The sequence below is a fragment of the Balaenoptera acutorostrata genome, chromosome 15 (genome assembly GCF_949987535.1).
Source record: "Balaenoptera acutorostrata chromosome 15, mBalAcu1.1, whole genome shotgun sequence".
In the NCBI taxonomy this organism is placed as follows: domain Eukaryota; kingdom Metazoa; phylum Chordata; class Mammalia; order Artiodactyla; family Balaenopteridae; genus Balaenoptera; species Balaenoptera acutorostrata.
In genome coordinates, this window is record NC_080078.1 from 18,033,845 (window position 1) to 18,160,491 (window position 126,647).

Genomic DNA, 126,647 nt, shown 5'->3' on the forward strand with positions numbered 1-126,647 from the left:
ACTATTATTATCCCTACTAGACAGAAGAAGAACCTGAGGCTCAGTGCAGCTCCGTGACTTGCCCGAGATCAGGCAACTAGTAAGCGACAGAATCAGGATTCTAGCGCGCGCTATGAGACAACAGAGGCCTCTTTCTTGACCATGAGGCCACACTGTCAGTTCTACAGATGGGAAAACTGAGGCCCGGGACAGGGCACTAACTTGTCCTGGGAATGGGAATCGCGCCCATTGAGGAGGGCATACAGCACTCTTGCTCTTCCCCCTCTTGGGCCGCGGGGTGCCACTGCGGAGCGGGAGGCGGAGGACGAGAAGCGGAAGCCCTTCCCCCATAAGGTACCGAGAGCCGTTTAGATGCGCTAACTCCCGCCCTAACGGACGGATCCCGCGACGCCAAGGCAACGGCGCGGGCTGGAGAACAGGAAGTGAGTCACCCGGTGGGAGGGACAAATCTGCTACAATCACCAATGGGAGCGCCGCGTCCGCGTTCGCCCCGCCCCGAGGGAGGGGCCGAGCCCGCCTTTTTGCCTTCGCCGCCGGCAGTGTGGGCTGCACTTGGGCGCTGCGGTGGGTAATGGGGGCGCGGGGGCGCGAGGCTGACAGGGAAGGAAGAGGGCCGCTCAGGAAGGCGAGGGGCGGACGGCCGGTGGGGGTCAGGCCCCGGGGGTCGGTCCGCGTGCTGTGCTGCAGTGTGGTTCCGGGGCCCGGGGGCTGGGGCTTCTCAATTCCTGATGGGGAAACTGAGGCCCCGAGAGGGGCGGCAGAGCTAGGTAGACCGGAAGCTAGTCCATCACACGCAGACAGACATTTTAAAAATGTAATATTAGGTGAAAAAATACTTCAAATCATAATATTAGTTGAAACAGCAAAATACAAAATTCTGTCTAAACTGAATAGGTAAAATAGGGCCTTCACTGACCACCCTCTTAGTCTCGCCGGCCTCTGTGCTTCCCCTCTATTTTGGGTACAGAACTTATTACTTTGTACATGTCCACAGCCTCTTATTTTAAAGCCCTGAGGCTGGATGTGTTCAGAATCCCGAATTTCTCGGATTTTCGAAAGGTAATATGGAGCATATATTATATGTTCTGTCATATCTTCAATGGGGTCTGGGGCAATGTCTTGTGATCAAATACATTACTTTTCTCACAGCTAAATATGTGCGTATTTACGCGAAGGGGGTAAACATCAACCATAAATAGTCTCACCTTAGGTCAGATGAGGTTTTCAAACTTAGAAGATTAGTTTTGAGAACTTTTGAGATTTGAGAATTGCAGATAAGGGACCTGGATCATAATTTTATCGTTCACTCATATTTCTCACTAATTCGGACTGAGGCTGCCACAGTTCCTCACCCTGCTTTTTGTATGGTCACTTCCCTGTCTCCATTACTAACGCTGTGTCGCCTTGTGCCCTCTCAGCCTCAGTTTCCTCATCTGTAAAATGGGGTCAGTAATGCTTTCCTCATAAGGCTCTGGGGAGGATGAAATGAGACTGTGAATGTGAAACAATACTGTGTCTAGCATTTGGCACAGATAGTTATGTTTGAGATTTGCTTATTCCACAAACATTTCTATTTTTAAATTATTTGAATGGTGATACACCCTCCTTTCATAGAGACAACTGACTTCTCTGCATAAACAAGCCTATATGTATCTTTCATCCTCATTTTCCCACCCCTTTTCCCCAAATTATAGCATTGTATACTGTTCTATATCTCCTTCTTACTAACATTTATTTTGGCTGTTCCTTAACATACTTATATAATTTTCTTTTTTTTTTTATTAAGATAAGTTACCCACCTATAAAAATGTGTGATATAAGTTTGAAGAACAAAAGCACAGTGAACACCCATCCACACACCACCAAGTTAAGAAATAGTACATTGTCATATCCTCAAAGCCTCCACTGAATCCTTTTCTTCCCTCCCTAAAGATAACTACTGCCCTAAATATTGTGTTATCATTCCCTTGTTTTTCCTTGTACTTTTTAGTATCTATGTATCTCTCATGAATGCAGTGTACGGTTTTGCTAGTTTTTAGATTTTATATAAATGGGATCCGAATATATATTTTGTGTGACTTGATTTTTGCACATAACATTACATTTATGAGATGCATCCATGTTACTATGAGTAGCTCTATTTCATTGCTGTTTTGAATTCCATGGTATGATTATAAAGTCTTTATGTAGGTGTTCTTCAGTTGATTGGCACTTATACTGTTGCCAGATTTTTGCTATTACATCATGCTTCATAAACATACTTCCTGGGGTAAATGTGGAAGTTTCTGTACGGTATATACCTAATAGTAGATTTCTGGGGATATCAGATTTTTAGTGATATCAAATCAATGTCTGAAGTGGTTATAAGGGCTTATACTCTACCAGCAGTGGATGAAAGTTTCAGCCTCAGCCATTCTTAAGAATTTATGCCTTTCTGGTGACAGGTAAGACATAATGACTGGTTTTAATACTCATTTGCCTGATGACATTGAACATTTCTTTATGTATTTATTAGTCATTTGTGCATTCTCTTCATAAATTTTCTCTTGCTCATTTTTCTCTTACATTGCCTTCCCCCTACTGATTTGTAAGATTTCTTTATATATTCTGAATCTTTTGTGTGTGGCTTAAATGTGTTTCAGATACCTTCCAGTTTGAGCTTGTCTTTTGTCTCTCTGTCTCTCTCTGTCTCTGTCTCTCTCTCCCCCACTTTCTGTATTTTTGATTAACAGAGGATCTTAATTTTAACAAAATCGGATTTATCAGTATATTCTTTTATGGTTTGTACTTTTCATATCTTTTAAAGAAATTCTGCTTTCCCTACCTTTGGGTCATAAAGATATACTCCTATATTGTTGTCTAAAAGTTTTATTGTGTTTCCTTTCTTATGACCTTAATCCTCAAGAATTGAGTTTTGTGCATAATGTGAAGTAAGGGTCTAGTTTTATTTTTTTTCACATATGAATAATGGGTTGTTCTGGCACCTTTCATTGAAAAGTCTGCTTTGATCTGGAGTTCCATTTCTTCAACATATCAAGTATCCATATATGTATACATTTCTATTTCTTAGTTGTCTGTTCTGTTCCATTGGCCTTATTTGTCCATTTCTGTACGATTATCACCCTTTATTCATTACTCTACCTGTATAATAAGTCGTGGTACCTGGTAGGACAAGTCCTCCTGCCTTTATCTTCTCTAAGAATGTCTTTGCTGCTTTGCCTTTACATTTTCTATGTAAATTTTAGAACCATCTTGTCAAATCACACACAGACATGTACACAAAGCTTGTGAGGATTTTGATTGGAATTGTATTGATTCAATTGCATTGGATCAATTTGGATTTTAAAGTGATTGCTTTGAACATTTCATCCTTAAGTGTTATGTGTGCTGTGGGTTTTTGTAGAAGTTTCCTTCTATTCCAAGTTTGTTAAAGAGTTTTTAGTATGAACAAATGTTGAATTTTATCAACTATATTTTCTGCATCTATTAAGATGATTGTATGCTTTTTCTCCTTTCTATTAATGTGGTGGCTCACACTGATTGGTTTTTCTCTCGTGCCACAGCTTTATTGAGATGTTATTGACATATGACATTTTTTTTTTAAACATCTTTATTGGAGTGTAATTGCTTTACAATGGTTTGTTAGTTTCTGCTTTATAACAGAGTGAATCAGTTATACATATACATATATCCCCATATCCCCTCCCTCTTGCGTCTCCCTCCCTCCCACCCTCCCTATCCCACCCCTCTAGGTGGTCACAAAGCACCGAGCTGATCTCCCTGTGCTATGCGGCTGCTTCCCACTAGCTATCTATTTTACATTTGGTAGTGTATATATGTCCATGCCACTCCCTCACTTTGTCCCAGCTTACCCTTCCTCCTCCCCGTGTCCTCAAGGCCATTCTCTAGTAGGTCTGCGTCTTTATTCCCGTCTTGCCCCTAGGTTCTTCATGACCATTTTTTTTGTTTGTTTTTTAGATTCCATAAATATGTGTTAGCATACGGTATTTGTTTTTCTTTCTGACTTACTTCACTCTGTATGACAGACTCTAGGTCCATCCACCTTACTGCAAATAACTCAGTTTCTTTTCTTTTTATGACATATGACATTTGATGGACTTTCAGATGTTTAACCATTGCTGGGATAAACCACACAATATATCGTCCTTTTTACAGTGCTAGGTTCAGTGTGTTAACATTTTTGCTATGTTCATGAAAGATAACGGATTTTCATTTTACCTTCTTTTGAAGTCTTTGTTAGGTTTCAGTGCCCAACTTATGTCAGCCTCATCAGATGCTTTGGGGATGGTTGGTTCTTTTTCTGGCTCTGGGATAGTTTATGTAACATTTGAAGTGATTTGTTTCTAGAATGTTTGGTAGGATTTCTTGATAAATCCATTGGGACCTGAAGTGTTCTTTGTGGGAAGATAAATTTCCCATAAAATGTCTTTAATGGTTATGAAATTGTTTAGGTTTTTAAATTATCTTTAGTCAGTTTTGAATGAATTTCCTATGACTTTGTACATATTTAAAATACAGATTATTTTAAGTTGTCTATAATATCTTTTTAAAATGTTTGTGTCTGCAATTAGTTTCCTTTTTTCATTCCAAATATTATTTATTTATAAGTTTTCTCTCTCTTGGAAAATCTTGTCAGAGGTTTGTCACTTTTTTTTTTTTTTTTTTTTTTAGGTCTTGCAGTGGAGCCTGAGAATTTTCATTTCTTATTTATTTATTTATTTATTTATTTTGGCTGTGTTGGGTCTTCGTTTCTGTGTGAGGGCTTTCTCTAGTTGTGGCAAGCGGGGGCCACTCTTCATCGCGGTGCGCGGGCCTCTCACTATCGCGGCCTCTCTCTCTTGTTGCGGAGCACAGGCTCCAGACACGCAGGCTCAGTAATTGTGGCTCACGGGCCTAGTTGCTCTGCGGCATGTGGGATCTTCCCAGACCAGGGCTCGAACCCGTGTCCCCTGCATTGGCAGGCGGATTCTCAACCACTGCGCCACCAGGGAAGCCCGAGGTTTGTCACTTTTATTAAGTGTTTTCAAAGAATAATTTTGGTTTTATTGATCTTTTCAGATATGCACTTATTTTCTATTTCATTAATTTCTGGTCTTTATTATTTTCTTTCTTTAACGTTCTTTGGATTTAATTTGCTGTTATTATTTTTATAGCTTCTTCAGATGGATGTCTAACTAATTTTCACACCCCCCTCCCAAAAAATATATATATATAAACATTTAAGGCTATTAATTTCTCTCTTCTGTTTTAGTTGCCTCCCACCAATTTCTATGTGTAATATTTTATTTTCAGTTCAAAATATTTTCTGATTTCCATTAACAATTCCTCTTTGATAAAGGATTATTTAGGAGTGTGTTTCTTAAATTTTAAACAGTTTTTCTACTTTTCTTTCTGTTTCTGGTTCCCACCTTTATTGCATTGCAGTCAGAGAACATGTTCTGTATGAGACCAGTCTTTTACAGTTTGCTAAGACTTGCTTTCTGACCCATATGTGGCAATTTGCAAAACTGTTCCAGGTATGCTTGAAGATTGTGTATTCTGTGGCTGTTGAGTACAATGTTTTATGCATGTCCATCACATTAAGCTTTTTGTTGTGTTTTACAAATCTTCTCTATACACACATTTTTTGTTCATTCATCAATGATGGAGAGGGATATGTTAGAATCTCCCACTATGGTTATGGATTTGTATGTTTATTTTCATAGGTCTGTTAATTGTTTTGAGGTTCTGTTATTATGTGCTTAAATATTTAAAATTGTTGTGGCTTCTTTGGAACTGAACCTTTTTATCATTTTATGGGGACCATCCTTATCTCTAGTAATGCTTTCTGCCTTAAAGTCTATTTTGTGTCATATTAATATAGCCACACCAGCTCTCTTTTGGTTAGTTCACAGAGTGTATATTTTCCTATCCTTTTACTGTAAAATTTTTGGTATTCTTATGTTTTAGAAGTAACTGCTATGTCATATAGCTAGGTTTTATTAATTATTCAATTTGACAAGTTTTTGATCTGGTTTAACAGCCTGGCTCTATCATCTACTTAAAGACCCTTAGTTTGGAAAGCATGAATCTCCAGAGTTTCTAGGATAAAAGTCCAAATTCCTCAGCCCAGCATATTCTGTTCTTGTGTCTGGAACAATCACTGGCGAATAAGGGGTACTCAATACCTAAAACTAGAATGGATGAATGAAGGTACCTGATCCTAGTGATAGGAAGTAGACGTGGCAGAACTTGGGGGCTGGCTGGATCTCGTCAGCCTCAGAGGAGAGCAGGATCAGGGTTTGATGCTCAGGTCTGTGGTGTCTGTATGTCTGCGTGGACTGTACCACCCAAACCAGATGATTCTCGGAGAGGACTCGCGGGGAGGAAGGGGTCGAGGAAGGAGAAGATGAGTCTGGTTTGGGATTGGTTGAGGTTGAGATGCTGGTGAGATATTCTCGAGGAGAGCTAGCAGGCAGTCAGAGAAGCTGGTCATGAGATGGTGCATCTTCCCAGTTCTGAGGCCCAGCTGATGATGCCGTTTAAAAAGAACAGGAACTAGCCTTCTTGCGTATCTCCTAGTGCTAGTTCTTGGCAAACCCTTGGTAGTCATATCTCATTTAAACTGCATCTTATTCTTTAAAGATCGTATTATCCCCATTTTATAGAAGAAAAGACTGAGATTAAGCATATTAGCTAAAAATGTGTCTGTGTATATTTGCCTAAGGTAACAGTGACTTTCTTATAAGATCATGGCACCACCTGAAGTGGATGTTAAAACCTCAGAATTTCAAGCCCCTCTGCAGTCAGAACCTCCAGAAAAGACCTGGGGATCTGCATTTTTTTTTTTAATTATTTATTTATTTATTTATGGCTGTGCTGGGTCTTCGTTTCTGTGCGAGGGCTTTCTCTAGTTGTGGCAAGGGAGGGCCACTCTTCATCGCGGTGCGCGGGCCTCTCACTGTCGCGGCCTCTCTTGTTGCAGAACACAGGCTCCAGACGCGCAGGCTCAGTAATTGTGGCTCACGGGCCCAGCCGCTCCGCGGCATGTGGGATCTTCCCAGACCAGGGCTCGAACCCGTGTCCCCTGCATTGGCAGGCAGATTCTCAACCACTGCGCCACCAGGGAAGCCCGGATCTGCATTTTTAATACACAGGTTGATTATTAAAATCAGGCGGGTCTGGCAGGCACAGGTCTCAAAGCCACCTGTCTAGTTCTCACCCTGAGGTCTTAGCCGCTGCACTGCGCCACCTCTCTGTGGCAGGGGCAGGCTTTTTGATCAGGGCTTGTGCAGTCCTTTTATCAGCTCTGATCTTTGTGGTTTGTGGAAAGATAGCATTTTAGTAGAGAGCAGGAGATTTTGAAAAACACCCTGCAGTCCTAGCATGACAGTTGTTTTATTAGTGGTTTGGGAAAGGGGAAGGAAACTAGCATTTATTAAGTGTGTACTGGTAGTTCTCTAAGCAGTGAAAGTTATTCTGATTTTATAGTGAGAAATGGGGCCTCAGCTAAATTTATCCCAGGCCATAGATCTGGTAGGAGGCTGAGCCAAGTTTCAGACCCAGAAGTGTCTACTAGTAAAAATAGCTAAAATTTTTTTTTAGTGTCTAGTCTGTTACCATGCTCTTATATGTATTTTTTTATTGAGGTATAGTTGATATACAATATTATATAAGTTTCAGGTGTACAACAGAGTGATTCACAATTTTTAAAGATTATACTCCATTTATAGTTGTTATAGGCTTTTATGTGTATTTACTCATTTAATCCTCATAGTAATTCTAGGGAAGACATTTCTATCACTATTCTCACTTAACAGATCAGAAACTGAAGCACGTGGAGGTTAAGTGTCCCCGTTTCACACGCCTCCGTGGTGGAGCCGCCTGTGAATCCAGGCTTTCTGGCTGCTTCCAGAGTTCACACTTCTCACCACTGCCCAGTACTAATTTGCCTCACCCCTGACTCGTGTCCTTTTCATCTTTGTACTATTCATCGTGATGAACTAGATTTTAAAAACCATAACACACTTTTATCTGTTAATGTAAATTGGAACGGACCGTGGAATGTTGCTTTTGGTGTGCTCAGACATGACTGGATTGCCTTTGCTTCTTTTTTCAGTTCCTCCATCCATGCAGGGCAGCACGAGGAGAATGGGCGTCATGACTGATGTCCACCGGCGATTCCTCCAGCTGCTGATGACTCACGGCGTGCTGGAGGAGTGGGACGTCCAGCGCTTGCAGAAGCACTGCTATAAGGTCCATGACCGTGAGTATCGTTTCCCTGTTCCCAGGCTGCTCTGCCACCGTGTGATCAGGGGCTAGTGACACTGGACTAATACCATGTACCCAGTCAACCGATATTGCTGACCTGGGTGTTCAAGTCTCTCACCATCTCGTGCCAGCCCACCTTTCTCATCTCATCTTCAACTTTTTATTTTTTTTAAAGCAAATCTGACATTGAGCCCAGTGGCTAAGAACTTGGACTCTGAAGCTGGATAGTCATGCTTCACACCAAAGCTCTAGCACCTTCTCCAGTCCAAGTTGCTTCATCTCTATAATGAGGATAATTATTTGTACTTCACACCTGGGGTGATTCAGAGGATTAAGAGACATAATACATACAAAACACCTGGCACGGACATAATACATACAAAACACCTGGCACGGAAGGCGCTGCATTGGCTATTGATAGGAAGAGGGCACCTTAGCACAGGGGTGAAGGGCACAGCCTTGGACTTGGCCAAATTGGTGAAGTGCCATCCCTGCCCTGTGCCAGCTGTGGGCATTGGGAGCATCTTCTCAGTGGGTTGTTGGGAGGGGTAAATAAGATAACACATGCAGAGCACTTAGAGACAGGACCTGGTTTCAATAACTGGAGGTAGCGGTAGAAGCAAGAGGATCCATTCTGATAGATCAGTGAAATCAATATTGGTAGATCTTATTGAGTGAGTGTCAGTATGGGTAGATCTTGTTGAGTGAAAAAGAAAGTTGATAAATTATACCTGTTGTATGATGTCATTGTGCTAAGTGTTTTTGTAAAACTTCACGATCTTTATTGTTCATGAATACATACATCTGTGTGTAAAAATATAAAAGTGGATTCTAGAAGGATGTGCAGTACACCGTAAGGTGCTTGCCTTTGGGGAGAGGAGGAGTGGGATCGTTTTGTCAGTAGAAATCAAAGGATACTTCATCGTTACCCTGTTTTGTTCTTTTATTTAAAAAAAGACTTAAACATGGCATTGTCAGCATAGTCTAATGGTTGTCCTTCTGATTGATTAACAGGAATTTAAGTATTTGTTTTTTATTCTATGTTTTTGTCTTTCTGTATTTTTAATTTTCAAAAGAAGTAGTCAGCTAAGTCGAGAGGGGTGGGGAAAGGTGTGGGAGGGGCCCTGGGTGCACTGGTGAAGGGACCCAAGACGAGGTGCCACATTTCGAGAACTGCAGTCTGTGGCCTGACAGAGGCAGAAGCCAGATCCCTAGGAGCTGAGGGGGGAAGGGCAGTAAGAGGGAAGACAGTGAGTAGAGAAGCAGTACCTTCCTGATGTGTAGAAGAAGGAAGACTTAAGAGGGTGGCATTTAGAGAAGAGGCAGGGTTTGAAGCGGCTGCTCCAGTGAGGTGTTCACGGGAACTTCTGGGAGCTGGATGGTGTACATCAACAAATGAAAAGCTTGGAGGGGCCCCACAGTAAGGAATCCTTTTAAACTCTGTTTAATCTTCCGTGTCCAAACTTAACTGACCTACAAACCTTGGGAAACTCTGGACAAGAACATATGCCGTGTGGGAAGAGAACAGGTTCTTGTGGTACGTAGGTTTACAGGTTATGAAGAACTCATAATTGTACACCATAGTAATGGGTTTTGTTTTTTTTTTTTAATTTAATTCTGTGGACATTGCAGACTTCTAGAAGGATTTGAAGCAGGAGAGTGACATAATTATTGCTGTGTTTGAGACTCTCCTTCTGGTGAAAATATGTTTGCTCGAATTGCCTGTACTGTGGTGGATCGGGGTCTTTGGTGAGAGCCTCCTTTATGGAAGGGGAATATTACGTCTGTCAAGCTACCTTCTCTTGCTCTTTAAAAAACACAGCAGGACTTTAAACCTGGCCCTCAATGTCCTTTAGTGATGGGCAGAATCATGCTTTTCTTAATTTTACGTACGTGACAGTTCCTTTTCCCTTTTAGTTTCTCATCTAAGTCTTGAGTGTGAGCTTTATTGTTGATGGGGAAGTTTCAGAGCTCACTGCAAGAAGCTATATGATGCCTAAGTACTTAGAATGAAAGTGTTTTTGCCTTTATTTGACCTTTAAAGTTGTCATGACCTAATTTAGGAAAGTCCTGTAAAATGTGTCTAGGAATTGATTTATTCTTCACACTTTATGTACCATTTCTGGGCATCAAGATATGGTTATGGCTAGGGTAGTCAGGATAGAACTATCGGTGTTTTCTCCCATCCTTCATTAAAAAAAAAAGAGAGAGAGAAAAGCTTGTTTCCAAGTGTTAATGTTATTTGAGGGATTTTTAAACTGAGGGATGATGGAATGAAATTATCTAAAATTAAGTAAAAACTTGTAAGACCAATATTATTAATCTCCTATCTTTTGAAGAGATTCCTAGGAAATTCCCCTTTTACCAACTAGAAAAATATTTAGGTTCTCAGAGAATGACGAAACAAAGGAGTATTTGAAACTGCAAGTTTCAGTTTCCCAGAGCATTTGTCCCTTTTATCAAAGCACTTCCTATTCTGGGCTCTTGCTTGGGCTCTCCTTTTACTGTCATTAGGGGAAGACCAACTCCCCACATCTGGCTAGTGAAGAATTTTGATTTTTTTTCTGATGTCCTGGTATAAAGCCTTGGCCTTTCTTCCTGGCATTGGAGCACCTTAGATTTTGAACCAGGGCTTGTGTACAAGCATGTGACCATCCAGCACCATTTCCTGAGACTCTCCAGTGGGCCAGGCCTCTGTGCAAGGACTGATGACACAGATAAACTTTTGCTTCGCCTTGGGTTTCGTGAGTCAGACATGGAATAGACACGGAATCAGACGATTCCAGTATGAGCCCCCTTGATAGCAGTAGGTACAGGAGGCCTGGGGAGTGGTGGTTAAGAAGACTTGGATTTGAGGATTTCCACTTTAGACCAAGATGGAGTAACAGGGACTGATTTACCTTCCTGTCTGAAACAATCAAAAGATGGACAAAAACATGCAACACTGGACATTAGTCAGTGAAGGACAGTGATCTCTTGAGAGGTTTTTCCCTCTTGACACCAAATATGCATTTTTTTCCCAGCACTACCTCCCCAGTTCTCTGGACACCAACTTGGGTGTCCAAGAACTCAATTCAGTTCTGACACTACCTACCTGGAGTTAGAGTCAGATCCCACCAGTGAGGGGCTTAGTCCCACGAGACTGCCCCTACTTACGATGCCAGTCTCAAGTCCTGGGCCACCCATACTTCTGACTGGCTATAAATCAGGGTTCTCATGATGCCCTCCTCAGGTTCAATACATTGGTAGAATGGCTCACGGAACTCAGGAAGACACTTTACTTGCATTTGCTGGTTTACTATAAAGGATACAACTCAAGAACAGCCATATGGATAAGATGCATAGGGCAGGCTGCTGGGGGCAGGAGTGGTTTGGAGCCTCCGTGCCCTCTCTGGGTGCTCTACGCTCGTAGCACCTGGATGTGTTCACCATCCCGGAAGTTCTCCAGGTCTCAACATTTAGGGATTTTTTTAATGGAGGTTTTATCACGTAGTCATGATTGATTAAATCACTGGCTGTGGGTGATTAGCTCAATCTCCTCTGCCCAGAGTTGTGGGATGGGGCCGAAAGTTCCAGGCATGTAATCAAGGCTTGGTCTTTCTGGCAACCAGCCCCCATCCTGAAGTTATTTAGGGACCTGCCAAGAGTCATCTCATTAGAACAAAAGACATGCCTATCACTTTATCACTCAGGAAATTCCAAGTGTTTTAGGAGCTCTGTGCCAGGAACCAGGGACAAAGAGCAAGTATCCTTCTTTCTTTTTTTTTTTTTAAAACATCTTTATTGGAGTATAATTGCTTTACATGGTGTGTTAATTTCTGCTTTATACAAAGTGAATCAGTTATACGTATACATATGTCCCCATATCTCTTCCCTCTTGCATCTCCCTCCCTCCCACCCGCAAGTATCTTTCTTATACCACAGGGAGAATTGGGGTGCGCACTACAGTTGCCTCCGGTCACTGCTGTGAGAGCACTTTCAGGCCATGGCATAGGGGAAACCAGGCAGAGCTAGACAGACTCTCTGAGTTGAGGAGATGGAGCTGAGAGTTCAAGGAGATGAAAGCAGCTAGGGTTTGTAGGACAGAACTGTACTGGAGAAGAGAGATGCACAGAGAGAAAAGTAGAGATCTATAGAGTACCCCTCCACCCCCATCAAGGATCCAGCTGAGAACTGATCAGCAAGGGAACTACCTGAGGCTAAGGAAAGAACCAGTTGAAAGAAAGAGTTAGGGAAACAATGTGGCATGTTCACACGGGGCTGGGAATAGTGCCTATTCCAGGCCCAAATGGCTTCCCTGGTGAATTCTACCAAACATTCAAGGAAGAAGTAATACCAATTCCACCCTTGCTCTTCCAGAAAATTGAAGAGAAGAGAACACTCCCAACTCATTCTATTAGGCTTGTGTTATCCTGATACTAAAACCAGACAAAGACATTGCAAGGAGAGAAGACTAAAGACCAGGATCCCTCATGAACGTAGATGCTAAAATTCTAAACACAATTTTTGCCAATCTCATTCAGCAATATATAAAAAGGATGATGTAATATGACCAAGTGGGGTTTACCCCAAGAATGCAGGGTTGGTTTAGCATTTGAAAATCAATCCATGTAATTCACCACATTAACAAACTAAAAAAGCAAAACCATATGATCATCTCAGTAGGTGCAGAAGAAGCATTTGACAAAATCCAACATCTACCCAGGCATGATGAAGCAGAAGTTTTTTTTTTGTTTTTTGTTTTTAATTTATTTATTATTTATTTGTTTATTTATTTTTGGCTGCATTGGGTCTTCGATGTTGGGTCTTCATGGCTGCGCACAAGCTTCCTCTAGTTGGGGCGAGCGGGGGCTACTCTTTGTTGCGGTGCGCGGGCTTCTCATTGCAGTGGCTTCTCTTGTTGCAGAGCTTGGGCTCTAGGCGCGCAGGCTTCAGTAGTTGTGGCACGCGGGCTCAGTAGTTGTGGCTCGCGGGCTCTAGAGCGCAGGCTCAGTAGTTGTGGCGCACGGGCTTAGCTGCTTCACAGCATGTGGGATCTTCCCGGATCAGGGCTTGAACATGTGTGCCCTGCATTGGTAGGCGGATTCTCAGCCACTGTGCAACCAGGGAAGTCTCGAAGCAGAAGTTTCTTACAGAAAGCTAAAGAGATCCTCAGGAACAGTGTGTAAGCAAGATAAACAGGACCTCAGGCCTTAGAGCAGGAGAGAGGAATCAACAACTGTCTGCACAGAGTTGAAAAATCCAACATCTATTTCTGATTAAAAAAAAAAAAAAGAAAACCCTCAGCAAGTAGGAAAAGAAGGGAACTTCCTCAACCCAATAAAGGGGATCTATGTAAAACTACAGCTAACATATTTAATTGTGAGAGACTGAATACTTTTCCCCTAATATCAGGAGCAAGACAGGAATGTCCATTCTCATCATTTCTGTTCACCGTTGTACTAGAGGTTCTAGCCAGTGCACCCAGGCAAGGGAAAAAAAAAAAATCCACATTGGAAAGGAAGACGTAAAAGTGTCTATTCACAGACATGATCATCGTAGAAAATGTGATGGAATCTTTGAAAAAGCTACTAGAACTAATAAGTGGGTTTAGTAAAGTTATAGGATACAAGATCAATATACAAAAATCAGTTGCATTTCTGTGTGTTAGCAGTGAATCATCAGAAACTGAAAAATTTTTTTAAAGCACCATTTATAATAGCATCAAAAATATGAAGTACTTAGGAATAAATCTGACAAAAATTTGTAAGGCCTGTAAACTGAAAACCACAAAATATTGCTGAGAGAAATTAAGGGAGATCTAAATAGATGGAGAGACATGCCATGTTCATGGGCTGGAAAATTCAGTATTGCTAAGATATCAGTTCTCCCCCAAATGATATATAGATTCAACTCAATTTCAGTCAAATTGAAACCGCTAGGTGGCGTTTCGGGGAGGGCTCCGAGGAGCTCCGGTTCTTTACGTCTCAGTGCAGAAAGAATTCAGTGAGAGGCAAAGGGATAAGTAGTGATTTATTAGAATAGGACGCTGTGAGGTTACAAGTAGCGGACGGGCAAGAGGGTGCCGTCCGCTGAGAACTTAGTGGGCCACAGTTTTATAAGCAAAGGAAAAGTGGAGAGGGGGAAAAGGCCACCCTTTTCCTCATTCTAGAGTAGACGTCAGGCTTCCCTCATCAGCTCCTCCTCCAGGTTGGCCAGGGGAGTTTTCTTGTCCCTACTTGGTCAAGCCAGGACTGTTGTGGCACTATGGAAATGAGCAGAAAGGCGGTAACATATGCTAAAACTGGTAAATCATCTCAGGTTTTGGTATAATGTCACCTTTTCCTTATATTTTTGTTTTTAGTACATGCAGAGGAGCGTATCCTAGGAATCATTAACTTACTGAGTCAGGATATGGGTTAGGCTGTGGGTCTCATGCCACCATTGTTTTACTGTTTTGGGGTGTGTCTCATACTTCTGTTGCATGGTTTTGTTGCTAAGCAAGTCTGCTTTCTTGAGTCATCATTAACTCACAGAGGTCGCCGATACTTTTTTCTTTACTTACAATCCCCTAGCGGGATTAACTATTTAATTACAGTAAGTCCCCTACATACAAACAAGTTCCGTTCCAAGAGCGCGTTCTTAAGTCCAATTTGTTCGTAAGTCCAGCAAAGTTAGCCTAGGTACCCCAACTAACACAATCGGCTATATAGTACTGTACTGTAATAGGTTAGTAATACTTTTCACAAAAATAGTACATAAAAAACAAACAAAAAATAAAGAAAACATTTATAATCTTACAGTATAATACCTTGAAAAGTAACAGCAGTACAGTACAACAGCTGGCATACAGGGGCTGGTATCAAGTGAACAGGCAAGAAGAGTTACTGACTGGAGGCGGGAGACGATGTGGAAGATGGTAGAGCTGAAGGATTGTCAGCAATAGGAGATGGAGAGCAAGCTGCAATTTCACTCACGCATGACGTTGATGGCACAGGTTCTGGTTCCTTGCTGGGTTCAATTCTATCTACCCTCTTGAAAAACCGATCTGGTGATGTCTGGGTAGTAGGTCCTTTTTTCTTGTCATAGATGACACGGTAGCACTGGATTGCATTCTGAACGGCTGCTGAACCTTCGTGTACCGTGCTACGTTTGGGTCCTGTGCCTCAAAAACTAACAGTGCCTCCTCAGATAAAAAAAATCCCCTTGTCATTTCCTGTGTCGTGAATCTCTTCAATTCTTCGGTTACTTCTTCTTCCTCTTGTCTCTCTTTGTCCTTTCTCTGGGCACGTTCGCATCTTTGAAAGTTCGCAACTTGAAGGTTTGTATGTAGGGGACTTACTGTACCTACTTTGTCCCTTTACTCTGTCCCTATCAAAATCCCAGCAAGGTTTTTTGTAGAAATTGACAAGCTGATTCCAAAATTCACATGGAAATGCAAAGAACCAAGAAGAGCCAAAACTATTTTGAAGAGGGAATCAAACTTGGAGGATTAACTCTGATAAATAAGGTTAATTAAGATTACCTGATTTTAAGACTTATTATATAGCTGCCATATCAAGGCAGTGTAGTATTGGCATAAAGAAAGATATACAGGTCAATGGAATAGAATAGAGAGTCTAGGAATAGACCCACACATAGATGGACAGCTGATTGTTGACGGACATGCGAAGTCAACTCAGCAAAGATAGTCTTTTCAAAAAATGATGCTGAAATAATTGGATATCCATATTCAGAAAAATGAACCCGAGCCATACTTTGCACCCTATACAAAAGTTAACTCAAGATGAATCATATACCTAAACATAAAACCTAAAACTGTCACACTTCTAGAAGAAAATATAGGAAGAAACCTTTGTGACCTTGGGTTAGGCAAAGATTTCTTGGATATGATCCATAAGAGAACGAATCAATAATTGCACTTCAAAATTTTAAAATTCTGCTCTTTAAAATATACCTCTTAGAGAATGAAAAGACAAGCCAAATACTGGGAGAAAATATTTGCAAATCACATATCTGATCAAGGATTTGTATCCAGAACATATAGAGGACTCAAAAAACTCGACAATCAGAAAACATACAACCCAATTAAAAAAGGGACAAAAGACTTGAACAGACACTTCACCAAAGAAGTTATGTGGATGGCAGATGAGCACATGAAAAGATGCTCAGCCTGTCATTAGACCTTAGGGAAATGCAAACTAAAACCACAATGAGAGACTACTACACACCTATCAGAATGGCTACAATTTAAAAGACTGTGTGTATCATGTGTTGGTGAGACAGTGGAAGAACTAACTGGAGCTCTCATCTGCCGTTGGGTGTAAAATGATATAGCCATTTTGAAAAACAGTGTGGCAGCTTCTTGACACAGCCGTTTCTCTCTCATGTACTTGTTTTTAGACTCAAGAGAAGCGAAGATACATGTTCACAGAAAGGCTTGCACGTAAGTCTTCAGAGTAGGTTTACTTGTAATGGCCCCAAACTGAAAAAATCCTACTTGTTCCATCAACAGGCGAACTGATAAATAGACTGTGGTGTTATCCATCTGATGGGCTACTACTTAGCAATAAAAAGGAATGAACCATTGCTACCTGCTACAATATGAATGAATCTCAAAATGGTCATGTCCAGTGGAGAAGCCAAACAAAGGAAAGTATATACTGTATGAACCCATATATAAACAATTCTAGACAACGCATATATGGCTATAGTGACAGAAAGTAGTTCAGTGGTTGCCTGGGGATGGTATAGTGGAGAGTTGTGAGGGGTGGGAGAGAGGGATTACACAGAGACATGAGGAGACTTTTAGGGAGTGATGGATATGCTTATTATCTTGACTGTGGTGATGGTTTCAAGAGTGTATACGTGTTGGGACTTCCCTGGTGGTGCAGTGGTTAAGAACCTGCCTGCCAATGCAGAGGACACGGGTTTGAGCCCTGGTCCGGGAAGATGCCACATGCTGCAGAGCAACTAAGCCCGTGTGCCACAGCTACTGAAGTCAGTGCACCTAGAGCCCATGCTCTGCAACAAGAGAAGCCACAGCAATGAGAAGCCTGTGCACTGCAACGAAGACCCAATGCAGCCAAAAATAAATAAATAAATTTATAAAAAAATAAATAAAAACAAGCAAGAAAAATTAAAAAAAAAAGAGTGTACACGTGTATCACAACTTACTAAATTGTACCCTTTAAAAATTCTATGTCAATTATATCTCAACAAAGCTGTTTAAAAAAAAATCTGCATTTAAACCTACTTCGCTACTTGGTAGCTGTGTAACCTTGATCGTCACTAAACCCCAGAGCTTCATGAATATAATGTGTGGCATGTGCTCCGTGGCCTGTAAGTGCCATGTGGAGGGATAAACAGGTTTCCAAAATGTAGCTCATTCTCTTGGTCTCATAAGGCCCTGTGTTATCTGTGTGGGACTCTAAGGAAATAGATGCAGCATTCAGGAAAAGTATCCTTTCTGTATCCAGGGCTTACCTGGAGAGGCCCCCTTCTTGAAGTCTGACTCCCAAGAGAGTTGGCAAGTAGTTACGGAAAGTTTCATTAGTTCAATTTCCTAAAAACAAAACAAACATGGAAGCCTGAATTTTGAAGCCTTCGAAGGAGGCCCAGGTCCCCTTGGGAAGTTGGTATTCCTGATGATGTTGTCGGGGAATGGTGTTGCCCAGCTTGGGGCTTGAGGGGGCCCTGAACCTGAACCTGACTCTGGGTTGGAATGTGTGTCATTGATCATGTGGCTTTACTGGGCAGGAGCAGAAAGTTGCCACAGCCCCCAGTTTCATGGCAACGAGTCTCTCAAAGTTTTTCGCCTTGTTAAACTATTTTGGGGCTGGTCTTTCTGGTTCTGTTTGGTTGAACAAGTTGGGTTTTAGGGGATCATTGGGCCCAGCCTCCTCGTCTTACAAAGCAGGAAGCAGAAACCCCTGGGAGTCTGGTGTGCTGTGTAGCCCCTTCTCACACAATGGCTCTGGGCCCCGGCGCTGCCCAGTGCTGCCTTCTGAGTCAGTGCCCGATTCTTTGAGGGCCTGCCTTGCCTGAAGCTCCTAGGGTTGCTTTTTAAATTTATTTTTTTATTTTGAAATAGTTCCAAACTCACAGGAGAGTTGTAAGAATAGTACAAAGAACTTTTTCCCCCCTGAATCATTTGAGAGTAGGTTACCAATTTGAAGTTCCATCACCCCTACATTCTTTAGGGTGTGTTTCCTTCTAGCAAAGACATTCTCCTGAATAACCGCAGGATAACCATTAAAATCTGATGTTAACATTGATCCATCACTATGATCTAGTCCACAGACCCCATTGGGGTTTCTCCAGTTGTCCCAATATTGTCTTTTTTAGCAAAGGATCCACCCCAGAGTCATGTGTCACATTTAGTTGTCACATACAATTTGTCCTCAGGACAAATTAGGTAGAATACCTGAAATCTTAGATTAAAAAATTAAGACAACATAATTTCAGTGAGCAGAATAAGTGATATGATGTTCAGGCAAAACACCAGTGAACTGAAGTGCATGTACCAAAAATAGATTAGGGAACACAGTGTCAGAGGAACATTATGGATGATAGATATTTTCCGTTTTTGTCAAACCTCTCATCTGCCCTCTCATCCTAGCTTTGTTTTTCTCATGCGGGTTTACGTGACCGCATCTGCGCTGTTGTCTCTGCAGGCCTCAGGGCTCAGACTCATTGCTGGGTGGCACGTGTCAGTGGTGAGGCGGTGGTGCTGTCCGCCTTTCAGTTCAGTATTCCATCCTGTATCTGCAGTCGCGTTTATACGCACCTTCTCTTTCCACGGAGGACTCAGCGATGATTAGACGCTGGCTCCAAATAAGTTTTCCTCCTGCTTTTAATGATTTCATTGTACATTTCTCCCCTTTGGCCGAGATGAACAGTTAATAAGTTTACTGCTGTCTTTCTGCTTGCCTTTCCAGTTAATCAAAGCCTGCTTGCCTTTCCAGTTAATCAAGGGGGATTAGGCTTGTGACCGTAATTGAAAAGTGGCATAAAATTAGCATGAAAAGTAACATCTCAAACGCAACTTGATGAATATTTCAACATGCAGAATTTCATAACAGGCAGTTGTGATGTGCTCAGACCAGAGTCTTTGGGTTCTGGAAGCTCTGCAGCCACGAGGAAACAAACTCTTGTGGCTTTCACATCTCTGGCTCTTGAAGGACTCACTGTGTCCAAGTTCCAGCCGGCCCTTGATGACTGTGTGGTGCAGGAACCCAGCGAGGAGATGGTCCCCAGCAGCCCTTCCAGGCCAGTGTGGGTTTGCTGAGCCGGGGCCTCTGTGTGCTCCACGCTCTCCCAAAGTGTGGGCTTCATTTGCTCCAGGAAGTGTTTTATACTGGATCCCAACCACGAGGGAGGGTGTGTTGGTGTGTGGGAGCACTGGGAGTGGATTCTTCAGCAGGATTACCACACACACCACTGGCAGCAATAGGGAAGCCATTTCTTGAAGACAGGTTCAAATCAGGGACTTGGGAAAGTTTGTTTTTTTCACTTTCTCAGTCTCCGCTTTCTGTTTTATAGCGGAGATCTTACCTACCTAATGGAAAAGTCATGAGTGTTAAACAGGGAACTTAGGTGAAGCGCCTGGCACAGAGTACTTCCTGCTCCACGTCCAGCGCATGCACCTTGCTGCCCCTTCCTTCCTGTATGGCCCGCCCCCTACCATCTACTCTCAGATCCCGGGGCTGGGGTTGGGGGTGGGAACTCACCTCAGAAGATCCAGGATGTTGGTAAGTAGGGTGAAAGGAATTGTTATGTAGACCATAGGCTGCGTTTCTCACGCTGGGATTTTCTCAGAAATCCTCGTGGAAGGAGATCACGAGTGCAGGTGCTGAGTGGGAGTGTGAGTGACAGGAAGGCCAGCGCGACCGAGAGTAGAGCGATGGAGGCACACGGGAGCCACTGGTGGCTTCCAGGTTGGTGGGGGTGGCGCGGGTTATCTGGCTTCACCCTGGCTGCGTGTGGAGGACGGGTGGGGGGCTAGGGTGGACGCTGGGAGGCTGGAGGAGGCTGTGTCACACTCCAGGGGCAAGGTGCTGCGGACTCAGAGGGGGGCTGCAGTGAACCGGACGAAAGTGGCCAGCGTCATCTTTCTGACGGCACCACAGGCCTGCTCGTGCCTTTCAGCCACCTTCCTCACCCGTGCCGGGAACAGGGTGCTGAGCCAAGTCCCCCGTATACAGAGTGTGGACATAAGTGAAGACCACTCAGATGAGAACAGGCAAGGGCTGTTTATTCAGAGCTTGCTCTAGCAGGGGGACTTGTGTTTTGGAGACTTGCTGGCAGGCAGAGGAGTGGGAAAGCTGTATAGAGGAACAAAGGGAAGGCTTCAGCTGTGCCCAGATTGGAGGCCGTCGGCTCGGGAAGCTGGAGGCAGGCAGTCTAGAAGCAGGACAGGCTGTGATTGGTTGGGGGAGCACACCTGGCTTTCTCTGGTTGGCCCTAAGTTGGAAGCAGGGACAAAAATTAGGGAAGCTGTCAGTTATTAATCAAGACCTGGTCATTTTTTTTTAATATAGATTATTTTATTTTATTATTTATTTTTGGCTGCATTGGGTCTTCATTGCTGCGCGCGGGCTTTCTCTAGATGTGGTGAGCGGGGGCTACTCTTCATTGCGGTGCATGGGCTTCTCATTGCAGTGACTTCTCTTGTTGCGGAGCACAGGCTCTAGGCGCGTGGGCTTCAGTAGTTGCGGCACTCGGGCTCAGTAGTAGTGGCTCCCGGGCTCGAGTGCAGGCTCAGTAGTTGTGGCGCAAGGGCTTAGTTGCTCCGCGGCGTGTGGGATCTTCCAGGACCAGGGCTCGAACCCGTGTCCCCTGCATTGGCAGGTGGATTCTTAACCACTGCACTACCAGGGAAGCCCAAGACCTGGTCGTTTTGAGCCAATTATTACAGAGGTTATGGCTGGCTTCCTGAGCTGGTTGCTAGAGATAGTGGTCTGACCTCCTACACGTCTAAATTATAGGTAGCAGGCTGGCTTCCTGGGCTGGTTACTCTAGGTGGTGGGTTGGTTCCCTGGGCTGGTTGTTGCAGATTGTGGATCAGAGCCCTGTTTCTATAACGTTTATTGTCCGTTTGTATATTCAGTCTCTCAGAAGAAGGTGTGTGACACAGTCTGTTCCTTTGAGTTGTTTGCAGTCCAGCTTCTGAGAAACCACAACCGCTTATCCGGTGGGTCAGGGGACGGAGTGGCCTCTGCAGTCACCATGTCTCTTTATGGCAGGGCTCCAGCCCACACCAGAATTTGAAAACTGTTGGAGTGTCATTGGGATCTAGCTTATAGTCAGAGCCCTGAGCTAATCTCCGTTGTCACAAGACACTACCATTTTTCTCTTTTTTGATTCAGACTCCTGGGGGTTAAGGCATCAAGTTATGTTGTTGAGCGTCGAAATATTTTTTTAACCTTTTATTATGGAGAAAGAAAGGTAGAGAGAATAATACAACGCAGCCTCATGTACACATCACCCAGTTAAAATGATAACTCATGACTAATCTTGTTTTATCTGTGCTCCTGATTACTTATCCCCATATCATTTTGACATAATTCTCAGACCTCATTGCATATCTGAGTAAGAATTTTTTTTTTAAATGAATGCTCAGGTCCTTTTGTCACTGTGCCAGACTGAAGGCCAGATGTTTGTTTTCTGGCCTGGACTTTGTCACTTACCGGCCCTGTGGTCTTGGGTAAGTCCTTACGCTCTCTGACCCTTGGTTTCCTCTTTTGGAAAACAGACTGTACCACATACTGGCTCCCCTTGGCGGTCGTTCGTGAGGGTCTGATGAGATCCTGAGGGAGCAGAACTTTAGCACGTGGTGATGTGATGTACGGATGGAGAGAACGCTTTGTCTAATCTGTCTGCCGCGTAAAAGGCCGCTCTCCTTCTGTCTCTGCTCTTCCCAGCACTGTTCACTAACCGCACTGTAGAGGTGCCATTGTCAGCTCCCGTCTTTCCACTCACATGCCTGAGTGTCGAGGGGATCATCTTCCCCAGGCAACTGAGGTGAAAGCCCTAGGCTGGGACGCGACCCCTCACACACCTCTCTGGCCCAGTGTGCCTGCCTGCCAGCCTCTCCCAGCCCAGGGGTCTGCTCTCGGGCCTGATGTGCCCTAGTGCCCATGTCTGGTCCAGGGCCTGGGCTGCCCGTCCTCAGCGCTCAGGAGGACCACCCAGCTGGCCCCATCAGATGAGAGAGCTCTCATGGGGCATGTTGGCCCGTAAGTGGTTTGGTCCCCTGGGGTCTTATTTTTTGCTATTATTTCCTCTGCCTAAAATAGTATTTCCTCTGCCTAAAAGTTTTCTATCTGTGGTGCCTGGTTTGGAACAAAACTATCTGTTGTTCAGAAGTTAGGGCAGCAGACTTCCTGCTGCCCAAGTATGCAGTGAACCCTGGGTTCCAGTAGGCTTCTGGGAAGCAGAGACTCTGATTAACAAGAAGAGGTTTGTTGGTTAAATTAAAATTTATTTTAAAAGAAGAGGAGGTAACAGTGGTGGCCAGAAAAAACGACCTCTCAAAATGAATTGAACCAGCTCTCACTCCTCAGAGAAGTGTCCCGTTTGCTCAGTGCTACCCCAGCCAGGCCACTGCCCTGAGTCCCATTTTTTAATTGCCCCAACAGAAGGGCATTTCCTGCTGAAGAAAGAGCTATTCTGTCCTGAGTCCTTGGCCTTTAGTTTAGCTCCTCCCGCAGCAGCGCGTGTGACCCTGGCCAAGTAGTCAGGGCTGGAGGGATGATGGATGTCGGCCAGGCACAGCCCTGTACGTGGCCTCGGGGCACAGCCCTCTGGCGTCAGCACCGCCTCTGGCGTCTTTCCCAGGCACTGCTCAGACACTTTCTGTCTTTCTGTATTGGCCGAGTCCCTCTTTGTGACCCTGAAGGCACAGTGCCAAGTTCTGGAGGAATGTAGATGTGACCTTGGTGGGGTCTGGGGTAGGGAACGTTCCCAGAGGACGCTTGCTCTGCTCCACAGAGGCTGTGTGGCTTCTGGCGCAGGAGCTTGGCCTGGGCTCCATTTGCAGCGCTGGGCGAGTTGTTTAACCTCTGGTATGTAAGGGCGATGATAACAGCTGACCTCGTGGAGTTAGTGCTCTTGCAGTGAGCCAAGCTAATGAGCAGTGCCCAGCGCGTACTAAGCTGATGACAGCCCCACATTTACGGGCCTGTTGTTCTCAGCCCAACAGAAGCAACCTCACCACAGCGCATAAGAAAGGCACAGCTCCAGCCTGCTTCATGGAGAGAGAGCACGGGTGGCACCGCAGATCTGCAGACCCTTGCTTGCTTCAGCCGTGGTGCTGACTGTCCTGGTTAGGGTGTCTCTTTGCTCTCTGAGAAGAGGCAGCTGTGGTAGGTCCAGGGCCTTGTTCCTTACCTCTTACAGCTCATCCCACATTGCTGACTGCTGGTCATTGGTGTGGAGGGCCCCAGCCTCTGATCCAGTTCTACCTGCAAAAACTTGGTATTTTGATACTTACCTGAAGCGTATCTTTTTTTCTCAGTTGGTTCGGGATCTGAAGGGAGGAGCAGTGTTATTCGTTAGTTCTCTAAAGTCCCTCGAAGTGGTAGAACCAAGACTGGAAATAGTTGCCTCAAAATCATGTGATATGGTCTTTATCTCACGCACGGTATCGCGACTGTGGACTCATAGGATATTGGGGCCAAATGGATCCTCGGACACTGCTTTAGGCCCAGTGTGTTCCTACGGATTTGCCAACTGTAGCTTTTCCACCATGGGCTCCAGGAAGAGGGGAGGGAGAGGGGGCAGAGCAGTGAAAATTAGCTGGTTTGAAGACTTGATTTTGGGAAGCACTGATCTGGTGTTACCTTGACACTTAACGGGCATGTCAGGGATCTTGGTAGCAAGCAAGAGTTCCCAATTCTGGCCAACCTGAAAAGGAACGTGTTGGGAGGCTGTTGGGAAAGGAACACACGGGACTGACCGCTGGCTGGTGGCCAGACTGGGGAAGGGGCCGGAGCCCCAGGGCACCAGGCACAGGAAAGCACAGCAGCACCTCTCGGCCAAAGCCCCCCTCCCCCTCCCCCTGCAGCGACTGGGCTGGAACCACCTCCCGCCATCCCTTTGTCCCTTGCTCAGATGGAGAGGGTGTCTGACAGGCTGAGCACGGGTTCTGGCCCACTGTTGGCTGACCTGGGACCTGGCCCCTGCAGGTTCCTGCTCTCTGGTTTTCTGTGTATGGGATTTGTTTTCCCACCAGAATCACACAGATGGGGGAAAGAAAGACTCTTTGGTAGAGTCTATTTAGGGAGTGGGGCAGCCAGATTTGGTAGCTGGAACAAAGTGTGATGGGGAAGGAAGTGCTTGAGGACCGTGGGAGGACAGAGACAGCGCGGGTCCCTGAGCCTCTGTGGTCAGGGCCGGCCTGCACAGGAAGGGGCGTGGCCGGACGCCAGCCAGTCGGGAGCCTGGCTGGTTGGAGCGGGGGTGGTGGAGAGAGGGTCGCAGGGAAGTGTTCTCGTCGCGTGTGAGGTTGGACGTGAGGTGGCCGGTGGCCTTCAGGGATGAGAGAAAGGGAGAGGCCGGCCTGGGGGTCCACAGAGGGGCGGGGCGGGACTGGGCCGGCCCTGCTGCTGCCTCTGTGGCCCCAAGAAGTCCAGTTAGGGCGGGGGTGTGGCTGAACAGGAGAGCAGCTTCTTCCCAGGTGATGGTGCAGCGCAGGGCGGACCTGCCCAGGGGAGGGCTGTGGCCGAGCCCCTGACAGGGCCGCTGTGCGCTGGAGCCCACGGGGGCCCCTGAGCAGGCGGCCGGCCGCTGCAAGGTCAGTGGTAGGAAGGGCTTTTTTTTCCTTAAATTGAAAGCATTCATGTTTCTGAAAAGTGAGGCTGGACAGCAAACTGGAGGTGGTGGGAGAGGGGAAAGCGCAGGGCGGCTATTAGCTCATCTTCGTGCGGACGAGGAAAGTCCGAGGTAGCAGAATGCTTTTGATCTGCCCACAGAGTATGTTTTTCTGAACGACATCCAGGAGAGGCCTTTTCAGTGGAAAATGTGAATTGTCGCTTTCAGAGGGAGGTGGGACTTGCCACTGTGTCACCTGGGGTGGACGGGCTGGCTCCCGAGGCAGAGATCCTGTCAGTGGGCAGGAGGCGGTTCTTGGTGCCCGGGGGTCCCGCGCCCGACTCTCCCACGGTCGAGTCAGGTGCTTGGCGGGGCCGAAGGGTCTCCAGCAAGCCGGGCGCGGGGCTCGTCCGTGGAAGCTGGCCCCACACACCGGGGTGAGATGCTTTGCGTGGTGTGGGAGCGGAGGAAAGCACCGGAGCACTTCGTGCCGGCGCAGCAGAGAACAGCTCGCGGAAGAAAGTGCCCTGCGAGCTGGCTTTCGTAACTAGTCTATGGGAGTGAGGAGGAGGGCGTGTGAGCAGGGGCACGGAGGCAGGAAATGTGACCGTATTTCACTCCTCTGATCACACTTTTTCAGCAGCTGTGGCCAAATTTCATCATCACGCTACCATTACGATTTTTGCCACGTCCATGTACCATCTGTTTATTAATACGAATTTTTTCTTTAAATTGCTTTCTTTGTCATCATTTTTTGTTTTTTTTTTGGTCGCACCACGTGGCTTGAGGGATCTTAATTCCCTGACCAGGGACTGAACCCGGGCCACGGCAGTGAAAGCTCGGAGTCCTGACCACTGGACTGCCAGGGAATTCCCTAAATTGCTTTTTTTTTTTTTTTCTTTAACTTAAGCAACTTTACTTGTAAAGGAAGATTAGATCCCGCCTGTGATTCACCTATTAGTATTTCTGTCCGGGTCTTTGTCATTAGCTTTTCTGGGCCTCCTCAGCAGATGCCGTGCCTGTGTCACAGCTGTCGCCTTTACATGGCTGCGACCTCCATCACCACCAGCGTGATCTTTTATTTTTTTAAACTTTCATAATATTTAGCTATACAAGGAGCTTACAAGTACCTTTCTAAGAAGCCAAACAGATAAAGTTCAAATGCCCTGGGATGACCCCCTCATTTTAGTTCCCTTCCTAGCAATGGCCTTGTTCATCAGTTTGGTGGGTAACCTTCCTGGCCTTTTTCCTGCATATATTGGTGGTTTTATTATTGTTTTTAACATAATGTTATATTGTCTGTTTTCGTGCTATTTTTTTCTTACAGTGATATTTCTAAGGCACAAATCTTTTGAAATTAATTATTTTAATAAGTGAAAACAGTAATACATACGCTTGGTTTAAAAAAGTCTCACAGTACAACAGGGTGATTCCAGGACCCAAGGCTTACCATGTCTCTCCTCTGCTTCCAGCTCTGAGAGGCTCCCATGTCCCACAGGAGGAAGGGCACACGCCCCCCAACCCGTGGGGCCCTGGGCCATCTGGCTCCTGCTTCCTGCTGCTGCCGCCGCAGCCCTCCCAGCCGTCCTTCCTTCCCCTGCCAGTCTGCTGTCCATCCACCCCAGCCCCCTGCGGTGCTCCCCGGGTCCTGTCCGTACCCCCTCCTCTGACAGGCTGATGGCCCCGGAGAGGGTGCTGCTGCCTTGTGCGTCACCAGGGGCAGCACGAGGCGGCTGGCATACAGGTCAGGGGCTGTGGCCGTGCTGTCAGGGCTCCCCGCTGCTCGCCGTACCTGGCGGTGTAACGCTGGGTGAGTGAGCCCCCCTCTGCAGGCAGGATGGGTTCATTACTGCGTGAAGAGCGCTCAGATCAGGGCCTTCCCCGGGCTGGGTGCTCCGTGTGAGCTGTTGTGTGAGCTGCTGTTCTTACCCTGTGGTCGTTACTCTTCACTGTCGCAGCCCCGGGCCAGCACAGGCGTGTCAGTGTTCGATGTGTGTTTGGATGTCGAACAAAGGGAGGAAGGACAGAGGTGGACCTGACGCGTGCGTGAGGACAGGCGGGGGCAGAGGCTCTACAGAGGAGTCAGGCTGCGATGCCCACTGCACTGAAGTGCTGAGTGGGGACGGTGACCGGGCGGCAGGGAACTGGGGCCGGGGAGGAGGCCGAGGGCTGCCAGCCAAGACAGGAAGACCTCGGCAGGCTCAGACACCATTTCCCAGGCCTTTCTACTTCACAGCGCTGTCTCTTTGCTCCAGGAAGAAAGAAGCCGCAGGCGTTGGCACTCACCCAACAGGGCCAGGGCCTTCGCCCATTTCTGGCTTTGCTGTCTCGTGTTCAGGATGATGGCGGGATTGAAACAAGCTGCACTTTTTTTGATGGAGCACCCTCCCCCTTTTTGGCTTTTGCCTGTTTATTTCCAGGCAATGCTACCGTAGAGAAGCTGGAGGACTTCATCAACAACATTAACAGTGTCTTGGAGTCCTTGTACATCGAGATAAAGAAAGGCGTCACGGAAGATGACGGGAGACCCATTTACGCGCTGGTGAGTGCAGACAGAGCCCCCTGGTGGATGTGTGAGGGACTGCAGCGGAGACAGCCCCGTGCCCTCCTTCCTGGGGCAAATGCAGGTGCACCCGCCTCACCAAGGGCTTGGAGGGAGAAAGGGATAAAATGCCTTTTCATGTAGAACAAGACATAGAAGCTGGGAAAAGAAACAACGTGCGTGGCCGCTAAGGACTGAGACATGTTTGGGGCCTCCTGTTTTCAGGTTTTCCCTCCCAGCTAGGGAAGGAGGTGGAATACAAACCCCCATCCTTGGCTCAGGAACCACCTTAGGCCGTCAAAGGGGATCAGGCTCCTACCCACCGGGCCCACACAGAAAGGGGCTCTAGCCCAGGGTTTCCCAAACGTTGTTCCATGGAAGAAAGGGTCATGGAGTCAAATAACATGGAAATGCTGGGTCAAATCGGTAAATCAGATTTATTTACTGCCAGACTTCCCAGTGCCTTTTGCATTTGAAGCTCCATTAGCACGCAGACAAGTTTCCTGAATTTATCTGAGTTTGGAAGATACCGCACCATCTTGGGAATTCTAAAATCTCTGAAAATTAGACATACTGACTGAGCTACAGGTTTAAGCCTGTAACATAAGACCGGTTACAAATTTATCCCTGTGGCCCACAGTGCCGGGACACAGGTGCTCCGTGACTGGCAAGGCAGGGAGGGAGGCGGGGAGGGAGAGAGCGCCAACAAGTGAATTAACTGACAAGTGAAGGGCACAGCCTGACCCTCACGCTGACTTATTTTTTAGGTGAATCTTGCAACAACTTCAATTTCTAAAATGGCTTCAGATTTTGCAGAGAATGAGCTGGATCTGTTTAGAAAGGCTGTAAGTACAGTAGCTCCCATTGCCCAGCAGCTGGGCTTCTTGTGGGAATTCCTGTCTTTCACTGGAAATGGAAACTGCAATCTTAGAGGGTCACCACTGCTGCCTGAGAAAGCCCTTTGCAGAGGGATGTCACCGAGCACCTCGCCCAGAATTCATAGCTGCCAGGTGATTGCTGGGGAGGTCGCCACGGCTGCCTAGGAAAGAAAGGCTGGTCCGGGTTTGACCCCAGCTGGTTGAGCAACAGTGGGCCTCCTGGGTGTGTGAGGCAGGTGAGCAGGTGTCAGTGCCTGGTACTGCGGCAGCATCGCCCGGGAGCTTGCTAGAAAGGCCGAATCCCAGTCCCCACCCAGACTGCATTCTAAGAAGGTGCCCCCGATCCGTTTGCACAGGCACATTTGTGAAGCGCTGCTCTGCCTGCCCGGCTTTGGAGCTGCTCACTCAGCCACCTTGTCACTCACCGGGCTGAGTGCCTGGTCAAGACAGTGCTTCTTAGCTCTGGCTGCACCGTAGTAACTGGGGAGGTAAAAACAACGCAGACATTCTGGCCTCAGGTCAGGTCTGTCGAGTCCAAGTCTCTGAGGACCGAGTCCTGGAATCCTTCCTTTCTAAGCCTCCTCTGGGGACGATCAGCAGCCGAGGTTGAGAATTGGGCTCTAAGATGCCGGACACACCTGTGTGTGCAGGAAACCTGTCTTCCCAGTGGCTGTGCCCTGCTGTGGGCAGAAGTGTTAGGGCAGTTGGCCGGCCAGCCTCTCCCGGCCCTGCGTCCACCGTGCCTCTGCACCTCCCGAGCGTGCTCTCTCACTGCTCACCCTGCTCTCCTGCCCTTCCCAACTCCAGCCTGCCACTCAGACCAGCCCTGATGGCCTGCCCACCTTTGAGTAGGAGGGGTGCCGCCCCATTTCCTTATTCTTTCATTCCTCAGCTTCTCCACCTTCAGGGAGGTGAACTGACCCTTCTTGATTTGGGGGGCATTAAGGTCATTCATTTGGGATGGTGTTACAGGAGAGACTTTTGGGTCAAAACTGTTCATGGCTTTGGATGCATATTATTAAGTTATTTTCCTGAAGAGTCCTGCAGTTCTGCCTGTGATATGCATAGTTTCACTGCACCCCTGCCAGAATTGGTATTATTGCTTGAAAGTTGTTTTTGCCAATTTAATAGATGAATGTGGTTATCTATTTCTTCCAGTTGGAACTGATTATTGACTCAGAAACTGGCTTTGCATCTTCCACAAATATTTTGAACCTGGTTGATCAGCTTAAAGGCAAGAAGATGAGGAAGAAGGATGCCGAGCATGTGCTGCAGAAGTTCGTACAAAACAAATGGCTGATTGAGGTACTTTGTGCCGTGGGTTTTCCAGCTTGGCTCACTTTTTAGAATGCATCACAGTTTTTCCTCCAAAACCATATTGTATCTAATGGATGTCTGTTGAGCCAGGCCCGTTCGGGTCCCTTCTCTGCTTTGAGGCCCACAGTGACCCTGCAAGGACGACTGGAACCTCCTGTTCATTCACGTGACCTGGGGGAGCACCAGCTGGAAGTGGGGGAGCCCCAGCTGGAAGTGGCAGAGCCGTGGGCCCCAGACTCTGCTCCCCAGGCAGGTCATGTAGTATGGCGGGCAGGAGCACGGCGCTAGCGTCAGCCCTGGGCCTGAACCCCGGTGCAGGTGCCCCCGCGTTCCTGTGAGAGGGGGGTGATAGCGTGCACCTCCGGGTGTGTGAGGCGCGGGGCGAGCCGGTGTGTGTCGGGTCCCACCGCTGGGCCCCCACAGGAGTCACCGTCCCCGTCCTGGTTATCGCTGTCAGCATCGTGTTATCCAGGGCCAGTGCTGTTGGGCTCTTTCACTTAGATGGTGGCCCTTAAAGAGCAAAGAGGACGTGTAGACAAGCGTTTGGAGAGGGGCTGTAGGAATCTGTGAGAGGTTTAAGTTTCTCGACGCCCTGTGTCTAATTCTGTTGGCTGGAGCAGTCAGATGTTTCAGTTCTTTTTCCACAAATGCACCACTGTTTCCAAGAAACCCGAGTCAGACAGGCTCAGCGCTGCCTCGTGCACCACAGCCCTGCCCCTCGGGGGCCAGTGTCTGGGCAGGACGTGCTGAGATAGTCCCTCAGCTTCCTCATTTGGCGGTCAGCCCCTTGGCTGGAGGCCGCTGCTGTGGTGACATGATGCTTCACTTCCTTTTGGGGTGGAGCTCACCTCTGGAGTCCTGGCGACAGTGTTCTGAGTTACTGATCTCAGAGGGTGAGCGGGCCCTGGTAGTCTGACCTGGTGGGAGGAAATGTCTGAAGAGGCCACAGCGGCGAGGGCAGGGGCGGGGGGGCTGCTGGGGGTGCCAGCATCCCTGGGCGTGTCTGCGCAGCCTGTGCTTGGGTCCTCCCAGCCCCCCGTGAGGGCGGGGAGCCCCTTAGCTATGTTTTGTAGCTGAACCCACTGCAGCTCTGTGATCTGGGTGAAGTCCCACACCCAGCAAGAGGCAGAGCATGTTCAGGCCCCAGCTTGGGTGACTGCAGGTCCCCATCAATTGCTTTGTCACAGTTTTTCTTCCTCCCTGGGGTGGATTTGGCAATATGGAATGTTCTCGGGCAGCTCGGGTCGTAACTGACCATGCTCTGTCCTCGGGCCAGGCTTTCTAAGGGCGGGGACTGTTATTTCATCGTTGTACTTCATCACTCCTGGAGGTACTACTTCCTGAACGGTGACCGGGTGGGTAGAGGAAGTTCCAGAGGAACAGCATTTATCTCAAGCTTACCCCCAAAATAATACAAGAAATCCTCGTAGATTAGGAAATACCAGTATTCATACGGGACCTTGTTGATACGAACACCCATCATATCCCCCAAAGCTCACCCTCCGCTGCCCAGATGCAGCCTCTGTGCCCGGCTTTGGGCCCCAGGGTGGTCGTGTGTGTCTAGCACATGCAGGTGCTGTCCCACCACAGTGCAGGGCTGTGTGCCCGACTTTATGGGGACTGATGCTTTGCTGCCCAGAGCAGGGACGACAGAAGGAAAGAACGCCTCTGGGGTCCGCTGGACTTGCCTTGGGCCCTGCCTCCCATGCTCTCTGCTTCTTCCTCAGTGAAGTGGAGACGCTGGTGCATCCTCCCAGGGCTGGGGGTTCCCTGAGCACTGGCCTCCGCAGCCCCGAGGGCCTCTGGGGAGCCCCCTTGCTGCCTGACCCCTCCAGCCTCGTGTGGACAAAGGAACAGACCTGGGAGGAGGTGGGGGGCATGGTGGTGAGACACCCCCAGGGTCCTCCTCCGGCCTTGCCAGTACTCTGGCGGTGGCTTCTCGCCTCTGAGCCTGTTTCCCGTCTGAAGGGTGAGGACGGTGGTGGCGCGCAGGTGTTTTTGTCGCGAGGGCAGAGTGCTTTCTGAAGTGGTCAGCATGGCGTGGCCGTGAGTTCTGTGGCACTTTCGAGGAACAGCTGAGGGGCTGCCAGGTGAGTGCTGGCCAGTCCCCCGACCAGCCTTCCTGGGGCAGCACCTTGACCGGAGGGACCATGTCTGAGTCTCATCCTCAGCCTCTCAGAAACGGGACTTTCCTCAGAAGGCATGTTGTGGGGGAATGTCACCTGGAGGCACTTTGTTACGAAAGTACCTGGAGAGCCCTGCCCGGTACCCTGCGCAAGGCTCCGCCCTGGCCTTGCACAGGGTACGGAGGTGCTGAGGCACCTGTGCAGACCCTCAGGGGACCCTGGTGTGGAGGGTGGTCAGGGTCAGCAGGCGAGGCCCCAAGATATGGAGGCGGCCTCGGAGAAGGCGTGGATCCTTGGAGCTTGGGTGTCTGCTGGCAGCTGCGTCTCTGCGCACCCTCGGCACCAGTCCCCGCTGCAAGAGCCCAGCTCAAAGGATGGCTGTGAGGCCTGGGAGGTCACTTGGGTTTGGGTCTTCCTTGGAGATCCAGGGCAGGCCGCCTGTCCTGGTGACAGGGCCCCGAGGATGAGTGGGGTCATGAACAGTTAGCACCCGGCAGTTTCAGGCAGCTAGAAGACGTTAAGTAACTGCAACTCGAGCCTGACTCTGAACTTGAACTTGCTCACCCCAGCCTTGGGCGTTCCTCCTTGGGATTGATGCAAGGGCCACTGAACTCTTCCCTTAGACATTGATCACAGCACTGCCGAGCGCTGGGCCGCGCATCATGTGCTGGGGACACAGAGTGGGCAAAACCGGGCCGGCTCACGGTCTGGGGAGGGAGCTGGAGGTCAGCCCCGCTTCTCGCTGAAGTAGAGTTCCGATGGAGAGGAAACAGGGTTTTATGACAGCGCTAACAGAGCAACCTGTCCTCTGCAGAGAAAGTGACACTCAGCTGAGGGCTAGATAGGAGGCACCTGGACTGGGGGTGGGGACCATGGTCCAGGGCAGAAGGAGCAGCCTGTGCCCGAGTGGGCATGGTGGGCGCAAGGAGCTACGGCTGGGCGCTCTGGAAGAGGGGACGAGGTGAGCCTGGAGGTGGGCAGGAAGGGGTTCAGTTCTTCAGCCTAAGAACGGCAGAGCATCACAGGGCTGGGCCCTGCAGAGCTCAGGTCGCTGGAGAGGCTTGCAGAGGAGCAAGGGTGGGCCCAGAGGGCGGTTAGGAGGGTGAGGGTGGCCGTGGAGGTGGAGCGTTGTTACGGACTTGGGAGCTTTTGAGAAGGTAGCAGCCACAGGACCCAGGACAGCCTGGGAGGCCCGCCCTCCCGTGCCCAGCACCTGCGGGGCACAGAGCTCCCGTCCACTTCCTGGCTGGCCCGACAGCCTGCGGCGCGGGACACCAGTGCCTCGTGCTGGGCTTCCGTCCACTTGTGAGAGTCCTTGGGTTGCGTCCTGCCTGCCCGCCCTGCTTCCTGCTGACTCTGCACCCATTTGCCACGTCTCCCTCTGGCTGGTCACCTGCCTGCCACTGGAGGCCCAGAGTGAATGCACTTCCTGGCTGGGTTACGGTGGGGAGGGGGTGTGAAGTGGGAGAAACGGGCCCCGCTTGTTGCAGGCGTCAGGTGGAGTAGAGCAGAGACGCGAAGGGGTGCTGGGCTGACCCAGCAGCCGCAGGTTCCGGTAGCGGCTTCTCCTGCAAGGCCTGCGACGTCGGCCTGCCCCAGCTGCCCACCGGCCCTTCAGTGCCCTTTGCCCAGGAGCCCCACTGGCAGCTCCTCCTCCCCCAGCGCGGGCAGCGGAGGGGAACGAACATGGTTAAGAGGTTCACCTCCCGCTTCACTAGTCGGTTTTCATGAATAAACGTCCGTGGGCCTCTGTGACCCCCGCCTCTGCCTTGTGAGCTGGCTGTAGGGCAGTTACCACAGCCAGGTTTTCTGTACGTCCTGGCTTTCCACCGTGTCTGGTTGGGGGAACCGGGAGGCCCCACCAGCCATGCCACCCAGCCATGCCGGGGGCCTCCCTGGAGCGTCTCCAGCGTTTTCTGTAAAGTGGCGAGTGGCGCGGCTGGAAGTGATCACGGATGGTCCCCTCGGAGGCTCCAGGCAGCAGGGCTGGGGGTACCTGCTCTGCTGCTCCCTGGGGGTGGGGCTGGGGGGCGCTGGGGAGGAGAGGAGGAAGTGGGCGCTTGGGTAGGGGGTGGAGTTCATGCCGTGGGATCACTGCCTCCCTTTCACGGCCTCTGTCCTCATCTGGGGGGCTGGGCAGGCCTCACACGTGGGGCTGCCGTGCAAGATCCGTGATTCCTGTCTGTGAAGGCACAAGGAAGGCGCTAAGAAGATGCGGGGGCGGGGGTCCTTGCCTCAGTTTCCTTTTAGGTCTTATCTAAGTTTTCCCCGCTAGAGGCTCTGCAAGAGGCCGGCGTGGATGCCTGTTGACCGGGGTTGGTGAAAGCCTGTGCGGCGGGGGGCGTGTGGACCTCTCCCCGTTTCTGGGCCTCGGGCCATGGGAGCAGAGATACAGGGTGGGAAGAGGGCCAGGTGTGCCAGTTTCATAAAAGATGCCACTTCCTGTTGTGTCCCTGCAGAAGGAAGGGGAGTTCACGCTGCACGGCCGGGCCATCCTGGAGATGGAGCAGTACATCCGGGAGACGTACCCCGACGCTGTGAAGGTCTGCACCATCTGCCACAGCCTCCTCATCCAGGTACCGCAGGGCCGGGGGCGGGCACTTTCTAGAACTCTCACTCTGGGCCCTAGGCCTTCCTCGAGCGTGAGCAGAATGGTGGGCGTCTCCTCAGAAGTGTCCGAGCATGAGTGAGTGCACGGAGGCCCGCCTTTCCTCCCTGGTCCCTCTGTTCTGGTCCCAGCGCTCTTTCTACTTTTCTTCCAGATAAGGCTCTCAGAGGTCTTCTGTGTAGTCCATATTATCTCGGCAGCTGTGTGGTGAACACCTTTCTGTCTCAACCATGGTTTCCCCGTCATCTGTTTTCCCCCGTGTACTTTGCAGGGCTGCAGAGCAGAGCAGCTGGACCGGTGCTGGGTGTTTATGTTTCCTTTTTATCTCTTTGCGATCGTCACCTACACCCGGGATAGGCCTCTTTGCACGTCCATCCTTGGGCACCTGGTTGTTTCCTTGGGTTGAATTTCTGGGAGTGTAATTCCTGGAACAGAGTGCACACATGACTGTTGAAAGCTTTGCTCCACGTTGCTAAAGTGCCTTCTGAAAAGTGGCCGTCCTCACGCCCACTGCAGGACCCACACGTGCTGGGAGTCTGGGACTCAGCCTTGCTGTTCCAAGGGCCTGGCCCGCCGCCCCTGCTGCCGCGCTCTGGCCTTTGGAGTCTTGAGCTTCTTCCCCATGTGCTCATTCGTCAGATTCTTTACTAAAACCCACTGCACTAAGTTAGACTTACGGTATTAATCTGGGGCCTGGAAGACAAAAATACTGAGCCTGCGGGACGTTTTCCTTGCAGTTTCCTGAAGGTTTATGAACACGGCGGGCTCAACGGCCATCACCTTTCTCATTTCAGGGTCAAAGCTGCGAGACCTGTGGAATCAGGATGCACTTGCCTTGTGTGGCCAAGTACTTCCAGTCCAACTCAGAGCCGCGCTGCCCCCACTGCAACGACTACTGGCCCCACGAGATACCAGGTTCGTGTCCCCAAGCCGCTGTCTCCTCCTGGCCTCCGGGCGGCTGGGCTGGCAGGGCTGCGAGCGTGCCTGAGTTCTGGTGCCTGGCCCTGAGGGGCCACGGGGGGCAGGGAGACGGGGTGCTCCAACAAAGCCGCCACGTGCGCACAGGACCTGAGCCGCACACGCTGAAGCAGCTCTGAGGTAAGCAGAGGCCAGCTTGCTTGCCCTGTTCCACAGGGCTCCCTAGACCCTGGTAGACGTCCTGAGGCATGTGAGGGTCTGGTGTAGGCGAGGCTCTCTCCCCGGCAGCTGTCTCGGGAGGGGAGGTACAAGCGGTGTCCCCAGCTCCCTGTTTGTCAACTGGGTCTAATTCTGCCTTCCTGGAGAGTAGAATGTCCCATAGGACAGAGTCCTTGGCACACAGACGTGGCTGTGGATGGCAGCCGGCCGCACCGTTCACAGTATTTTGTGGCTTTTCTGCATACAGAAGTCTTTGACCCCGAGAAGGAGAGGGAGGCCGGCATCTCCAAATCGAACAAAAGGTCCTTGCGATCCAGGCAGCACTAGCCGGCCGCCGCCTTCAGGGGAGTGCCCGGCGCGCCCCGTTTGGAAGAGAGGCATCAGTTTCGTGTTTCACGTGAATCATCTCCTTTATCGTTTACGTTCACTTCTGAACAGGTTTGGAATAAACTTGCTAAGCAGCCACCTCGGCCTCGTCTGTGGTCGTGTGCCCCTCTTTCCTGGGGCTCACTGAGAGTTGGGAGCCCCTCAGCTTGGGCTCCGGAGCGGAGCGAGGCTGGCAGAGCTCCTCCCGCCTGGCACCGTCCAAGGCCACTTGCTCAGGGCGGCTTTGCCTTCGGTCCCCAGCTGTGGTCACCCGTCCCACCCACACTGGCCGGCCTGACTTGGGCTTGTGGGGGCCTTGGCCCCCTGGGCTGCACCCTCCTTGGCCCAAGATGCACCGGCCTGAACGGCATCGCCCACCGGCTCCAGGCTTCTCCCGCAGAGTCACCTTCCCACTGTGCCAGGCGGCCTGGTGCGCCCCTGCTGACTGCCCTTGCCCGCAGGCCCGGGCCACGCGATGGGGCCCCGTGTACCTCAGCCCGTCTCCCCTCTTACTTTCCAGGGCACGGCATTTCTTTCTGTCCCTGAAATGAACCATCGTGTTCCTCACTGCCAGGCCTCTGCACACACGTCTCCCCCCCTGCCTGCCCTCCCCTCGTGTGTCCCGCCCTTGTTGGCAACACCTGTCCACCCTTTCGATCTTGGTTAGGCTGTCACCACCTCCACTCCAGTCCCCCACCTCCCCGCATGTCTCTGACCATCACACTTGCCACACTATTTTAACTCCCTGTCTCGCCTCCCTTCCGCCCCAGAATCAATCAGGACCCCTTCAGTCATGACAGCAAACCCAACTCAGAGTGGCTTAAACAAGGAAGGACTTGGCCAGAGGGGGTCCTTTAGGAGAGGCTTGACTTAGTGGTTCCAGTGTTGTCACCAAGCATCCATATTTCTGTCTCTGCCCTGTTATCATGAGTGTTGGCCTCACGCTGGCGCCTAAAACATGGTCTTCCAGCAAATCCAGCCTCTTCTTCAGGGTAGCAAAATGGCTGCCATACTTGCAGGCCTCGCTCACCCAGGCCCCGCCATCAGGAGGAAGAGGGCGGCTCTCATTTAGTGGCTCCCCCATCCCAGCAAACATCCAATCTGGACACCTGTGGGGGAGGGTGGGATAGTCCAGTCGGCACTCGGCCTGGGCCACCTGTAAGCCGTGAGTGGGGCAGCCGCTCCCGAGCCACGTGGCTGGGTGAGGAGGTTCTCTAAGCAAACTGAACACGGTATCACCAGGGAGAGAGGGAACGAACGTGGGCGCCCAAAGGGCGGGGCATCCTCCACCCGTGCAGGCAAGGACGCTCTGCCCGATTCACCTGCATCAACCGGCGTGGAGCAGGACCCAGGTCCGGCCTGAGCCCTGAGGCCCACCCCCAGGCAGCGAGAGGCGTTCAGCTGTGAGCCAGCCCCTGGCCCAGCCTTCTGAAGGCAAATACAAGCCTTGGTGAAGCCCTGTGGGAGCCCCGACTGGCGGGTGGGCAGGTGCAGCTGTGTGCCAGGCACGCCACCAAAACCAGCCCCAGCCAGCTTACCCAGAAAAGGGGTTTCTTGGGAGGGTCTGAGGAAGCTTGCTGACAGCAAGGCAGGAGAACCGGTCTAGAAAACATGGACCCTGGACTCGGGGATTCCGGCGGGTAAGACCCATTCCCCGGTCACGGTGGGGACTGCTGCCGCTGCACAGCAGCTCCAGCTGTTCTGTTCGTCCTCCCAACGCGCCCTCAAGATGCAGGTGCAGGAAGGGCTCCGGGTTGACACACCCTCCAAGGCTGCACTCCCGGGAGGAAGGGGACAAGGGGGAACGGAGGCCGGGGGCCAAAAGCAGAGCAGCACATCGTGGCCTTCCTGCCTGGGCGGGTGGCTGGGCGGTCAAGGCCAGGCAGGGTCACACCACGCAGGTGGCAAGGAAGCTCTGAGCACCTGCCGCTGGGACACTGCCCTCCTGCTGCCAGTCTCCCCTGCGGTGACGCCAGCATGAACTTCCTGAGGACCCCTTGCCACGGCCCAACCAAAGCCCTAACCCCAAGTTCCAGAGCGCTTGCCTGGCACTCAAGGCCTTTGTGGTCCGGCCCTGCCCGCCCCCGGGCACAGCCTGTCTCCCACCGCTCTGCCCTCCCACTGGTGCCCCAAGTGTGTCACTCCAGGAATTACTGGACCGGGGACACTCACCGCTCTTCCGGCCTCCGGTCTCCCCCTTCTGGGCTCTTCTCACACGGCAGCGTGATCAGCCCTCGTCTCTCCTTGCTTAGCACCTTCATCCCTCCCCCCGCTGCCACAGTCCTGGCCCTGCCAACCCCAGCTGCCCTCCGGCTTCCCTCAGCGCCCTCAGCTCGCGCTGCGCCGGCCCCGTCCTCCCTCCCAAGGCCGCGGCTTTCCTGCCTCGGGCTGCTGCACCTGCTGCTCGGAGCACCTTCCTCAAGTCTCTGTGTCAGTTCTGGATTCCAGGTCCTTCACGCTTCTACTCAGATGTCAGCTATGAAAGTCATGTCCCCAGCCCCTCCCCCGTGGCCACATTCCACCGTCACCCTGTTCTCTTGCCTTCACAGCACTTATCACTACCCGCACTACTTATTTTACTGTCCGTCTCCTCTCGGGACCCCCCAAGAGCACGAAACACAAGGAGGGCAGGGCGCCCATCCTGCTCGATGCCGCGCCCTGCCTGGCACAGGACGCGGGTGTTGAGCAGCCCTCTCTGCAGCTCCGGTGGATGGGTGCCTGCACCTCCCCTTGGCCCTACGAGCAGCTGGTCGACACCTTTCTTCTAAGCCGCCTTCGGTCCACACCCCTCAGAGCGGAAGCCAGCCCTCCAGCCGGGATACTAGCAACACGGGAGCCTTGCCCGGAGAGCAGATGAAGATTTCATCTTCCCATCCGACAAGGGACACCTGCTCGAGGCGGCCAGGCCTCAATGTGTTTTAATGAACGCTTCCTCTAGTCCCTAACTTCAGAACCATGGCATTACAGATGAACTGCTCTTCGTCATCAGCGGCTCAGCGGGAGTGGGGCCTGCCAGCTGGGATGGATGGGCTCCTAAGGCTGGGCCACCGTGGGAGCTGGAGCCGGGGAAGGAGCGGGGGTTACGCAGGCAGCCCTGGAGTTATGGCTCGTCTGCAGCCCGTCTCCTCACTGACGGCGAGCCTGTGGGCATGGTGGCATCCCCATTTTATGCCTGACTGCCTTCAGTGGCGTTGATATTTGCTATAAGTTCTTCATATGGAAAATGAGGCAAATAGCTATCAATAATGCTGGGTAGGGGAATAAACGACCTCACAAGCAATTGCTCACAAAGCCCTCGATTCCTTTCTAAACAGCTCTCGTATTCGCCCGGCCTCCACGCCCGGCCCTGGCCTGGGCTCACCCACGGCATCAGACCCACAGCCTCCCTGCAGCTTTGACCATCAGCCCCTCCTCTTCCCTGCTGAGAATCAAACATACATTCTGATGATCTCTCTGCTCAAAACTCTGAAGCCCCAAGACCTACATGACAAGGTTCAAATTCCTTGGCCTGGTTACAGAGGACATTAGTAGCTAGTTTCAGCTGCCCATCAATGCTTCCCACCCCCCTTCTCACAGTAACTCGGGGGGGGGGGGCCTGTGAGCCAGGCCCCGCCAATCAGAGCAGCCACTCCCTGCCCCACGGCATCGCCCCAGAACGGGCAAAGGTCCCAGGCCCAATGGTCAGAACCTTCCCTGAGGTTTCTGAGCTGTGGGCTGAGGTGCTGGGATCTGGAGTTGACCTGCTGGGGCCATCTTCTCCCCCGGGGAGAAGGCTACCTACAAGAGGGAAGAGACTGAAGCCAAGGTCAGACCAGCAGACATGAGGTGGCCACGGAGGGAGAGAGGCCTGGTTGGTAGAGGCATGGCCCTGGGCCTCCTCCACAGCTGTTCCTGCAGGTCTGTGACACCCCTGCCCCCAGCATCCTTACCTGGTCAAAATGCAAACAGAACCACCCATGTTTTATACAAACAAAACAAATGTGTTTATGGAAAGTCTGAAGCCTGGGTCTCTCCTAGCCTAAAACCCTCTTCCAGGGAGGAGTGACCCCTGGGCGATGGAGACAGCAAGGGGCAGGAGGGGGCCTGCCAGGTGGTTCTGTTTCTTGACTGGGGGACTGGTTGCTGGGAGGGTGTGGAGTGGAAAATTCGCCAAGCTAGCAGGTCTGTGCACTTCTCTGAAGTAACCAAGACAGAAACTGCCCCAGGCTCCCCACTGCCCAGCAGAGACCTGAGCTGAGCAAGCCGATAAGAACCCACCCCCGTGACCAGGCCATGGCCACCCCACTCCAGAGCCTGCGGGCCACGGCTGTCCTGACAGGCCAGTATTTACAACAGTAATAATCATGAAGACTGGGGACAGCCGCTGAGGTTTGTAGCGCAGCTCTGCCTACACCGCATCCCTAGAGCCCTCTGTGGCGAGGACTAGCACTGCCCTATTTTCCAGATGGAGACACACAGTGCAGTTTCTTGCCCCAAATCACACAGCAATTAAGCGACAGGGCCAGGCTGGAATCCAGGCAGCCAACCTCAGAGCCCAGGAGCTTCTGTGCGGGTTGTGGGCCTGGAATGTCCCTCTGGGGTCCCACCCGCCTGCCTCTGCTGCCCACACTGGCCTGGGCACCCCTCGCCCTGCGTGTGCCCGGCGAGGGAGTCCTCAGGCGCAGGCCGGGCCGGGCACAGGGCGGAGGACGTGTGACCACGAGCACGTCTGCTTGCCGGGCACCCTCTTCTCGGGCTACGACCACCAGAAGCTGACCGAGAAGCTCAAGTCCAGAGCCCGCACGTAATGCCAGTACTTCACCGGGATGAAGAGGATCTCTCCCGGACACAGGATGCAGGACAGGAATGGGGCCTCGGCAAACCTGGGGAACCTCTCCACGTCGGGATTCTCCACGTCAACCTGAGGAAAGCGAAGGAAGTCACTGGCCTGCTCTCAGAGACAGGGTGTGGAGGAGGGGAAACGGCGGGTCACACCGGTCCCCCAGGCCCACCTGGCTCGTGTTGTGAAGAAGGTGCGTGTCATGAGGATACAGGGCCTCTGACTCCTGCGGGGAGTACAGCCGGATGTACTTCCTGCCCATCACCTGCACGGAAGAGAGCCGCCCTCCTCAGCAGGTGCCCGGCCGCCCCGGCCGCCCCGCGCCCGGCGCACACGCCAGGTGAGGAGCGACTGCCTTCGCTACCGTTGCTAACAGGCCTCGACCGTGGCGCCGCTGTCTCGGTGCCGCACGTGTATTAACCCTAAGCCTCAGCACAGCCCTCCGAGGTGGTTTATCCTCTCCCCCCCCATTTTACAGGTGAGGAAATGGAGGCACAGAGCGGTTAAGTGAATGGCCCACGTTCACAAGGCTGAGAGGCGGTCTGGCTCCCGGCCTCTCTGCTGCCTCTGGGGACTGGTCCCCGGGCTGGAAGAACACTCTCCCTCGTCAAACCTCTCTGCCTACGACGGAAGGTGGTTTTGTAACAGGTGCCCCTTCCCTTACAACACACACGCACGTGCGCGCGCTGCTCTGTCTGGGTCTCAGTAAAACCACCCACTGGCTGAGCAGCTTCCCCGTGTTTGGAGAGAGGATTCTGGCAGGAGAAGCTGGCCTGGTTCCGATGGACGGCAGGGGAGAGGCAGCCGTCGGGGCACTTGCTCCGTCCTGAGATGGCGCCCCGGCCCTGCTCTGCCCTCAGGAGGTGTCCGGGAACCCAGACGATGCAGGAGCCATGGCTGGAAGCCGCCCCGACCGGGCAGAGGGCCCCACCCTGAGGCGGGGTACCTTTTGTTTCTCTGTTTTCACTCTGTCCACATCCCTGTCAGTGGTTCATCTCTTTAGTGTTTAAATGTGGACAATGCGGCCAGGCCGCGTGTGGCTGGGCCAGGAGGAGGGGGAAGGCTGATGTTCTGAGCAGCTCCAACCTGGGTTAGGAAGTTCTGCTGGGGGTCCTGGTGAAGCGGGGAGACGGTGCCTTGGGGACCGAACCAGGCGTTGATGGTGATCTCCTCTTCCTCCCCGGCGCCCAGGCAGCAGTAATCGGGGATGCTGATGTCCTGCTTCAGCTCCGGGATCTGTAGGGCCAGAGTAGACGCGGGGGGTTAAGACCAGGCCTGTGGGACACAGCAGCCTAGAAGTCCACTGACTCTCCCGGAAGGCCGATACACACTGTCTTCTTGTGTAATAATATGACTGTAGCCATATTTTACTGTATAGGAGTTTAAAAATCAATTTTAGAAAGTAAATATATAATTGCTAGGGAAGGGTTATAATTTTATTTTCAGATTTCTTTCCATGTCATATGCATTTTAGCTTGGTTTCCTTTTCTTAAAAACCTGATACCACTGCTTTGTACCTAAAAATAAACCAGCTTGCAATTTTCTAATTTTAGAACATCAAATTAAAGAAAAACAAAAAGAAAATGGGACTGAGTAGTTAATGAAATCTCTGAAAGGGAAGATTTTCCAAACTTTACTAATGGTAAAGCAATCACAATTGGTACATTTAAGATAAGTTACTTAATACAAAGATGGGGAGTAAAATGGGAAACATTTGAACTGTGGTAAAGGAAGGTTAATGTAGAGAGTGCATACAAAATAATAAGGAAAAATAATAAGGATCCCAATACATAAGGTATACAAATAAGAAAAGGACAAAAACCAGATCATACATAAAGATAAATTAGATATAAAGAAGGGTTTCAGTCTCATTAGCAATAAACATTGTCATCATTTCCCACTGATCAAATTAGCAGAAGCTGAAAAAGTGGTAACACTCAGTGGTGGTGAGGATGTGGTAAAGGGGGCACCCTCATGCCAGGCTGCTGGTGGCATCAAGCGATGTGGTCAGGACTTCCCTGGTGGCACAGTGGTTAAGACTCCACCTGCCAATGCAGGGGACACGGGTTCGAGCCCTGGTCCGGAAAGAATCCCACATGCTGCGGAGCAACTAAGCCCGTGCGCCACAACTACTAAGCCTGCGCTACAGAGCCCGCGAGCCACAACTACTGAAGCCCGTGTGCCTAGAGCCCGTGCTCTGCCACAAGAGAAGCCACTGCAATGAGAAGCCTGTGCACCACAGCAAAGAGTAGCCCCCGCTCACCACAACTAGAGAAAGCCCATGGGCAGCAACGAAGACTCAATGCAGAAAGAAAGAAAGGAAAGGAGGGAGGGAGAGAGAGAGAAAGAAAGAAAGAAATTGGGTGAAAAAAAAAATGGTTTAAAAAAAAGAAAGCGATGTGGTCAAGTGTGGAAGTCTTAAAACGATTCATGGACTTTGACCCAGGTGAAAGTGAGCTTGTGCTGCTCCTTTGTGTGGCGGCGTCAGGGGCCTCCGGGAGGCTGTGAAGTTAGGGCTCCCGGGCAAGGACGAGGGCTGTACGAGGAGGTGCGGTCAGCTGACCTGCCCCGGCACCATCAGTGACCATCTCTAATGAGATGGACAGGTTCTTCCTCGATTTACGATTATCGAAAGCTGAAAACACGTTTGGTACACCTAATCTGCCAAACATCATTGCTGAGCCTGGCTTGCCTTAAACGTGCTCAGAACACTTACATTAGCCTTCAATTGGGCAAAATCATTGAACACAAACTCTATTTTATGATGAAGTGTTTGACTACCTCACCCAATTTATTGGATACCGTACTGAAAGCAAAAAACAGAATGTTATCTGGGTACAGAGTGGCTGTGACCGTATCCATCGTCTCCCCTCATGATCGTGTGACGAACTGGGAGACCCAGCCCAGCATCACGAGAGAGTATCGTAAACACACCACTAGCCCAGGAAAAAAGCCAGATTCAAAATTCAAAGTACAGTTTCTACTGAACGCATATCACTTCGGCACCACCATAAGGTTGAAGAATCCTAAGTTGGGGACCACCTTATACTTTAAAACGGCAAGTACCGTGAGTCCCCTCATGTTTTCTTATGCCCCACACCTCCTCACTTCCCGACCAGACCCGCAGAAGGCAGCTCCAGGGCTCCACTCCCAGGGCCCGTGAGGAATCCAGCCGCCCTGAGGGAGGGGCTGGAGCTGCCTTCTGCAGGCCTGGTCGGGAAGTGGCTTCAGCCAGGGTGAGTGGTTTCTTCACTCTGAGACTCCGGTTCTTTCCAAATGGGGCCAGTCCACACAGCCCTGCCGAGCCCCCAGCCCCCAAGACTGCCTGCTCTGCCGGCAAATGCTCGGAGGCTTTGGGAAGTTAAATAGAAACTTAAGTTTGGTTCCCAAAAGGTTGCAAAGGGGACCCACTATGCTAGTTTACTCAGGTATTTTCAGAGTGAGCTCTCGGGGCTGAAGGGACACCTGCAGGTGGACTGGCCATTACTTTAGTGCAACGATCGCAGGGGGCGGCTGGAAAGTTCTCCCTGCGGGGAGCCTGGGCTGTTCCGTACTTTTAGAGTCTGTCTCCAACAGCCCATGTAGAAATGCGGAAATGCTGCTGTGTCCACTGCTTTGGGCTGACAGAGAAGTTCACAGTCTGAGGTGCCCTGTCCTGTGGGGCTCCCCAGCGAGGGGCGAGACGCCAAAGGCCTCTGGGAACTGCCTGCGTCTCCCCTGCCAGGCTCGCTGTCACACCACACGGTTTCTGGCTGGGATTACGCCAGACTCCAGCCCTGGGGGATGCTGAGAAGCTGCCTGGTTCCTGGTGACATCATCAGGTTTCCTGAGAGGTGACTGGTTGACCAGACGGTGTCATCAGAGCCACTGGCCAAGGATTCAGAGACGCCAAGAGGAGAAACCGTCTTAGACGTGACTGATACTTGAAGGCAGACCAAGCACAGTGGCCAAAATCTTCTGAAACACAGGGTCGCTGGGAGGGGAGTCAGTAAGAGGTTTTGGGTGGGGCGACCCTGAGCTTCGTGCAGGCAGAGAAGGCCCCAGAAGCCACACAGAGGCTGGCAGGCCAGGCGGTCCCTCTGCGCTGCATGATGGCCCCAGGGCTCCGGCAATCCCCAAGGTAGTCTGACAGCAGAGGAGAAAACCCACTTCTGGGGTCCCAAGACAAAACGCCTTCAAAGTCTTCGATTGTCATAAAAATAATCATGTACTTTGCCTTCTACTTCTAAATGTGCTTCCTCGTGTTCTAGTAAAATGGCAATTGGCTGCTCCAAGACAGGGAGCCAAGATGACCTGTGGCTTCCAGGGGCCCTGGGAGGCCGAGCCCCAGTATGACGGAGGCCAGGGGATAGGACAGGCCGGTCTCTTGAGATCACGTGGTAGGGGCCTGATCAACCTGAATCCCCCTTTTCTTCACTTAGCAAGAGAGGACAGGACTCAGGACCTACGAGTCCTCACATGGGGAAGCCTGGGCAAGAGAACACAGCCCACGCGGCCTCATCACCTCCTGCCCCCCTGTAACTTTGGACCTGCAGCTCCCGGAGGCTGGCACAGCCCCAACTGGGGCCCCCCGGTCAGGACAGGGACCCCAGCTTCCCACTGGCTGTGGTCCTGACCCCGAATGACCCAGGTCTTCCCTGTTCAGGGCACAGACCCAGCCCCTGACCTCGCCTCCCGCCCAGCACTGCCCCCTCTGGGCAGCTGTGGCGTCAGGCCTGGCCAAGACCACATCTGCCAAGTCCCCCCGGATGCCTCAGCTCCACCTAACGAGTGGTTCGGGTCCCAAACCTAGGAGCCTTCCTGGGCTGCTCCCTTTCCCTCGGTCTCTGCACACCCACCACGTCAGGTGCCGGCAGCTCACACACATCCTAACCCCATCTCTCCACGCGCGGCGTCAGCTCTCCCTGGACCGCTGCAGCAGCCTTCTAGCGGTCTCCCTGCTTCCACACCTGTCACTTCAACTCCTCCCCAGACAGTGCCGCAGCCATCCTGGAAACACTTCCCTTCACATTAAGAAAACCATCCTTCCTCCAGCCCTGATCTTCCTCTCAGGCCCCATCTGCCACTTCCCTCCCCTTCACGCGCTCGGCTCCGGCCACGCTGAACTCTCCTGCCCCTTGAAGGTGAAAGTTCACATCTGCTGCTCTCCCAGCTGGCATGGCGCTTGTCATGTCCTTTTAGACACGAGAAGAAAATAAAATGGCAAGTTGATGACGGGGATAAAATACCCACAATGCTTACGGTTGACAACTAGCTTGCATCCAGAACATATATAAAGGATTCCTAAAATTCAAAATAAGAAGACCAACAACCCAATAAAAAAAAATGGGCAAAATATTTGCCATGTGGCTGGGTACCTACTGCTCATCTTCTGGGCTGTTGCTGAGACATTACCTCCCCAAGACCCCTTCCCTGACCATCGGATGGAAAGGGCCCTTGCCCTGCCCAGCCTCCTTTGTAGGGTACGTTTTTCCTTTCCTTCAAGGCGCTCATTACCCTCAGATACACGTGTTTTTCAGGTCCACGGGGCAGGAAAGTGACTGTCTCCTTTGTCCCGGCGTACCCAGGGCAGGGTTCAGTGCCGGTGCACAGGGGCCTACAAAGCAGCCGTCTCCCGCCAGACATCAGGGTCACAGCCCCGGCCACCCCCCAAGTACAGAGTGAAGAGGAGAGCGGGGGATGAGGCAAGGGGTGGACGGAAAGCCCAACTGTCCGGTCATTCCCCAGGGTGAGCCCTCCTCTGAGCGTTTCAGCATCCTAACCAGACGGCTTTGAAAGCACAGGATGCAATCTGATTCACGCTACACTTCACTTTGTTCCGTTTTGTTTGCATTTAAAAACAAAGTCTCTGTTCTTCTCATTACGAGGACTATACATACTCATTATAGATGATTTGGAAACCGCAGAAAAGAGAGGGAGGAACCCCCTCGCCCTCTCACCCCCCGCAGACAATCCCTGTTCACCTTCTGCGGCCTTTCTTCCTGTCCTTTGCCAACTCAGCTGCGGCCATCCTGCACATCACTGCACAGCCCCATTTCCTCACTCCCCACGAGCCAGACGGTCCCGGTTCCCGCCGCTTCCCCAGCTCTGCATTTGGTGGCTACGGGCCCCCCCTCACGCAGGTCTGGGTGACGGGTGATGCTGGTGCTATTGATCTGGGTGCGGCCCAGGGTGGACCCTGCACTCTAAAAGCCAGGATGCTGGCGCTGTCTGGGCCACACCGGGACGGCCTCAGGGGAGGATGTGTGACGGAGAGAGAGCTAGTGCAGCCTGCCACCATCCCTCTTCTGCCCCTGGGCGCTCTCCGTGCATCCCCCGGCTCCCATGTTGGATTCTCCTGGAAATACCACCTCGGAGTGGGAACCCTCCGGCTCACAAATGTCCTAGGGCTCCTCGCTGTCTTGGCCTGGCCTTCAAGGCCCTCCCAGCTTGGCCCCAGCCCCCCTCTTCGGCTTCCTGCTCTGCTTTTCTGACCAAACCCTCTCACACTGGTGGACGCGCCCAGCACGGGGATTCGTTCTGCTCTCCGACCCCGGCTCACGAGGCGCCTCTCCCTGGGACTGGCCTCGGCCTTGAGCCCTGCTCCTCCCCTCAGCTCCAGCCCACGGCCCCCTCCTCTTTCAGTCTCCACCAGTTCGTCCTGAGGGTCTTCCATCCAGCCGGTCAGGGTAGCCAGAGGAGTGGAACCTGGGCCCTGCCCCAGCGCACAGGCCCAGGTGCGGGGAGCCTGCCTCGTAAGCAGACGATTGAGGGGTGGTTAGGGCGGCTCCAGGCCCTGCCCAGGGGATCCTGTGAGTCAAGGTCAGCGGCAACTCGCTCATTCTGGGTCAGGTCAGAGCCTGCCACCCTCACCTGGGGGACCTGTTCCTCAGTTCCGACCACACCCGGGCTTCAGGCTCCATCCCCCGGGGGCCTGCCTAGGGCCTGCTCTGCTCCCCTGCTGCCCGCTGGCGAGTAGGGCACGGGTAGAGGCACAGGGGGCCTCCCTGCTCACCGCAGGGGGCAGTACCACTGGGGAGCAAACGAGGCTGCGACCCCTTTCCAACCCTCTGGGGCCAGCGCCTAGGAAGGGAGGTGGGAGAGGGTGAGAGGGTGAAGGGTAGAGGGGCTCGGACTTACCTGGTCAAAGAGCTGGTGCTGAGCAAGGTACCCGATGTCCTTCGGCTACTCCATGGGAGAAAAACCAGAGGCGACACAGAAAAGCCCCGTTAGTCGCGGGACACCTCCTCAGAGCTGCCCGTTTGGCTGGCTCTCAGCCCCCTGCCCTAGGCGTCACCTGCAGGGCCCTCCTCTCCGGCCTGCTTGGTCCCCCTCCTCCGACCCAGGGGCGAATGTGATCCCTCGCCAGCCAGCAGGACTGGGCTGATGGGGGGACTGAGGATCCGGCCCTGCCTCTGCCCTGAGTAAGTCACCCTGAGCCCCGGGGCTCAGTTTCCTCAAGTGAAACAGGAAGGGGCTGTACACACATAAGGATTTTTTAAAAATAAAAATGGAATCATACAATATGTATTACTGTGAAGTCTGCTTTTTTCATTTAATGATATATCATGACTACCTCTTCAGGTCAATACAGGCATACGTGACTCATTCTTTTGATGGATGCATGTTTTATAGACAGGATGCATCATTATTCATTCAACCATCCCCCTGCTGGTGGACATTAAGGTGGTTCTGCCGCGGTGTTTCAATAAACAGCCGAATGCTCTGGTCCTTATGTTTACATAAGGAGAACAATGCAGTCAGGGAGTATGTGGATTTTAAACCTCAATAGCTTCTGCCACGTCGTTTTCCCAAACGTTACATCATTTACACTCTCACCAGCAGTTAACGTGAGAGTCCACTTTCCTACATCTGCCTGCACTGGAGATGATCATTTTGTGAAAATGTCTACGAATCAGATGAGTGAAAAGATCAGTGCTTTACAAACTGGGCTCCCCGACGCTCAGGGGTTCTTTGAAGATGCCCGAGGGCCTCTGCAAGGGTCAGATGGGGGCGGGGCAGATGGGACGCTGGGCACCACTGACCCCAACTGCGGCCAGAGTGGCCAACAGGTATCAGGAAGAGGAAGACACCCAGGGCCCTCACTGTTAAGAAATGACAAAATGGCGCAGCTGCTTTGGAAGACAATCTGGCAGCTCCTCAAAAGGTTACACACAGAGTTACCATCTGACCCAGCAATTCCACTCCTCATATACACCTAAGAGAAATGGAATCACATGTCCACATAAAAATGTGTACGTGAATGCTCACAGCAGCATTCTTCATACCAGCCAAAAAGTGGACACAACCCAAGTGGCCATCCACTGAGGAATGGACAAACAAGATGCGGTCTATCCATCAAAGGGATAGTATTCGGCCATACAAAGGCACGGAGGACTGGTACGTGCTACGACAGAGATGAACCCTGAAAACATTATGCTAAGTAGAAGAAGCCAGACACAGGTCGTCACATATTATATGATTCCAATTATGTGAAATGTCCAGAACTGGCAAATCCATAGAAACGGAAAGCAGATTCGTGGTGGCCTGGGGATGGGGGGAAGGGGAAAGGGATATGGGAAGTGACTGCTAATGGGTACGGGGTTTCTTTGGGGTGACGAGAATGTTCTAGAATTAGATAGTGGTGATGGTTGCACAATCTTGTGAATATACCAAAACCCACTACATTGTAACCCAAAAAAACCAACCAAATAAAAAAAACCTCCAAAAAACAAAGGGCCTGAAATGGGAACCTTATACCCAGCCTGCCTTTCTCATGCTGGCCAGCCTACTGGCCACAGGCCCTTAAAGAATGGTTTCTTGACTCCTCCAAAACCTCCCCTGGCGACACATGGAAGTTATTTGCCCAAATGTAACGCATTCCCTCCCTCCTAAGTATTAGGGGGCAGGAGTCAAACGACACACCTCATTCGTGATGTACTTGCTGATGAACTCATTGACAGTCATGAGCGTCTGGGACCACTCCTCGTCCGTGTACCTGGAACCGACCTCTACTGGGACGGTGCGGCAGCCAGCGATTTCTTGGATGTACTCCAGACTATTCGGAAAACAGGGATTGGCATTGCCATCGTATGCTAACACCCGCTGGGTGCCCTGCTAAACGTGCTACGCTGGTCTCCTTTCATTGGCACAAACGCTCACGAGGAGGAGGAAGACCCCACTTCACTGCTGAGGAGACACAGGTGCAAGAGAGGCGAGGTCACTTGCCCACCTGGCGCTGGGCAGCTTTGCAGATACAACCAATGAATCTGGTTCTTGCTGGGCGGCTCTACTTCCCTGCTTGCCTAGCGCCTTTCAACCTCTCTCTTTGCTCGCCCTGTCACAAGCAGAGAGATCTTCTTTGGGCCAGTGGCAGACAGTGCAGGGTGGTGAGGGGCCTGGGTCCTCAGCTCCGGTGGCCTGGTGCCGAGTCCAGCCTTGCCTGTCACCCACCAGGGGACCTGTGGCAAGTCCCTTCGCCTCTCTGAGCCCTTGTTCCCCGTTTGCAAACTGTGGGTGATGACAGTGCCCGTCGCACAGGAACCAGGGAGGGGACAGTGAGGGAAGACATGGCATGTGCCCGCCTTGCGTGGTCAAGCACACAAGTCTCAGCGGGAACCACTCCCTCCGCAAAGCCACTGCCACAGACAGGCTGGCTCCATCCACCTGCCTGCGACACGCCTCCTCGTTTCAAACTTAGGCACGGCTGTGGCATCATGGCTACTGTCCAGCTGCCTGATCTGACCTCTCCACCATGAATCTGAGGAGGGGCTGGAAACAGACATGAGGAGAGAATAAACACAGGAGCCCTTGGAGCCCACGCAGAGGGGGTGGGGCTGTCTTGGGTTCTTATTTCTACTCTCAAGGCTCAGGGACCCCTAAGAAACTCCACAGAATTCCTGAGATCCTGCAAAACTGCATAATGGACTTAACATTGGACTTCCACGACGCACTCCTTAAAAACTGCTTAGGGCCGGCAAGCTGTAGAAGGTAAGAATCTTATAACCTCTGGCATCGCTTCAGAGCACTGTGCCTTTAATGCGTGTTTAACCCCTCGGCCGTCCATCTCGCTTCACTGCCAGTGAAGTGTCTGGGGGGCTGTATTCACTTGGGGATGATGGGAGGAGGAATTTGGGGGTCTCTGGGGCTGCTAAATTGGGAAGAGGAACCGCACCGCCCTCAGCAGACGCCCACCTCCACTTCTTCATGCACGGCCAGTGGTCGGCCACACCTTCCAAGATCACAGGCCTCCCTGGATCCAAAAAATGCTTCCTGAAATGCTGGAGGGATGGACAGTGAAGCCGGGGCACCGTTCTTTCTGACGTCATATCTGGAATCGGAACGCGGTCATTCCTTGCTTTCTGTTCAAAATTAAGACAAAACCAGATGGCAACAACTGCAGAAAGGCCAAAATTCGAGGCATTCCACTAGGAATTTGCATCAATGGTAGTAAGACAGCTGAGGTGTCATTAGTAACAATAATAAGTTAATATTTATTGTCAGTTTTACTGCTGCTACTGTTACTACTGACGTTTCACGATATCAACATGTTTTTTTCTCTACCGGTTCATTTAAAATGTTTAATTATAAAACTAATATACTGCTTTCATAGAGGAAAACTGACTATCCCAAACTCCACCATCTAACATACAAGGATTCTTCTCATTACTGTATGTTCCTTTCCCATTTTGTTCACACATATACATCTCTGATCCACTCTAAGATTCACAATGAATAAGCAACTCTGCCTCTTCTGTCCAATCATTTCTCTAAAGTAGTTTCCATGCTGCCACCCAGCCCTTGCAATGTCTTGAGTGGCTGCCTCATCATTTACTTAACCATCTCCCAGCTGAGGGGCCTGAACAGGTTACTGTCTCTGGGCCCGTTTCCCCATGTGTTAACCCCCGCTGGGGGACGAGACCCCATGTGTGAAGCACCCAGCACTGCCGCCGGGCACCTGTCAGCTCCCTCTGCTGGACCCCAAGCCCGTGCTCAACATTCACGCAGTGGCGGCAGCGACAGCTAACATTTTTCCCTGCAGGCGATGCGCGAGGCCTTGTATTTGCCTGTTCTTTTCTCTCTGTCCCCAAAGTAGACTTTTACTTCCCTGTACTCCCTTGTCAAACAGGCCTTCCCTGACCACCCTGTCTGAAGCAGCCTCCCCACCTTTCTCACCACCTGGGAGAAGACATTCTTTTACAGCCTCACTAGAATGTCAGCTTGAGGACGGGGTCTGGACCACGCCCTTGGTTCCCGGCGCATCTGGGCCACCGCTGGGGCTCAATAAGGCTGCTGAGCAAAGCCCTTCCTACAGGCAGGGGAACGGAGGTGGCACAGAGCAGCCAAGACACTGCCTGAGGCTTAGGCAGCGGGTGGTGGTGCAGGAATGTGAACCCAGGCAGCTGCCTTCAGAGCCTGAGCTCCCACCCCTTTAACCATACGCACTGCCCCAGACCGCGAACACCACCCTGGCCGTGAAGCCACCGCCATATCCCTTAGGACAGCCCTGGCCTGGGCAAGGGTGGGTGCAGCCCCTGGGCCCAAGGGGACAGATATTTGTCCCTTGATCTGCATGTCTGCCTGACCCTCTGAAAGGTCCACCAACACCCCATGCCCTTGGCCCTGTAGCACCCTTGGCAACACTGGGTGTTGTATAAAATCTCATTTGATAATTTCAGAGCCAAGAATGGCTGCTTTTTTTGTTTGTATGTTTAAACCAGAGGTGAGGTTGAACATTTCCCACATGTTTGTTTAACAGATCTGTTTCCTCCTTGTGAACAGTCTGTTCGTGTGTCTGCTCTCTACCTCCTGGGGCCCAGTTTTTTCTTTTTTCTTTTCCCCTGTTGATTTGTATAATTCTTATACAATAAAGATATCTCCTCTCTGACAGCTTTGCTACAAATTTCTCTTCCCTGTTTATAGGCTCACTTTTTATTTCAGTTACATGCATGGTGTGTTTATGACATCCATTTGCATTATTCTTATAGAAAAATAATACTCACCGTAGGGAATTCTGAAAACAAGAAAATATTTAGAAAAATGTCGAAAACACCCCGTAACTCCCTTACCCAGTGTCCAGTACAGTCCGAGTCCTTTTTTTCTGGGGGTCAGCACTCTGCTATTTTAACAGATAAGGAAACTGAGGCTCAGAGGAGGTGACTGACTTGCCCAGAGGTACTGTGAGTGGGTCTGCGTGTCAGTGCTGGGATGTGAAGCCTGAAGAAACCACCCTCAGTATCTGTGGGGTATTCTCTGGCACATGCACTTAAATACCAGTGAGGACACGGTCAAGTATCTAAAGGGCAGGACCGATCAGTCACGTGAGTTGTAGTATCTCATCCAAACTCAGCAGCACAAAGACAGAGGCAGACAGGAAAGTGGGTGACACTTCAACCAAGGGGCCAGGAAGAAGCTGAAAGAGAAGGGCTCCCGCTGGCTGCAGGGCTCGGCCACACAATCCCTCTGAGCCATTTCTCTCAGGAACCACAAAGCTTTTACCCTCCTGCTCTCCCCAAGGGGCACTGCTTTTGCACAAACTGAGAAAAAAAAAAAAAAATTGAGACAAGAGGCTGCTCCATTTCCAAATCAATGGAGATGCCATTTTTCAACCAGAGGGGTCAGCATGCCAGGGGCTTCACCCCAGGGGAGAGCTGACCTGTGACTTCTAGGAAAACAGGGCTGATAGATTTTGCTGGGTGTGGTCAGTGGCGGTTGCCCACCCCCCTCCCCCCCCACCGCCCCCGGATACCTTTAAGCCGAGCGGCTCCTGGCTCGGGCCGGGGGCGGGCCTTTTTCCAGAGAGCAGGTGCTTCTGGAGGACGGCAGTGACTTTAAGGAGGATGTCCCCGAGGATGGCCGCCCCCATCAGCAGGCCCATGTCGCAGGCTTTCAGGGCGGCGGCCACGGAGGCAGCGTCCCCAGGCGGCGTGCACAGACACACGGCTTTCAGGAGGCAGCTGAAGGCGTACACCCGCCGCCAGTCCTTCTCCACGTGCTGCCAGGGCCCTGTGTTCAGCTTCTCCCAGGAGTAGTCCAGCAGCGCCTCGCAGGTCTGCAGACACTCTCGCCTCCTGTCCCCGTAGAAGAGCTCGGCAGCTTCCTGCAGCAGCAGCACCACGCTGCCCTCCACCTTCTCTCCCAGCTCCAGCTTCAGCTCCTCTTTCGTGCGGGGCAGGAGTGCCCAGAGGGCCTCCCAGAGCGCGCCTGGCCCCGCCATCGGCCCAGCCGGCTCAGTCCGATGAGTGCTGGCGGGAAAAATAAGTTACAGCAAAACACCACGTTGTATGCCTACATATTTACAGTTCTACATTTTCATAAAATAAGACTGGGGGAAAACAAGCTAGATCTGTGATGACATCCAGCGGCCAAAATGTCAACCACTGAAATTTTAAATATATATAAACTATTTTCCTAAAAAAAGAGAGAGACCGAGAGAGAGACAGCACGCACAGACCTGGTCCCCTATAGGTTACCAAGGCTTCCGGACTTGTCCCATGTAACACACATCTCACCTGCACTGATTCTTCAACAATGGTCTTCTCCGCCCTGTGAGGGCAGGGTCCCTATCTGTCTGGTGTCACCACTGCATCTTCAGGGCCTGGCATAACACTAGGCACACAGTGGGCACCGGACCCGTATTTGTTCAGAGAGTAACATGTATTGTTCTTGTCTGGAATGCCTCCAACACCCCTCTTGTCTGGCAACTCCTATCCAGCCTTTAAGGCCCATCTTAAATGATCCCCTATGTGAAGCCTGCCAAGATTCTCTGACAGTGTTTTGGGTTTGAACAGCCCTTGAGCTTCTTGCAGAGTCAAGCTCATAGTAGGCACTCAATTACTACTGAAGGAATGAGATCTTAACGTCTCTGGAGGAAACCTGGAAATACGTAAATCCTATACAAAAAGGTTTATCACAGTTGGTGTCTTTAGTGACTTTAGCCTGGACATTATATATAGATGGCAGGCCAGTCTCTAGGAATAAGTACTAATATGTGAACAGGTTCTACTGCTCACAACTTATGGTGATTTATTTGCACTGCAATGTTGTAGGTATTATACTAACAGCTGCTATATGCCCCATCTCATTTGATACTAAGAAATAGGGACCATCATGCTTTTTGCAGAGACTGCTCTACGCTGGGGGCCAACAAACTTTATCTGTAAAGGGCCAGATATCAAATATTTTAGGCTTTGCAGGCCATACAGTCACTGCCGGTACTACTCTGTCACTGTAGTGTGAAAGCAGCTTTATACAGCATGTAAACAAATGGGCGCGGTGTGTCCCAATAAAACTTTATCTACAAAAACAAACTCGTGCTTTAAGCTCACCAAAGCCCATTCCATCTTCTTCCGGGGCACACAGTTAGACTCCATTTCTCATTTGCAATTAGATGTGACCACGGCACTGTGTTCCACCTAATGGATGGAAGTGACGTATGCCCCTTCCAGGCCTGGTCCATAAACACTTCCTATGTGATCCTCCACACTTTCCCTATCCACTGGCTGGAAGCGAAAGACTCTGAGGCCTTAGGGGATGGCAGAGCCATAAGATAGCCCCCCAACTAGGAATATCCATGCTGGAATGCTTCGGGAGCAAAAAATAAACTTGTATTGTGTTTAGCCAGAACAGTGTTGATGATGTTTGCTGTAGCAGTTATCCTGCCCTGAATGAAGCAATAACTTCCTTCTATTATTGAGGAAACAGATGGCAGAGAACGTAGTAGAGGGTATTTGTTGAGTTCTGGTGGCTCAGAATCCTTTTCTCTTTCTTGACAACATACCTCCATCTCCTTTTGAGAAATTCCATCATACCCACTGAGATCAGTCTGGTGGGATGTTGCCAAGCGGTGGGTATGTGACCCAAGCTAGACAATGAGTTGCCTCCTTTGAATTTGAACTTTAAGTAGGTCAACTTGACCAGAGATAGCTGACATTTCAATTTTGTCCTAGTGGCAGTTTCTGGACCAGACTATTCTTGCTAGGGTCTCACAATTATTGTCCGCAATTCCTAAGATGCAGAACCACTTTAGTTCTTGTCTTTTCCAAGCCCAGTTCTCCAGCTTTCCGTCGATTCTGTGGGCCCCACAGTCTCCCAAGAAATTTCCTCTTGCTTATGTCAACCAGGGTTTCTGTGGTTAATAATAAAAGAACCTTATTTGACCCTTAAAAGTAACTGACACTCAAGAGCCACGGGGGGATGGTGAAGGCAAGAACGAAGACTTGCCTGTGATAAAGCCCCATCACATGCTCCACTTCTTGTGAGGGAAGAAAGTCACCCTAAGGTGCAAGAGAGCCCAATGATCCCTGCTTGCTGTTATGAACACTCTTATCTAACCCCCTTAAGTATGGGCAGGACCTGTAATTTGAGTGGTAGGCAGAATAATGTCCCCCAAAGATGTCCACATCCTAATCCCCAGAACCTGTGAGTATGTTACCTAACATGGCAAAAGGGACTTTGCAGATGTGATCAAGAATAAGGGCTGTGAGGTAGGATTATACTGGATTATCTGGCTGGCCCCAACCTAACACAGGAGTCCTTGAAAGGATCTTTCCTGGGTAAAGTCAGAGTCAGAGGGAGACGTGATTACAGAATTGTTAGAGAATGCAATGTTGCCAGCTCTGAAGATGGAGGAAGGGGGTCCCAAACCAAGGAATGTGGGTGGTCTCTAGAAGCTGGAAAAGGCAAGGAAATGGATTCCCCCCTAGAGCTTCCAGAAGGGAATGCAGCCCTGCTGAGACCTTGATTTTAGTTCCATGTTTAACTTCTAACTTATAGAACTGTAAGCTAGTAAATTTTTATTGTTTTAAGCCATCACGTTTGTGATAATTTGTTATATCAGCAATAGAAAACTATTATTACTTGCCTATTATAACCAACAGGTGTGTAGGTTTGGTATGTGTAGCTATTTACTTTTTGGTCTAAGATGGCAAAAGTGACGAGATGCCACTTCTGGGATCAGGTCACATAAGACTGGAACTTCCATCTTGCTGCCAGACTCTCTCTACTGCCTTCTTGGTTTGCACGCATCGATCAAGCAAGTGGTCCTGTTGGAGGGGCCCATGTGGCAAAGAACTGAGGGTGGCTTAGAGTCAACAGCAAGCTAGGAACTGAGGGCCTCAGTCCAGCAGCCCTCCAGGAACTGAATTTTGCCAACAACCACAGGCACTTAGATCCTTGTCCAGGTGAGCCTTCAGATGAGAGCTCAGCCCTGACACTATAACTGGAGGCTTGTGAGAGACCCTGATGTAGATGACCCAGCTAAACCCTGTACAGACGCCCAACCCACAGAAACAGAGATAATACGTGTGTGTTGTTCTACAGTCACCAAATTTATGGTGATGTGTTACGCAGCAATAGATAATAAACACTCCTACCAGATTTCCTGGACATGCTGGGATTCCATCTATAACTCACACCAAAGAACAGGAGGAGAAAGCATGGTTCCCTTTAGCTTTAATGTGTGTGAAGACGTTAGCAGTAGGTAGAGAAACAAAGACGTGTGAAGGATGCTAGAGATATGGTCCCTGAGGGTGCGTCAGACAAGCCATTCCTATTGCTGGGCCCCATTTCAGCTCACTCCGCACCAGTTCAGGAATATTCAGTATTCAGCAGACAGAATACCTGCCTCATTTCACCCCCAGAAAGACCCTACAAAGCTGATAAAGTACTTACAAAGCGTTTGCTGTAAAGCCAGGAATGCTCCAAGCACTTTATATACACTCTTAATTCTTACAGAAACTTTAGGTATTATCATCTCCATCTTACAGATAAGGAAGCTAAAGCAGAGAAGTTAAATGATGTCCCAAAGCAATTCAGCTAGTTAAGAGGTGGAGCAGAAATTTAAAACTCGGGCAGTCTAGCTCACAAATCCATGATCTTATAAATGAGGGACCAGAGCCACAAGATCACAAGCCAGCACACGATGAAGCTGCACATCCGGGTTAACTCTCAAGAAAACTCTGAGGAAGGAATTATTATTCTCCCCATTCTACAGATGAGAAAATCCTATCACTTCACATAAGAAAAGGGTGTACCTTTCTTGCTTGTTACTATTTTTGAGGTGCCTCTTCCTGGGCCTGTCCTAAAGTAAGTGCAGTAATTCAGAGTTTTTCTCAGTTCTGCAGTCTATCCCCAGCACCGCTTTCTAATTGTATTTGTTCCTCACCATACTGTGAAGCCGACAGGGGTGTATGTGATCATTTCCCCTCCAACCCCACCCTCCTATTTTGCTGATGAGAAAACTAAAGTCCAGAAAAAATGAAGTGACTTGACCAAAACACACCAGCACAGTCAATCACTTGTGCAGAGACAGAACTTAGATTATGCTCAACCTCAGGGCCCTTTCGTATGTGCCATGTCAGTGCTCCATGTTTTCTGGGTTTTTTTTTTTTTTTTTTTGCTGTGCCACGCGGTTTGTGGGATCTTAGTTCCCAGAACAGGGATCGAAACCGGGGCCCTGCAGTGAAAGCGCGGAGTTCTAACCACTGGACTGCCAGGGGAATCCCAAGGCTCCATGTTTCGTGTACATTATCGAACGTATCCCTCACAATTCTACAGTGCGAGGTTTTACAGATGAATGAAGTGAGAGTTGGGCGATTAAGCAATTTGTCCAAAACTTCACAGTAAGTGGCGGTGTCCACTCAGACACTCTTCATGTTCGGGCATGAGGACTGCATCAGCTTTTGGAGCTTTGGATCCCAGCTCAGCCCCTGGTTCAAAATGGATATCCTTCCCAGCTGGCTTACTGCATGACAGGACTCAAACAGCCTGAGTGGCCTGGCCCAAGCCCGCCAGGATGACTTCTATCTCTAGCCTCCCAGAAGATTCATAAATGTCTTGTGTTGGTCTCGTTAAGAGCTTCACAGTGCAGGGCTTCCCTGGTGGCGCAGTAGTTAAGAATCTGCTTGCCAATGCAGGGGACACGGGTTCGAGCCCTGCTCTAGGAAGATCCCACATGCTGCGGAGCAACTAAGCCCGTGCGCCACAACTACTGAGCCTGTGCTCTAGAGCCCACGAGCCACAACTACTGAGCCCACGTGCTGCATCTTCTGAAGCCCGCACGTCTAGAGCCTGGGCTCTGCAACAAGAAGCCCACGCACCGCAACGAAGAGTAGCCTCCACTCGCCAGAACTAGAGAATGCCTGCGTGCAGCAACGAAGACCCAACACAGCCAAAAATAATAAATAAATAAATTTATAAAAAAATACCATACTAATAGCAATAAAAATAATAATATATTAGAAAAAAAAGAGCTTCACAGTGCAGCCTTCCAGCATGGTCTTATCCACTAGCCACATGCAAAACAGCATGTGGACCCACCAGCTGGCCTTCCTGGGTGGCCTCAATGCTCATCCCCTGAGTGTCGCACATGAGTCTCATAAAGCAATTTTGAAAAGTCTCACCTTGAGCGTGCGAAAGGCCTCAGAGGCCTCATATTCTGGCTTCTCACAAAGGTCTACAAAAAGGCCTCCCAGAAGATGACTTATTTGCCTTAATATAAAAAAGGCTTCTGCTGGGGCCTATGTACCAACTTTGTAAATTGGTCTCTTAGTGGCCTTAGAAAATGGCCTCCTGGAGGGTTTCAAATGGGCTATAAACCAGTTCCCTGGGATGCAGATTTTAACCTTTGTAAATTGGCCTCCCAGGGTGACCTTACAAAATAGTCGCTCGCAAAGCTCGCAAAGGCCTTACAAAGCCAGCTTCTAAGGTGGCCTCCCGTGCTGTTTTGCAAAATGATCTCCCAAGGTGGGCTCGTGTTTGCTTTTCATGTGTTTGCTTTTCATAAACCGGCCCCTAAGGAGGCTGCGGTGCTGCTTCGCCAGGTGGCTGCGGGAGGGCCTCAGGTTGACGGCCGTGTGCACCAGCCTTCTGGGAGAGAGGGCCTCGAGCCGGCTGTACAGAGCAGCCTCTCCGTGGCCACATAAAATAGCCTGAGTAATTTGTTTTGAATCCAGAGCTCCTCAGTGAACGCCTTACAACAAAGCCTTCAGAGAGACTTATGCTGACGCTGCACGACACAGCCTTTCAGAGGTGGGCGCTTCGGGATGGCTGTGCGTTCATTTTCAAAATGGTTTTCCAGGTTGCCTCTGTGTTAGCCACCTGAAACGGCCCTGCGCACCTCATGACTGATCTTAAACACTGGCCTCCCAGGCGGCCTTACATAGCAGCCTGTAGCAGCCTGGTGAGGTGCCGCGCTGGCCACCATCCGTCTGAGAAGTCTCACGTACGGCTTCGTTCCATCGGCCTCCCAGGATCTTCCATGATTTGGCCTTTTCAATAGTTGCCGTATCGAACGGCCTTCCGAGGAGGAGCCGCGTCGTATTACAGAAAAGTCTTCCAAAGTGGCCTCATGACCTGTTTTAAAGACTGGCTACATTACATATTGGGCCCTCGTCTGAGGGCCAGGTGAAGCCTGGACTTCGTCTTAGTTGTACAAACCTATCTTCCATGATCCCTGTTAGCCATCTGAGATGGCCGTATAGGAGCAAGGTCCTTCCCCGGCTGGGTGAAACACCTTCTTGTCAGCTGTGTGAAACAATCTTCCAGAGGCGCTGGCCTCATGTGGGCTGTAAGCAGCAGCCTTCAAACAACCAGTTGACACGGCCTTCCACTGAAGGTCAGGTAGAGGCTACATTACGCTGCCTTTCTCAATGGCCTCACGTCCAGGCTTTACAAATCAGGCTTCCAGCATTCCCACGCATTAGTCTGATAGAAAGGTTTCTTGACGATTGTATCAAGCAATTTTCTGGAGGAAGGTATCAGCCTGAGTAGCCTCATGGCCTGGCTTTACTGATTTGCTTCCCAGAGTTCCTCACTGAATTGCCTTTTTTTCTAAAAGGTTGTATTAAACGAACGAGGCTTCCAGATGAGGGAATCAAGGGTAAACTGTGTGAACAGTCTTTCAGAGTGGGACTGCAAACTGGCCTTTACATTGGCTTCCCAGGGCTCCACATAAAAGGGATAACCAAGTTGCATAAACAGCCTTCTGGTAGGTATAGGTGGATTAACTACAGACTTTATCATACAAACCAGGATGCTATATATAAGCCTTTTATTTATTTAGCTTGGTAAAATATACATTTTTCCTTTGCAAAATTTTTTATTCTCATCATTTTCTCCAATGTTTTTTTTTCACTGTTTGGAACTGCCATTTCTGCACGTTAGGAATTTCATCTTACACAAGTTGAATACTGCAAGTGCTGATAGTAGCTTTCAAGGACAAGTCACAACCTGGCATTATTCCAGGCACATTGAGACCCATGGTCCCCATAATCACAGGCCATATGAAAAAGCCTGAGTGGCCTTGTATCCTCACTTTAAAGTCAGCCTCCTAGGGGTATACAGGTATTGGCCTTAAAAGACTTCTTGTTGGTTACATAAGGCTTTTTTTTGAAGGGGGTGAGGGTAGAGGTGAATTGCCTTTTATAAAAGGTTGTATTAAATGAACAAACCTTCCAGAGGAAGGTCTTGTGTCCTGGCTTTGTAAACTGACCTTCCAGAGTGCCACCTGTCTGTACTGGTCTCATGACATGAGACAGCTTTCACAGGAAGCTCAGGTACAGCCTGCATAGAATTGCTCTTCTCAGTGTACTGTCTTGGCTTCTTGCGTAAAGGACTGTTTGTTGGCATAGGAAATAATCTTGAGAAGGGGGTCAGACCAAGGTTGTATGAGCTAACCTCTCAAGAGTGGCTTTTGTCTTGGCTTTATAAACCAGCCTAATGTGAACTTCATAAACGGCTTCTTGCTGGTCACGTTAAACACCAAGGAGCCAAGTACAGGCTGTATACAACAGCCCGACTCAGGTCCTGACTTCATGAATTCACCATCCAGATAGAGGGTATTATGTAAGCTGGCCTTTGGTTGGCTATTAGTTAACAGCCCAAGGGGGTTCATGACGTTTATAAAATGAAGCCTTCTAGGAAGCCACCGCAGTCATCCCAGAATTCTCTTAAGTTATCTTTAAAACTCTAAAGCGCCTCCCAGAATACATCGGCCTCAATCTGGCTTTCTGGGACCAGGCTGCCCACTCTTGTAACGAGCAGACGGGATCGGGCTGGGCCGTCGGTGTGGCCCCAACACCTGCCCACCTCCTGCCCCTGGATTTACTCCAACCTTGTTGAGCACGGTGACCCATCTTCGCTCAGAGTTAACCCCTATCGAGTTAGACACCCCCGTCCTCCAGGCGGCCACATGCACAGGGCCCACCGGGTCCCCCAGGACGAGCGGGCTGGGCGGGCTCTACGTAACCCACCAACCCTCCACCCCGAGGTCTCACACCTTTTCCCTCCCCGGCGCCTCCCCCGGGGCTTCATTTCCCTTGGTCCACATTTGGGGCCCGATGGTTTAAGCGTGCCCAGTCGGCCTAGCTCCAGACCGACAAACGGCGACTGGCCCGGGAGGGTCAGCCGGCAACCACCTGCCGCTACAAACACGGCGGAAACCGGAAGCCTCGCAAGTGCATTAGAGTCGCATCAACGCGACACCAAGAACCGCGCAGGGACACGACCGCCTGGTCTCACACACGCGCAAAAAGAAATGACTGGCGTAAGAAGTGCACCACGCACGCGCAGGGCCTTCCTCCTACCCGTGGAGGCGCTGGAGTTGACCGGCTAAACTGCGTTCTCAGCGCGCATGCGCTACCCCCGGTTCTTCCTCACCCCCCCCCCCCGCCCCAACAGCCGGTTCAGTTTAGCTACTTTGAAGGGCCGCCCCGGGCTTTCCAAAGCGCACGCGCGAGACCGTCTTTTCCTGCTTCGCCCCTTCACGCTACGCCTGCGCAGTCCTCCCCTGTCAGCCCGGCCTCCCCGCTTCTAAGGAGCCAGAGCTGCACGCCCTCTCGAGTTGCTCAAACTCACCTGTCTCGAGTTTGGACAGTGTCGAGTCGTCGGAGGCCGGCGACGACTCTTCCTTCTGGACCGAATACTCCGGCTGTCTCCGAGTAGTCAGAGGCTTGCCCGAGGAGTATCGATCACCAAGGCGTGCCTAGAGGAACGCCGAGTGATCGATGCCGTGGCCCCGCCCCGCCCCGCCCCGTTTAAAAGCTGGAGGGTGGAGCGACAGCCTAGGCTTGGGCTTTTGCCTCAGTTTCTCTTACCAAGTGGGTAACGCGTGCGATTGCCTCTGTAACGATAACTTCGTGTACAAGGCAGCTTCACATCTACCATTTTATCTAATCGTACAACTAGGATTATTCTGTTTTACAGAGCGGTAAATCGAGGCTCAGTGAGATAAAGTGGTCAAATCCTCGTACTTTCGGAAAGTCGCAGATCCTGACTTTTCGAAGTTCACCCCCAAGTGCTGCACCCACGGCCTGTGGGAGTGAGGAGGACTCAGGGTTTCAGTACGGGGTGGCAGGCGAGGGGTCAGAGCCCTTACTTCTACCACTGCTAACTTGATGCTGAGTGGTGTGGGCATCACTGGGGGTTTCGGTTTTGAGCAAACTCCCCGTGGTCTCCAAGGACTGGGCCCTTTGAAGCATTGAACAGAGGCGATAGAAAGTTCTGCTCGTACTGCGTTTGGAATCCAAGTGGAAATAGGAAGGAAATTTATTTACTGGTGTTAAAGAAGAATTTATTTGTGACATTTGTTAATGACGGGAAGGCAGACTTTATTCACTGGCACTGCTGCGATGGGAGGGGCAGAAGTGTTGTGATAGGGGAGAGAGATGGGGCACAGCTCTGAATACAGCAAGGACAAGTGGAGATTGATAGCCAAGGAGCAGGGTCTGGGTCAGTGGATGGAAACTTATTAAGAGGAAACATAATGGGTAAGGGGAATTCTGGCTAAACCAAGGTGCCAGGTTTTTTTGCTGATGGCAGGCGAGGGTGATAAGATATCAAGGGTAGAGGATAAGGATTTTGATCAGATATGAAGGGTAGGGGATTTTTGCTAAACTGACCCAGCAGAATTCTTGCTAAAACTAGACAAAGCAGATCAAAGACAGAGCCCAAGGGCAAGGTGTAGTTACAAAGAGGTCTCAGAAGAGTCTGACCAGAGTTAAGTTGAGGAGAGAGTCTTTGTCACTGGTTACCAGAGATGTGTCAGGCATTGTCTGGGCCCCCTAGACTCCTCCAAATCATGTAATTCTCTTCACAAGCCTGTGAGGTGGAGATTATCATGTCTTATTTACAGTCAAGGAAACTGGGGGAATTCCCTGATGGTCCAGGGGTTAGGACTCTGTGCTTTTACTGCTGAGGGTCCAGGTTCAATCCCTGGTTGGGGAACTAAGATCCTGCAAGCTGCGTGGTGTAGCCAAAAAAAAAAGAAAAAAAGTAACTGTACTGTCAGGGAGACTGAAGCTTGCTCAAGGCCAATTCAGCTGATCAGTGGATCTTGGGTACTGTGCTAGCACCAAAGAAAACACTGAATCAACTTACCCAGCCCTCACAGATCTCACGGGTAAGTGAGATTCACAAATATTTATTGAGCATTTACTATGCACCGAGCACTTCCAAGGTACTTTTAAAATATTAAAATTGTAGATAGTACTATCATAATTATCATCCCCAGTTGGGTGATGACAGCGTTGAATTTTACCTGAGCCCTGTGCTCCTGGGAAACAGTGAAGGTTAAAGGAAGACCGCTTACCCTTTTTTGTTCTGGAAGGGTACTTGCTGCAATGAACCACCATTCCTCCTGTGACTTAGGGGGACTCATGGATGCCCACTTTGTTTACCTATGACAAGGCCAGCCACAGACCCTCCAAATCCCTGTTCTTTGCCTCAAAAGTAACTAGCTGAACTGCTTGTCTCCACCAATCATTCTGAGCAAAATTCCTGTGTGGATAAAAAAAGTGTTGCCTGCCATCAAGCCATCAGCTACTGTAGCCACCCCTACCGGTGCACCCTGAGGAGAATTCAGGATGGAGAAAAACAGGATACTGGCCCTTGATAGTTAAGATGCATATCAAAAGAATCATTTTAATGAGCCCAGACTCTTGCATCTTCCCAAACATAGAAAAGCAGTAAAATCATTAACTTGAGATGTCTGATATTTGTGATTAGCAGTAATCTTTTGCTGTTTGACTACGTAGGTTTTGTTTGTTTGCAAAAACTCCTATGTATCTAGGCTACTCCCTTACTTCTTTGGAACAGTTCCTATCTGAGAGTCTATATGCTGGGCTAGAGTCCTCAGTAATGACCCCGAATAAAACATAACTCTCAGTGTTTAGGTTGTGCATTTTTTTTCGGTTGACACTTTTTTTTTTTTGGCTTACAGGATCTTAAGTGCCCCAACCAGGGATTGAACCCGCACCCTCAGCAGCAAAAGCATGGAGTCCTAACCACTGGACCGCCAGGGAATTCCCTGTTGACACTTGTTGACTAAACTTTGGTTAAATTCTCTCCTTCCTCCAGGCCCCTGAACTTTGGCCCACTCTCAGCCTGAGCCTGCAGACAGCCCCTCCTGAGAATAGAGGGGCCTCAGGATAAAGCGCTCCCTGACCTCCTGTCCCATCATGCCTCCCTTTCATCCAACCTCCCAGTTCCTTCTTGCCTCGTTTTCTCCTCTTATAAAAGGAAAATTCTTTTGCCTAACCCTTGAGATGCTTGCAGAACTATGGTCACAGCACTGTCTCTGTTACAATAGCCCCTTTCCCCCTTTGCAATCATCTTTTCAAATCAAAGTCTCCCCTTACTAAGTCTGATTTTGTTTTTTTATTTGACAGTGAATGGGCAGAGACTACAGTGGGGGGGGGGGCGGGCACTTGGCCTCTAAGAGCCCAGACAGGCCCCACTGCAAGGACCAAAGGAGATTCGAAACCAGGACCCCCTGATTCTAGAAGGACACTCGGATTCGCTTCCACAATCAGGAAAGGGGTTCTGGCCTTTAACATTGAGTGTGAAGTGCTGCCAGCCAGGCAGAGAGAAACAGCCCTTTTGCCAGCTCGTTTGTGTTTTCAAAACTGGCTGGTTGAGATGAAATACAGGCACAGATGAAATGTTTTTAGAAAAGAAAAGAACGGCAATCTTTCACCATGGGGTTTCACTTCCTGTAGTCTCTTTGCCAATCCACCCCACCTCCCCTCACTCCCCACCATCAAGCTGACAGACCCATCTGAGTGCTGCAAGAGGCACTGAACAAACAAAAGGAGTCATTTATGTCTGTGTTTGTGATTTTTCTCCATTTGATCAGCAGCCTGTAACTTTAATATATCCAAGTGTGCTGGGAACGTTTGCGGCTTAATTATCACATTTATTTAAAATACACACATATAAACAAAACTCCAAACTGGAAAACAACACTTAGCTTGGCAACGGAAGAGATGTTTAATTTACTCCAATTGTTTAAAGATGATGTGAAAACCTCCCACATACTGGCTTTTCCACTGATTGGTTGAGTGACCTAGGGCTGGTCAATTACCTATTCTGTGCCTTCCTTCCACTTTGGTATGTTATCTTCACTGCCTCAGTTAGTGAGTCTAAGATGATCTTAAAAGTCTGGGCAGGAAAAAACATGGTGTTTTGTTGAGTGGACTCCACTGGGGTGGAGGCAAAAAGTCTCTGACGTCAAGTCAAACAGACGGACACGTATTGCCTCTCGGAGCCCTAGCGTTCTCCTCCAGGAAATGGGTATGAGAACCTACATCCCAAAGTGGTGGTGAGTATTAATAAGACAGCTGTACATCTCAAACTATACCCCCTAGTCTCTTGTTTGTCCCAGAATCCATATGTCCCAACTTCTCATTTGCCTACTGGTCCAGGTCCCATTTCCTGTTCCTTGTTTCTGGCAGGCTTGTGACTACTTTGACCGATGGAATATGGCAGGAGTGACGCTATGGGACTTCTGGGGCTGGGTTTTAGAAAATAATGCAGCTTCTGCTTTGTTCCCTGGAACTCTCAGGAGCCTGGAGCGCCCATGTAAGAGGTCTGACCCCCCTGAAGCCCAGGTACCAGGCACTTGAGTGAATGAGCCTTCAGAAGATTCCACCCCCAACCATACAAGTCTTCCCAGCTGAACCCTGGATGTGATGGAGCAGAGACAAGCTGCCTCTGCCATGCCATTTCCCACCCCATCGAATCTGCAAGCACGATATAATGGTTATTACATGTATGAGCTTTAGAGTAGCTCAGGAGTAAATAAAGGAAAGGGGAGTAACTCAGATACCTTCCATGCAGAGGGGGTGGTCCAGGAAGAGAAAACAGCCTGTCTGCGGGGGGCAGGGCAGGAGAGACCATAGGGGTGATTTAGAGCAAAGATTCCCAAAGTATGGGCGCTCCCACCGGTGATACAAGGGCTGCCTGGGGAGGCATTTTCTCCCACGCCCGGGAACGTTGAAGTGTCATCGTGGCATTCATTTCATCAGGAATAGCCGCCCAGTTTGCACACGTATAAGCAATAACATCTTGGTCACAACCGCCACCTGCTCTACAGCGATTACATGATGACATAGTCTGCAAGAGGCATCCTGACTTCAGACGTTAAATGTGAAAAAGAATATGCATCTTAGAATAGATAAAGAGGGGTAAGAAAATAGTACGGACATCAGGGGTTGGCAGAATACGGGAAAACTGGCAAAGGGCTTTCGCGAATGGGAGCCTCTTGGGAAGAACTCAACGATGCGCGGCTTGGGTGAGCAAGTGGCAGGGGGCCGGGGACATGGTGGGGTGGTGGCCCTTTCTGGCCATCTTTGCATTCGGCTCTGTAGTCAGTACCCGCCCGAACCAGGTCTTGCTGCCTCCAGGCCCAGCCCCCGGCTTTTTACATCTCCAGTACCCCAGTTATCCATCCGATAACCTGAAGAGGCCTGGGATCTTGCTGCTGTGTCTTCCTCTAGCGATTTCAGTGCAGACTGAAAACAGGGGTGGGGTGGGGTGGGGAAGAAGCTTGAGATTCTAGGCCGTCTTCTTTTTGGGGGGAGCGCTGCACCGCGGGGCATGTGGGATCTTAGTTCCCCGACCAGGGGTTGAACCCGCGCCCCCCTGCATTGGAAGCATGGAGTCTTAACCACCGGACCACCAGGGAAGTCTCTGGGCTGTCTTGAGAAGGAAGAGCCTGGGCTCTGCGCCTCACAGAATGTTGTAGTCGCCACCGCCAAGACGTCTCGGTCTGGCTGCCCCTTTGCCCTGCTGTCCCCCAGCTGCAGGAGGCTTCTGGGAGCTGCGCCCAGCCTGGTGTGACGAAGCAGAAGGAAGAGTCCGGATGTCCTGTCCTCGCCCTGTGTCCATCCCTGTGTCCATGGGGAGAGGCCATCATCAGTGAGCAGAGAGGGGGCAAATATGGACAAAGAGCTTAGTTGATTTTCCCCAGGGGGACTGGAAGGGCCATTCATCATCATCATCATCATCATCATCAGGATTGTGATTACCATTGTTTTCAACAGTGGAAATAGTTACCATTTCTAGAGCGTTTACCAGGAGCTGAGTGCTTTGTATACACATGGTCACCTTTTATCTTTACTTGTGGGTCTGGAGACGTTGATACTAAAACTCCATTTTATTTTTTTAATTAGTTAATCAATTTAGCTATTGGCCACGCCACGTGGCTTCAGGGATCTTAGTTCCCCGACCAGGAATCAAACTTGTGCTCCCTGCAGGGGAAGTTCGGACTCCTGACCACTGGACTGCCAGGGAATTCCCTAAAACTCCATTTTAAAGATGAGAAAAGGGAAGCTTGAGGCAGTAACCCTCCCGAGGTCGCACAGTTGCTGGGGCACAGTTGTGCCCCAATCCTCTAGTCCTGGCTGGTTACAGAAACTGCAGGAAGACACTTTAATTGCTCAGAGCCTCGTGTTCTTTAAAGAATCAGACCAAAGCTTGGGTACCCCAGACCTTCAGAAGGCTTACATCTAGTGAAGGAGCTGGAGAAGCTTGGGGTGAAAGTGATCAGTGATGCCCATCAGGGCAATTCCACGAATATTTTCCTGAGTCCTCTGATGAGCCAGGCACTGTTAGACTCTGGCAGGGGTGGTGGGGATGAAGCTACAAAGATGAAAAAGGCATATTTTATGTCCTTGGGAACTTAAACATTAATAGGGAGAATAAAAATAAGGACAAACCCTAGCACATATCATCATCATTGATTTGTATCAGACATATTTTGGTTATAAATTATAGAAATCCAACTCAAATGGTCACATTTATTGAATCACATGACAGATAATCCCAGGGATTGATTTGGCTTCAGGCAAGGCTGGACCTAGGTGCTCAGACGGTGTTGCATCATCTTTTGGCCTCTCTTTTTTCCTCTGAACTGGTTGGTTTTATTTCTAGGCAGACTCTCTTCTTATCGTGGCCCCTGGCAGTTCCAACTTTACATCCTAGTATTAGCAACTCCAGGGGAAATAGAGTGCTTTTTCCTAAGAGTTGTAGCAAAAGTCCTGGAGAAGACTCCCATTGGTCTGGCTTGTATCCCTATGTATATGCCTGAGCCAATCACGGTGTAAAGTCATTGTGATACTGTGATTGGCCATGGCTAGGTATGAGTTCCCCTTTAATTGAGAGTGGAGGTTGAGCAGTTCTGCTCTCAAAAATTGGGGTTCTGTTACTGGAAGAAGGGGAGCAGATGCTGGGCAGGCAAAACCCATGCATAACACAACCTCAGAGGTAGGAATGGCCTTGGTGTGCCTTATCCAATACCCTCACTTTATAGATGGGAAAACTGGGAGAACCTTCAAATCCCATCTCGGCCACTGGGCAGGCTCTGAGAAATCTCTTTACTTCCCTGTGCCTCAGTTTCCTCATCTCTAAATGGCTAGAATAATGACATCATAGGGTTAATTGGAGGGACTTCCCTGGCGGTCCAGTGGTTAAGACTCCGAGCTCCCACTGCAGGCACAGGTTTGATCCCTGGTTGGGGAACTAAGACCCCGCATGCTGCGTGGCATTGCCAATATATATATATGTATGTATATATACGTATATGTATATATATGGGGTTAATTGGAAGGATCAATTCATATGACTGCTGTAACACATTTAGAACAGCGTAACATTGGGTGCTCAATAAATGCTTGTTCTTTCTCCTCTTTGCTCACATCCCCAGGATCCCCCAGAGTCATTCACTCTCTTCTCTGTGTCTCTGAAATACTGCATCCATCCCTTTGCTCAAATCCAGTATTGTCATCATTTGTTCTTACTCTCATGGAGCTCAGTTTCTTCCTCTGGAATGTGAGTTCTTCAAGAGCAGGGACCAGGTCTTGTGAATCGCTATTTCCACTGCCCAGCACCTAGCAAAGGTCAATACATATGCGTAAAAAAATCAGTCAATCAACCAACCAATCACCAAAGTTGGTTTTGCAGACCATTGGTTCCATTTATCTAATGCTGCCTAACAAACCACCACAATTGACTTAGAACAACATTTATTTTGTGCCCAAATCTACAATTTGAGCTGGGCATGGTGGGGACAGCTTGCCTATGTTCCACTTAGTGGCAGCTGGGGCAGCTAGAAGGCCAGGGACTGGAGATATCTGAAAGGCTGCTCACCGACACATCTGGTCCCTGGGCTGGGAGGATTCAGGCAGCTGCTACACAGTCTCTGCAACAGGATGGTGTCAGGACCATGGACTTCTCCATGTCAGTGCAGGACACCTAAGTTGTATGACCCAAGAAAAAGAGTACCAGAAGGAAGCTGTATCACTTAAAAAAAAATCAAAACAGTTTTAGAAGAGCTCTAGATTTACAGAAAAATTGCCAAGATAATATAGACAGTTTCCATGTACCCAACACCCAGTTTCTCCTATTCTCTTAGGTTAGTGTTGTACATGTATCACAATTAATGAACCAATATTGATACATTTATATAATTAAAGCTCATACTTTATTCAGATTTCCTTAGTTTTTACCGAATATCCTTTTTCTGTCCTAGGATTCCATCTAGGATACGACATTACATTTCGTCTCCTTAGTGCCCTGGGGCTGTGACAGTTTCTCATACTTTCCTTGTTTTTGATGACCTTGGCAATTTTGAGTCCCTCAACTGGGATCTCTCGGATGTTTTTGTCATGGTTAGGCTGGGGTTATGGGTTTGGGGGGAGAAAACCACGTTGGTGAAATGCCCTTCTTATCACATTATACCAAGGGTACATACCGTCAGCATGACTGATCACTGTTGATGTTAATTTTTATCATGTGGCTGAAGTGGTGATTATTAGTTTTCTCCACTGTAAAATTACTCTTTCCCCCCTTTTTCATACTGTATTTTTGGGATGGAAGTCACTAAGTATGCACAGCCCACACTTAAGGAGTGGGGAGTTGGGCTCCACCTTCTTGAGGGCAGAGTATCTAACATAAATTATTTGAGATTCTTCTGCATGGGAGATTTGTCTAGTTTCCCATATTTATTTATGTATGCAATCATTTATTTATATCAGTATTGACTCACACTTATTTATTTTGTGCTGGGGTATGTTCTTTTTTTGTTGCTTGAATTGTTCTAGCTTTGGCCATTGGAGCTCTTTCAGGTTGACTCATGTGTCCCTTTCATTCCCCTCCTCTGTGCGTGTGTGAGCGCACGCACTTCCTTACCTTTAGGCACTACAAGATGCTCCAGGCTTATCGTGTTTATTTCCTGCCTTTGTCTAGACTCAGCCGTTTCTCCAAGGAGCCCTGGTTCCTTTTATTGGAGAATAGTACTAGAAACCAAGATCTGGGTGTTAGGTGGGCTTATTGCTACTGGGGTGTATCGCCTTTTTAAACATAGCCTCCGAAGTCATGGATTTCTCTTCTGTCATAATCACAGCCTTGCTCAGAATCAAGGGGAGAGAACACAGATTTCCCACTTGTTGGTTGAAGGTCTGTTATTGTCACATCGTAAGAGCTTATGAGATGGGATATACTAGTGCCATCGTTTTTGGAAAACACCATCTGTCACGACAGTGATTCTGTTACACACCCAAGGATTCTTATTTGATTTAAAACATCTTTCACCCCTGTTTGGTTTCTATTTTGCTTCAAAGAAACTCTTTCCATGGTGTGGTTTTTCTTGACAATGGTTTTAGTTGATAGAGGGATGTACATTAACTAACATTGAGCCACATTGTGAGACAATCACTGCCTTCTCATACTCTCCTAGTCCTTTTGCTGGGGTCAAGGAGAAAGTCTCAGCTTGGTGCTACAAATGTAGCACTTCTAACACTTGCATTTCTAACACTTGCTCATTTCTTTTCTTTTTTAATGTTCTGGCTCAGAGCGTTCTTACAACACAGACTTCTAGGTAGAATTTAAGCGTATTTATTTATTTTACTTTGGCAGTTACTCTTTGCAGCACAGACAGTCACTGCTTACCAGTCTGCATGCGCCACCCTCCTCCCCCGCACCCCCATGTCTTAGTTCCCTGCACTTTGGCAGGGCCTTGTGACTCTCTGTGGCTAATTGGCTGTGTGTGGAAGATTTAAAAGCCTGTGAGCGACCCTTCTGTTCTCTCATCGCCTCTTCGAAGATGGCATTGCTTCCTCTGCCTGACACTCATTGACTGAGTAAAGCGGGCCTCCTGCCAACCCACTCTGGAGATGCAACATGTGTCATGTGAAACTTTGCTCTTGGGATCAATTGTTATTGCTGCATCGCCTAACCTTTCCAGACTAATAAGCCTTAAATAGAGTGAGTGATGCTGGATTTTCATTTACATAATGATGCAAAATTTACCAAAATAAAAAGTGAATTTGTTCAAAGAAAAATAAGTGAATCATTTGCTAGATGATACCCAGATATGGTGAAAATCCTCAGGGCAAGGACTCAAATGAGTAGCATTTGGGGAAATACTGCCATTGTTTTCTAATCTTGCTCTCTGCATGGGACCTCTGACCTTTATTGGGACTGGCCAGAAAAAATAAATCTCTGTTAATTCCCATTTGTTCCCTGTATGTCCTAAGGCTTAAGCAACAATCACTAGAATCTCTTCATTAAAACTGATTAGTCAGAGATTACATGAAAAGATCTGAATTTTCAATTTCGTTTTAGAGCCAAATACCTTGCCTATTGTGTTCCCCAGACACTAATAAGGGTATAAACCTGGTGAGAGGGAAGCTTTTCAAGTCTTTCTGTTCATGGGGTGCTCTTTAAAGGCAGAAAAAAATGCAAACTGACTCAGAATGAGAGACCACCCAAACACTGCTGCCGAGAGGGGAAGGATGGAGCCGTTCCAACTCAGTGCCACCAGCAGCCAGCCATGTGCTGATTAGAGAGTAATTGGGTCTTGGCACAGTGATTTGCATGTTGGAAACTGCTACAATATTCAAGTACTTGACTGTGTCTCTTCCAATTAGATGTAATAAATGCAGATTTGGGTGGCCATATGTTTTATTTTGATGTAATGATTTTAACCTTTATGGAGTGTGTGTGTGCCTCTGTGTGTGTGTGTGTGTGTGTGCGTGTGTGTCTCTAGGGCTGCCTGATTTGAGATAAGCTGGTATTTTAAGATGCAATGTGATTCGCTTATTAGAGACCCCTTCTTGGGATTGTAAGAACAGGTAGTATCAGCCTGTTCAAACTAGAAAGTTTGAATCCTGCTTTTATTTATTCCCTCCCTCCCTCCCTTCCTTCCTTCCTTTCTCCCTTCCTCCCTTTGATTAATCTCTCTAAGCCTCAGTTTCCTCATCTGTAAAATAGGGAAAATAACAATACTTATGAGAATTTTTATGAGGAATAAAAAATATCTTTCCTGCAGATGAGACATATAGTACAGTGTTTGGCACATAAAAAGTGTTCAATAAATGATAGCCATTATTATTTATTTTTTTAAATAAATTTATTTATTTATGTTTGGCTGCATTGGGTCTTCATTGCTGCGTGCAGGCTTTCTCTAGTTGTGGTGAGCGGGGGCTACTCTTTATTGCGGTGCGCGGGCTTCTCATTGCGGTGGCTTCTCTTGTTGCAGAGCACGGGCTCTAGGCACACGGGCTTCAGTAGTTGTGGCACGTGGGCTCAGTAGTTGTGGCTCACGGGCTCTAGAGCACAGGCTCAATAGTTGTGGCACACGGGCTTAGTTGCTCTGCGGCATGTGGGATCTTCCTGGACCAGGGCTCAAACCCGTGTCCCCTGCATTGGCAGGTGGATTCTTAACCACTGCGCCACCAGGGAAACCCCCATTATTATTGTTATTATCAGCTGTGTGTCTCTTAGCAGGTTACTTAACCTTTCTGAACCTCAGTTTCTCCATTCATTACTCCAGATTGCTGTGATGTCTGAAGGAGATAATTAGATATTTTTATTATGTGCTCAGTGAATGAGTGAAGGAAGGAAGGAATTTTGGGCCTCATGTATTAGTCAGAGTAGGATCCCAACAGTAACAAACTACCCCAACATTTTGGCCAGACACAATAAGTTTATTTCTCCCTCTCACTGCATCCCAGTGTAGAGGCACAAGGAGGCTCTGCTCCATGCAGTCATTCGGGGACCCACAGTCCTTCCAGCTGAGGCTCTACCCTCTGCAGGGGCCTCAAACTCCTCCTCCTTCCATCCATGGATGGGAAAGATGGTGGCAGATCTCATGTGGGAGATTTTTATGGGCCAGGCCTGACAACGGTCACTTCTGTTCTGCTTCCAGTGGCCTCTCAGTACGAAGCTGGCCACAAGGAAGGGTGGGAGATGGTCTAGCTATGTGCCCAGGACAGCAAAGAGGATGACACCTCACCCTGGATTAAAGTTCCTAGAGACCACAAAGTGAGGACCGCCAACTGCGTCTGGGACTCACAAAGTAATAACAAATGATCTGACTTGATGTCACAACAGGTTGAACAGGCAGGGGAAGGTTGGAAGGAGGGGAAAGGAGAGAATCACATTCAGAACAACGATGGAGCCCGGCATCTCTTCTATGGCTCCGAGTCCCACATGTTGGAGCTGTAAACTGTGTCCATACCCCCTCATCCCTCCTTCCGTCCTTGGTCATTTCCTCCTTGGGAATCCATTAGCAAGCTCCGTCATTGTTTTTCTGATTTCATTAAAAATGCCACCAAGACACATGCTCTGCAGTCTGCCACTTCAGTCCTAAGTGGGGCAGTTTTGCTAGATGGATCGATTTTTTAAATGACAGCATCTGTTTGCTTGTACACATTTATTTATAATTCTTCCCTTGGCAATTAGAGCGGGGGAACCGGTGAGCGGTAACCAGCTGTGTGAATTAGCGGGAAGGCAGGCAGTGATTTGATCTGTGAAGGAGTACCAAAGCCCTGGACAGAAGCAATAAAAATGGAACAGATGCCTTGAAATACACCATCCCGGGGAGGGACTTGTAAATCACGTACGCTGCTGGCCCCAGAGATGGCAGCTGAGCTGGAAAAGCCCATGAGAGTAGGGGGCTCTGTCTGGCCTTCCCTGGGACTCAAGGGGGTTGATGGGTATATGGGGGAGGGTAGCAGAGTAGCTGAGGGGAGTGGACCTCGGCAAGTTGGACCCTCTGCTGAGTTCCCATTTCACTCAGGGGAAAACCCAAAGTCCTTACCATGGTCCACAGGGCCCTGCTGATGTGGCCCTACTCTCTCTCTCACTCCTACCTGCCTCACTTGGTCTGTTCCAGCCACTCTGGCTCCTTGCTGCTTCTAGAACATTCCAGGTGCTCCCTGTCCTCAGGGCCTCTGAGGCTCCAGCTTCCCCTGCCTGGAGCTCTCCTCCTCCATCTCCAATCTCCAGGGCTCTCTGCTTTCGCATCTGTGCTCCAATGTCCCTTCTCAGAACCTACTAGTTAACACTGCAGCTCTAGCCTTCCTCTCCTCTCTCCCCTGGTTTGACTTTCTCCCCAGCACTCACAGCTTTTCTAATGTGACATGCATTTTAAATAACCGTTTATTTTCTGTCTGCTCCGTAGAAGCTTCACAATGGCAGGGACCTGGCCTGTCTTGTTTCCTGCTGAACTGTGCTTGGCACATAGTAGGTGCTCAGAAAATATTTTCGACTCAATGAAAGGATTTACTTTGGAGGGACACATTGCCCTTTTTACTCTCCTCCTCTGCAATTTCAGGGGGAGGTGTCACAGAAAGCCCAGGTCACCTAGGGTGGCGCCCTGGGGACACCAACCCTGTATTCTCCAACTCTGTAGCTCCCCAGGGCCTAGCCCAGAGCTTGGCACACAGTAGGTGTTCAATAAATTGTTGTTCTATAAATAGTTATTGAGAGATGACTGAATGGCCCAGGTTGATACTCATCAATGCTCAGGGCAAAAACCAAAGCATCATCCAGATTCTTTCTTTTATTTTATTGCTGTTGCTGTTGTTATTTATTATTATTATTATTTTATTGCTTTGCCCAGCACCAGAGAGTCTGACCAGCAGCACCTCTGAAATACACCTTTCCTGCAAGCACCAGTCTCCTGATCCTCCCTGAGTGCCGTGGCCTGGGCCACGATCACCTCCCACCCAGGGAACCCATCCCCGCTGCTACTCTTGCGCCCCCTCCTGTTTGTTCTCCAAACAGCAGCCAGAGTGAGCTCATAAAACTGTCAATCAGATGTCACCCTTTGCAGGCTCGCCACCCTCCAAAAGGGGCTAATACCGAAATCCAAGCTGCGGCCACCGTGGTCCTGCACACGTGTCTGGTTCTTCTGCCCTCCCTCACGGCGAGGCCACGCTTGCCCCCTGGCTTCTTTTTTTTTTTTTTTTTTTTTGGCTGCGTTGGGTCTTGGTTGCTGCGCATGGGCTTTCTCTAGTTTCGGGGAGCGGGGGCTACTCTTCATTGCGGTGCACGGGCTTCTCACTGCGGTGGCTTCTCCGGAGCACAGGCTCTAGACACACGGGCTTCAGTAGTTGCAGCATGCGGGCTCAGTAGTTTGGCTCTCGGGCTCTAGAGCGCAGGCTCAGTAGTTGTGGCGCACGGGCTTAGTTGCTCTGGGGCATGTGGGATCTTCCCGGACCAGGGTTCGAACCCGTGTCCCCTGCATTGGCAGGAGGAGTCTTAACCACTGCACCACCAGGGAAGTCCCCCCTGGCTTCTTTTGAATATCCCTCAGAACCTTTGTACTTGCTGTTCCCTCTTCCTGGAATGCCTTCTCTCTGGTTGGTTCCATGCTGCCGGCTCCTTTATCCTTCAGGTTTCAGCTCAAGTGTCACCTCCTCGGAGAGGCCTTCCGGGACTACCCCATCTCAACCAGTAACCCAACCCTTCCCCCTGCCTCACGGGGAGGAATGGCCTGAATCCCTTCGGGTCCCAGGGACTTCGGTCCTCTCTGCTCCGTCCCCTCCCCCCACCTCCTCCCATCTGCTTTTGTACACGAAGCGGCATCCTATTTTGATCTATTACTTTATCTTTTTTGTTGTTCCACCTGCCTCCAGTTTCCCCTTTCCCTTCTCATCAAAGCAGGCAGCTGTTGCCTCAGGGGAGGGACACAGAAGAAGGGGAGGAAGAAATAGCCCACAGGTCTTTCTTGGCTTTTCTTCTCTTTCAGGAGAATTTACAGCGCTCTCGGAGGAACTAAGAGGCTGCTGGGGATTTGAGGCACCGCGGAACCGTCTTGGAATAACGGTGGGGAGAACAGACCCCCTCCCCAGGCTGCAGAGAGACTTCCCTTGGCTGAGGCAGGGGAGGGGTGAGAGGCGAAGGGCTGGGGCCTGAGCACCTCCCCCGCCAGGTCCCGGAGAGGAGGCGCTGCCTCTAAGGCCGGAGACGCCAGCCTCAGCTCAGCCTCCCCTTGGGTTGAATCCTGCCCACAACTATGCTTGGTTTGGCCCATGGATGCTCTTAATTTTTTTTTTTTTTTAGTTATTTGTCCATAAGTGATTGGCTATTTCAAAATTCTCTTGAAAATTCAGGTTCAGATTTGCAGTTTCTCGTGAAAAAGAGATCCAGTAGCCCCGGGCCTGTGCTCCTGTGAGGCCGCCCCTCCCCACCGGTGGGCCTGACACCAACTTGCTGCTTCCCGAAGCCCCCACCTCTTGCCGCTGCGTCACAGCCAGTCCACTTGGCTTCTTTCAGTGACTAGTCTGGTCCCTGTGGGCATCTGAGTTCTCAGGCTCCGGATGATGGTGCCAGAGACAGCTTGAGTGAAGTTTCTGGGGCACGTTCTGGAAGCAGCAGAGAGTTTCTGCTTCCGAAGGGGTCGTGTGGTCAGGAGGGATGGAAACCCATGTGGAGGGTGACTACCAAAACTGACTATAACATCTTGGCACTGTGGAGCCCAAGAGCCGAGGCCCAGTCCCAGAAGGGAGGGGGAAAATCAAGTAGACTGAAGTTTATCCTCTTATGCTGGCATGGCAAAACGGAGGGCAAGCGTCAGCGATTCAATGGGTTACAGAAGAATTGAAAAAACGAATATATTTCTTGAGCAACCGCGTTCGTGGATGAGATGCAGGGCTGCTGTCACCCTCCTTCAGGCTCCAGATCATCCCCCCTTCTATGACATTGACTTTCAATCAGAATGGACCAATTCTTTTTTTTTTTTTTTTATAATGGATTTTTTTTTTATAAATTTATTTATTTATTTATTTATTTATTTATTTATGGCTGTGTTGGGTCTTTGTTTCTGTGCGAGGGCTTTCTCTAGTTGTGGCAAGCGGGGGCCACTCTTCATCGTGGTGCGCGGGCCTCTCACTGTCGTGGCCTCTCCCGTTGCGGAGCACAGGCTCCAGACACGCAGGCTCAGTAATTGTGGCTCACGGGCCTAGTTGCTCCGCGGCATGTGGGATCTTCCCAGACCAGGGCTTGAACCCATGTCCCCTGCATTGGCAGGCAGATTCTCAACCACTGTGCCACCAGGGAAGCCCCTGGACCAATTCTTAATCTCCTCCTTACTTAAGGAGTGAAGGGGTCCAGGGTCTCTTATTGGGAGAAAGCCTTTAGGGCTGGGCTGGAGTTGACCTTGAGACCCTTTTAGGGAGTTATCATGCCAGCTGGGCAGGCAGGTCTAGAAGAGTAGGAAAGGCCTGATTCATTTCACGCATCTTGGCTGAGGAGCCACATGGAAAAGCCACGCCGGTTCTTCATCAGCCTGCTCCCGGCCCTGGATTTTTCTCTCCCTCATCTGCTCTGCTGAGACTGGCAGGTGCCAAGACTTACAAACAGTCCCAACCCGTACTTCCACGTAGAACAGCAAAGCATCATAATTTCTGGGTCATGACCAAGTGGAACAACTTTCCGCCAGCTAAGGTGACACGCGGCAGTTGGCATTTGAACAAGCTGCTTCGCAGGACCAGCAAGAGACAGTAAGTGCCACCTGGGGGCTATCACTCTCAGAGAGAGAGGAATAGCTACAAGCTTGTGACTTTGGTTATTCAATTTGTATTTCCCTCGAGGTGAAGGGAGAGGTAGGTTATTTATTTAACAGGGCACTTGTTAAGTGCCAGGCACGGCACCCTTTACGTACTGCTTCTCACAGTGCTTTGCAAATGTCAACTCAGTTAAATCCCCACCACAACCCTATGAGGTTGGAACTATTGTCATCCTCGTTTCACAAAGGGGAAACTGAGGCACAAACCTCTAAGTAAATTGCTCAAGGTCCCACAGCTGGTGAGTGACAGAGCTGGGATGCAGTGGCCTGGCTTTAACATCTGTGCTCCTAACCACTGTCCTGTGCTTAGGGTGACCAGCTGTCTGGGTTTTCCGGGGACCGAGGTCTGTCCCAGGATGGATGTGGGACTTTGAGCGCTAAACTTAGGACAGTCCTGGGCAAAATGGGACAGTTGGTCATCCTAGCTAGGCTGCTTCTCGAAGATGGAAGGTGTTTGATGGTGAAGATGGAAGCCCCCTTCTCACCAACCCCTATTTATAGGTTTTGCCCAGTCTTGTAAATAAAATATGCCAGGCACTGTGTTGGAGGGTAGAAAGGGTAAACATAGCCCTGTATTCCTGGAGCTGACACTCCTCTGGGAGAATAGTGACAATGAGACAAATAATATATTGGATACTTTCAGATTGTGATGGTGCTTTGAAGGGAATGGAGTGAGAGACAGACATCTTTAGATAGAAGAGTTAGGGCCAGGGCATCCCTGAGCAGGTGGCCTTGGGAGTACAGGTATCCCCCATTTTTTGAAAGTTTGCTTTATGCCACTTTGCTCTTATGAAAGACCTATATTAGTACCTCTTTTTTGCTAACCGACAAAAATCCAAGGAGGGCTTTCTCTTTTATGAAAAAAGGTGAAAAGAGAAAATAGCATTCAGTGTTTGCTTTGCAGCGAGCCATTATACAGTCATGGAGCACTGCCAAGCTCCTTCCTGGAAACCATACTCAGCATCTCATATCAAGACACCATAGCTCTGAACTGGGCCTGTGAGCATCTGTGCTTTACCTTGTTTATTTTGTGCATCCGTGAGCAAGATGTGTCCTAAGGCAATTGCTTCTTTGCTTTATGCCATTTCGGCTTACAAAAGGTTTCATGGGAATGCTCTACTTTCGGATAGCAGGGGAATCCTGTAACAAGACGTGGCTATCCAGGGGAAGAATGATCCTGTCAGAGGGGATAGCAAGTGCAAAGGCCCTGAGGTAGGAACAGGCTTGGCTTGCTGAAGGAGTGGCAAAAGCTTGGGGAACAGCCGGCAGTGGGCAAGAGATGAGCATGAGACATGGCTGTTGGTGATGAGGAATCTGGATAACATATTAACAACAGGCAGCCACTGGGGGATGTTAAGCAGAGAAGTAACTGGATTTGAGCTGCATTTTGCAGTAGTGGCTCTGGCTGCTGTATGGAGAAAGGACAGAGAGGGATTCGAGGGGAAGCAGGGAAGCGCATTAGGAGGACATTTGTCTCCCCAGTCCAGGCAGAGGTGAAGATGGCATGGACTAAGGTGGAAGCAATGGAGTCGGAGTGAAATGGGTGGATTCGGAAACTATTTTAGGCATGGAGAGATGGTATTTGCCATGGTTAAGAAGCGGAGTTGGAGGGTAAAGACAGGCCCCCACCCCTACTGTTGGCAGGACCGGGGCAAGAGCACAAATAGGGACCCCCATACATGTCTAACATTTAGAAGTCAAGCTAACACCATTATTAAGTAGAATATATCCTGCTCTCCAGTCCTGGGAAACACCTTCTCTGTAGGCACCTGGAAGCCAAGTTTACATTAGGACTTCTGCGACTTCTTGGGGTTCTGTGCCAGAATGTGGTGGCCATGGGAGACTGGGGCAGTGACCTCCAAGGTGTGGGCTCCTTTCTTGCTGGGTTATAGAAAGGGAAACATCAGCGATGATGCCTGGGGTTTTGGCTTGAGCAAATCTTAGTCCAAATTCATCCTCCATTGTGGCAGATTTTTACTTATACTCCCGTCCCCCAAGGCTGAGTTCCTTACTTCTTTTTCTTCTCCTTCAAGACTGCTTTTGGAAGTTTCATGCAGACAGGCCTTTTCTACTGACTGTGACCTCAGCCAGTTTCTAGCCCTCTTCGAGCCTCAGTATACTCAGCTGTATACTGGGACCACTGATACCTTCTTGCTACCTACCTGCCACTTAGTGAGTGAGAGGATGCATGTAAAGTGTGTGTGGCAGAGACAGCTGTACATCCACCAAAATCCCTTTCTTTTTTCCTCTGGGCACGTAGCCTTTATTTCCTAGTCCCACTTGCTGTTGAATGTGGCCATGTGATTGCGTTCTGGCCAGTGGAATGCGGGCATAAGTGATGTTCTTACTTCCAAGCCAGGACTATTATAACCTCCCCCCTCAAGATCTTTGTTACTCTTCCCCTGTCTGCTGGCTGGGTGTGAAGCTCCAGCGGAAGGCTCTGATACCTTAGAATAGGGGTTGGCAAACGATGTCCCATGAGTTAGATCTCACGTGCTGCCTGTTTTTGTAAATAAAGTTTTATTGGAACACAGCCATGTCCATTCATTTATGTATCGTCTATTGCTGTGCATATGTGCTCTAATGGCAGAGTTAAGTAATCGTGATACTCTATGACTCACAAAGCCAAAAGTATTTACTGTCTAGCCCTTTATAGAAAAGTTTGCTGACCCTTACCCTAGAAGATGGCCGAGCCACAAGATAGGAGGAGCTAGGATCCCTGAGTAACCACATAGAAGGCCTCGTGCCTGCCAGAAGTTGCCATGTTGGACTGACTCTCAATGAGCAAGAAATAACTGTTTATTGTGTAGACCTCTAATATTTTGTGGATTGTCTGTTACAACATCTGGAATTACTTATCCTAACTAGTACAGTGCTTGGTACACAGAAAGCAAACAACAAATGATATCTTCCTCCCATTGTCCATCGTTTTACAACTGTCCATATACTATTGTATTTGGAATAGCTCAGAAAAATGAGTTGGGCTTCCTTTAGGCCTTCTTTCACCTCTGAGCCTTTGCACAAGCTGGTCCTAACCCTTCTGCCAAGAACATTCTTTCCCCATTTCTTCACCTCACTGTCTCCTACGAATCTTTCAGGCCCTGAGGTAGCACCACTGCTTCCAGGCACCATCCCTTCCTCCTGTGCCCCCCAGGACTAGGTCGGGTGCCTCTGTTATATGCTCCTAAAAAACCTTAGAGAAACAGGATGGCAGAGTGGTTATGAGCTGAGCTCGGGTTCGGCCGCTGGGCTTCAGGTCCTGGCCTGCCACTTAAAGCCATAAGACTCTGGGCAAGTGGCTTAACCTGTCTGTGTCTCAATTTCCTTATCTGTAACATGGAAATAATATGATCTATCTCATCGTGTTGTTGTGGGAATTAAATGAAGTAAAGTGCTTAGGAAAACATTTGCTGCCTTGCCGGGGCTGAGTGCATGTTAGATGATGTTATTACCACCATTCTTATTGCTGCTTCTACCCGAGCAAGGATCCCACACTCCTCCTGTGATAACGCTTTTCCACGGAACTCTGAGATAACTTGATGGTTAGCAGGCTCTCAAAACATTGTGATTGGATGAATGAGGGAAATGGCGGCTGGCGCCCAGTCCTCTGGGGCTTGGCGTGTAGGTTTTTCAGGCAAAGCTGCGCTGGGCAGTGCCTGGGAGAGAGTGAGGGGCTAAGTGTAGCCGTGTGGCCTGAGCAAGGGCAGTGTGTGGTCAGAGGAGATGGGCTGTAAGCCATGGAACACAGCTGTTAAGGCTCTTTGTTGTATGACCACAGAAGCCGCTCCAGCAATCTTAAGTTGAAGAGGAATAACAAATGACTTAATAGAGCACAGAATTTCCAGAGGGCTACCATCAGACTTGAAGGCTATGCAGACAGGAGGAACACTTAAATTACACCACCAGGGTGCTCTGATGGAGACCCTATCCCTGCCATCCCCAGCCAGAAGCCACCCGGTCATACAGGGGTCCCGCTCTAACTTCTGCATTGCTGCTCTGAAAGCAGGATGTCTCTCCTGTGTGTTTCCACGGACAGAGGGCACTGGAGAGCACACAGAGTCTGTGAGAGAGCTTCTTGATGCCAATCTCCCTGCCCCAAAGAATCCTGGGGACCTGACCCTTTATTGAAGCCCCTTCTATTTGTCTAACAGCAGTGGTGGATAATAATACTGATAACTGACATTATTGAATTCCCACGGGGCACCAAACAGTGAGTCATGTGTTTACAGCATTGTCTCCCATCATCTTCACAACAATCCTGGCGGATAGGTGCTGTTATGAGCTTCATTTTACATATGAAGGGCCCGAGGCTCAGAGAGGTTAAGTAACGGTTCCAAGGTCACACAGCATAACCGAGAATTCAAATCCAAGTGAACTCCGGAGCCCAGATTCTTGACTGCCACATCATCTTGCTGTCTTTATTCTCCTGGAAACCTCCTTGGTGATTTAGACAATGGAGGGAGGGTATCCATGCATTTATGAAACCTGGTCTGGGCCAATTTCCCCCTAGGAAGGGATTTCCGCAGGGCCTGTGTTGAGGTTGTACATTGCCGCTGAAGTGGTGGTGGGGGGAGGGGTCCCTAGCCTGGGGGACAATGAGCCTTTTGACCTCCAGCGACCAAAGGGAATGGAACTAAGCTCCTGTCAGCAAGGCTGATGACATCAATGCCCCAGGATACATTTTCCCTTTTCTCCCTTCTCTCTCCTTTATCTTCCTTCACTTATCATTGTCACAACCTCCATCACCACCACCGTCCTATTATAACCATCCCTGTTCATCATGCTCCACCACTGTCACCACCAGCCAGCCCACTGTCCTTGTTACATTGTGACCATAACGATGACCATCACCCATGGCATTATCACCATCTCCAACCATCTATCAACCCCTCAACCATCACCAAACTATCAGTGCTACCATGTCTGCCATCAGTATGACACCTTCATCACCATTGCTATCACCGTTATTAATCCCACCAACACTGCCCCCGCCACCGTCCTTATACTGTGAGCCTATTCACCACTATCATTCACCGCCATCCACCACTGTCACTACCACTTGACTCCCTTTGTCACCAAATCACTGCCACCACCACCACTGCTTTCATTGTCACCATCACTCATATTTTCATCACCACCAACACAATGCAGTACAAGTCACAGATACTTTATGAATCTCTCCTGTATTTTAAGCTTGTGTTAAATGCCAAGGGGTAAACCTGACTAAGAAGGGGACGGTGACTCATGTCCACCATCATTATCAGCATTAGTTTTTAGTGGAACCTCATTAACGCCATATTAACCTCTATCCCTGGCTAAACAGTTGCTTTGAACAGAACAGCATCTTGTAAAATTTGTGCGCTCACCCGATACCAGAACATGTCCCAGAGCCCAGCTCCCAATCCCCCTCCTGCCAGCCCCCAGCCCAGTCCAACCCATGGATTTCTTGTTGGCTTTGCTTGGGGGTCATCAGATAGGACCCTTCCCCCGCCCTCCATCCTTTTCCAGGCCTCTTCATGCCTGTCTGACTGCTTTAATACTGGACTTTAATGCTTCTCAGCCTCAATATGGTGATATAATTATTACCACATGTTATGTGGGTTTTATAAGCTTGAATTAAATGTCACTTGGCTGAAAGCAGAAGATGGGAGAAATCTGGTTTCCATCACCAAGTTCGTGTGAGGCTGCTGGAAGGCTGTTGTCTTTTGGAGACTGTGTGGGGATTCTGAGGAAAATGATCTTTCCTCTGAACAAGCCACGGAGAGGGAAGAGGCGCCTGCAGGCCTTATTTTGGCCCTAAGTGACCAGTCAGAAGGAGGTAGATTTCAATCCATTTCAAGAGTCTGTGGCTGATGGGTTGGATATGCTTCATGGACTCTTCTTGGCCCTCTGCACCCTCACCCACCCCATCATTCCACCCGCATTGTACTCTGATACCACTTCCCAGCCGTGTGATTGTGGGCAACTAACTTGACTTTTTTTGTGCTTCAGTTTCCCCAACTGTAAAATTGGGATAATAATACATCTACTTGTAGTGAAGGTTTTATGAGATCACCCACCTAAATCCAACACAAAGAATTGATCCATAGTCACAGTAATAGTAATTGTACTGGCACTGACACTCATGCTACTAATTATAACAATAACTAGTGGGTTTAGGGGCTGATGACTCAATAGCCGTGTGGCCATTCTAAACAGCTTGAGTGAGTTAAAAATGGTCATTTCCACTGTTTCTGTGGTTCTCACAGGCAGGCAGCTGCTTTTCTTGAAGGGGGCTTGGAAGAGGCAGTGCAGAGATTTGGGTTTGATTCGTGGTTTGGCTACTTACTAGCTGTGTGACCTTGGGCAAGTCCCTTAACCTCTCTGTGCCTCAGAAGTTGTAACATGGGGATGATCAAGTGACAGCCTCATAGAGCTGTGGTGTTGATGAAATACCCAAGTGCTTGGCACAAGGTCAGTGTGTGATTAGTGTTTTTTGTTGTTATCATTGTTAATCTGTCAACCAAACAAATGTGTCCCTGTTTCCAGTGGTTTCTAAGTGGATTCAGGCATGTTGAAATGTGCCAGGAACACTGGTGGGGGTGGGTCCCCCATCTGTGTTTACATGAGGCCTGAGACATCTGGAGAGCAAATCCCTCCCCTCAGGAGCAGCAAGAAGCAGGGCCTGCACTAGGGCGAGGCAAAGGCGGCACCCACGGCATCCAATTTAAGGAGACCCTCACTCCCAGGTGCTGGTCCCACACTTCCACGAGCCTGAGAGTAAGTGCCTCCTTAAATTTTGCATCCTGAGCCCTATACTTGTCTCACCCCTCCTGATCCTGGTAAGAAGCCAGACTGGTCCAGCTGCTCCAGTGGTCAGAGCAAGGCCAGGATGCTGAGCCCAGAGTTTCATCATCAGCTCTTGTAGCAGCCACTAACAAGAGCAAAAAAAAAAAAAAAAAAAAAAAAAAAGAGAGAGAGAGAGACATTACTACAGTGATGTAGTGGACATTTGTCTTGCTCTGTGATTTCTTTTGAACACCTTTGGGAAATTGTCTTTCTTCGTAGCCCTGCCTCCTCAAGATAGAAGTCAAGGGGTGTCATCTGGCAGCCCCCCTTGCAACCTGGGTGTGGACCATGGTCTCAGGATAGCGGGAGGACGGTCCTGGCAGGGGTGCCATGGGTCCAGCTCCAGCAGCATGAGGGGTCTCTGTAGGGTCTTTGCTAAAATCTCTTTGCAGTGTCATCTGAGGACTCTCCCTGGCTTGGTGGGCTTAATTCTCTAGCTTTTCTGGAGACTCAGTGAATGTTGCTGATAAATGTCTTTATTTCCTCAACCAACTAGAGTGGAGCCTGTTGCAGACACCCAAAAGCCCTGACGGTACAGAACTTCATGGAAGTCGTGGGCTGGAAAGGCCTGGAGCTGGGAAGAGGGCAGGCATCAACGTGCTTTTTCTTGTGCCTCTCCTCTCTGTTTCTCTCTGGTCCCGAGCACGGATGAGGTTTCTCAGATTTTTCATTCATTTTTGCAAGTTCCAGACCTCACAGAAAATAGACCCAATGTCTCTTGGTCTCAGCATTGAATTTTTGGGAGAAATTCATCTGATTGGCCCAGCTTGGGTCAGCTGCCCTGTCCCGTTGCTGTGTCCAGGGAGTGGGGTTACATGAAACAAACGCTCTTGCTGGACCCGCTCCCTTTGGCAGCTCTCGGGAAGGAGACTTTGTTGGGAGCTGTGCACGTATCCCCAAGGATCTAACTGTAGTCAAGAAGTTTCTATGGCTGGAGCGAAAGAGGCCACTGAGACTTTTTGGGGGCCCCGCCCTGTGGGGTTGGAGATGGCTGTAACTCAAAACAGAAAGCTCTTTCATTCTGGAACACACTGGGGCCCAAGGGGCTCAGACAGGAGCCTGCTGTAACAGTGAATTAACAAAAAAATCCATTTGCCTCCCCTGCTTCCCCCTCCCCGCCACAGGGCACAGAGCAGTGACATCTGGAGGGCTGGGGATGGTGGGGACATTGGCGCCTGGCAAGGCAGCAGCTAGGCTGGGCTCAGATCTATTTGTGAGTGCCTTGGGTAATCCCGTAAATACTGCTGATGGAAAAACAGGACTCTGGAGGCCAAAATTCTTGTCAAAGCAGGTAAATCCGAGTCACTGCTGTTAATCAGGCAGGTGGGCCTGGGGATCCCCAGGTTAGACGGTCATTAGCTCAGCACCTGCCACGTGCCAGGCATGGAAGGGAGATGCCTGTCCTCCCAGGCACCAGCACCCCTCCCCACCCCGTGCAGCCATTTCTCTTTATATGCAGAAATATATGCAGAATTCAAAGTGAAGGGAACGGAGGACCTTGGGTTGGTTTTACAGAAACAAAGTGAGATGTAATGTTTCATAGAATCTAGACTTTCTGAGGGAGAAAATACAACACTGTTATGAAGAAGAGGCTTAACTTGTGGGAGCTCATAACACGCCCATATGGAGAGGGCCCGTCCATATGTGAATCCATACAGGTGTGACGAGAAGCACCCGCCCCTTTCCCTTCCCACCTGGGGTCCTACCTGCTGGAATGGGAGAGTGTGGAGATGTCTCCTCACAGCAGCTGCCCCAGCCTTGTCTTCCGTCCTGTTCTCTGCCCGCCAGGCCCCCTCTTCTGTCTCTGGGTCTCCAAGTCAACAGCTGCCTTCTCCTGCCTCTGAATGTTTAACTCTGCTGAGCCTTTTCCCTGCCTTTGTTCAACTGGAACATTCCTATCATTCTTCCAGACCCCTCCTCAAGCTTCCTCTCTGCACGAGACACTGTGGGTTGCCTTCCCAACATCCACTCCCCCTTCTGATAACAGAACTCATATATATATATATATCAATAAGGTGCTCCCGACCTCCCTTGCAGGAGGCCAGTCCTGTGACGCAGGCATTGCTCCCCTCTCCAGTGTTGACCACAGAAGCATGATCACAATCTCAGTGACGTCCCCTGCAGATCCGTAGTTGCGATGTGATGGTGTTTGGCCAGGATCTGGGATCCTCCAACACCCTGCCTCTCAACCGGCAGATGGAATGATGATTTTGGAATCAGACAACCGGCTTTCAAATGTGGCTTCTGCATAACATAATCGTTGGGTGACCTCGGGCTGAGCTTCAGTTTCCTCTTCTTGCACTGGGAACAATGCTGGCTTCTCAGGCTGTTGGGAGGGCTGGTCCAGCGTGTAAACTCCACGAAGATGATATGCCCACATTATAGGGTGGGCACACAGTAGGTGCTTAACATATTGGGATTGAGTGGATGAGAGGGCAGGTCTCAGCAGAATGACTGGTCAGGAAATCTTATCTAAAAAGCTGAATGGACACCCAGGCCACCCCTGGGCTACAGGTTCCTGTGGGGGACACGGGGAGGGCGGGGGAGGGGAAGAAAGGGTTAAGTGTTGGGGTCCCTCCCCCAGCATTAGAGCAGATCGGCTCTGATCAGATTTATGCAAGGGATTCATTCCTGAAGCCATGCATTATTCAAGACTAAATTTCCCAGAGGGATAAAGGCAAAGCAAGATCTGCATTATTTCAAAATCTGAACATACGGCAAGTCTTTATTAATATTTTTAAATCCCCCGTTTTCCAAGTCATATAATGCAAATTTGCATAAAATGGGACGCGCTGTTTCAGGGTTCTGGACAAGACTCGGTGGGCAGGAAGTTTTCTGAGGGTTAAACAGTTGATACCCTATTCCTGGCCTCCCAAATGTGTGGGCGGGGGGCTGTAACTGGAGGGGAGGCTAATCACAATCATTTGATATTAAAAGCCACTAAAGTACCGACGTCAAAGAATGATTAACTTCAACAAAATTAGAGCTGATTCAAAGTGATTCCTAGGGAGCAGTGTGAATTACTGAAAAATTAATTGGTGTCTTTTTTCCTCAGCTGCTTTAGGTTCATCAGAAAGGAATGAGAGGAATGTTTCTTCCCGTTTCCCCAGGACCCGCTGCAAAATCAGAGGTTCCACACCCCCTGAGAGCAGAAGTGCAGAAGGCAGAGAGCTGGCTGAAAACACAGATTCCTGGGCCCCAGCTCTGGGGTGGGCCCAGGACTCTGCATTTTCACAGGCACTTCAGGAGACTCTGATGTGGGTGGCAAGAACCCTGGGTGTCTGAGGCTCCCTGGAGCGGAATTTAGCCAGCTCATGTGGGATGCAGAGGTGCAAGGGGCTGGTGCTTGGAGGGGAAAGAGGTATTTTGGCCTCGGGGACTGGGTGAGAAGACGCTGAGGTTCTGAAGGTAGCGGCCCTTGCAAAGGGCCCTCCAGGTGGTAGGTCCTCGGTGGGGTGGCTCTGTGAGGGCTGTGGAAGCTGGACTCTCAGTCCTGCAGTCTTGGGAAAGAGGTCCCTGGGGCCCGAAACAGGCCTGCATCAGTGAAGAGAGCCCTTGACGGGCATCTGTCACCCATCCCAAAAAGCAGTTGTTGGCGGGGGCATAGTGCATGACGGTGACAACGTCAGTAGCAAACATTTCAGTCATTCACTAGTGCCAGGTCTCATTGTATTAAATACACTAAGTTATAGGTCTCATTATTACTCCCATTTTACAGATGAGGACACTGAGGCACAACTTGCCCAAGGTCACACAGCCAGTGAAAGGGAGAACTGGGATTAAATAGAGGCAGTAAGCCATAGAGTCTATTCTTAGTCCCTGTGCTCTACAGCCACAAGCAGTAACTGAGGGGATGATGATCACAAGAGCTGAAAACTGAATCCTTTCTAATTGTTTTGGACCAAACCTTGGAATCCTTGTATGATCCACAGAAAGGAGAAGACTCCAGAAATTGACTACTATTGAATTTATTATCTAACTAATGGGGGTCTGACTTGATTTAGAAATCTAAAGAAATGGGACATATCTTGTATTTCAGGAGTTATAGAACAATTCATACCTATGGCCCCAATAAGAATGTCACAATCATGTGCTTGCCTTTTTGATATGCTTTCTTTCTTAAGTTTTTGAATAGCTTCTATATTGTGTTTACATAGTTCAAAATCAAAGTAATATAAAAAGATATTTACAAAAAAGCATCACTCTTTCTTGTCTCTGTTCATTGTATTTTCTCTCTCCTTAGATGGCCACATTTATTATTTTTGTGTGTCTTTCCCTAACACTTCTTTTTAAAAAAATTTTTTTTCTATTTCTTTATTTTGTTTATTTATTTTTTGGGGCTGTATTGGACCTTCGTTGCTGTGCGTGCGCTTTCTCTAGTTGTGGTGAGTGGGGGTTACTCTTCGTTGTGGTGCACGGGTTTCTCATTGCAGTGGCTTCTCTTGTTGCAGAGCACAGGTTCTAGGTGCATGGGCTTCAGTAGTTACAGCACATGGGCTCAGTAGTTGTGGCTCGTGGGCTCTAGAGTGCAGCCTCAGTAGTTGTGGTGCACGGGCTTAGTTGCTCCGTGGCATGTAGGATCTTCCCAGACCAGGGCACGAACCCGTGTCCCCTGTATTGGCAAACGGATTCTTAACCACTGCGCCACCAGGGAAGCCCCCCTAGCACTTCCTTATGCAAATACAAGCAATTGTGTGTGTGTGTGTGTGTGTCTCATTCCTTTATTACACAAAAGGTAGCAAACTATATATACTGTTTTATATCTTGCTTTTTTCCACTTACCAGTATATTCTGAAGCTCTTTTGATAGAGAGAGCTTCCTTATTATTATTATATATTTTTACAGCTGCATAGTGGGGTGTGCTGGAATCAGTAAAACTGATTGTTAAACTGTCAGAAGTTTTGTGAGCTGATTGTCGCCATATTGGTAGCTTGAAATGGGCCTTGGAGGAAGTATTTGCTCAACAGAAGTGGGAAACCTCTACCAATCAGGGCTTCCCCTCTCAGAGGACTGGATGTTATGAACATGTATGGTACTCCACCCATGGGATGGCTGTAGTAAGGCTTAGTTAACTAGTCTCCTATAGATGGATACTTGAGTTATGTCAAATATTAAAAAAAAAAAATGGTGCTTCACTGAATCACTGCTCTCTGTCCAGAGAGGGGAAGAACGGGGATATTGTGGCAGCCATGAGATGGAAATTGTACATAAGCCCCACCCTTTCCACTCAGTGTGATCTTGGACCGGCTGCATCAGGGTGTCCAGGAGCTGGTTAGAAATGCTGACTCTCAGGCCCTGCCCCAGAACTCCTGAGTCAGGGTCTGCAGTTTAACAAAAAGCCCAGGTGGTTCACAGGCACCCAAATGTTTGAGAAGCTTCCCTGGACAATCTTTCTAGGCCAGAGCCCAAGAGGCTTGTGGGAGCCCCTGAGAGTCTCAACTAACCCATCTCCATCCTAAAAGTAGGAAGCATCAGCCGCTCTTTCTTTAAGGTCTTACATCACTCAGGTGAGGAGAGACCACCTTAAGGCACAGTAGTGGCAAAAGGAAGCATCTGCCCGAGTGCTTCTGTAGAAGTGGTCTGTATGACCCACCAGGCCATCCCAGGGTGGCCATCCTTAAAAAGCCAGAGGAGACCCCAGGTTACCTCTTACCACGCCAGCCCTGGGACCAGTACTTTCAAGAGTAAGAATTGAGAGAAGATGGAGAAGGAGGTGTGTGCGTGCACGTGCCTGTGTGTGTGATGTGGGGCCTTGGCCTGATACATTAATGGGAGGAGGGAGAGGAAAGGGGACCCTTGAGAGCCCCCTTGTGGCCGACTCAAGTGGTGAATGAACCCCGGTGCCCAGGCTGGGTGCTAGCAAGGAAAGGAAGAGTAAATAATTGCCAGGTAGTAGGTGGACTACAGATTTGGAGAAAGAGACCACTGCCTGCACACACACACACGTGTGCACACCTGCTACAAGGGACCGATTTCTTTAGCCAAGGCTGCACAAGGCGGTCCCCAGAGCGGGGGCATCTTCTCTTGATTTCTCATGCCCTCCCCTGGTTCCCTCCATGGGACCAGTTCCTGTGTCCCTCTCCACACAGGATGGTTCCTTTAAGGGCTGAGGAGGCAGCAGAGTTCTGCTGTGATGCAGACCTTCCATGGCTGGACCGACAGCTGGGGAGAAATCCCCCAACCACCTGGGCACCCTGTTAAAGGGCTGTTTACACCTTCAGGCTCTGGCTTTGGAGCCAGGCTCACTGGCAGTGAGGCCGCATCCTCACCCAGGGGCAGAAAGCAGAGCCAGGGCTCAGGCTCTCCTGAACCGTGTGTCCACCTCCACCTGCCCAGGATGCAGGGGGTCCACCCCTCTGCAGTAATAGTGGTTCCCATGTATTGAGAGCTTAGTAGGTGCCAGGAACTGCCCTCACTTGATCTGATTTAACTCTCACAATAAACCGGTCTAATGTGTATACTGAATACTCAGTAAATACTGGTTGAATGAACAGATTATCTTATTATTCCCCTGGTGGCTCTCTGACTTTTTTTCCTACCACTCTCCTGCTCACTCTGTTCCAGACACACTGGCCTCCTTCCTGCCTCAGGGCCTTTGCATTTTTGTTCCTCTGCCCAGATGCTCTTCACCCAATATCCATGTGGCTGGCTCCCTGCCCTCCTTCAGGCTTTACTCCAATTGCTCCCTCTCAGCGGGGCCTTCCCCCAAACACCTTATTTAAAATTACAACACTCCCTCCCTCCTTCCCTACCTTATTTTCCCCCAAACATGAATTACCTTCTCCCAGGCTATACATATTGCTTCCTGATTGTGTTCATTGTTTGTCTGGTCCACTAGGATCTACATTCCTTCAGGCAGGGATTTCTGTCCGACTGGTTCATTGCTGTGTCCCAGGTACCAGCTCAGACTAGGTGCTCAGTACATATTTACTGACTGTATGAAAGAATGGATGAGTTCCCTTCTTACAGAGGAGGAACTTGAGGCTTTGGAAAATGAGCTGATCACTGTCCAAGTCCACACGGCAAGTAGGTGGCAGAAGTGGGATTCAAGTCCAGTCTGGCTCCAAATTGGAATGTAGGGCTTGATCCCGGAGGAAGTGCTGGACGGGTCTTTTTTTAAAATATATTTTCTTAACCATATTTGCTTATTTATTTATTTATTTATTTATTTATTTATTTATTTATTTTTATTTTATTGCTGTGTTGGGTCTTTGTTTCTGTGCGAGGGCTTTCTCTAGTTGCGGCAAGTGGGGGCCACTCTTCATCGCGGTGCGCGGGCCTCTCACTATCGTGGCCTCTCTTGTTGAGGAGCACAGGCTCCAGACGCGCAGGCTCAGTAATTGTGGCTCACGGGCCTAGCTGCTCCGTGGCATGTGGGATCTTCCCAGACCAGGGCTCGAACCTGTGTCCCCTGCATTAGCAGGCAGATTCTCAACCACTGCGCCACCAGGGAAGCCCCCATGGATGGGTCTTTTTAGGTGGGTCATGAGGCAAGTTGCCCTTGAGGTGTAGGGGAGGAAGAAAATACTTTCTTCCTCTACCCATCTTAGATTCATTGTCTGGGGCCCTGTGAATTAGACCCACAAGAGATAACCAAACAGAAGTTTATTAACATGTATGTCTAGCATACTCATGGGAGTATCCAGTGCTGAGTAACTCAAAGCAGTGGTCAGGATTTGGGCTTACATAGCATCTTAACAAAGGCACAATATAGTGCTAGAGTGACATGAGAAGGAAAAGGACTTTGAGTTTCTAGGGCAGCAAACTGTGGGAAGGTAACTCTATGGGGAAACTAATGGAAGATGAGAGCTAGTTAGTAAGGTTTGTTGTGTAGATTCCTCTAGTGTCGTCTCCATGCTGATAAGATTCTAGAGTTGTCTCCAGTGATTAACTTCTGTCCTTCCCGGTAGAGAGGAGGGACACCTTTACAAATTTATGTCCTCCTTTTAGGCAAATAGGAGAAGGATGGAGAGATTTTCTTGTATCTTTTTTTTTCAGTTGCCTTCAGCTCAAAAGAATCCTTATGCCAAAATGGCATATTTTGGGGTGGCATATTCTGCCACCCTTCAGAGGCAAAGGGTTTTAGTGGCTGAATGTTGCAACTTGCATACAAGCAAGTTCAAAGAAGCTCCAGCCAGCCTGCCAGGTAACAGCAGGTAGCCTCAGGTGGCTGCAGGTAATGAGAAGATGCTTTGGGATGGAGGCCTGCCCTGTACATTATCTTTGCTGTTATTTTGCTTCAAGGGACAATTGGTCCCTAATAGCAGATGTGCACGTGTCTGTGTGTGTGTGTGCGTGTGCGTGTTAGCCAGTTTGTGGGGATGTCTGCATATACAGCCACCTGTCTGAGAACCCCTTCCCATGTGGACCCTGTGGGCTGTACAAAGGAACCCTGGGAGTGAGCTCCGGGCTTTGTCCACACCAGGGCAATTATGTGGGTAATTGTGCCAGTGTGTCCATTAGCTGACATAATCAGGGAGTGAATTAACTTCAGCTTTTCTGGCTGTATTTTAAAGGCATTATTTAAATGCTCTTTTTTTTTGAGCCTATGCACTCTTCAGAAATTAAATTTAGACTGTGATTTTATTACCCTTTTTATTTAATTTATCCAAACGGTTGCATTCAAGCTGTGAACCAGCTGTTGACTTTGAAAAAACATTGTTCAATTTGAAGGGAGCATTTTATTTATTTATTTATTTATTTTTATTTTTATTTTTAAAGGATTTTCTTTTATTTATTTATTTATTTATTTATTTGTTTATTATTTTTGTCTGTATTGGGTCTTCGGTTCGTGCGAGGGCTTTCTCCAGTTGCGGCAAGCGGGGGCCACTCTTCATCGCGGTGCGGGGACCGCTCTTCATCGCGGTGCGCGGGCCTTTCTCTATCGCGGTGCGCGGGCCTTTCTCTATCGCGGCCCCTCCCGTCGCGGGGCACAGGCTCCAGACGCGCAGGCTCAGCAATTGTGGCTCACGGGCCCAGTTGCTCCGTGGCATGTGGGATCTTCCCAGACCAGGGCTCGAACCCGTGTCCCCTGCATTAGCAGGCAGATTCTCAACCACTGCGCCACCAGGGAAGCCCTGAAGGGAGCATTTTAAAACTTAATGTAATGGCTGTAAGTAATCACTACAGCAATTACAAACCCCAGCACTGTGCGTCATAAGGGGCACAGGGGGTTTGGAAGAATGCTCAGGTGGGCAGAGGGATGGCTGGGGCAAGAGGCAGGGATGCAGATTTGGGGGAGGGGGAGGTGGGAGGGTGGTATGCAGGGACCTGCAGATCACACAAGCCTGCCTCTCCTCCCTGGGCTAGCTGGGGCCTGGGCACGTGGATCTGCTCAGCCCCTCGCTCCTGCTGGCCTCTCCCCAGCCACTTCATCCCATCTGAGGGACGTGTGTGCTCTGTCCCCTGCTCCTTGCCAAGGACAGAGGAATATACGAGGTTCCGAGGTCGGATGGAGTTCAGGGGCTCAACCTGGACATAACCTTTTCGTTAGTTCCTTTCTGCCTTTCTATTTATTCATCTACTCATTTATTCAATCACTGTGGGAGGTTGCAACAAAAACGGTCACAAATTCTTCCTATCCCTGTATCCAGTCCCTTTGTGATGCACTTCTTCCACTAAGAAGTGAAGTCTACTCCAAATCGCGGATTTGAGCTTAGTTATGGGATGGCCTTTGGCCAATGGGATGTTAGCAAATGCGGTGCCAGCTGATGTTAGTCCCCTCGTGCTGCCCTGAGACTCCACGTGGAACAGCCCGGGCTAGCCTGCTGGATGAGCAGAGACGACGTGGAACACGGCTGAGCCGCCCAGCTGATGGTAACCAGCCTGCTAACACGTGGGTGAACCCCCTTCGACCACCCAGCTCCAATGAGCCAGCCCAGCAAATCTACTGAATCCATGAGCTAAGTACAGTGACTGTTGTTTTGAGCCACTACATTTAGGGGTGGTTCTCTATGCAGTAAACGTAAACTGAAACAATCACTCAGCAATCATTTCACTGGTGCCTAATCTTTGCCAGGCATTGCACTCAGCCATGGGGATGTATAGCCCGGTGGTGGGCGTGAGATTTGGCCAATCAGAACACGCCATTCCTCTGATCGCAGCTTCCTATTGGCCGGTTACCTCTTGCCTGGGGTGGGCCATCCGACTCTCTTGCTCTGCCCTGCCCTGCAGACCGCAAGGGCTCTGCGTTCCAGCCTTAGCTCCAAGTCTCTCCTTAGCGCCACCCTCAGATGGGCAGTGGGCACTGCCAGTAAAGCTTAGTGGTTGAGGGCGTCAGACTAACAGGAGGTTCAAGTCCTAACTTCTCTATTAACCACCATCTACTGTCATGAGCTGGATGGTAGAGTCAGACTGTCTGGATTCCAATCCCACCTCTGTGACATTAGATCACAGACACAACCTCACTGAACCCTAGGTTCTCTAACTGCAAAATGAGAGATGATACTACCCCATTCATAGGGCTGTTGTGAGAATCAAAAGAGATAGAACCTGCCACGTAATAAACACCCCAGGAGAGACTTCCTACCATCACTCTCTGAGTCTCAGGTTCTCCATCTTTGAAATGGGCAGACATCACGTTACCTATTGCTAACAACCACCTGAGGATGGTGTAAGGATGAGAAATGATGCATGCATTTCAAAGACTTACCACTGGGGCTCACACATGGAATGTGCCCTATAAATGGCAAATATCATTGTTTTTTGCTCTTAGTTACTATCAACCAAGCAAGGGGGAAAGCTCTGGGCTGAGGCTGGCTTTCTACCTCCTAGCAGTGAGCACTCTGGGTGCTTTAGGTAGCTGTCCTCTGTCCTCCCAGGACATATGTCTTTGCTGGAGCGACAATGTGGCCAAACTGACTTACCATGTACTGGGTTATGATCTTTTCTTCTCTGGCCTCAGATTCCTTATATTTAAATCGGAGGATTTCAGAAAGGCAAATGGTTTTAAATTATGTGCTTCCTATGACCGATTGGTAATGTCTGTCTGGAACCATGAATGGAGATCTCACCACATCCAGGCTTATCAGGAAGAAGTGTCATGATGGATTAGTGATGTCTGCAATGTATGTGAGGTGGGAGGATGGAGTGTATCTGCCGACCTAGACTAGTAGTCTCTTAGGCGTCTCTTGGGAGTACTAAGATTCAGTCACTGTGCGGATTTCTGACCTGACAAGTGTATATACCAGCTTTCATGGTGTGGGTGCTTCAGAGTGGAGCTCGGGGTGGGGAATGAATATTACTCATCTTCATATTCTCAGGACCTAGCGAGGAGTTTCACTCCTCAAATGGCCTGGAGGAAAGACCATAGACACTGTGGTCAGAGAAACCTGGAGTTCTATCCCAGAGCTGCTATTTCCCAGCTGTGTGTCTGTGCAGTGGTAATCACCAGTGCTGTTTGCCAAGGATTCTGGAGCTCCCATTTTGGGGGAACTAGATAGTATGGTTGTAGGATCATGTGATTAGCTCTGACCAATGGGTTGTGAGCAGAAGTGAGATCCCTCAGAAACGTTTCTTTCCTTCTTCCATGATGACCAACAAAAATGTTCCAGATGTGCTGAGCCATCAACCTGGACCCCAGAGTGAAGGCTGGTCTCCCTGGGAAGCTGAGTCTGAGATGGAGATTAGCACACATGCAGTGTACCAGGTGATGCTCCTGGGATCCACACTCACAGATGAAGGGAGGCGAGCAAGAGCGCTGAAGCTGGGGTGGTCCTTCAGAGATGTCCCAAGTTGGGGCAATGGTCTGAGCTTTTATACCTTCATATCAATCACTCATTGAATGTAAGTTACCCCCAGGAACTTTTGTCTTTCCTGGTCATAAAATATTTATAAAGGTATACTTTAGGGAATATAGTGAATATAAAATTTAGGATCACAATATGAAGCGATTTCAATCCTCTCAAAAAGTCAGCCTAGTCCTCAATGCTCTGCAGATGTAAAGCCACTGGGGAGACTCACTGAAAGCAGTTAGACTAGTACAGGGGAGGCTTTTCATGAACATTTATAACTAGATCATCTGAATACCTCTTTTAAGTGCAAAATCACACCGCATTACACTAATGCAGCAACCATGCATTCATATTGTTTTCATTCGTAGTCAAATTGCATAGAGCAACAGAAAAAAGCACAATGGACCTCACAAAATGGGCTGAAAAATGAACCTGTGCTTGCAAAACACACACCAGGAAGGGAATGTAACCTTGGATGAGATGGAGCTCTTCAGCTGAGAGCAATTCCTGCAGAGGGATCACAGCTGCGGGCTGAGGACAGCGCTTCCAGCAGCTGGAGAACAGCAGTGGTGTGCTGGAGCCCGCTTCTTTTTTTGGGGGGAGCGCCACATGGCATGTGGAATCTTAGTTCCCCCACCAGGGATTGACCCCGTGCCCCCTGCAATGGAAGCGTGGAGTTCTAACCACTGGACCACCAGGGAATCCCCAAGGGACCAGCTTCTAGCAGCCTGTGAGAACCGATTATTAAATGTTCAGGAATTTGGCGAGCCAGTTGTTAAACATAGTCACCATTAAAAATTAAATTACATAAATGTATACATACATTTTATTAAAAACAAAGGTAATAAATACTCAAAACTCATCACTTCCTAATTGTTTTACTACATTTTATTTTACCTAAGCTCTTGAGCTGATTTACATCATAGTATGGTGGAAATACTACACAGTGTGTGCTATCACACAACTCCAGCTCTGCATTCAGTGACCTCAGCAGCTTGAAATCCATCCTAGTGGGAGTATTTATTATACCACAGAAATTGGCAAATGCTACAAATCAGGGCTTTATCCTTTGTTTGGTTGATTGTCTAGACTGGAGAAAGTGATGGAAAAAAGGCAGACTAAACTAAATGTCACTGGTAGCTGTTACATTGTGAATAGTAAAAAAAAAAAAGTCAAATAATAGTTGAATTGCAAGTATAGGTGGCTGTGGATGTATGAGTTCGATAAAGATCAATAAAAGCATTCTGTGAGAATTATTGGGCTATATGGAATTTACAATAAAAAGTATTACATATTTTATTATCATATATAAACAGTACACTACACATTCTTCATATCAGCAAAATTTGTAATAAATGTGTGTATTTATATTTTTTCTCCCAGAGAATTATTATTACACATTTACCAACACACCGCTGGGGACCAGGTCCTTCATCCTCTAAGGGGCTATCTTGGGGATGAAGCATGGTGTCCATGAAAGAAGGTGACGTGGAGCAGAGTCGCTGCCATGCCTTGTTGGACATGCAGCTTGAGAAAGAGATAGTTTACTGCTCTCTGATGTTTTATGACTGGGATTTTGGGGATTGTTTTTTACACAGCATGACCTAGCCTACACTGACTGATATACTTGGGTAAGGCACTTAATTCTCTGGGCTGTAGTTTAGTTTCTTCACAATAATACCTCCTTGTAGGATTTCAGAGAGAACCAGAGGTGAGGTCTGTATTACCTTTGGCATCCAGTAGGCACTCTGGATAATGCTTTTTATTGATAGTAGTGTCTTTATAAATGATTATTTATCTGATTTAAAATGTGCTTGAGCCAATTCATACGAGTCATCTTTGGATGGGTGGGACGAGGGCACAGCTTTCTGTCCCTCTGCTTCTCTTGGTATCTGTCTCCACCCTCTCGACCCCTCTTGGTGTCCTTCTCTGCATTTGTGTCCGGCTCCATCACCATCTAGGGGACAGAACCAAAGGCCACCAGTCCCAGCTGGGAAGGCGGCACTTCAGGGGTCCAGGAGTGTTAACTGCCCAGTAACTGTTGCTGCAGCTGCTTTGTCCCCAGGTCTTCTGAGTGGAGTAAAATGCCACCCCAAGAAACAGTGGCAGAGGAGGGCCAGCCATAAAGATTAATGTCCTGAAATAGCTTGGAGGCAGTGGCGGTCGGCAGGAAGAACAACTGTAACATAAAATAAAAACGGATGGATTGATCACTACAAAGCCTGGCTGGACCTCACATAGCCTCCAGCAGCTAAGGCAGAGGAGGGGGTGGAGCGTAGACCTCAGCCCAGAACCCCTGGGGGGCAGCCTGTCTCCCTGGGTAATTCTACTGTGCGGCCAGGATTGAGGACTTCTGATTCTGAGGCCAACTTCACACCAAGCAATTATTGAACACCAGCTGGGTGTCCTACAATTCAACTCAATTCTGACACTATCTACCTAGAGATAGCATCAGATCCCACAGGGGGAGGGTTCAGTCCTACAAGATGCCCCACCGCAGACACCAATCGCAATCCAGGTTGTCACCTGTGCTTCTGACTGGCCATAAGCCAGAGGTTCCCAAGACCCCCTCCTTAGGTTCGATTAATTTGCTGGACCTCTTACAGAACTCAGAGAAACATTTTACTTATTAGATTGCTGGTTTATTGTAAAAGGATGTAACTCAACAACAGCCAGATGGAAGAGATGCGCAGGGCAAATCATGGGGAAGGGGCTGCAGAACTTCCATGCTTTCTGAACGCACCACTCTCTCCAAATCTCCGTGTGTTCACCAACCCGGAAGCTCTCCGAATCCAGTCTTTTTGGGTTTTTATGGAGGCTTCACTACGTAGGCATGATTGATTAAATCATTGGCCATTGGGGATTGATCCAACTTCCAGCCCCTCTCCCTTCCCCGAAGGTCAGGAGGTGGGACTGAACGGTCCAACCCTCCAATCACGAGGTTGGTTCTCCTGACAACCAGCCCCCATTCTTGGGTGCTCTTCATTATCTCATTAACATAAACTCAGGTGTGGTCAAAAGGGGTTTGTTATAAATATCAAGATACTTTTATTGCTCTTATCACCTAGGAAATTCCAAGGGTTTTAGGAGCTCTGTGCCAGAAACAGGGACAAAAGTCAAATATATATATCTCTTATTATAAATCACAATATCATAGGATTCCTAATCATTTTAGATGGTACACAGATCGCCTTTGAACTGCACTGGATTGTTCAACAGGAATAACATGTCTCAGAGGCGATTGTGAGGATTAAATGTGATGCATTTAATAACTTATTAAAGGTCTGTCAGACGGGGACTCATTAAATAAATTATGGTTATCCATAGCTATTTATAATTACGAGACAGATTTACACATGTTGTTATGGCATATTCTCCAATAAATATTAAGAGGAAAAAGCAAGATGGTGCGAGTCTTGATGGTGTGTCTCCCTCTGGAGGGGGGAGGAGAAGCTGGGGCAGCTGGCTGCTTGTATATTCGTGACTCTCTCTAGAAGGGATACCCCTGAAACTGTTCCAGTGATCACCTGTGGGGATTGAAAATGGGGACCGGTTGACTGAATTAGGTGGGAAAATTACCTTTTGACTCTGTGCCCTCTGATACTGCTTCAACTGACTACCATTTATATCTCGTACTTCTCCCTTTATTTGTTAATAGCAGAGAAAAAAAAATCCCTGGGAGATTTGGATACCCGACCAGGTTTTGGAACCACCACCACCGTCCAAGACACCAGCCCAGTCAAGTGCAATGTCAGTATTGAGTCTGTGAAGATCCCAGGTGACCTAGAAGTTATTTATGAGGTAGTGGGGCTGGGTCCCTGTAAGAGGACTCCAAACCACTATGGAGAGGAATGACACGGATAAACGGCAGAGGTCAAGGCTTTCAGAGAGATTGGTTGCACACCAGAAGGACAAAAGGAACCTGACAATACAAGTGTCGAATTTTTCGGGCTCATTCTGCATGGCAAGGACTGCAGTGGGTTGTTAAGACACAGGAGACTTGAGAGTTTCCCTACTGAGTTCTGCCTTGTTTTTTTCCAATTCTGTCAACTATTAGGTCTCCCCAGTGTTATCATTGGGCCCCCGAGACCCTAACGTGTCAGAACTCCCCTTCACAGACCCTACAGCTGTGCGGATGCAGATCCAGGTGGGTCCCTTGGTGCCCAGAGGCCCCTGGTATTTGGGTGCACTGATCTTAGGCCAGCTGCGGTGGCAGTGGAGTTGGGATCACTTGAGGCCAGGGGCTCGGGGACAGTTATGTCTTCATGACCCCTTTTATGGGCCAGGCTCTGCTCCCCTTGACTCCTTCATCCTGACTTTGGGGGTCAGTCTTTCCATCTTCCTGTCCTGACCCTTCCTGAGACTCCATTCCTTCAGAAAGCTCTTTCCCCATTCTCCAAGGGAGTTGCATCTGAGAACTTCCACGTTGCCTCACTCAAAACAGCCTCCTGAGCCTCTGGGAGAAATGGTGCAGAAGATTCAGAATTGGCAATCAGGCCCCAGGACATTGGGCCAAAACCTGCCCTCAAGAATTAAGGTAGTTAGTTCCCTGGTGGCCTAGTGGTTAGGATTCTGGGCTTTCAGTGCCGTGGCCTGGGTTCAATCCCTGGTCGGGGGAATTGAGATCTCACAAGCCATGTGGCACGGCCAAAAGAAAAAAAAAAAAGACATTTATATAAACAACAAGGTCCTACTGTATAGCACAGGGAACTATATTCAATATCCTGTGATAAACCATAATGAAAAATAAAGTATGTATATGTATAACTGAGTCACTTTGCTGTACAGCAGTAATTAATACAACATTGTAAATCAACTATACTTCAATTAAAAGAAAAGAATCAGGGAAATATTCTGGGGGACAGTGAAACTATCTGGCCTTGTCTTGTTGTGTACATAGCTGGGTAGGGCATCGTGTTCTGTGTTGGGGAGTTTGCCTGTCTTGTCAAAGGCACGTGGTATAGATGGTGTCCTCAAGGCATGGCTGACCCCATTTCCTCATCAGGAGAACCTGAGTAACGCCACCACTTACGGAGCTGTGAGTGAAAACGCACAACAGAGCATCTGGCCGCCCATAGATGGTGGGGCAAGTGTTCGTTGCATCTGGATGTGGGCGGGTCCTAGCAGGAGAGGGCGTGTCCCTGAGCTGCAGACCTCGCAGGGACTCCACCCTGGCACACACAGTCTGTTTCTTCTCCAAACATCCTGACCTGGGCAGACGTCTGGGCTGAGGTGGGCCCTGCCGGGATTGGAGAAACAATGACTGAACTCGTGGGGGCTGCAGGGAGAACAACCCTTGCTGGGGACTGGCTGTAGCAAGGTGGGTGCTGGGGACCTGTGTGGGTTCTTGGATAACTGAAACCCTTGTGGGCCCTTTGTAGCACCAAATGCCTAGAGAGTCAGCCAGGTGGCTCTTTGGAGGCTTAAAAGACAGAGACAATGGACAAACCTTTTGGATGCTGAAGGTCACTGCAACACCACTCAGTCTGATCCCTCCATCTTCCTTTGCCCTTTTCTTCTGGCCACAAATTCTGGGCCATCTTCCTTTGGGTATGCAATCTAGGGTCTTGCTGACCTCATGAAAACCCTGTAAGCGTTTAAGGAGGCATACAGAAAGCCCTAGAAAAGAAAAACTGGGAGCTAGTCTTGGCCCTTTCCTGGACCCAGTGGTCAGAGTGGACCACTGATAACTGATTTTCTCCCTTCTGGTTCCTTCAAGCTCCATGACCTTCAGGCCCCCTCAAAACTCATGGGTGTGAATAAATTCCCAAATAGGGAAACCAGCATCCAAACATATCCCCTTAATTGTGTAGACCTGATCTAGAAAGATGAGTCTGGAAGAGCTCAGGGCAGAATCTCATTTAATATGGACCCTATAGTTTTACTTTTTCTGAAGTTTTGGAGTCAGGGACAAGTTGAGCAGCCACAGAGAGAGTAAAATCTCAGTCTCACCCAGCAGGAACCACCTCATTTGCATGCATCAGAAACAATTTTTGTGAATTTAATTAATCACAGTTTACATGCTAATAACCCTTGAAATATTTTTATGGGTAAATAATGGATATTCCCTGCTGTGGGGGGAATCGTTGGCTCCAGTGCTCACTTACAGTTTATTTCCCATTGAGTGATCACAGCGTGAGAGTGATACCTACCATCGTGATGGGAGAAGAGAGGTGTGATTTTTGTTTCATGGATGAGGCCAAGAGAAGGTAGGATCTTCCCTAGTAGGTGCTTGGTGTCAAGATGGGGCAGCCGGAGGGGCCAATGCTGAATGTGGTCACTTATACTTCTAGGTTTTCTGGTTATAACATCTTGATTATAATTCTATTATAGTCATCATCATCATAATCCCTGCTGCCACTACCACTACCACTATGACCATGATCTCCTCTTTAACCAGTTGTATCACCATCACCACCACCATCACCTCCATCATCACCATTATCATCAGCACCACCGTCACCTCCATCATCACCATTATCACTCCTTAAACCAGTTTTATCAATACCACACCATCACCACTGTCACATCCCCACTTCTATCATCTCCATCATCACTATCATCATCACAGTCACCACCCCATCATCACCAGAGTCTTCAACACCCTTGTCAGTATCAGCATCATTACTACCATAAGCACACCATCTCAACATTCATTACCTTTCTGTACCCTGGGGATGCTATTCCCTCCCTTCCTTGGATCCTGCTTCTCCTCTTTCCCTCTCCACACATCCTCACCCTTCCACATCTAATCAATCGCTAAATCTGATTGATTCTCCCTCCTGCATACCTCTTCAAGTTGTGTCCTCATCTTTCCTTATATTTCTTCAGTCTAGGTCCTCATAATTTCTCAGCTGATCTCCTGCAAAAATGGTCTCCCTATTTCTATCCAACGTAGTGCCGGAGTATCTTTCTAATATGGAAATCTGACTTCTGTGATTAAAACTTTTTCTCATTGCCTCATTGTCATCAGCGATACTTCAACTCTACTATATAAACTGTTTTTATGGAGAACATTCTATGGACCCCACACCAACGTGGGGCATAAATAAGAGAGAGTGCTTGTACCTTTCTGATCACTTGCTTCAGCAGCACTCACCTGCCTTGTTGGTAGGACACTTATCACTGTTCTCTTAAGTTTCTTTCCTTGCCTCCACCCCTCCCTGGAATGCTCTCTGAACCTCAAAGAATTTCTTAGTTCACAAGGGGATCTGTCTTCCTCCAACCCAGACAAAGCAAGAGCAGGAGTCTGGTTGGTCCACTGCTGCAGCTGCTTCTTCTTATCAAAGGGGTCACTGTTGAAGATAAATTCTGCACAGTCTTGTGGATGATTTGTTCTGTGGTTACACTGGGTTTCCAGGTACCTGTCAAGAGAAGGTGTTCTGACTCCTTCAGCGCTATGCTTGGCCAAGGCCCCAGGGGTACATCTCTATGGTCAGTGTTGTCACTTCACATACACAGTCACTCTTTGGGTAAAAGCTGGACCCAGGGTCATTGGTTTGGAGTCAGTTCATAAGTATTACCTCAGGCTTCCCGTCTGACCTAATTACTAGACAATTAGCTATTATTTGACTCATTCAAACCTCAAAGCTCTTGTTACATCTTGAAAGAAGTCCACTTGAAGGGCAACTTGCTTTGTACCTATCCTTATGCTGCAGGCTACCCTCAGTGATGACAAAATGCCTTCTATTCCTAGTCATGCTGTCTGTAACTGACAGCTGCTTTAAGTAAAGTTGAGGGAGGAACGCATGGGTTTGATGTTCTTCAGGACGGTCCTATTATCCTCCTGACAGTGGAGCATAGAGTACCCTCCGCAATGCTCACACATCTTTTCTTTCTTTTTTTTTAAATTTATTTTTGGCTGCGTTGGGTCTTTGTTGATGTGGGTGGGCTTCTCATTGTGGTGGCTTCTGTTGTTGCGGAGCATGGGCCCTGGGGCATGTGGGCTTCAGTAGTTGTGGCATGTGGGCTCAGAAGTTGTGGCTCACGGGGTCTAGGTGCATGGACTTCAGTAGCTGTGGTGCATGGGCTTAGCTGCTCCGCGGCATGTGGGATCTTCCCAGACCAGGGATCAAACCCATGTCCCCTGCGTTGGTAGGTGGATTCTTACCCACTGGGCCACCAGGGAAGTCCTGCTCACACATCTTTAAACATGGTCTAGAGATGATGTAGGAAGAGTACAGGATTGGAAACAGACAGAAATCATTCGTATCTGTGGTGGAAATCAGCTGCATTTGCCTGCCCAGCATCCCATTGCTTCTTCAACTCTCACAGAACCTCAATTTTCTTTTCAGGAATCACCCTTCCCCCCACTGTCAGTCCCTGTGGTTTGGGCAAGACTGGTCTTACCTCTGTTCTCAAGGGGTGGGGCTCTGACTGAGGCCTGGCCAATCACAGGACTGAAACTCGCCAGCTACAGTGATTGGTTCAGGGATCAGCCATGACTCAGGTAAGACCAATGAAAGCCTGACCTAAGATTTTTGCTAGAACGATGGGAAGAGAAGCACTGCCTTTCTGTTGAGAATGCTAAGCTGGTAGGATATAGGCTTGAAGCTGTTGGGATTCTATCTTAGCCACCAGGTGGAGAAAGCCTGACTGAGAATGAAGTCAACTCTGCAGGGAGCAGAGCCAAGAGATAGAGATGGAGAGATTCTTGAAGATTTTGAGTACCTAGATCTAACTGTACCTGAAGCTAACATTACTGATGGTCTTTTCATGAGCCAGAACATACTCATTTTCCAGTTAGGTCCATCTGAGTTGGGCTGAGTTTTGGTTACTTGTCATAATATAGCTTACTAATTCATCTCCTGAGAACCAGTTTAAGAGGAGTCTCACTAGTGAAAGACATTAAGACAGACAGGCAAACAGGCAGATAGATGATCTATCATAATTAGAAACTTCTTTTCACCTCTTTACAGGGCAGAGCCGCACCATCCCTCCTGGCTGTTTGCTTTGCTTGTGTCTGATGCAGCCAGGGCAGGGCGCCAGTACCAGGCAGGCTGCAAATATTACAAAACGTCTGGGGAAAACAGTATTGTTCCCAATTTATGTTTTTGCTTCCCCTCCTGTCTCCTGCCTTTTTGCTTTTATTTAGGGCTGTGTTCAATGTTGTAATTATTTTTTAAATTGGTAACGTCTGTGTCTCGGGTGCATGGCTTCCCTCTGTTGCTGGGCCTGGCACTGTAAATAAACCCTGGTACTTTGGCTGGGAGGCGCCTGCTGAAATATTGCCCTAAATAAATAAAAGGCAAATTAGATATTGGAAAATAACTTTAAATTACATTTGAATTCTTGAGGAATTACATCTTACATCTGCGTTTAGGACAAATGAATTCACCATGAATAATATGTCTGGAGTGAGTGCCAATGGAGGATAGCAGTGTGGGGCACTGGGAGGAGGGAGAATAGGATTAGGTCTTTCCGAGGATAGTGAGGCTTAAAAGAGATGGGGCTTCTTAAGGGATGGTCATGGCAATGGGTGTGTGTGCGTATACATCCTAGGAAACCTTGGATATGCCCGCTGCATCTTCCAGAGAGGTGGGGCTCCTCCAAAGGAAAGTTGCCAGGTTGGTTAACTGGGTTAATTTCCTTGTGGATGGAAGGGGACGCTGACATCACTATGTCCCTACTATGTACTGGGTACCTCACAAACATGGAGGCAGTGTAGTCACCAGCTTTGGGGACAGGAACCTGGGTACAGATGCTGGTTTTGTCACTACCACTGTTGACCAGCAGATAGACACTTGACATCAGGAGACTTCAGTCCCCTGGCTTGTTGCTGAGGAATTGGGGGCAGGGAGGGTTATATGTCTTAACAGCAGGGGCTTTGGCACCAATCTGACTTGGGTTCAATCCCTGTTCTGACACTTCCTAGTGCCTTTGGGCAAGTCACTTACCTTGCCAAACCTGCTTCTTCATCTGTAAAATGGAATTAATAACAGTAGTAACTTGTCTCTCAGAGTTGCTGGAAGGATTAAGTGTGATAATAAATATTACTTGTTGAGCATAACTTCACTCATAGAATGGTAATATTATTCAATCTTGTTATCTCACAACAGCCTTGTATAATTAGATGTTAAAACTGAGGTTTCAATTAGGCACCAAGATAAGACAGATTAGCAGTTTCAAAGTTAGGTGCCAATTCTCTGTATGCAGACATTCAAATAAAATAGTTGGAAACATGTACCTCAACTCTCAATCCCCTTTTACCTACTTCAGAAATAGAAAAGAACTGAAAATGAAGAGGAAGGCAAACAATTTGTGAGGAAGATATCGTTACAAAAAGCTATCCTGAGAGCCTTATTCTTTCCCTGTCTTAAGGAGTAAAAGATGCTGCTCTCTTCATTGTAAAGCTAGAGATAGGTGTGTGGAGTACAACAGTAAGACTGGTATGTGGAGAGTATCAGTCAGGATAGGACAGTCTTTGATGCAGTAACAAATAAACCCAGAAGTCTCAGTGGCTTAATCAAACTAAGATTTATTTCCTGCTCAGGTTGAAGTCTGATGCTGTTCTCTTCCGTCTTATAGCAGTGCTGTCTGGAATACTTGGCCCTCAAGGGAGGAGAGCTAGAGGGTGGAAGCCTCTGAGGTTCTTAACCACCTCAGTCCAGAAGGGACACATGGCAATCCTGTTCACTTCATTGGCCAGAACTTGTCACATGGCTTTAATCCAACTGCAAGGGAGTCTGGGAAGCATAGGAGCACCTGGATATTTGGTGAGTACTACCATTTCCTAGGAGCTCTTCCTCTAGGAGAGCTTGAAGGATTTTAACCTGCACTCCCAGAGTGTTTCAGGGCAAAGGATGTGTGGCTGTTTCCAATGGACTAGCCAAGCGGGGGAGACCTGACATGGGATCATTGTGGATCCCATCTGACAGGAGCTCCTGGAAGAAGGAGGTGAATGCACTGGGCTGAGGAAAGACCACTTGTGATAAAGATGCATCCACTCAAGTACAGGAAAACTTCAGCTGGTGAGGCTCCAGGAGGGAACCCCAAAGCGCTAACAAGTCCCCTATGAAAGCATCAGTATTAGACATCTGCCCAGTCTAGAGGGGGCAAGGCCAGCTTGCACAGTAGGGGTTCAAGTAATACCTTTCCTGCCCCCTTACCCTCCTCCCTCTCCGAGCACCAGCCCCAGAAGGGAGAAGTCTCTCCATGTCAGGCGGGGCAGGCAGAGTGGAGGCAGAGAGAAGCCAGTCACGTTCCCTGTCCCAGGGCTAACCTCCATCCACACATAGTCTTGACCTGGGAGAACCTCAGGACTTGATGGTTAAACCAAGCTCAGAGTTGGATGAATAATTTGGTCTGGACACTCTACTTATTGAATTGAAACTATTTTATTCTTTCAGCAAATGTTTATTGACCACTGTTCTAGGTGCTGGGTTACATCCATGAACAGAGCAGCAATGACTGGTCTTGTGGGGCTGCAAATCTAGTGTTGCTTCCTTGGAGAAGGACAGTCATGGTCACAAGAGCCACGGGACCTGGGGTAGTTTTCAACCAGGCCAGGGGAAGATACCTCCTACTGAATGAAGTTTAAAGCCATGAAGACAGCCATTGCACTTGTCAGGAGAGCATTAGTCTCCCAGGTTTACAGATGAGAGAACTGAAATTGCCCGAGGTCACACAGCTAGAAAGTGGCAGAAGCAGAATGTCCAACTCAGGCCTCTCTGACTCCAAAATGCTTCCTCTTTCCATGGTATAACCTAACTACCTCCTGAAGCCTTCTTCCTTTTTCCAAGAGTCTCACTCACCATGCTATAAAAGCTAGTCCCACCCTGCCATCCTACAGCCCTTGAAGATGGGTGCAGAGGAAGAGGCAAAATCCAGAAGGTCTAAGACTGCTCTTTCCTTGGAAGCTCAGAGACCCAGAGCTTCCTTTCCCCACCCCCATCATAAACACCTACGACCTGAGGACAGAGGACCACGTGAGTCAACGGAACACAGATAGCCATCTGGGTGACATGTCCTGTGAGGTCCTGTTCTCTCGCCCCATTCTGGACCAGAGGAGCCCATAGCTGGCAGGGGTCATGAGAGGTGCAGGATGGCTGCTTTTTACTCTCCTTACTTATGTGCCTGTCACTGTTCTAAGCACAAATATTAAATCATTTGACCCTCAGAACAACCCAATGAGGCAGGTCCTATTTCTAAATTGATTTACAGAAGAAGAAGCTGAAGCACAGAGAGGGGAAGTTCCCGGCCTAGGGCTGCATGGCGAGGGAGGGGGCAGAGCTAGGATTCTAAGCTGGCAGTCTCCAGCCTCCTAGCCACTCTGCCATCCCACCCCTCTCTGCCTCTGTAATAGGAGCTGTCGGGTCCAGTCCAAGCCTCTCATTTTTCTGAATTGGAAATGGAGGACCTAAGAGGGGTGACAACCTGCCCAAAGTCCCACAATCTGCTAGTGTCCTGGCATCCAGTGGGGTCCCTTCCCCGTACCCACTGTGGATCAGGTCAACTTTGGGATTCTGGGGAGGAAGACCAGAAAGTGCTTCTTGGTCAGTTGGTGGCGTTACCGCTGAAAAGTTGTAATTGACCTTGTACCAAGAAACACATAGAGATAAATACCTCTTAGAATGTGGTGAAGAAGCTTCAGGAGGCTGAGCCTAGGGGTGTCTGGCTGGGGAGATCCGGTACCAGATCAGAGCATCAGGGTCCAGTCTGCGGGTGCAAGCAAGAGAGAACGATATATGCAGAAAACACACGCTCCGTCAGAAGGCTGTGGAACTGCTGAACCGTCATAGCTGCCTTGGGGGTCTGGGAGGCAGAGCCTGGGCAGCTTCAGGATGAATTAGCTGTAACCACTTTCCATCCGGTGTTATGTCATTCAAGATTCAAATTCTTGGGAGAGAGAATCTTATTGGATCATTTTAGGTCACATGCTTATCCTTGAGCCAATCACTGTATCCAGGTGGATGGAGCACTCTGACTGGCCAGGCTTGGGTCATGTGCTTATCCCTGGACCAGGGACGGTCAGGCTCGCCAGAGTCTCACGGAGCAAGATGGGGAGGTTAGTATCGCATCCCTTCCTCAGGGCAGGACTGAGTCAGCTACAGGAACATCACCACAGGACCTTAGTGTGAATTAGAAGAAGGAGATGCCTGTGGGCAGGATCAGCCCTGTGAGCTCAGGGCTTGGTTAAGCAGAGCCCGCGTGGATGCAGACACTTGCCCTCCAGACCAGTTAAAGCAGATTGCCTAAATATCAGCATCTTTCCTTTCCTTTCCATTCCTTTCCTTTCCTTTCCTTTCTCCCTCCCTCTCTCCTTCCCTCCTTCCCCCCTTCCCTGCTTCCCCCTTTCCCGCCTTTGCCCCCTCCTCCTTTCCTTCCTTCCTTCCTCTCTTTCTCTCTTACAATTTAATGCCTTTTACTGTATTCACAGACTTGTGCATCCATCACCACCATCAATTGAAAAGCACTTTCATTACTCCAAGAAGATATCAACGCACCCCTTCACTGTCACTCCCAAATCCCCCCACCTTCCTCCACCCTCCACCCTAGCTGTAGGCAACCAGTAATCTACTTTCTGTCTCTATAGATTTGTCTATTCTGGACATTTCTTATAAATAGAATCATATAATATGTGGTCCTTTGAGACTGGCTTCTTTCACTTAGCATAATGTTTTCAAGGCTCATCCATGTATCAGTACTTCATTTCTTTTTATTGATGAATAATATTCCATTGTATAGATATACCACATTTTAGTTATCCATTCATCAGCTGATGGAAATTGGAATTGTTTCCACTTTTTGGCTATTATGAATAACTCCACTGTAAATATTCCTGTACAAGATTTTGTGTGGATCTATGTTTTCATTTCTCCTAGGTATATACTAGGAATGGAATTGCTGGGTCACATGATGCCTTTATGTTTAACCTTTTGAGGAACTGCCAGACTGTTTTCCAAAGCAGCTGCACCATTCATACCAGAAGTGCAAGCGGGTTGCTTACACTTTGTTTCACATAACCACCAGAACTTATTATTATCTGTCTTTTTGATTATAGCCTTCCTATCAGGTGTAAAGTGGTATCTTACTGTGGTTTCAATATGAATTTCTCTGATGGATAATGATGTTAAGCAACTTTTCATGTGCTTATTGGCCTTTTGTATATCTCCTTTGGACAAATATCTACTCAGATTCTTTGCTCATTTAAAAATTGAGTTATGTTTTTATTGTTGAGTTGTAATAATTCTTTAGTCTACATACAAGTCAGACATATAATTTGCAAAACCTTTTTCTCATTCTGTGGGTTGTCTTTTCACTCTTTTGATGATGTCATTTGAAGTACAAAGTTTTTAATTTTGATTAAGTCCAATTCATCTAGTTTCTCTTTTGTTGCTTGTGATTTTGGTGTCATATCTAAGATCCAAACTCAAGGTCACAAAGATTTCATCTTATGTTTTCTTCAAAGAATTTGATAGTTTTACAACAACTATATAGTCTTACATTTGATAGTCTTACGTTTAGGTCTTTGATCCAGTTTGAGTAATTTTTTATGTGGTGTGAGGTAGGGGTTCAACTTCATTTACTCTTTTACATGTGGATATCTAGTTGTCCCAGCATTATTTGTTGGAAAGACTATTCCTTCTCCCTTGCCAAAAATCAACTGCCCATGGATATATGGGTGTATTTCTGAACTCCCAATTTTATTCCATTGATATTTATGCCAATACCACACTGTCTCAACTACTGTAGTATTGTTGTAAGTTTTGAAATTGGAAACTGTGAATCCTCCAACTTTCTCTTTTTCTTTCAAGACTGTAAGATTGTATTGCTGATTTTTTGACTTTCCATATGAATTTTAGTATAAGCTTATCAATTTCTAAAGAAGAAGCCAGCTGGGATATCGATAGGGATTGCATTGAGGCTGTAGATCAGTTTGGGAAGTCTGGCCAAAATGGCAACACTTAATCTTCTGATCTATGAACATGGGATGTCTTTTCATTTATTTAGGTCTTCCTTAATTTCATTCAACAATGTTTTGTAATTTTCAGAGTATAGGTTTTACTCTTTTGTTACATCAGTGTTTTTTAAAGCTCCTTTGGTGATCCCAATGTGCAGTCAAACTTGCATAATGATTTCAGTAGCTAACATTCCTTCAGTGCTTTTATTCCAGACTGAGGTTCAGGGAAGTGAAGGGTATAGCAGAGCCAGGCTTGAGGCCCAGATATGTCTGACTCCTGAGTGAGTTAGGCTCTTTTATCAATATCCACCTGCTTCTCAGGAAACACACCTGGGATTGTAACTGAACTACAAGAGATCCGGGGCCCTCAGAGGATTCACAAAAAGGTTTGAGGCTTGGAAAAGATACCCAAGTGCTCCCACTGCCTTCCAGGGTCCCAAGTGGGTGTCCTCCATCTCTTCTTCTAAGTGAACATATACCTCTTGTATTAATTCCATAAATATTTACTGAGTCCCTCCAATGTTCCAGGTGTGGCACTAGGCGCTGGGGCTCCAGCAGTAAACAAAAAGACTGCCTTGTGGAACTAACATTTTTATAGGTGGAAATAGACAAAAACCTAAGCCAACAAATAAATGAGGGGGCTAATTTTGGACTGGTATAAATCCAGTGAAGGAAATGGATTAGGATGTGTGATATTGTGCTATAATGAGGAATATAAATATATATATATATTTGGTCTTTGTCTTCACTTCCTAGCACAGAACTCTTAAAATCGTTATAATTTTCTGAGTGATGGGGGGGTGATAGGTGTATCTTTTGTTACAATATTTGGTCTTAGTCCCTGGTTCCTGATTCAAGAGCTTCTAAGACCCTTGGGACTTATGATAAGAGTGTTGTTTTATATGCTAAGAATGACTGGGGGTGGTGGCCTAGATAGCTTCAGAATTGGGGCTGGTTGCCAGAAAGACCAAGGCATGATTAGAGGGTTGGAACTTTGAGCCCCACCCCTTGACCTCTAGGAAGAGGATGGGGCTGGAGATTGAGTGCAGTCACCCAGTGCCAGTGATTTAATCCATCATGCCTGTGCAATGGAACCTTCATAAAAATCCTAATGATGGGGTTTGGAGAGCTTCCAGGCTGGTCACACATCAAGGTGCAGGGGTGGCAATGTGCCTGAAGAGGGCGTGGAAGTCCATGGACCACCCCCTCCACCACGCCTTGCCCTGTGCATCTCTTCCATGGGCTGTTCCTGAGTTGTATCCTTTATAATAAACCAGTAATAGTAAGTAAACAGTTTTCCTGAGTTCTGTGAGTAATTTGACAATTAGCCAAACTCAGCGAGGGAGTTGTGGGAACCCCTGACTTACAGCCAGTCTGTCAGGAGTACAGGAAGCCCGTGGCTTGCAGTTGGGGTCTGAAGTGGGGGCTGTCTTGTGGGACAGGACCCTTAACCTGTGGGGTCTGTGCTAACCTCGGGTACTTAGTGTCAGATTGTGTTGAATTGTAGGACACCTGGTTGGTGTGTGGAGAGTTGCAGAATTGATTGTTGGTGTGAAAAAACCCAACACATCTTGGTGTCCGAGGTGTTTGGAGAAAAAAACACTTTAGGGCGTGTGTGATAGGTGGTTAAGAAAAGTCTCCCTGAAGAGTGACATTTGGGCTGAGACCAGCTGTGTGAAGACCTGGAACAGTGTCCCAGGCTGGACGGAATGGCAAATGCAGTGGCACCAAGGAGGTTCCAAGCTTGCTGTGGTGGAGGGACAGAAAGAAGCCAGGTGTGGCCAGAGTGTAGTGAAGAGTGAGAAGAGGATGGAGAGCCAGGTAGGGGCTAGATCTTGAGGGTCTTAGCATCGGTTGCTGTCCAGACAGGAAACAGACGGCACACTCAGGGAGGTAAGTGATGAAAGTTTAATGAGGGGACTATTTATGGAGGTTGGGTGGGGTTGAGGGAGACTAATTAGGAGGCATGAAGCACCTGGGCACCAGTAGCAGTGGGGCCCTTGTTGCCACCCTAGTCCTGACGGGGCCAGGGAGGAGCAGTGAGGGGAACCCAGAAATAGTCATGGCTGTAGGAGACCACCAGTGGCTCTCATCAGAGGGAACCAGCCATGCCAACCCACGGCCAAGCAGAGAGGAATCTGGGAATGACACCTCCTCCCTCCTTCCCGCCCCCGTCTCCTGCTGGCACCTCCCCTTGGCTGTCCCCACCAGAAGCCAGAGGGCAAAGGTTGATGTTGACCCTTCAGGTCAGCCTCTGGGTCACTAAACAGTGTGGGGAAGGATGGAGAGTGACCTGGGGACAAACAGAGACGATCTAGCCCAGTCGTGGAAAGGGTGGTCCAGTGTGCATTTTATTCTGAGTTCAGTGAGGGGCCACTGCAGGGTCTAAGATGAGGAGTGATCTGATCTGGGATGAACTTGACCTCTCCGGCTGACGTCTGGGGAGTGGATTGGGTGGGGAGGGCCAGGGTGGGGAGCACAGTTTGGGAGGCTCTTCTAGTTGTCCAGGTGGCTGATGACAGTAGATTGGACCAGGGACGGAGTGGTGAGGATGCAGAGAAGAGCATGGGCTCAGGGTTATATTTTGAGGTGAAACCCATGTGGTGGATTGGGCGTGGGGGAGGGGTAAGGCCACATGAGAAAGCAGCGTGAAGAAGAGAATAATGGACGACTCAATTTCAGCCATCACTTAAAGCTCAGGAAGCTCACAGCTATGTGTGTGTGGAAACATCACCTTCTGGATTTGTTCCCTGTGCCTACCCTCACCGCTTCACAGGGAAAGGGGATTTAGATGACCTCCTTAGGACAGCCCAACGTGGCAGTATCTTCTTAACAAGTGAAGAATTCAGACATCAGAGAGGTTAAGACATCGGCCCAAGATCACACAGCAAGTAGGTGATAGATGGGAATTTGGAGACCCGGGTCTGTCTGATGCAAGAACACCCTGTGCAGAAGGAGTCGGATGGGGTCTCTTGCCTTACACTTTAGCCACAAACCAGAGAGAGGCTGCAAGCCCATCAGCAATGTGTGCATGTTGTTAGCGATGCCTGAGGGGATATGTGACCGTCTGCTGTGTGCAGGAATTTGGGCAGAGCAGCAGACCCAGCAGAAGCTTTTTAGTTAGTTTTTTTTTTTTTCCATTATTACAGAATTGAAGAACAAGGAAGGGAACTAACATTTACATGCTCATTCATTTATTTCTTCATTCTTTAATTAAAAAACCTATTCCTGAATTCCAGGCTTCTTGCTGGGCAGGTTTCTTGCATTATTTACTGAATCCCCAAAATGAACCCAGCCAAGGTAGGCCCCCTGCTTCACCCCTGTTTCACAGACCTGAGGAAACGGAGGCTCAGAGAGGGGAAGTGACGCGTTCAAGGTAACACCTCCACCCCCAAAGCATTTCCCACAGAGTGTAAGGCCTGCTGGGTGGCAGAATGTAGGGTGCAGTGGTTAGAATCATGGTGTTGAACCCAGGCTGTCTTCATTCAAATCTTGGCTCTCCTTCTTTAGAGATGTGACCTCAGTTTCCACATCTGTAAAATGGGGTTAGTAATGGTATCTATCTGAAAGGCTATTGCAAGGATTGATGGGGATGAGGCATGCAAATGACTGAGCAGAGCAAGGGCTCAGAGCACTTTGACCCTCACTGGGATCTCCCTTCCCAAAACTAGTGTCAAGTTCAATGCCATGAGGTAAACTCTTCAGCCATCTCTGGGCTCCCTCACTCAGCAAGTACCAGATCAGCTCTGCTCCCTTCCCTGAGGTGCTGCCCGGCACCCGGCCCTGGGGTAAGGGCACAGGGATGGGAGGACAGGCTCTGCCTTCAAGCCAACACGTGGTGGGGGGACAGGTACAGACACAGGCATGCACCTCAGAATCCAAGAGGTGCAACTGCAAAGCTGGATTCAAACAAGAGTACTGATAGCAGTGCCCCGCCCCCCCCCCAGCCTCTTCCTAGTGCATCACTTGTTTCATTCATTCCTCAGCACTTAGTATCCAAAATCATCTCGTGCATTCCTTGGTTGATTAGTTAGTTTCCTGTCTTTATCATGAAGTACCCCGCCCACCGCTGGCCCCCCCTACTGTCCAGCACTGGGTCTGGCATCTGCAGATGCTCAATGAATATCAGCTGATTGTATGAACGAGTCGTTGGGTGAAATGAAGCCTCATGTGTCAGTTCTCTGCCTCTGGACACGGTGGAGGAGGCAAGAGACAGGCGGGGAAGAGTTTGTGGCTCAGCCCCTGAGCTCCCTTGCCCCCTGCACACAGCTTGTGTCATCAGGCATGCTGTCAGGGACTACAGCCTCGGGCCACCTTGGAGGCCGGCTGCCAGCACTCTTCCACCAGCCCCGGGGACTGTCTGAGGTTAGCTCCTGGTGTTCAAGGGGGAAATTTCAGGTGTGAGGGTGGGAGGGAGGGTCTGGGCAGCAGACTGTACACAAGTGGCCTTGCATAAGCCTCTGGAGGTCTGAGTGTATTTGTTGGGTGAGAGGGGTGATAGCATCCATTTTTAGCAGTTACCGCGGAGCCCTTAAGCCTGTGAGCCCTGGGTGGAACTTCATGGCTTAAAACCCGGGTGTTGCCACTAACTGGCGCTGGGCCCTTAACTCCTCTGGGCCTCAGTTTCCTCTCGGCGAAGTGGGGATAAAACCAACCTCATGGCTCCCTGCGTTTAAAATGAGCCCACATATGAAAAATGCCTGGCAAAGAGGAAGACCTCAGTCAACATTAGCCACGCCCTTTCAAGGGTCCTGGGCTAGTCTTGGGGATTCCACTGACCTCGGCCACCGGCAAGCCTCGGTGCTGTTCTTCCGTGGGACCCTCTCTAACTCAGCAGGTTCTCTGCAGAGACTTTCCAAGGTCTAGCAGTGGCCGCTGGGCTGCAGCAAAGAGCTTCCCTCAATGCTTCAAACGTGACTCTTTAAAAACAGGGAAAAACCTTTCCTGGATTGTTGCCTGCCCCAGACACAGTTTAAAACTTAAACCATTTCCTTCTCCCACCCCCACCTCGTTATCCTTTTTCAGGAGGAGAGAAGAGAAAACCTTTTCAGGAAAAAGCTACGGGAGACGCCTCTCTCTCTCTTCCCTCCAGCGGATGCCAGGCCTGGAGATGCTAAAGTTTGCAGCCGGCGCGCTGCCGCCGGAGCGAGGGACTTAGCATTTAGGGCCGGTTGCTAGGGAACGCGGGCGGCTCGGAGGGTCCCTGGGGAGGGTGGCCCTCGCGGTGTCCCGCCGCCGCCCCGCGCTGCAGTGCCCCGCGCCGCCGCTAGGGTGCAGCAGGGTCCTGCGGATGCGCGGCCGCCCGATCGGCGTCGCGTATGCAGACCACGTCCCGGCAGGGGCGAAGGGATGCAAAAGCCGGCGGCGGGGCGGTGACCCGAGTTCGCTCAGGGCTGCAGGGGCCGGAAGGCGCCGGCCTGAGACCTCGGGCTGCTTCTGGTACCCTAGGATCAGAGGTGGCCCGGGGCAGCGTCTCACTGCCCCTTCGTCCCCTTTCATCTCGCCCTGGGTTTCCGCGGGGGATTGCTTCCAGGACCCCCGCGGATACCAAAATCTGCGGATGCTCACTCAAGTCCCTTGTATACAGTGAGGTAATACAGCCGGCCCTCAGTATCCGCTGGTTCAACCAAAATTTGATCCGCGGTTGGTTGAATCCGCGGATGCGGAACCTGCGGATACGGAGGGCCTGACTGTACTTCCTTAATTGACCCATTCTTTCTTCCTTCATTGCTTCAACCCCTTCATACTAGTTTTCTTCACTCTCTCCCTTCCCGGCCTTCCTTCTTCCCTTCTTCCCTTTTCCCTTCATTCCTCCCTTCCTTCTTCCCTCTCATTCTTTCACTGCCCGCCCACCATCCATTCGTTCTTCTCTCCATCCATTCCTCCATCCATCCATCTTTTCAACTTCTTCCCTCCCTCTCTTCTTTCTCACTTCCTTCCTTCCTTCTGGATTCTGCAGTTGGACTACAAATTCCACCTCTGGCCAAACGTGTCTGGGCAAGTTGTCAACGTTTCTGCGTCGCCCCTTCCGTATCTGGGCAGCAAGGACACCAGGACCAGCTTCACGGGCCTGCTGTGAGGATGGAGTGATGGTCCACAGAGGAACCTTGCCCAAGGTTTGGCACCTGGTGAGCGCTGGATTCTCGGAACGTCACCTCCAGTTCCCTCGTTCTCCACTTAGGCTGCTCATTACAATCACCTGGGGAACCTTTTGAATCGATTACCTGGTCTTCTCCAGAAATTCTGGTGGGGCCCCTACACTGGGAATTTTTGACAGCTCTGTAGGCGATTCTAATGGGCTGCTAGGGTGGAAACCAACTGGGAAGACTTTTTGACTGATGCCGGCTAGTGCCAGGCTCTGTGCCAGGTGAACCCCCAGGGAGTTGGGTGGGGCGGGGACTTAACTTGCCCTCTCCCCAGTCACCTGTCTCCCTTCCTCCCACTCCCCTAGTATCCCCAGGCCTCCAACCTCCCTGCAGAGCTCCTCCTTTCTTCAAGGAACAAGCACATTCACATCTCCAGGCTTTTGCATACACAGCCGTCACCCCTGCACCTGGAAAACACCTTAGCACCTGGGCTGATGCCCCCTTCCCAGCCACACACCCCAGGCTCGCACATCCCCACATCTGCCGTTTCAGTGGCCTGTGTTTCTACCTGTCTTCTCCTGTGTGTGGGAGCTTCTCACGGGTGAGGTCTGGATCTGATTCTTCTCTGAGTGTCCCAGACCTGGCATGGAGTGGGCACTGTTATAGGTTTATTCATGGATGTTTCTGCTGATTGAACTTGGTTTTGATCGAGTCCTATAAGCAGACACATCGCCGTCACTGGCAAATCTGACCTCTCTCCCTGTATCCCCTGTGGTTCTTCTCCTGAGAGGGGGAATAATAAGATCTTTGGGTCCAGGAATATTTATTAAAAGGGAAAACGTCCCACCTCTAGCTTCTCAGAGACTTAAGGTGTAGCCAGAGCTTGTAAGCTTGCCAAACCTTCCCCACTGACATGTGTTGTTTGGCATACATAGGGTTAATTGTTTTCCTAAGAAGTAGTTGTTGACATTTAAAAACTGGCAGATTTCACACCTTCTTGTGAAAAACGGAGAGCTCTGGCAACACCCCCGCCTCCTTCCTGTGGCCTAGAGCAGGACTGACCTTCCATCAGACGGGGTGGGGGGGGGGGTGCCCTGCAGTTCTCAAGACTCCAGGTCCAGGTTCCTGCTGATATTACCTCCGGGCCTCATTCGAGGTAGGGAGCTCTGCTGCCAGTCTTCATTTTATGGATGAGGAAGCAGAGGCCCAGAGAGGCCTGTGCACTTGGCAAGGGTCACAAAGCAAGTGTTTGGAGGCACCAGGGCTGTCAGATAGCAGAGACATAAAGAAGGGGTGATGAGTGATTCTGAGGGTCTCTTCTGGGGAGAAAATCATGAGAAGGACTTGGGGGTGGGATGGGGTGGGGCTGGGACTGTTTCACCTGAGAGAAGAGATGCCTCGGGGTTGATGTGGGGCAAGCACAGTCGTTTCCAGGTGGGAAGGGTGTTCTGTGTGACTTCAGGAGGTCGCGATACATCGCAGCTGATACATTGCAGCTGAGTGATTACCCTGCATCAGGCAGGACGCAGTGTGTGTGTCTCATGCGTCATCCTTCACCCATGCCACAGGAATAGACACATTCATAACCTTCCTTTTGACACGAAACAAAGGCTCAGAGAGATTTAGCAAATTGCCTAGTATCACTGTGCTCGACTTTACTATTGGCGCAAATATTTTGGTCTTTTCTCCTTTCTGCCTACACAGATGAGTACATTTTCCAGTGCCCTACGTTAGGCAGGGCCATAGGACTAGTTCTGGCCATTGAAATGTGGCTGGAAGTGATGGGCGTCACTTCCTGGCTGAAGCAGGGAAATGTCCTTCGGTAATTATGGAGTCTCTCCCTTCCCAGCCCCCATCACTCCAGGTGATGGAACCATGTGTTCTAGGCAGTTAGCATGTGGAGGGCAGTTGCCCTGACACGTGGTCCTGACCTTGAGTAGATTTGTGTGAACACAACCCTTTATTGTGTTGAGCCACTGAGATTTTGGGATTGTTTTTTACTGCAGCAGATCATAGCCTACCCTGATTAACACAGGCAGACCTCAAAGATATTGCAGGTTTGATTCCAGACCACTGCAATAAAGTGAAGATGCAATAAAGAAAGTCACAAAAAATTTTTTTGTTTCGCAGTACATATACAAGTGATGTTTCCACTATACTGTAGTCTAAGTGTGCAATAGCATTATGTCTAAAAAATGTACATACCTTAATTAAAAATACTTTTTTGCTAAAAAAAGCTAACCAATCATCCGAGCCTTCAGTGAGTCATAGTAGTAACATCAAAGATCACTGATCACAGATCACCATAACAAGTATAATACTAATGAAAAAGTTAGAAATAGCGCGAGAATTACCGGAATGTGACACAGAGACACGAAGGGAGCAACCGCTGTTAGAAAAATGGTGCTGATAGACTTGCTCGACTCAGGATTGTCACAAACCTTCAATCTGTAAAAAAACACAATATCTGGGAAGCACAATAAAATGAGGTATACATCACACAGCTAAGAAGTAGAGTGGCTGGGAGTTGAACCCATACCTTTATGATCCCAAACTCTTGTCTATTACATTAGAAGCAGAATCAGGGAAGGTGGATGCAGATTCCACTGATTCAAAGACACGTGTTTTCTCCTCTCCATGAAAACAGGTTTCATCTTATGAAATGGCATTTCACAATTGTTGTTAGCCTGACGGCAGTGTGATACACTTGTCATTGCCTGGAAACTTTTGGCAAGATTTTTTAAAAAGTGCCAGCATCGGGCTTCCCTGGTGGCGCAGTGGTTGAGAATCTGCCTGCTGATGCAAGGGACACGGGTTCGAGCCCTGGTCTGGGAAGATCCCACATGCCACGGAGCAGCTAGGCCCGTGAGCCACAACTACTGAGCCTGCGCGTCTGGAGCCTGTGCTCCGCAACAAGAGAGGCCGCGATAGTGAGAGGCCTGCGCACCGCGATGAAGAGTGGCCCCCGCTCGCCGCAACTAGAGAAAGCCCTCGCACAGAAACGAAGACCCAATGCAGCCAAAAATAAAATAATTAATTAATTAAAAAAGAAAAGAAAAAAAAAAAAAGTGCCAGCATCAAAACTTGAAGAATGAGTGTCTACTTGAGATAAAATCTCAGGGACAAAGGTGGAACACTCTTTTAAGAAGTGTTGCATCACCTAAGCTCTTGATGTCCCAGAAGATGATATTGTGTGAAAAACACAAACATCAGTGACTCTGAGTTGAAAAGAGACTCACAAAAGTCAAATTCTGAAGGCAAAGATGTTGTAAGACAACTTGACCAATTTATTTTGCTCATGTTTTCCATTTTTTATGTGCACCATAGTGATATATGATAAAAATCTACATTTAAATACGTCTAAGAGAGCCCTTTCGATACATATAAAATAAAAATTCTAAGTGATAATAAAGCATTATGTCTTGGTTTAATTGGCAGCGTTTTTTCTTTCTCAGTGGTACATAAAGATGCACCATACAATCAATGGCATCTTAGATTTGTTGAAATATGGTCCCCGTTGATCACAGGAGGCAGAATTTGCTACCACCATGAGCTGCCTGGGTGTGTGTGGGGTGGGGGCAGTGTCTGGACCCCTGCAGAGCCGGCTAGGGTTGGAGGCGCTGGTACCATCCTGGGGGCTCTGTTCTCAAGGCCCCTTCTCTGCCCAAGGAACCTGGCTTTGACTTTCTTCTCTGCAGATTTCTCTTTGCAACAGCTCCTGATTTATGGCTGCTCAGCGGAGCTGATAGAGTTCAGGATAAACGCAGGCTCCACAGAGGGGATGAGGAATCCTCGGAATGAAATAAAGAGAAAGAGAGAGAGCTCCCCAGGTCCCTTCCAGGGAAATCAAGTGAAATTTCTGGAAGGAAGACAAAGACAGCTGGCTGTGCTCAGCCCTGTCTGTGGGGCCCAACTCCTCGGGAGGGTGAAAAGAAGAGGGGCAGGATCTACTAGTCCCGGTCCTTCCCCTCCCCCATCCCTGCTCAGTGCTGTCACCGCCCTCATCCCCCTCCCTGACCACATCAGTCAGCGCAGACTGTGTACTGCTACAGTAACAAACATCTCCCATCTCCATCTCAGTGGCTCCGAGCCACAGAGGTTTCATCCTCCTTCATGCTTTGTGTCCCTCATGGGTTTCTCCTCACTTGGGACCCTGGTGGACAGAGCCTCCACCATCTGGGGTGTCCCAAGTTGCCCACTCACAAGTGATATATATCCCTTCCACTGACATATCATGGCCAAAGCAAGTCACACAGCCACAGCCAATGTCAAAGGAAGTGCAATCCTACCACGTAACATAAAGCGGAGAAACTGAACATCTCTGAACAATCCTGGGGACCTTCCCATTGACCACATTCCCATCCCTGACCTTGTCCCCCTTTCTAGCCATGCCCTTTTCTGTAACCACTCTCATCACTGGCCATACTCTATCCCTCAAAGTCTCCACGTCCCTGATCATGTCCCCGTGGGTGAGACTGTATTTGTGAGACTGTGTGTCCTGGCATTTGCTTCTGAAAACGCAGAACCGTGTCTGTTCTTCTCCTCTGGTACCTACCCTATCTGCAGTACCACTTACATCCATGGCTGAGAGTCCTGCTGGTCTGGGAGCTCTTTCCACAGGATGGTGGTCGTTCATTCTGTGCACTTCCCCCACCCCCATACCCAGCACAGAGCCTGGCACAGAGGAAGCGTGCATTTAGAAGAAGAATGGGTATTTAAGTGAATGATAGAATGAGTCTTTGGAAGAATGAAGCGCTTCTTACCCCAGGGAGTCCAGACTGCTTGAGCCAGGACCCTAGTCTCTGCCCATTGACTGGCACTGTGAGAAATGCCCAGGAAAGGTGAGTGTGCATGTGTGTGTGTATGTCGGGAGGGGTAGAGGGTGTGTGGAGACCCCTGTACTTCAGACACACCCTCAGAGGCTGTGCTGTGGCTGGTCTGGCAGGAGGTGGGTTGGGGTTGGTGGACCTTCATGTGTCATCAACACAGCTGTTCAGTCTAGACCAATGGTTGTCAACCTCTCTGCCCCCCTGCCATGACCCACAGGGCAAATGACATCTACAGGAGTATCTTGTTATAGGCACATCTAGCCTATGATCTGAAGCACAGATAAGACAGCCTCTGGGTTATATGCAGCCCTCAATGACTGGCTGTGAATCCACTGCTGTCTTTCTCTGTGAAAGGAAGCTGATCAGAAAGCAAGTGAGTGAGAGTAATTTTTTACAGTGTTTTTGTCAGGACAGTTTTTTGGCTGCAAGTGATACAGAACCAGTTAAAACAGGACTGTGCAAACAAAAGGGAGTTTATTTGCTTATTTATCCAAAAAGTCCAGGGTAATGACTTTAAGCACACCTGCATCCAGGTGCTCAAGTGACGTGGCCAGGTGTCTGTCCACGTGTCTGGATGAGGGCTTTCCATTCAGAAGAACAAACTGACATTTATTGAGCATCTATTTTGCTCTAGGAACTGTGCTAACACTTTGCATCATGCTCTGTCACCTTTACTCCTCACAACCTTGTGAAGTAGGTTCAAGTATTACTTTACGCAGCTGAGAAAACAAAAGCTCAGAGACATTTAGTAACTTGCCCAAGAACACACAGAGAGTAAGTGGCAGATCCAGGATTAGATCACTATCTGTCTGACTCTACAGCCTATACTCTTAATCCTTGTCATATTCATTTTTCCAGCTTGAGATAAATAATCTAAAAGACACTCATGCCAACCACTATATCCCTGACCCTCTCGCTCAGATCCCAGGAGGCAGGTTCCCTGAGGGGTAACGTTTCAGACCTGAGGAACCACAGGTTAAAAGGACTAGAGATGCTAATTTTCTCCTGCATCCACCCGCCTTCTGCAAGAAACTTCCCTCCTCACAGCCCTGGGTCACCTTAAACTGCCATCATCTATAATAGGTGACTCCACCCTTTCTCTTCCCAGTCATGGCTGATTGGACCAGCAGTGGCCATGTGACCTGAGGACAGCCAGACTATAGGTTGGCTCACCATCTATCGCTTGTGTGGCCTGGATGGGCTTGGCCAATCGGATTCTCTCCTGGAATTTGAACAAGACTCAGAGGGAAATTCCCAGTTGGTAGTGGCAGTTGAACTTGAATGCAAAGTGGATTCCGGGTTGGAGCAGCCATTTTGGACACCTGAGTCACAGAGGAAGTCAGGTAGTGGAGAGAGGAGGTCATGGCAGCTGTGTAAGGAAGAGTAGAGGTTCCACAAAGAAGTGACTTCCCAAAGGTGAGTAGCTTCCAGGTGGGCTGTAGCTGCCTCTCAGCTCTGCTTCCTGATTTCATCCATGGTACCTGCACTTTCCAGAACCCTGGTATGCTTTCCACACCTCCCTGTGGGTTTAAGCATTTCCTTTTCTCTTCTTCAGTTTAAAGGCACAGGGAGTTTAGTTGAAATAAATTAGATGGAGTAAAAATTAAGTCAACAAATATTTTTTGAGCTTCAGCTCTGTGTCAGGAACTGTGCCAGGTTCTATGAATGAGATGGGGTCTGTCAGGGGACATGGACCCATTCCTGACTTTAAGTTTTCCTCGGGGCATTGCACATAACCCAGAGTCTGTCTTGTCTATGCTCTGATCATAGGCTGGATATATCCCTGACAGGATACTCCCGTGGATGTCATTTGCCCTGTGGGTCATGGTGAGGGCAGGGAGGTTGAGAACCACCGATCTAGACTGAATGGCTATGTTGATTTGGTGACCCACTCTCTCGGGCCTTTGTGAGGCAAAGAGGTTGGATCAGATATGTCTGAAGGCCTTTCTAGAGCAATGACGTGGGGAAGAAAGTGGGATTCCTTTTTTTACTCTAAACCCACAATGGCCAAGGCTTTAGCAGAGAAAGAGCCTGGAAGGCGCAGACTGGACTTAGGGTCCTCATGGGCCTGTCCTATGCTTGTTCCTGCTGTCATCGCCATGCTGGCTCTTGGGGTGTTCAGCCAACCTGAACACTTTTCTATGTGGATCCAGAAGTAAGTTCGTGGTCTCTCCTGGGTGGAGGGAAACAGATGTGCTCTTCTTCTTTCCTTCATGACTTTTTCTTATTTTCAATTACACACATTAAAATAGTGTATAACTCTACTATATAAAATATGAAAGAGATAATCAACAAGGACCTACTGTATAGCACAAGGAACTCTATTCAATACTCTGTAATAACCTATAAGGGAAAAGAATCTGAAAAAGAATAGATAAATGTATATGTATAACTGAATCACTTTGCTGTACACCTGAAACTAACACAACATTGTAAATCAACTATACTCCAATACAGAATAAAAATTTAAAAAAGAATAAAAAAATAGTATATAAAGCACACACAGAGTTTAAAAAATAACTGTAAAATAAAGACCCAGGTTGAGAAGTAGAACATTTCTCGGTACCTCAGAACCTCCTAGGTGCTTTTCCCCAGTGACAATTTCCCTCCCTTTCCAAAAATTAGCACCATCTTGAATTTTGTGCTAAGGTTTAATTCATTTTTACTGCTGTCTGGTATACTGTTGCGTGAATGACTGCAGATCATGTGTCTATTCTGTTGGGGATGGACACATGAATTGTTTCCAGTTTGGGGGGACTAGTTTGGAGGGACATTCCTATTTATGTCGCCTGGTACACTTGTTGAGGGGTTTATCTAGGTATGTGCCTGGGAGCATGACTGCTGGGTCATGGGATTTTCTTATGTAAAACTTGGGAGGTAAATCCAACCTGTTTTCAAAAGTGGTTATACCAAACACCCCACCAAGCGTGTCTGAGGATTCCTGTGATTCCACATCCCTGCTAGCATTTGCGAGTGTTTTACTTTAACAATTTTGCCCATCTGTTTGGTGGGAATTGAAATCTCGTTGTGGTTTTAATTTGCGCTTTTATGATTTGCATCTTTCATTATTTTTTTTTCAATTCAGTAGTTTAGTTTTTAATGAAGATTTTATGTTTTTAGAGCAGTTTTAGGTTCACAGCAAAATTGAGTGGAAGGTCCAGCGATTTCCCAAAGACCACCCCGCGCCATGCACAGCCTGCCCTGTTATCAACATTGCCCACCACATGGTACATTGGTTACAACTGATGAACCTACGTGGACACATCGTTACCACCCAGAGTCCACAGTTTACGTTTCTTGGT

At 49.0% G+C, this 126,647-nt stretch overlaps 2 protein-coding genes and 1 non-coding gene across 5 annotated transcripts; 2 read left to right on the forward strand and 1 right to left on the reverse strand.

Annotated features, from left to right (window-relative positions):
* Window positions 1-501: 501 nt before the first annotated feature.
* Window positions 502-36,138, forward strand: NSMCE1 (NSE1 homolog, SMC5-SMC6 complex component). Of its 3 annotated transcripts, none has more exons than XM_007186324.3 (8): window positions 502-564; window positions 8,120-8,266; window positions 27,486-27,607; window positions 28,375-28,452; window positions 29,644-29,790; window positions 34,388-34,504; window positions 35,331-35,451; window positions 35,921-36,138. In XM_007186324.3, the coding sequence occupies exons 2-8, from the start codon at window positions 8,131-8,133 to the stop codon at window positions 35,998-36,000; spliced, it is 801 nt and encodes a 266-aa protein (XP_007186386.2). In that variant the 5' UTR covers window positions 502-564; window positions 8,120-8,130; the 3' UTR covers window positions 36,001-36,138. The 3 variants fall into 3 exon arrangements, with proteins under 3 accessions (XP_007186386.2, XP_057384600.1, XP_007186387.2); XM_057528617.1 differs by lacking the exon at window positions 502-564 and adding an exon at window positions 1,037-1,059; XM_007186325.3 differs by lacking the exon at window positions 502-564 and adding an exon at window positions 2,422-2,444.
* A 100-nt stretch (window positions 36,139-36,238) lies between these two features.
* KDM8 (lysine demethylase 8) lies at window positions 36,239-62,798 on the reverse strand. Its single transcript, XM_007186323.2, has 8 exons — window positions 62,693-62,798; window positions 53,586-54,081; window positions 51,032-51,198; window positions 49,763-49,895; window positions 47,978-48,022; window positions 41,945-42,094; window positions 41,031-41,123; window positions 36,239-40,939 (listed from the first exon to the last, which is right to left on the reverse strand). The coding sequence occupies exons 2-8, from the start codon at window positions 54,051-54,053 to the stop codon at window positions 40,775-40,777; spliced, it is 1,221 nt and encodes a 406-aa protein (XP_007186385.2). The 5' UTR covers window positions 54,054-54,081; window positions 62,693-62,798; the 3' UTR covers window positions 36,239-40,774.
* Window positions 62,799-63,987: 1,189 nt separating this feature from the next.
* TRNAK-UUU (transfer RNA lysine (anticodon UUU)) lies at window positions 63,988-64,060 on the forward strand. The gene has a single exon. It is a non-coding gene; the product is annotated as a tRNA-Lys (tRNA).
* Window positions 64,061-126,647: the final 62,587 nt, after the last annotated feature.

Bases quoted from the DNA above. Each gene is read 5' to 3' on its own strand.
- NSMCE1 (XM_007186324.3), top strand. From the start codon at position 8,131: ATGCAGGGCAGCACGAGGAGAATGGGCGTCATGACTGATGTCCACCGG. The intron at 28,453-29,643 runs GTAAGTACAGTA...TATTTCTTCCAG, and splicing joins TGGATCTGTTTAGAAAGGCT to TTGGAACTGATTATTGACTC. The intron at 35,452-35,920 runs GTTCGTGTCCCC...TTCTGCATACAG, and splicing joins CTGGCCCCACGAGATACCAG to AAGTCTTTGACCCCGAGAAG.
- KDM8 (XM_007186323.2), bottom strand. From the start codon at position 54,053: ATGGCGGGGCCAGGCGCGCTCTGGGAGGCCCTCTGGGCACTCCTGCCC. The intron at 49,896-51,031 runs GTGGGCGTCTGC...TTTTCCGAATAG, and splicing joins CCGTGCATGAAGAAGTGGAG to TCTGGAGTACATCCAAGAAA. The intron at 48,023-49,762 runs GTGTGTCGTTTG...CCCATGGAGTAG, and splicing joins GCAAGTACATCACGAATGAG to CCGAAGGACATCGGGTACCT.